General features: G+C 38.4%; 2 protein-coding genes across 6 annotated transcripts in view; one reads left to right on the top strand and one right to left on the bottom strand.

Annotated features, from left to right (window-relative positions):
* SGCG (sarcoglycan gamma) overlaps window positions 1-14,915 on the top strand; it is a 110,322-nt gene extending 95,407 nt beyond the window's left edge. For all 4 annotated transcript variants that reach the window (XM_017831591.1, XM_017831589.1, XM_017831592.1 and 1 more), the window contains 2 exons: window positions 11,019-11,142; window positions 12,668-14,915. In XM_017831591.1, coding sequence (XP_017687080.1) covers window positions 11,019-11,142; window positions 12,668-12,841 — 298 coding nt within the window. In that variant the 3' untranslated portion in view covers window positions 12,842-14,915. The remainder of the gene's footprint in view (window positions 1-11,018; window positions 11,143-12,667) is intronic.
* Window positions 14,916-17,596: 2,681 nt separating this feature from the next.
* Window positions 17,597-79,492, bottom strand: SACS (sacsin molecular chaperone). 2 transcript variants are annotated; one of them, XM_017831587.1, is made up of 10 exons: window positions 79,299-79,492; window positions 60,662-61,189; window positions 51,853-52,003; window positions 48,978-49,065; window positions 45,914-45,999; window positions 41,985-42,096; window positions 40,732-40,878; window positions 37,996-39,478; window positions 34,985-35,076; window positions 17,597-31,694 (listed from the first exon to the last, which is right to left on the bottom strand). In XM_017831587.1, exons 2-10 carry the CDS (start codon window positions 60,682-60,684, stop codon window positions 20,158-20,160), a joined length of 13,719 nt encoding a protein of 4,572 aa, XP_017687076.1. In that variant the 5' UTR covers window positions 60,685-61,189; window positions 79,299-79,492; the 3' UTR covers window positions 17,597-20,157. The 2 variants fall into 2 exon arrangements, with proteins under 2 accessions (XP_017687076.1, XP_017687077.1); XM_017831588.1 differs by lacking the exons at window positions 60,662-61,189; window positions 79,299-79,492 and adding an exon at window positions 52,232-52,279 and having other exon boundaries at window positions 20,158-31,694.
* Between the last annotated feature and the right edge of the window lie 27,590 nt (window positions 79,493-107,082).

Below are 107,082 nucleotides of genomic sequence, written 5' to 3'. Positions count from 1 at the left end.
ATAGATAGATAGATAGATAGATAGATAGATAGATAGATAGATAGATAGATAGATAGATAGATACATCAGTAACGGGAGGAGACGAAATCCACGCACTGATGTTAGTGGCCTTTTTGCGACTTAAGATCTCCCTGACAACACATGCCAGGCTTCTGCCCACTGTCATAAATGAATTTCACTTATGCCAGTCGTGGTTGATGTTCTTCCTAAAGCCTCAGTTTTTCAGGGATGTCACTTAACACATTAAAATCAATAGGAGTTGTTTCTGCTGCTTGTATAAAATGGTCATTTTAGTATTTTCCATGGCTGCTTATGTCAGTAGTGCAAAGAGTAAAGTTGTAATGATTTCTGCACCTACACTGTTGAACTGGATCCCTGACGATGTCAGACTGCTCAGTGGGTTTGCTAAAGTGAACTGTCATCAGTGATTACAACATATTCCACCAGAGCGCAAGCCACCGTGAAAACTTCACTAATGATTGTCGCAGTTCTAGACACCTTGCAGATGACCACCTGGAGCCCTGTTTGTAAGTCTGTGATTGTGCTGTCATTGATCTAAGATGTAATGTTGAGTTGAGCCGATCATCCCTTACATTGTCTTTCACCTACATACCTATCTGCACTTACAACAAGGGAGCTGGGGAGGAGGCAGGAAACAGGAGACACTCACCATAAGGATGTGCGTGGGGCAAACACTGAAAAAAGAAAAGGAAATATTTCCTCGTAACAGTAATTCTATCAAGATACATTGCACATGTGCACCCTTGCTACTCGCTCTTTCCCCTCTCCCTCAGTCTATGTGTGCAGTTGTGAAAATTCAGTTGTGAGGACTCTGGCGACAGTGTGGCACATTCAGACACTGTACTAACACATCACAAGAGGGGAAGGGTATGACCTGCTTGTCAGCAAAGCATCTTCACTTCAGTGTTTCTTTTCATGGAGAACATGTGGACACTATAAACAGTGGGTACTGAAGAACTCCATTTACTTGAAATCTTTCTGTGCTTCTAAACATTAAATAAAAAATTGCTTGAGATATATAAAAGAAAGGCATGGAAAATTTCAACCTGAAAGATAATTTTATGAAACTACTCATAATGAAAATACTAAACATTTTTTACAACAGTGATGCAAATGGTGTTATTATATGAGATTAAAGTTTATACATTATTTTATAATACAATACATTATTTTATAATATTATTAAAGTAATTTGAAAATGATAGCCATGCTGGAAACATCTGTGATGTGCCAGATTCAATCACATTCAGTGAGGGCTTGGCCATTTTTAATTACCTGGAGAGTCAGCACATCATAAAATTGAGGTCATCAAAGAGACCTCTTTTAAATTAGCTCTGCTTACCACTCTTCATCACAACTGTCAGTCTTGAGAAAAGCTTCTATTTTAATCGTATCTCAGTCTAATCTTCAGTCTTCATTCCTTCAACAACTTTGCATTGAGTGACAGTGGGCAAACAGGCAAAAAATCTCAATATTGAAGATGGATGGAAAACTAGTAAACAAATGATTACACTGTAATAATCAGATCTGCTATGTTTTTGAATATGTGTTTTGAATAAATGTTCTTTTAAATTGCTTTTATAGTTTTTTCAAAGTACCATTAAAACTGGGAACTCTTTTATTCTCCTTTTAAGAGAACATATAATTAACTGCATTTGTCCTAGAACTTTGAACAGTTCTTTTACGTTTCTTATGTAAAAAAAAATTCTGTTAACCAAAACCTCAGGAGCTGGAAACATCTGTTATTCAAATCTGGCTTTGTAATTTTGCTTGTGAACAGAGATCCCCCTTAAGCCATAAGCAGCGTTAGTGCCTGCTGTGCTTATGCTGAACAATTCCCTTGAATCTGGAATCTCATAACTGAGCTGTACTGGAATCTTCTGTTGCCATGCATTTCAGATTTACAACATAAATATGGAACAAACTTGGAGCACAGGCTATTTCAAGAAATAAATCCATGATAAGATTTTTTAAATTTAATTTAAAGGAAAGGAAAATATGCTGAAGAATATACCAGCTGACATCTTCAAGAGCAGCAGATACTCCCAACATTTAAGAATGGCACCAAAAGTAATAGAGTGCCTCGGGGTTCTTCCCTTCATCATTATCCTTGTTCATTTTCTGCATAAGACACAATAAGCTAAAAGACCCAATAGATTTATTTATTTAAAAATCTGTCTCTTCTTCTAATCTTGGGTCATCAGATTGCCCACTTTCCTAGGTCCTTCATCTCTGATGTTGGAATATTTAAAATTTAGGCACCACGATTCAGCATTAGAGCAAGCAACAGACTTGACTCCATATCCAAGCTCTTTGAGTTATAAACTTGTAACAAGTCCATGGGCAAAATTATTTAAATATATGAATAAATAGGGATAAATGGATTAGTTTATCTATGGAAAAATGAATTTACCATAGAATCTGATTAATTATGATTTTATTTTCATACAATGATTGTCTAATGTAAAACACACTAAGAGTCTAAGAATCCATTACAGCGGGAGCTCAGTATTCTGTAAGGTCATTACAAGATTGTTTTAGCTTTAGAAAATGCATACACTGTAGGTTGCTTAGTTAAGCCTAGTCAGTATTTGTGATCTACTTTCTTGGTTTCCCCATTCCATGATTTTATCATTTCACTCCCCTGTGTTCCAGCGAAGCACAATAAGCCCAGCTGTATCGTGTGTGATGAAAACTCCTTTCAAGAGTTGGCACAAAGAGAAATGCAAAAGTGGTTCGGTGGTCCCTTTTTTCCCCTCTATAGGTGAGAACTTAACCCTGAAGTGGTTGAATAATGAATGCCCTAGCCCTAACCAATACAGACATGTGGGAGGGGAATCCAATAAACTTAAAAGAAGTGATCCTGCAGCAATATTATACACGCCCTACAAAAGTCCTGTAGTTCTATTAGTAACAACTTACTAGTGCTTCGCAGAGTAGGACTGTCTGTATATGTATGTGTGTAAATATCAAGAATATTTTTGTCTGAAGAAAGAAGGCTACCAGAAAAAGCAGAGCCTACTATTTCAAATAGCTTAATTATTTCAGAGTAGGTCTGCTGTTACTGAAGTATTTGGGGTGTTTATTATAACAATTATATTATCCCAATTATATTGGAATGTGCATTTTAATGTACATTTCTGTCTATTTTCAGTGGTCAGAGGTGTTACAAGCTGTCAGCAAAGCACAGCATATTTTGAGACTTTCCTAGGTGATTGGAGACAAAATGATGGACCCTCCAAAATGCCGTTTTCATTAACGCATTTAAGTAATAAGCAGAAGAATCAAGAAGAAAAGTGACTTTTAAAATCAAATTACAACAAATTGCTTCACTATTTTATAGGCTCTCAATTGCAACAGAGGACCACTGAAGATTTTTTTTTAAAAGTTGCAGAATTCCTGGGAAAATGAGCTGCTTTATGAACAGCTGTTTTATTCAAGCCATTTCTCAAACAGAGTTCATGTGTATGTACACTTGCCTCTGAACAGACATCCTCATAGTATGTTTCTCTGAATTCAGTTGTACCCTATTTGTTTTCTTGTGATGTTATCAGACAATTTTTCTTTATTTTCAGCAGACTGGTGATCTTTTTTATTACTGTCACAAAAACTTTATTTTGGAGAGTTACTAGTTTTAGCATAGTTAAGTTGAAAGTACAATTTTAATATTAAGCTGTATCTTGTGCTACTATAAGTTTACCTGTAAATTTTTCTGCAATGAAAGAGCCAGATTCACTTGAGAGAAAATTAATGAAAGTTCTTTTTTTAACTTAAAATTAAAAATATACTGGTATGCATACTACATTTTATTGTGGCATAAATAATAGATTGACTTAGGATTCATTGTAAGGGAACTGTTGATATTGACATTAATCTTACTGAAACAGAATATGTGTCCTGGTGCAAGCAACTCCTAGGAGGCAATAACCCTTGGAAAATTATTTCTTTAAACCAAGCTACAAAAATTGGGATAATGTAATATGACCACTGACCAACTAATGGGCTTGACAAGGAAAAATGGATGCAGCTTTTCAGTCAGTTTTTTTCATTGTTTCATTTAGTTTGACTCAGTGAAGCTCAGACTTAGAATATCAAAGTGAATGAAAGAAATATGGAAGAGTGTCATCCAGGTAGGAAGCAATTATTCCACCTTTAAATGAAGGAATTCAATATGTGTGATGCAAAATGAGACATTTTAGAAAGAAAAATCAGTCAGCATTTGAAAGATTTATAGACGTTATATCAAATCAGAATTTTGTGCCAAGGCCTGACTGAGAAAATATAGCTGAAAACTGCTATATTTTCATTAGTATGCAGAAACTTATCAGGGAAGAAGATTTAATAAGTCATTAGTATTTCCTATTTTTTGACATTCAGGAAGAACTATCACAGTTTACTGTTGAATACTGACACTTCCATGTCCTTAAGATATACACAGTTGCTGGAACATGCTGTTTCTCTTTGCAAGAAGATGTAATATTAGGAGCCATTCCAAAGAAAATACTCTTACAAAACAAAACAGAAATGAGGCATATACCAAGACTGAGATCTCAGTTCTGTTGTTTTGTCCTTCTTTGCCTTTGGACCTTCTGGCAAGCAACCAAAAGACACAAGGCAGAACTCCAAGATCCTCAGCTTTGGGTAATCATATTCTTCTTGCTACATCGCCCCCCACACACACTTGCCTGACCTCAAAACATCAATGTGCTGGGACATAAGTAAATATGTGTGGGAATTGGCAGTTGGCATCAGTCTGTGCCTGCTGCTCACTCTCCACCTCGAGAACTCCAGCTTAGTTTTGCTCAGCTCGTGTCAACAGGAATCCAGCTTCCTCATAAAGACAGGATATGGTTTGAAATTGTGTATGCTGGACCATAAATAAATGCTGACAATCTCTTTTTCCTGTGTTACTAGTGTATGCTCTGTCTAGGGTTTACTCTCTTATGATGTTTAGCTGCATTGCTGGGGAATTAAACTGCTTTCAGACTAATCAAAAAGTCAATATACTCCTATTGCCTTTTAAAGGTTAACATGCATTCAAAAAGCAGGGCTAAAAGCAGACACCTACAGAGAACCAAGGCCAATTAAGCCCACAAAATCCTCTAGGTTGCTTTTTTGACTTTCAAAACAATAGTTCCTTGACAGGTTAAAGATTTTCCTCTTTAACCATTTTTATCTTGTGGGTTTTTTTCCCTTCATTTCTTACCTTTTCTATTCTTCCTCTGCTCCACGACCTCCAGTCACTGGCTGATTTAATTTTTGTTCCCCTTTCACCTTTCCAAGGTCAGATTTGAACTCTGGGGTAGGTGTTCATAGCATGCCAGAGGCATATGAGGGTTTCTTCTTTACTTAACAATGTGAAAAAGATGTTTTGGTTATAGAATCACAAAATGGTTTGGGTTGGAAGGGACCTTAAAGATTATCTGGTTGCAACCTCCCCAGCACGGGCAGGGATACCTTCCAGTAAACCAGGTTGTTCAGGGTCCCATCCAACATGGCCTTGAACACTTCCAGGGATGGGGCATCCACAACTTCTCTGGGCAACTTGTCCCAGTGTCTCACCATCCTCATAGCAAAAAAATTTCTTCATAATATCTAATATAAACCTACTCTCAGTTTAAAACCATTACCCCTTTTCCTATCACTGCATGCCCTTATAAAAAGATAAGCTTAGTATTTTAACTACACATGCACAGGAAGAGTTGCAGTGTTTACTTTCACAGGAATGCAGGCTTGCAGGATCAGATCTTCAGTGCCATAACTGGCAGCCTTATTGAACTCACTGACATAGCTTTATTTAGCCTTGGAACAGTTTAGTCAAAGCACCTTGTTTCTTGAAAATGTTTTTTAAGTCTGAGAAGTCATGGAGATTTTTTACTCAAGAGGTGGGTCAAACAGCTGTCTACTTGGAAAAGAAGAGTAGGAGACAGTCTTATCAGGTTTGAGTTTATCATCTTCAAGGAAGTTCAGGGGAAACGATATGGAAACACACACCAGTGGAACAAGTACCAGTATTCCCGCTCCAGCTCTCCTGAGTTACAATGCTGTATCTCCTTTTTTCTTCATATTCTTCAATCTTTCCTCTAATACTGTATTTCCCATGCATGCTCCCATATCAATGCCTAGGAACAAGTGTGAAGCAGCATCTTCAGTCCTACAAAGACTAAATGGCAGAAAAAAAAGGGAGTGGGATCTTTCACTGTCTTCTGCCTCCTCATATTACTTTCTTCAAAAATCAAACCTTAATATATATATTTGTCCCTTTTGCATGGATTTTAATTATTCTAAAGCACTATGGAAGTAAGACAGCATTAGAGAAGTGGAAGTGATAGATTAGCATATCTGATGAAATATAAAAATCAGATTTCTCATTTACTGGTACAAGAACATATTTCACTCAATACACCATGCACTGCTAAATTCTTTACCTTGCTTTTATCACTTTTATGGCAGGTATACGTTTCATGAAATCTCTGTGTGGTAAAATTGATCAGGCCATTTTAACCAAAAAGCAAAGAGAGAAAAGAGGAGTTACTATCTGTAAGTATGGGCACACCAGTTGTTGGGTGTACCACAATTTTAGAGGCTGTCTACCTGTTCAGTCCAATCACAGTTACCGTAGTCTTCCCCAGGTAGGGAAGAATGCGTGCAGATGGGGAACTTCTACCTAAGGTCATACCAAGGAATTCTCTCTCCATTGAATTCAGAAGAGATGATGACTCATGAGCTGGAAAGGTCAAAAAGTGGAAGCAAGGACTAAACAATTCTCCAAGTTCACAAGAGCAAGCTAGTTCCTCTCTCCTGCTCTAAGAGTCAAGCAACCCCAAACTGCAGTAGGAAACTTGGGGTCAATAAAACTGTGATACTCTTTCTGCAGTGCTAAATCCAGCTTTCTAGTGCCTTGTGGCACTTAAAAGATCAGTAAGGTATCCTTCTAATGCCTGCCAGAACAGGATGAAAAACTAGATCAATATTGCTGCAGCATGAACAGGCAGTATCAGCTGCTTCTTTACTACAACTGCATCAGGCTGTCACTGCCCTCACATCCTCCCTAACAACCAACTGAGCAATTTCTGGTGATCTTCTATCTCTACAAGTTAGCAGCGTGCTTGTAGGAAAACGGAAATCTCCAAGCCTTTAGGTTGTTGGGGTTGTTTCTGATCCAGAGCGTGGATGCTGCTGAGGTTCCCTCAAGACTTTTCACACAATCCTTCACGAATTATTCTGCACATCTCAGCATCAAACTTCCTTGGCAGCCAGCAAAGACAGTATAGTCAACTCCTGAAACTATCTTACCAACAAGTAAGAAGACAGCAATGAAAATATTATCTTTGTTGTAATCTGTTGCTTTAGTTGCGATGGACCATGGAGGACCAATAGCCAGAAGGTGACAGAGCTATAAAATATTAACAGGGACCACCTATTCCCTCACCCTTCCCTGCCTTTCATTAGCTGACACTGCAGTTTTCCTGGCTGCAGGGATCAGGGCGAAGGAGAGCAAGGCAAAATACCTACTCCACAAGTGGGCCTAGTCTGGCTTTTTATTTACATTCTGTGGATATGTCTACTTGAGTATCAGAAATGTGCTTTTGAGGGAACTCTTCCACATCTTGGTTCTCTCTTGGAACTGTTTGGGGCCCATGAACAGGGTGACATTTGGATTAACTTGAAAGCTAGGATCTCTTGGAGAATGCCTAATATGTTCCAACCTTTCTGGGCATCCAGTTGGCAAAGTCAGGCAACAGCTAGTCCAGGGTACTCCTCAGGACACGTATAATGGGGTGTCAGGTCCTTGGCATCAAATGTTGTGCTGTCACAATCAATTTGTCTTGCACCACACCACTTGCTAATTGACCCCTGGCAGCTACCACAATACCTAGAAGCTACTCCTACGTACAGAATCAATCTTCCTAAATGAGATACAGGCTGTGATAGATGTCTCATTTAGGACAGCACATTACATAGATTAATTCCTCTAGATTATAAAGACCATTGACTCCATCCTGTTAAATGTAATTTATGTGTCTGTAATTAAAAAAAAGATAAAGTGACTGGTAATAATATATTCTTTTATCATTCTAATGCACGAATTTGAGCAAACACTGTAAAATGACCAAAAACTCTTAAGACAATCCATTTCTGCCCTCTGAATCTCCAAGCACCCTCCAGCATTTGCAAACAAACCAAATTCTCGTTTTGCCAAGACTTTTGAGGAATGCACATCAATGTGGGGACTGAGAAGGGACGTTCAAAGTCAAGGTTCAGCTCAGTCACACTAGGTGCCTGTTTTGCTTTTAGTACATCTGGACTTCAGACACTGAACCTTTGAATGCTGTACAGAGAAATACATCATTAGTGTTATTGACTGTTGCCTTTGCTAAAATCTTACACATAATAGTTCCACTTCACTGTTTCACTACGGTTTCTATTGCCAGAAAGCTCCAATGACGTGCTTTATTAGGCAAATCCATCCTTAGTTAATTTAGAAGTAGGACCTGTATAAACAGCAGAAATTTAGGATTGTGATTAATATAGCAAATGTAATTCTGCCATGTAATTTAAATTATATGTAAGTCATGTTATAAATCTGTAAATGTTTCTGAAGTCTGTAGGCTTCTTGCCAGCATTAATATTGGTAGAAAGTAAGAAATATTTCTCTGGTGTTTGATTGCTTTTCAGCCTCCAGATCTGATATATTCTCAAAAATCTGTCCCAGTCCTCCATCTTGTGATATTTAATACAGTTTAAAAATAAAAATTTTTGCCTACATATGGATTGCTTACACAGGTGAAGTACTTTACAAAAGAACATGAGCTATTTCAATATTTATAGCTTTTTGATGACACAAACTATGGCAAGGTTATATTAAACTACCTTGACACTAATTTATGAAAATATATTAAATTTTAAAGATTGAAAATACAAACTTTGTTTAATTTTTCATTATATAATCCATACAAGTGTTCATTGAAAAATATTCCAATGAAGCAGACTTCCCATGTAAATCACTCAGGGAAAAACTGATTTTCCATTTCATAGAAGTATAAATCTAGGGATCTAAAACAAAAAGTCATACAAAAGCTGTTAAATCCCAAACACTGCTTAATAAAGATTACTGCTACGTTAGTCGTCTTATGCAGAACAGACTCATACTCATGCCCTTTAACTCAGCATAGTCATGACAGAAGTTTGTACCATCTCAGACTCATGGGATAAGGCATCAAACTGTTTTGTGGATATGGTCCCAATATGGAACCATGATGCAGTTATCCATTGTTAGGATTTTAAATTATCAGTCTGGAACTTAAACTAACTGAAGGTGACTAACCCAGGAGATGTCACGGAGAGGCAGATCATGGAAACATAAAGTCATAGAATGGGTTGGGTTGGAAAGGACCTTTGAAGATCAGAGAAGATAGAATCTTCTGCTACCTCTGGACAGCAATGATAAGCCAATATTGCTTATTTACAGATTTGGGGATAAAAAATTGAAGTTTAGTGACTGTGCTCAGATGTCATGGATTTACGTTTTAAGATATCAGCTGGATTTAGCTTCTTAAGAATTCAAAGATACAACTGAACTTTCTCACAAGCACAAACTGACTTCTTTTAAATTCTAGTTTTAATGAAGTAACAGGAAAAAAGGGAAGAATTTAAATAGTCTCAGTAAATTAAACCCATCAGACAGCTACATCGGGATTGTGTGTAAAATCATTTCATTCCTTTAGCAGTCAGGGTCTGCACTCCTTACCTGGTGCATACCTAGTAAAGGACTGCTGGAGCACAGCAATCACCCGGATTGGCAGCTGTGGAACCAACACAGCATCTGCTAGGATCATGTGAGCATATGTGTGTGAGCATGCGCACGTGCACACACACCCACACACCCACAGCCTCCTCTACATTTCTAGAAAACACAGTGGAAAAGAACATGCAGACCTGGGAACAGGGATGCGCATCTGCATTCTGCACTATGGATGAAACCCACAATATTTCATATGTGTCCAGGGAATGTACTGAATAGGAAAGGTAACAAGATGTAAAGTAAACAGGAACCACCAGTTGACTCACTTTCTCTAGCCTTCATATTCACCTGTTAAATATTGGCTGATAGTATAAACTTAGGGCTGGTGTCATCAGGAAGGGTGAACAAATATTCAGGATCGAAACCTAATAGGTATCGATTCTGATTCTTCAGTGTTCCCAGTGTCCCCAGATGAAGCAGTTCTAGGTAACAGTCAAAAGTCACTAGTTTGTAGCTAAGCTTGGGCTTTTTCTTTCCTTCTCATAAATTTTAGTTAGTACTTCTATCTCTACTGCTTACCATGGAAATGATACCAAAATTCTGAAGAAACGAAGCGTTATCTCTTTGGAAAATAGGAATCATTAATCCTACACAGGTGACCTGATGAAGTGATTACTCAGCTAATGCAGTACGTTCCTGCCATCTTGTGGCACTGCAGGTTTTGCAACTCTCTGTTTGTTATGTTGAGTAATTTTTATTTCAAATTAAGTTAATGGTTTTTAAGTTTCAGATGTCACCTAGTTAAACAGCACACACACATACACTGAGTGAAATCTTGGTCTGACTAGTAGCAGTGTCAAAACTCCCGTTGATAAAAAAAACTTCCAGATTGCACTAATTGTATTAATTTCAAGGTCTTATTATGTGAAAAATGAAAATAAATTCAAACTAAATAATGTAAAAATGGATTTCAAAGATTAAATTACTGTTATACTGAAATAATCTGTAGTTATGTCTGAACTAATACCTTGCATTTCTATCATGAATTAATCTATATTTTTCAATTGGGATGCTTTGGTGAGTTTTGAAATAGATACCTCCTTTTTCTGAAGAAAAAAGAAACTGCATCTTTTATATGACTTATGTGACTTCAGGCAAGAGCCTGCAAGGGCTTGTTCAAAGTACTTACTTTTCAAAAATAAAGGGACATATGAGATTGTGCTACTGTCCGATTTCCTGCTTCTGCTTTCAGGCTGGAATCACCAACACGATCTTTGAGCATGGATGCACCACGAGGAATTAATATCAAAGCACAAGCTGGGAATATTGAAGCTCTTTCGCAGATGGATATCAAACTACACAGCAGTGATGGTGTGGTGAGTACAAGCCCTTCTGTTTCCATAACTATGGTTGATCTTCATGACTGAATATAACTATAACTTCAAGTCTTTTTTTCACGTCTGGTTATTTTAATTCCTCAGGTTTTAGGAGACAGAGTATTAACATTAATAGTGCCAACAATAAGACTTTTATTTATGTAAATAATACTACCAATTGACATAGTGTTGTATTAGCTTAGAGAAAAGCTCTCTAATAAAACTTGGATAGCAGTCAGCTCCCCATGAGCATAGTGATCCCCAGGTATCCCAGTGGGGAATGCTGGCCCAGAAATAGACACTCAGCCCCAGAGTGGCTAAATTAAGTAGTGAAGCTCTTCAGACATCATTAAGAACTGCCCTGTCAGCAACAGCACACAACATGCAGCAGCCTATTTATCCCCTCTGCGAGGCTGTACCGTGGCAGTTCTTCCACAAAAGAGCTACAAATGAACCCACGTCTGTCCTTAACCAGCCGGCTCGGTGGTGAGGCTTCAGCATTCAGGCCAGGACAGACTGGGTCCCGCAGCAGTGCTCATGTCCTGTTATTCAGTATATGGGCAGGGATCCCCTCTCTTATCTTAGAATCATTGAATGAATTGTGTTGGAAGAGACCTTAAAGACCATCTAGTTCCAACCCCACCGCCGTGGACTGGGACACCTTCCTCTAGGCCAGATTGCTCAAAGCCCCATCCAGTCTGGCCTTGAACACTTCCAGTGATCAACAACTTCTCTGTGCAACCTGTTCCAGTACCACACTGCTGGAAGAAATTCTTTTTTATACCTAATCTAAATCTACCTTTTCCAGTTTAAAAACAGTATCCCTGACAAAAAGAGTCCCTCTCCAGCTTTAGTGTAGGCCCCCTTTAATTACTGGAAGGCTGCAATGAGGTCTTCCCGGAGCCTTCTCTTCTCCAGGCTGAACAACTCTAACTCCCTCAGCCTTTCCTCATAGGACATGTGCTCCATCCCTGTGAACAATTTTGTGGCCTCCTCTGGACTCACTTCAACAAGTCCATCTCTTTCTTATGCTGAGGATCCCAGAACTGGACACAATATACCAGGGCAGAGTAGAGGGGCAGAATCCCCTCCCTTGACCTGCTGGCCACACTGCTTTTGATGCAGCCCAGAATGTGATTGACTTCTTGGGCTGCAGGTGCACATTATTGGCTCATACTCAATTTTTCATCCATCAATACCCCCACATCTTTCTCCTCAGGACTTCTCTTAATCTACATTCATCACCCAGCTTGTATCCACGTTTGAGATTGCTCCAACCCAGGTACAGGACCTTGAACTTTGTGAGGTCTCTGCTAATGAATACATGGTGGGCACCAGCTTATCCCCACATGTGTTCCAGTGTCTGCCAAGAGCCTAGCTCTCAGAGCAGGTTTGTATATAACAAGTCGGGGTAGAAGGCCATTCTTAGATATCTGCCTAGACAAATTCAGCTTGTTTTATGGCATGGTATTGCTTTACTTTATTATCTCTAACAAGTCCATTTGTCCTGCTTTTTCCCACACAGCTTTTGCTCGATGCTGAAACTGTGCGACTGCCCAAACTACCTGAGGGTACAAGGGGCGGATCCGGTATTTCTCAGGGGCTCTATGAAATCTGTGTGTGTCCAGATGGAAAGCTCTACTTGTCAGTGGCTGGCGTGGGCTCCACCTGCCAAGAATACAGCCGTGTCTGCCAATGAGGCACCAGAAAAGGCCGCACACCCCCTTGCGCATCTGAGTTTTATATTACTGCTAAAAAGCACTACTGCAAGAGTATTTTTCAGAATTTAAAAAACTAAGTACTTCAATTTAGGAAGCAAATTTGTATCTACAGTTCTGGACTACAGGGTGTAAGGGGAAGAAGAGCACAAATGACATTTCAGCTTCAGAAGAATGACTTGAATCAAATTACATGTTCTGTCAGTAACACTTTGAAAACAGCCTTACAGAGAGCATAAAAAAATAAAACTATGTTTCCTTGCTGAACTGTTATTCAGTTCAGATGTTTATGTCATTGTTCCTATTTTTGAGATCCGTGGGTTTTTTCTCTCACTACTTGTAAGCACTTACTGTATGAGTGGGTGAATTTAGATTGAGGGAACTACTTGAACTATTTGCTAAGACAAAGCATTATTTGGAGAATTCAGAAAGTGCCAGCAAATGGTCTATGCAATTTTGTTCTTGCAATAACACATGATATAAAAATGTGATATTTGTATAAGTTCTCTGTAAAAGGTGTTAACTTGCTAAAGCTTTCTATTTTAATTTGGCAACATATATGCTGATTTGCTTATTACTGAGATTCATATAAAATTAACTAATAGTAAAAGCTCCAGAATTCATTAATACCTTCGTGCGTCTCAATTCTGTCCACTATACAACAGAGAAATACATTATTAAATTTTATAATAGCAGTTGTTTGTTCTACTGCCTGTACTGTCATATTCATTTAAATCCTTTTTTATTTTAGGACATGCTAATTCAATAAGGCAATTTGTTCTGCCAGCTGGACCACTAAAAAGAAAAAAAGTGTGGCTTCAGATTGTCTGACACAAGGAATTGTTTTAGCAGTGGGGAAAAAAGTTCTTTTACACAGCCCACAGGTTTCAATTAACAGGAATATTTTATTTCTGTCTGCAGCTGTTGACTGATATTTCTGATCCTGACAGAGTGGGACTCCATCACAAATGGACAGAATAAAACTGCTCTTTATTTTTTACATTAGGACTTGGGTTACAAAATAAGTGCTCACCAGAGTTGACAAACTCTTTAGTAACCTTGTAAAGAAATACAGCTGCAGACCCATTCCCCTGTACAGTGTTGCACTGAACACAAATAAATTGTTTGCACATCTCTGGGTAGCAAGATTTGTATTTAATAGTCTGTTGTTTAAACCTCATGGGTTTTTAATTCCTTTGATGCTGTTTTGTATACACTTGATGGTATTGTTATCCAGGAAGGAGCTGCTATCACATGGTGCCTTGGTGTCTATTTACAGAAGGATTTTAACCCATAATTGTTAGTAAACCACAGAATGTCCATCCTTTGGAAAAAATAATAATCATCCTTAAAACAGGAGAATTGGAACAAAAGAGTTACTAACTTTTTTTAAACTTGCTACTTCGGCTTTGTTGAACAAGGGAAGAAAACAAACACTCAGTTAACATGCCTGGTACACACAAAAGCCTGAGCTGAGGAACAGTCCCCTGTTGACAGTATCCACTAGTATTGCGGTAAAGCCCTGGACAGTCCCTGCCTCAAGGGCTGCCTTTGCAATTTACCTAACTAGTCTGATGTACAAAACTGAAACTGCCCTTCGGCATTAATTGTGGAGCCCCCACAATTAATGCGAGCTAGAAGAGCTTCAACAGGGCAAGTAGAAAATGCTTAAGCTGAGCTTAAGCAATTGAAGCAAGGTCTCACATGTTATTTGGAGACTGCTCCAATTGCTAATACATTCCCTAAATGAGAAGTAGGAAGCCACACTTCTTTAACATCTGAAATTCCCTTTTCCTGGGCTTAGACTCACTCACTCCTACCTTCAGGAGCAGGTCTGAGGCTGTTGGCCATAAAGAGAAGAATTTATATCTCTACAACAATATCTCTTGATTATATCTGCCCCTCCAACTAAGCCTTCTTCTGAGGCAGACTTTAACAGAAACATGTCTTCAGTATTCCTTAGGCAGTTTAGGTGGTTCCAGCTCCATGCATAAGCTTTTACAAACCAAACTACGAGCAGATTTAGCTTATTCATTGGATAGAAAGTATGAGTATTAAAATAAAGATCAGCAAATGCCTTTGCATGTGCCATATTCCTAAAAATTCCTCCTAGAAGAAGTAGCTTGGAGGGCTGTAATGTCAACAGTCTCTTATGGATGTAGTATTAACAGCAAAACTGGGAAGTGCTTAGAGATTTCAGTCACTGTCTAGTTTTAAAGGCATTTGAATTGTCACCCTTCCCAAATTTCTGACACCACAGAACATATGTCCACTTCCATGTAGTATCAAACTAATCATTCACCTAATCTAATCACTGTAAATTAGTTACAAACTGCCTATCCTGCCAGCAATAGAAGCACAGCACTTTAAGTTATATTTATGTTATATTTTAAGCTTTTGTTTTGGAGGCACATTTTCAAATGTTATTTGCCAGTTAACAAAGAACAAAGGATTGAACTAAGGCTTTCCGTGTATCACAAGAATAACCTCTAACTTCTGGGTATATGGAAGCCACTTCTGTTGCAACTTCTTACACTGATGTTGTGCTGTTTTAGTTAATGTTTTTACAGAACTGAGGTATACAGCTCGGACAGTAGTGTTACCCTGACTGGTAACACTACTAATGGCACTTCCTTTAGACATTGCAATAACTACCACCTTTCCTGTACAGATAAACCTTCTGGACTTGCCTCAGTTCACAGGTGGCTTCTGATTATTATTGAAAAATAAGCAGCTATACCGTCAGTGCTGCCATCACCCAAATAACCAACTTGCCCCTTTTCATTGCTTAAATTTCATTCTTCTTATCATTATGCTACAACATTGATATCAGAAGTATTGTTGCAGTATAGAAGTTGTGTACATTTTTTAAAGCACGGATGGCAACATCCTATCATTGAAGAACATTTTTTGGATCTTTTTTCTTTTAGATGTGGTTAGTGGTAAAACAAAATTTATACTAAAATTACTACACTGTAATCAGGTGATGCTAAAATCTCAATTGTTAATCTCAATATAGCTCATCCATCACTAAATTATCATTTCTGATATCTCCACATGGATGTCTTTCCCTTTCTCTTTAATACTTAAAAATTACTGTTTCTATTTGAATCAAATTTCAGTAAATAGTTACAGATTAACAGAAAATTATGGCACAGGGCAGTGTGAGTATGCAGTTCTCTAATTTATTTGTAAAAGTGTTACCCAAATGGAGAAGAGAAAAAATCACTACCAGCATATTGAACCTTATTGTGGTAGGGAAAAAAATATTTACTCCCTCAAAAAGAATTATTTACAGCAATTCTTGTAACTGGTTGCAATTGTTACACAGCAGAAAAATTATAGTAAAACTTCATTGGTGATTGCCCAAACTCAATCCTTTTTGTTTCCATTTTACAGTCCTTTAGTGTTTACACTTGTCTATCTTTATATAGCTTTATGCAAAAAAAATTGCGAGAATTGAAAACTGAGTTCTTGAATAAACTTTATACCTTTTGAAAAGTCTGCTTCTCCTTTTGTGTTCAAATGAAACACAGCTTAAATGAATGTTTTCATTTTTAAACAAAATTATCTTCCCAAGACTCTAAGAATGTGAAATGTACAGTATTTAAAAATATGAACAAAAATCTTGGTCCAAACTAAAAATGTACTTTGCAGAATTTAGAAAATGCTTTACAAGTAGGTTTCACTGGACATCAAGAATTCTTTGTCTTAATCAGTAGTATGTAAAAGTAAACAAAAAAATTACTCCAGTGGTACTGAACTAATCATCCAGAAAACAAACCAAACAGTTTTGATTAAAAACTCATTGACAAATCCCTTCATGTGACAAAAATGTATGTCTTCAAATGAAAACATTTACTTTGGCTGTCAAGTTTAATTATCTTTGAACTATTACTTCTGCCTTTGTTCCATAAGACCAATCCAACCTTTCTCAAGTGTTCAGGTCCAGCAACAGAAAATCTCAAAGGTAGTACTACCCCCTCTACTTTAATTGGAGCAATTACAATAGATTTAATTACAGCCTTGTTTAAAACAACCCATGTACCAAGTGAATGCAATCCTTATAGTAAGTTTTTAAATCCTATTTTCCAAATCACCACAGTAACTTTACTGATAATGATATGAGTACAAATCATGCAAAACTGCATTTTTTTACACAATAAATCATTTATTTTTCTTTCGGTAGTCAGATACACAAAAATCTATTTCCTTAACAAGAAAAAAAAGTTATTTTTCTTGTCTCTAATTGCTGAGGCAATTGTTCAGTGCTTTTTAAAACAGCTGTGTATGCCATTGTTTGAGAGGAAAAAAAGCTTCCACAGGAAGCTAGTAACAAGCCTGTCAAGGCTTCTTACAACTGCAGTTCCTTAGATTTCAGCTACCAAATGTATAGTTAAATCAGTCACCTGTACTACTGATTTTTTTGCTAAACTTCTCAGCTATAATCCTGGGAGGCAAGACTGCTGAAGCTCCTTTTCCTAGATACAGTGCTGGTACCTGTGGAAGACAGGACATATACCTGAACAAAGAGACATTTTCTCTAATGTGAATTTGTGTAATGTGCAGAATTACTTGTCAAACATATTTTTGTGAAACCTATATGCTAACATTTATTTCTACAGACCCTTACTAAGGAATCATCACATCTAACTGTTCTAAGCTTCCACACCCAACTCACTCATGTTGCCAAGTCTCCCAGCTGAGCTAAAAGGAAGCAACAATTAAGCATTTTATTTATGTATTTTTATTTTTAATCAAGAATTAAATGGCACTTATGAAATCAGTTTCTATCACAATATGGTTTCCTGGTCTTACAAGGCCTCTTTATTTAGGCTAGCTGTTACAGTGAATTAAGCAAATAAGAAAAGAAACTAAGAGACTTCCAGTTGAAACACCACTTTTGCCTTCCTCTCTGCATCTGTATGTAAATTTTAGTTTCTATCCAGCTTCTATAATAGAATAAATTAATTTTTCTGTGTCATTCAGGTTTTCTTGCTCATCTTGGTTCAATATTTAAAATTGCTTCAGATCATTATCTTCCTAAGAACTGGGACCATTTTCTTTCTCACAGTGTCAGCACTTAACAATATACACAAAATAAACAAAAATTTTAACAAAATAGTTTAGTAATTCTTCACAGCCAGTTTAACAGTTCATAAAAATAATACTGGTAAGGCAACATAAGTTGCTTATAAAACACAGTTAGATACTTAAAAAAAATTTCTTTCTCAAAAGGTCACCTAAAAACAGGGAAGTGTTCATAGTGCTCCTGTTACTCTTTTGCATGCTGCCATGCTATCTTATGTTTTAGCTCCATTTAAAATGAAAACCGTGAGAACTGTTTCCTTTTCAAGTATTTTGCTTATCCTCAATGCTATTCATCTGACTTATTGCACAAAGCAAGAACCACAAAGGAATCTATTTTAAAAACATATGGAAAAAAACTAAACTGATTTATTTCATGGCACACCAGGACTTGTGTTTTATTTACATGCTGTTTATTGCAAAAAATCAGCAAAATGCACAATTTCTTTGAGAAAATTGCAAACATTTTTCATTGCAAGAAAAAAGCACATTTCCTTTTCAATAGTATTTTAATATTTGTACAATTATTTAGAATTAATTGAAAAGAGATTGTGTATTTACCTATAGAAAAGAAAGCTTGAAATAATAGGTAAATTTAGCCTATTTTATAAAAACCAAGACACATCGGACTGAAATATATGTTTGCATTTTTCTTTATTAAAATTATGGCACTTAATATTTATTAGCAGAAATAATAATGGGGCTCCACAATCAGAAGCAGTATCATTTTCCAAACATCGCATTTGTTCAAGAATGAGCCCTTATAATTTACTCAAAACTGAAGCAGTCTTCATCACGATTTTTTATTTTCAGATTACAACACTATCACAGCTGTATCAGCTGTGCAAGCTTGCTGTTCTTTATTTTCCTTTGTATTCTTTAAGTTAAATTGCAGTTTCACTGTGCTGTCAAGTAGACAACTGTAATAGCATGTCACTTGAAAATGTGTAACATTTATGTTTAATGTGGCTGATCCAGCAAAGAAAAATCCTTCCATTTAGCATTATCCTTCTATTATTTATTTTTTAAATTTTTTTACAAAAAGCTAATGTTGACCATATTGCATGACATTACCAAAAGTATTACAAACTATAAAAGAAAGAGTGTGAACTAAAAATAAGGTTTCTCTAGGGCTGTAGTGAATAACAAAATAAAAAGAGCATTACATTGCAGCACCTTTAAACATGTAACAAAAAACAGTGCTCTGTGTACACCAAAAATGGGTTACTGAGTTGTACTATTATCAATGTTTGTTTGTGGAAAAATATATATATATGTACACACACAAAGGCACACACACGGGGGAGGAAAGAAACTCAAGCATTTAGACGTCTGAAAACTGAGTTTTGGTGTTCAAAAAACAAAGAAATCATAAAACACCATATAATAATGTTCACAGATTTTATAACATCCACATGCATTTTTCATTAAACAAAAGATGACAAGCTCTAGGAAAAAAAAGAAAGTAAATTAAATACTTCATTATTTTATAATAAGGTAAATGCAATCAATGCATGACATGACATTGCATGTTAAATCAAGTATTAAAATAACTGTACCAGTTTACCGGTACTAAACTATCCTTTAAACGTTTACAATGTGATGCTGCAGCAAATTTATAATCAGATCCAGCTGATAAGGGTATTACTGTGAGTGGCATGAATTTCCACAGAACACAAAAGAATACAGAAATGCTTTGGAGCAATACCTCCAAAGTTATTTTAACTTCCATCCAATCTCCCATTTCATTGTATGTCCAGTCTTAAGACTAATACATTGAAAACGGACATTAGCCTTTCAGAAACATTATATTAAATGAAATAAATCTAATAAGGAGTTATAATTACAGGCTTCATCTAACAGAAAGCTCAGCTTTGGTTATATAAAGTGCAGTTCAATAATATGCCAATTAATCACAATGTTGTACAATACAGCTAATTTCTGCAGCTCAAATTCCTTGCAAATTCTAAAAAAAATATTCATGTTTTACAGTTTGCTTAACAGCAGGCTCAGTTAAGAAAAAAATCCCGTTTAAATAAATTTAAATTCTAGGTACTTCAGTACCATACACCTTTGTGCACTACGCTTCTAAACCGCTTGGAACGTGTAACTACTTGGACAATCCATGATCTGTACAATTGCATTTGTAACCCATCACATGAAACACTTATGCTCTTGACAAAACAGTTCCCTAACCTCTTCAAATAATTTATACTTTTTGTTGTATAAAGTTTTCAAGTTTTATTATGATACAAGCAGTACATTCCATCACTCTCATAGCAACTTCTGAAGTAAACCTATCATTGGGAATCTGTGGAAAAGGAAGCAAGTCAGGATACCTAGTTTTTAAGCTATCTACTCCATAAGCCTCCAATGTCTGAACGTCATTTGTAAGCCCTTCAAGTTGCTGACTGTACTCCTCTATTTTTTGTGCAAGGGCTGCTGGTTTTACATCTTTGTCTGACTTGCCCTTCACAGCGTAGTCAGCTGCAATCAACGCTAGTTTAGTAGAAAGGTAGCATTTAAAGCATACCCATTCGTTGGCGTTTTTATGAAGGTCATTTCGTGCAGCTGAAAAGTTAGCTCGGGCCTGCCTAAGCCATCGCCGTGCCTCCACAGGATTGCCAACAGACCTGAACGTAGGCGGGACAAAAAAGCGTTGCGAGTACGATGGCCCCGTGGAAGAGGGACACTTTTCTTTATACTGTTGCCTTTCAGATTTGTGGCTTGTTGCTTCCTGATTCCATGAAGTGTAAAATCTCTGAAATGAAAATTTATCTGACTGAAATCGAGAAGCAGAGGATGAAAATGGTCTTCTTGAGGCTCTATCCATATTTTGATCCATGAAGGCCTGTTTTTCCATCCTGTTAATCTCATTCTGTAAATGTTTGAAAACTTCATTAGCTATATCAAGATTCTCTGCATTTTTATCTGGATGCCATTTAAGATACAGCCTCCTAATAATCTTCTTTCTTTCAGATTCTGGAAGCTTCCAAGCCTGTTCAATCACAGATGTCACTTCTCTTAATATTTCTGGCAATGAATTTGACTTCATCTTTTTTGGGGAGTGATGTTTTGAGGACATTGTTTTGTGGCTCTCTCTACCAGCAAAGAGAGGTGGAATTGCCCTTGGTCCATGTGCTGGAAATTCTGTAGGACTGGTTGGGGTAGAAGGTGTACTATCCCTGCCTTGGGAACTTTCCTCTGGTCTGGAAAATTTGTACAAGTCAAGAGAGCTCACTATTTTATATTCGCTATATCCAATATCAATCTGGTAAATCTTCCCTAGAAAACTAGGACTTTCATCATCTTCTCTTTCTACTTCTTGTACAATGATTGCATAGGTATAAGTTGGTTGATATGATCCATATATATCACCACCTTCAGAATCAACAAGGTAACCAACATATTCACCAGGATAAAATACATTCATTGGATCCATAAGAAGAGTATAGTGAATTTCAGCTGGTATAGGAGTGCCAGGTGTTGGTAGTTCAAGTTTTGATGGCTCAGAAGAGTCATACTTCACTCCTAAACTGTCAAGCTTCTCACTGATCCGATAAATATCATTACAACCCAGCATGGCAATTAAATATGAGGTATCAGAAATCAGGTTGTCGGTTGCAGATTTTAAGGTCATGGCTAATGCTAAGAGAAAATTTATGTCTTTGCTGTCTGAATGCTGTATGTAAAGCAATATTACTGCGTTTCCATATCTCTTCAAGAAAGCAAATGTTTCACTTTTGCTGTGGGGAATAGGAGCAAACCCTTTAACTCTTAATGTTGTTTGCAACTTCTCAAAACAGGAAACTTTCAAACCTTCTCGCAAAGCTTTGCAAAGTCTTATTGCTTTTTCTTCATTAGCTAGAAAAGCATTGTCATTTTCATGCTTCATAATCCTAATGAGTCCTGTGATAAATTGTTCTGAAGACAACAGTAACTGTAACCTTCCTTGCAAGGAACATAATGCTCCAAACTGACAAATTTTGGGGGACTCCTCATCCAACTGTTCTTCAAGAATACTGCTAAGTAAGCGAGGCCTCAATTTCTGAGGGAATAACATTATCAATTTAGTGTGAAAACCATGGTCTTTGCCTAAGTAACACTGGCTAAGGTCAACAAGCATCTGCACACCAATGTTACCTTGAATTCTGCTTTTGTAGTGGGGTGCATCATCAAAAACTAAGATACTAGACTTTACCAACCTACCATCTTGACTGGGAAGGTAAAGGGCAAAATCCCTCATATTCTCAAGGTCGTTCCTAACCTTTACAGAATCATTCTGAAGACTTTTGAACAGGCCTGAAACTACTCTTTTAACTGTGCGCATTTCATTAGGATCCAATTGCTTTCCCTCTGAGCTCTTATATATGCGCCCTAGGACTTCAACATACTGCTTTGTTGAAATAATATCTTCAGTGCCCAAATGTTTAAATAACTGATGGAAAGTACCAAGTTCTAAAGGAAGTTTGTAAAGATAAGGTTTAAAATCAGATTCATACTCAAGGTTTATTACCACCTCTTCAGGCTTAAGGAGTTTCCAACCTTCTTCCACCATTACAAAAGAAACTCCTCGAAGCTGAAAGCGGAATTCCCTCTTCTCTGTACTAAGAAATTCATAAATGCTTCTTAGGACCTTGGCCCTAGTTTTCACCATGTCCTCATCCAAAGTTGTTATATTGCATATGTTCCTGCAGTTATTGATAACTTTGTCCAGAGGAGGGTCCAAATTAACATTCAGCATGGTTAAAACTTGCTCAAGTTGTTCTTGTGCACCAAGACTACTTCCCTCTTGCTCTTTGATGCTTAAAGGTGTTGCTTTCTCAGGAAGAATGGGACACGACGTCCACAGCAACTGCAACACATCAGTCTGCTTGAATTTAGGATTCACCTGTGCCCCATTGAATCGTATAAGAGGAAGTGTCCCATTAACTTCTTGATACTGGGGATGAAATCTAACAAATTCTGCTGGAGCTCGTTCAGGGCACAGAAAAGGAATTAATGACAATTCTTTCAGAAAATTTCCTGAGAAAAGGTCAGTTCTTTCTTGGAATATGTGATGAAGGAGGACATCGACAGTATTCTGTAGCGTTTCTTTAGACCAGTTTTCTGTATTTGCTCGCATGCTGATTTCCTTAGCAAACTGTAGTAACTGCTGCTGTGAAATGATGAATTTCAATCCAATATGTCGTAGAAAAGTTACCCATGATGGAAGGAATCCAGCTTGATTTTTTGGTTTTGTAAGTTGCTCTAGCTTCTTAAAAAAATCTTGAGGTATAAAGAATTTTTCAGGAAGCATAACTTCAAAGACTTTTACAGTCCTGTCATAAAAATATTTTGCAGGCTTTAACCTATTGCTTGCATCATGAATGATCAAAATGCTTTCAAGCTTTTCAAACAGCTGTTCTTTCATTTCTGAGGCTTCTTCAATGCTAGTTAGCCTATTCTTTAAGTAGATCAAATGTTCTAATTTTGCATCATAAGACAGACTTTCAATTTTTGGCAAAAGATGTTTCAAGTACACTTCAAGATCATCCACAGAGACACAGCCAAGCATAGTATACAAATCTTTCAAATGAACTTTCTCTTCAAGAAAAGCTGATGAAGTTGACTGTGTCCATCTATCTACTTCTACTGATGGGATGCTTTTTGTGAGGACATAACACGTCCCATATTTCGAAATGCTGATGTATCGACCACTAATGGATTTGTAACATGGAAGAGACTTTAAAATTTTAATGTCATCCTGAGATGTCAAATGACATAAGTTGCAATTGAAGTACATTAAAAGAGCCTCGAAGTCACTTTCTACTAACTTTTCAGTCTTAAAAGTTGATGTCTGTACCATATATTGTATGGCTTTCAGAATGCTTGAAGGATTATCTATATTTGCCGTACGTCCTGACAACAAAGGCACTAAAGCACTGTCTTTAGAGCAAATTTTGTTCAATGCCAGCTGAATACAGCCTGTTTTCATCAAAGCATGGAAGACTTTATCACTTTGAGCATTTGGAAAAACAGCTATGTGCATAATGCTGAGAGGCAGTAAAACATCACACTCTGGTACAACAAGGTGATTGGCTGAGACAGTAAACTTTACACCTGGGAGCAAAGTCCAGTCCTTCAGAGTGTCAACAACATTGTCGAATTTTGCTTGCATATCTTCTTGCTCTTCCTTAATATTTATAGACTCACTGATAAAATGCCAGGCACTTTTAAGCCAAGATTCACTAGCAAAGTTTTCCTTCCACTTCATACAATTTCTAGTTTTATATTCTCTAGGCAACACAGATGATAACAATTCAGCAAAACTTCTGATATCAAAGACTTTTGCTACTTCACTGCTAAGCAGAATATTGTTGTATCTCAAATACAATGTGTTCATAAAGAGATCCTTGCGAGACGGAATCAGTTCATGGTATGTTGTCAAGAACTTTGGTCGCTTTGAATCAAAAACTTGCAAAACGTTGTCAAGCGTAAGAAGGAGCGGCAAACCCTCAATTTGGATTTCATTTTCTTCTGTATCTTTAAAACAGTAGTCGACCAGGAGTTTTAGACTATGGAAGAGTTTCAAATTTGTCTGCTGAAGACGACAGGGTAACTTTCCAATGTGGCAGTTAGAGTCTGGAAAAGAAAATGTCATCAAAAATAATCGGACATCAGCAGGTGTCACATAGGTGACAGGAATATCTGCATCTACCAAACAGTGGTAAAGATTTGCAGTCTCATCACAGTTATATACCAAATTAAATCCAATTTCTAAGAGTAGATGCTTGAGTCTATAAACATTTTCAGCCACTGTCTTCCGTGTTGTGATGTTGTATTCTGTATTTTTGAGGTTCTGCAATTCATCTTGTAGCAAATTGTCAAAGAATGGCCTGCCTTTGTTCGCAGTAGACATGTTAACCCATGTGATGATAACAGCAGAATGCAAATCAGAACCATCAACATTTGGAGCTCTCATAACAGGTAAAAGACGCTTCAAATCTTCATAAATGCAACTGTAAACTGCTTTCACTAAACAATACCAATCTGGCTGAATATCAAGTCTATTAACTGGAAAAAAGGATAAAAACTTTTTTAAAGTGTCTTTCACAGCATGAATAGGTGTGTTTTGCAGCACTGATACTGTAGGATCGGTACCTGGAAAATACCGTTTCTTCAGCTGAATCAGCAGTTCAACATAGGCCGGTGCTATCAGTGCTGTCATTAGACTACTATTCCAGTCACTTCTTACTCCAACACCATTATCATCACGCCACAAGTTTCTTCTTGCAGAATCCAGAGCGAAGTGTCCATTCACATGAAAAGGTAATCCAGTTTCTAATGATAAAGGTAAGAAACAGAATGCTCTATGGGGTTTTTTGTAATTATGAGTAATGCAAGCTGCTACTCCACCACGAGGAAAAAGAGTAATATCCTCATTCTTGTGGGCTGAAACTACACTTTTGGATACCTTTTCCATGGCGGAAAAGCCTGACCTGTTACAAATTAACCAAGTTGTAAGATTTCCTTCAGAGTCTTCAGTATCCATTGTGTAAGTAATCTGTTGCACAGGTATTTCACTTAGCTGCTTTTTCTTAGTTACACTGTCGATCACAGATGCATGGAATTGCTTTCGTTTCAGTCTGTCTCCATCAGTGATTTTGCCTTGTACAGAATAAAGCACATTCAGTGCTCCTGTTGTTTTTTCTATCTCACAAATAGAAATTTTTTCCATATGGTTCAAAAACATTAAGAGTTCTGCTCCATCTGTACGCAGCTTATCTAAAAGATTTTGGACCATTCTATCTGAGCATGGAACTGAGGAAATTTCTGATACTTTCGCCATTTCTCCATTTCGAAGAGGAAACCTAAACATCGTACAATTATCCAGTTTAAAGTGATCTCCTAAGTAGAGGTCCAGTACATCTGAGAACTGTGTTCTGAAATCTGCATCTAAATCTCTAAACATGCGGCCAGGACTTGTTGATGTTGAACCAGGTGCATATCTTGCATGAGGATCAAAAATACAAAGTATATCATTGCCAGACAGGAAAGACGGGCAATCAGTAATATGGTAAACAGAATTGAAACCTATACCATATTGTCCAGTTTTACAGGGATTTCCTACTTTTGTACCTTTTCCAAGGTTCTGAATTCCCCGAATATCATCTTCTGTAAAAGGCTGATTGTTGTAAACACACAGTGCTGGTCCTTGAAGTGGTGCCCATTTCTCATCAAATATTCTATCGGCTGGATGCTGTCTAGGATCAAACACAAAACAGATCTCTGTAGCTTTTGCATCATCTGCATTCTGAAGAAGCTCTTTCAGCATTTCTTTTTCTGAAGGGTATGCATTCAGAATGCTTTTAATTCTACTTGTCAATTTTTCTTTCTGGCCAAATTCTGTTCCAAGGGTAGTAAAACAGATATTTGATGCGTATCTTTCTAAAGCTTTATGGCGTTTTGGTATTGCTCCAAGCTTCACTGCAACTTCTCTTGGAATATCGCCATGACAATACTTAACAGTTGTGTCTTTAACTTTAATCCATGGACAGTCATTGTAACACAAAGATTTTGCAGGCAGAAGTGCAAGATGAGTATCTGGCAACAAAATATCACCATACTTTTTCTCACAAAATTCCTGCTTCTTCTCTCTAATGAGGCCCCATATTCCTTCACTAATTATTCTCCTACAGAGCTGAAAGTTGTCTTCGGTTAGTTGTTTGGTCCCTCTTTCCTGATTTATGAATTCCAGAACTGCAGCAAAATCTTCAACTGTAAAAGCCTGTCTGACACCCACACTTTCAAACAGCTCACGGAAACTATTTTTATATTTGTTAGGCAACTGATAGAGATAGGGTGCTGCTTCAAAATTCAAATGAAAAGACACTTTTTTTGGATCAGCATACACATTCTCAACCAAAATAAAGCTACAGTTTGTCAGCTGTTCAATTATCATGGCTTTTGTTGATTCGCTCTCTAACATTGCTTCATGTAGATATTTGTAACAAGCATTAGTGATATTTTCTTGATACAATGTGATTCCATCAAATGACTTTGCAACTTCTTCTAACTGATTTATGACTAAATTAACAGGTGGTTTCTTCAGTAAACCCAAATATTCTTTGACAGCTAATGACAAAGCACCACAGCCTTTAAAAGAGTGGGAATTTTCATTAAGAATTGGTTGTGTGAGGCAAACTATATCTTGATGATCAGCAGTGAAAAGATCAGTTGCTGAAAACATCGCTTCAGGTTGAAAATCACTGCCTTTCCAGTGCAGTGAGAAACCTGCTGGTTTGCTAAGGAAAGGAAGGAAAGGAATGGTTTGACATTTTGCAGCAAATTCTTTAGCTCTAGGATCTCTAGATTTTAGTTTTTCATCAATAAGACTCAATATAGTACTGCTTCTGAGACAAGCTGCAGCATGATCAGTCTTGTTAATTTCAGCTACAGACTCTGCACGTTCTATCAGATCTTCCCATAAAATATCATCTTTAGCCATTCCCAACTGAACTAGTTTAACCAAAATAACAGGGTTAAGATAATCCTGAGTGGTACCATAAGGAAATCTTCCATCTTCAGCATCATACAACTTTGCAACTCTTCCTTCAGGATGGATCAGTCTTGATGGTGTAACTAATGAATGTCCATCCAATGAACAGGGAATACATGGAGTAGCACGAAGAATTCCTGAGAACTCCTCAACTTTTTCATTGAGAACGTAACACATCAAAGGATCACGCAGCTCTGCATCAATCTCCTGAACATTAGGGAAAAATACCTCAGAAAAGAACTGTTTCTCAGTGAAGGTGTTCTCCGATAATATGTATTTGCATCCTGCTTCTTCAAATCCTGTCTTTACCCAGGATGGGAGATCTACGGCACACAGATTTTTGGAACCAGTTTTTTTAAGGTACTTCAGAAAGATCTTAAAGGCTGACGGCCCAACATCTGGCCGCTTCAGTATAGAGTCATCTAAAAACCTTACATTCTTCATGGAAACCCAAGACAAACCATCAGAAAACACTTTAATCCCTTCTTTGCTTTTCATATGAGCTATGTCTTCATAAAATCCTTGACAAATAACAGAAAAATCATCATGAACTGAATCAGGATCTGGCCAGACTGCACAGTAACTGTAGTCAACTAGCTCACCATTGATTGCCATGTCACGTAAAACACAAAGGGCTTCTATGTAGGCTTTTACAATAACATGCCTCATGAATACTGTATTCCATCTTCCTTTCCGATTTGAAGTAACTGCAAAGCAGCCATTTATATGCAGAGGTAAGCCTGTTTTTATTCGCAGAGGTAAATAGCAGAATACTTCTCCTATCGTGTTGCAATTAGGTTTCACAATCCACTTTTGATCCTGGGTTTCAGACAGCAACACTCCTACTCCACCACAGGGAACCAGACCTAGTCTTCGTCCACTTTCATGTAAAGAAAATTTCAAAGCATCTCCAACATCCATGCAAGAACATATAAGCCATGTTGTTGAATCTACTGTTTTCTGCGGCAATTCATCAGCTGATCTTTTCATCTGTCCTGATTTAGCCATCTCAAAGAAAGAAGCTGGATCATCTTCAGTACCTCTGAAAAGTGGAGACTGTAAATCAGCAATCCGCCTAAATACATGATGAAATTCTTCTACTACTATCTGTAAGATACATGACGACTTTGGTGTTTCAGTGGGAAGCTTTTTGTTACTACTGCTGCAGACCTTCATGAGTTTAGCCGCTTCCTTTAAAACACTTACATTTGGTGCAGTCAAGGCTTTAGAAGAACACAGATTTTTTCTGATCGTGACAACATCTTGTGCCACGCCAGGATCATCTGCTTCAATTTTCAAGTATTTCAAAACCATTGAGTTTACACTCTGAGCAAATATTATCAGTCTATGACCACAAATGCTAAATTCATCCACAAGAGAGTAAATGTCTGCTGTATTGTAAGATGTACTGCTCACTTCACTCACTTTAGCTTCCTGCTGAGTCCTAAAGGACAGCCTGAAAAGTGTTCCTTTGTAGCTGTAGGGAGATTCTACTGTCAGTGGTAGCTGGCAACCAAAAACTCCTATAAATGGCTTAAACTGATTTGGAAATTTTCGCAGTCTTTTCTGTTGTTTACTCCAATTGATTTTGATCCCTGGGTTAGATTTATCTCTGATGTGCTTACTTATATGGTTGACATTTGGATCAAACATAATCATGAACTCACGGCTCAAAATAATAGGAACATCAGTGATATGATAAACAGAATTGAATCCCAGTCCAAATTTTCCTACTTTGTCAACTTCACTCCTTTTTAAAGACTCTCCTAATCGAGTTATATTTAGGAAATCAGAGTCGGAAAACTCAGAATTATTGAATGACCACAAAGCTGGACCATGACATGCTGCCATTCCTGGATCCAGAAGGTTCTCCCTTATATCCATATTTCGTCTCATGTCAATCAGGAAATTACATTCAGTTGCATTAGCATCATCAGCATTTTGAAGAAGTTCTTTAAAGATATCTGAAATGGAAGGGTATTCTTCCAAAATGTTTTTAATTCTTACAGTCAGAGGCTCTCTTTGCCCAGACTGCTCAAATCCCATATTCTCTGGATTAATCAGTCTTGTGCTAAGGCATGGGACATTTAACCACTCCGCGGTTTTCATCGGTATGTCTTCATGCACCAAAATTATTGGTTCAACAGAATCTTCAAGTAAATCATTTAAGTCATCAACTTTGATGTCACAGTAACAGCACTCATGAATTGGCCTCATTGCAAGTTTATAAGGAAGTTTGCCACTGTATAGCGGCATGGGTGTGTGCAGACTTGCAGGAATCTGATTGCTATACAGCCATCTTATGATGCTCAACATAATGTGAAGACTTTGCTTACTCTCTTGCTCTGAGAGAGACTGCTCACTCTTTAGATATATTTTCTGAATGACCATAGAAACATGGTCTGGGGTTAACTCCTCAATTGAACCACAACATTTAAACAACTGGTGAAACTTTGCCATAGTTTTTGGCACATAATGTAGATAGGGTTGGAGATCAAGATCAGGAACTGACTTTATTACTGCTTGTGTGAGAGAACAAAAGGTTTTACCTGTCCAAACCCAGGGAAATTTCAGGGCTTTAAAAGCTTCTTTGCCTTCTTCTAGATGATCATGCATAAATCCATAAATCTCAAGCAAGATATGTTGAAATTGATAATAGTCCTCATCACTGAAGGTTTTAGAACCATGCCAATCAACAACCACCTTGAAATGTTTCAAGACTGCTTTTATGCTGGGCTTGGTGGGGATGCCAAGTGCTTTTTCTATATCCAACAGTACATTTTCCACAAGAGGAACTGAGGAACCAACTAAAATGGCGTGCGATAGATCACACATTTCTGGTGGTGAACAGAGATTACATTGATCTCCTTTCCAAACTAAGGATCCGGGATAATTTGGAGGCCTTTCCTTACATGCAGGAATCCATTTTATCTTTTTCATTGCAGCTTTTGTTTCAGATGAGTGAAGCAGCATATGGTTTTTGTTCAAAATCATCAAGAGAGTTTTAGCTTTTCTTAACAGTAAATCATGATTGGTGTTAGAGTCAGCATGCAAATTTTCAATTTTTTTTGCCACTCTCAATATATCACTTTCCTCAAGATTGGCTTCATTTTTTAAGCCTATTTGTCTCAGTGAATGAAGAATATCTGATGATGTAAAAATAACAGGGGGGAAGCAAATTTCCTCCTCAGCATAAAACAAATGTTGCAGAAGTTCTACCTCAGGATCAAAAAGTTCGTTTGCTGACATGATCTTTTCTGGTGAAATCTTAATAAACTTTAGTGGTGTCAGCCAATCTATCACATCTGTACTCTCATTTTTAAGAAAAGTCAGATTTTCAAGAACCCATTGCATTATCTGTGTTGTTTCATCATATGAATAAAAATCGCTTCTTATGTCTTCTATAACAAACTTCAAGCAATCTGTGCTTTTTAGCTGTTCTATTTTCAGTAGATTAGCTAAGCGAATAGTTGCTTCATCACTGCTGTCAATTATTGGAACAGAAAATCTTAGACCAGGAGGAATTTTGGCAGTGTGGTGCAATACCTTACTACCTTTCAGTCCTGTAAAAACGGGGACACTTTCATCAGATGATTTCTCGATTTTTTTAAATATTACCAATTCCTGAATAATTCTTTTCTCTTTTTCACTTGCATCCGTTAAACTAGCTAAGAATGCCCTAAGAGCATCTTTATGTGCTGGGGGGAATGACGCAACCTGATTGCATAGTTTCTGTAAGGACATTTTTTCCATTATTTGTAAAACAGCACTTGGCAATGGTGGATGCACATATTTTTTTATAAGTGGATGTTGGATAGAAATATCCAGTTTCTTAAGTACAACTCCACCAACTTTCTGAATAATATCAGCTAAATATTCTGGGAGCTGAGTCTCAGATTCGTCTTCCAGAACAATAGGTGATGGATTCCTAAATCTAACCAGTTCCACTGATGTTTGATTTTCCTCCAGCAGCGTCGTGGGGATAAGCGGCATTTCATCAAACACACTCAAGTCATCAGGAAAATGTATATATAGATTCTTCCAGACCATCTTAAGCCAGGAAACTGATGGGTGCTTTTTTCCTTCCAAACCTGGATACCACTGTACCACCACATCTCTCCCAGGCCACACACTATTCATAACTTCTTTAATGAGCCGGGCAAATCTCTCTGGGTTCAGAAGCTGCAGCTGAGTGCATGGCCTCCCTGAAAATATAGCAAAAGGGCAAAGCTGTGAAAATCACAAAGCAGAGTTACATAACAAAGTGCTTCAGGGGAAAGAAGAAAAAGGAAAATAAGTAGAAGAAAAAAATCTAAAAAACTCTCATGCCCTGCCTTTTTGTGGAAAAAACCCTGTTTGTTAAATAGGACTGCAAATACCAGCTTCCTTTGCTTTCAGGAGTTAATTAAAAGCAAATACATTCCATATTAGTATAAAAATATTTAAAAAATTGAAAATTATCAGTATGTTGTTACATTTGTTAGTTTAACACAAGAGTTTTCAGGCATACATAGCAACTAGAGATTTAGTACTGAAGTTGAAACTTCAAACATTTTTTTGTTTGGTTGATGTTTTTACACTACTTATTTGCCTAGTGGTAAAAAAAAACATTATTTGTCTCTAATTGTAAATGTTTGAATAGATTTGAAAGATTATTTATTAGATATAGCAAAGACTGGCTCAAGTGCAGCTGGTCTTACACTAAAACTTACAAGAACCTAGACTCAGTTGTGCAGGAAGTGCTGAAACTAAGTCTAGATGTATAAGCTTTTATTCTTATTATCGAAGTCCTCACTAAAAGAAATACATCTTTACACTCCTGTCTTAATCACCATTAGAACAGCTTATACTTAAAAACTACAGGACTTCAGGGGGTAAGAAAATAGCACAGGATATAAAAGTACCACTACCTCCCAACAACATCAGAAACAATGACAGAAACGGAAGCAAGACATCTATTTGAATGTCAGATTTTGTCCATCTAGATAACACTGCCATTTCCTTAAAAGCAACAGTCCAAATAAAGATTAAGATCAATTATAGACATCCTTCAGAAAAATATTTTTTCCTTTTACTTCATGCCTACAGAGCTATGGGTTCTGTTAGTTCTATTGAACAGAAAACACAGGCAACACATCAGTCCTGTCAAAGTGAGAAAAACTTGCAGAAGCGAAGATAAGTATCTACTTAAAAGCTAAACCTAAATCCCTTTATTTGAGAAGTTTACAATACTGTTTTAAAAACTACACATGTGATCTCAAAATACTGGAAATCTTCCTGCATATGAATTTATTAAAAGAAATATATAAATAAACCAATGAAAACATTGGTAACTTCCATGTAACATAACTATAATGTTTTCTGCATCAATATGCATTTTCCCCTCCACTTTATTTAGAACTCTTTTTATAATTATCTTTGGTTGCTATCTCTTGGCAGCTCTATTTGATAAGTTTTGTATACAAGAAAGTTGGGGTAACGAGAATAGCTAATCACCAAATTCACACAAATATCAAGCTTCAATCCAAACCAATACATCTTCAGTTAATAACCATACCTGAAAATCCCCAGAGAAGCTGTTGGGCTAGAATATAATCAAATCCATTTTAGAAAACATCCTGTGAGCTACACATTAACACACTAAATACGAACAGTTATTAACTAGAAGAATACAGTACACAGATTAAAAATAAGAATCTACTTAAAAGCTAACCCTAAATCCCTTTATTTGAGAAGTTTAAATTACTGTTTTAAAAACTACACATGTGATCTTAAAATACTTATTATTTGCAACAGACAACTTCTATGGCAGTGCAGTTGTACGTCACAATTATGCAAAATAACAGAATGAAGAATAATTTAGGAGGACATAGAATGAAGAGAAAAGTAGGCCACTACAATCTCAAGAAGGATTAACTAAATGTATTTAAGAATTTCTAGAAGATTTAGAAGAATAACTGCCATATTTATTTACAAAATATGATCTTCCAATCAATGACAGGCATACTACCAAAAACAAGTCCCTAGAAAAATGTCATTCAAAGAATCTGCCAGAGGAAAGGAGAGACAAAAGCAAGACCTTAAATGTGACCAAAAATCTTCCCAGTAACTGACAGACTTCATTGCAACTCTGAGACCAAGCCTGGAAGTGGAGGAATGTCCTAGAAGAACTCAGCAAGGAATTGGTTTAATAGGGGTTTTTTTATTTCTGTCACCTCTGCTTTTTCTGTTTAAGATGTATTCAAGCAATTCTGCTTTTTAAAAGAAATTTTTCTTTACAATAGTTTCAGACTTGTTGTCTTCCATATTCAATAAAAGTCGCAGCATCAATTTCATATCTTCTATACATTTTATATTTTTTTACATATTTACACATTTTAATCTATGCAACAAGTCACTCTCAATCCCTTTAATTTTTTCACAGAATCTTTGCCATACTTGAAAAATTTATTGTCTTGCCTCAGAATTACCTTATTTTTCTATTACTTTTGATAATGAAGGAATGATCAAAACATGGAAAAAGGAGGAGGTTTACAAGTGAACAGGAAGAATGATAAACAGAAAACATATAAAGAATTGAAGGGGAAAAAAGGTCAGAACACAGACAGAAGAAATAGAGACTGAATGACTGAAGACCATGATAAAAGTTATCATGAAAAGCAAATTAAGACAATGAATTACAGTATTCTGTGTCTAGTTCTAATGTCTTCAGTCTAAAAAATAATTCTGAAGAATCAAGCAATGAAAAAAAAACCAAAAACCCAAAGACAAGAATCTTTTCCTGAAAAGCACATTTTCTAGACACTGAAGAATAGCTCATCATATACTAATATTATTTAAAAATAGGCTGAGGAGTAACTTGGTTTGCAAATTGTGTTTACGTGAAAGGACTTCTGAGACTCAGGCTTCAAATTTACCAATCCAGTGCATAATGAATCACAAGAGTGAAAAGGTAAATGCAGACAAACTGAGTAGAATGGATGCCAAAAAAATTTAACTATGTGGGCAGTTAAATAGAGAGGCATCTTATCTATAGATGCAGCAAACTGGTTCACCAAGTCTTTTGATCATGATTGGAAGCATTTCAGTAGCTGCACATTGACACAACCATAAACTATGAATTAAGACTCAGGAAACACATTGCAAAGGCAAATACTACAAATACAAAAAAGAATTAAGACTGTCTTAAGTGGAAGAATACTATTTAAATAAAATTATTAATCCTTGAACACATGCTTTACTAAATGAGTATCTATTATTTTATTGTAAATTTTCATTCTTCTTCCTTTGCCCTTTTGTTCATTTATAATTTTCATTTGTGTCATTTCCAACTCAAACAATACAGTCTATCGTATCTTAAATTTTTTTTAGATGACTAACTTATTTATGGGAAATCAATTTCAAAAGAGACATTACTTTAAACTTGGGGGTAGAGCTAGTCTGTTCAATCATTAGAAATCTGTTTCACTAGAAGAGAATACAAAAGCCACCTTACCCCGGCTTTTGGCAGCTTCTTTCAAAGCAGCGAGAACTTCAGGCTTCAGGTCATCAGAGAGTAACCTTCCCTCCAGGCCAGGAAAGAGTGATCTAGCACATCATGGGGAAAAAAAAAAAAAGAAAAAGAAAAAAAAAAAAGACCCCCCACATTTTAGCAAGGCATCATTTATTTATGTCACTGCATAGACATTACCAGCACGGGAATCACCATGGTAGAACAGGAACATGCAAAGCAATCACTTACACAGAATAGAGCTCTCACTAGGTGTTTTCTGACAAATGAAAAAATCATACATTTAGAAGCAGAGAGTCGTAAGAAACTAATCTTTCCAATTACTCTTCTTTTCAAACCAAGTCTAAGTAAGTTTTCTTTTCATAGAAAAACTGGGATTGGAAAACTATTTTCACCCATTTGTATTCTAATAACAAAACAAGAAAAGCTAAAATAGCACCTACCATTCTATGTCTCTTAGAAATTCTGTTTGAAACTATACAAAAAATGCAAAACATAATTCTAGGATTTCACACAGATATGTGGATTTCAAAAGATCTGCAGTCAATAGTTAAAATTATTGTGCCAAGAGTCAGTCTCATCCTGCTCTTCCATCACTTTAGCACTTAAAACTAAATAGGTTTTTAGTGCTTTGGTATTCCTGAAGTCAAAAATAAATATCCAGTTTAATTCTGACAGCAGATATGTTCGTTAGACACAGACAAACACAGAATCTTGTTCTTCCACAGTGTTAACAGAAAGAAATTCATAAGAGCTTATTTCACCTTCTTAGCAGGCTCCAAATTTAAATAAGCAAAGAGCCAATCTCCTAAATTGAAAGTGCTTTAAAACATCTAACATAAGAAATATATCATACTTAAAAACATTAGAATTAAAGATAGTTAATGTAAACAAGATTAGAGGCAAATAAAGCATTACTGTTTCAAATTTCTGTTTTATCATAGCTAGCAAGGAGATTTATGCCTGGTATAACATGCTTTTTTTATCAGTTTTCCATTACTAATCAAATCAAGTCCATTACCAACATAACATGAACTGAATAAGAAATACTGGTATCATTCAAGTTTCAAAAAAAAGTATTTTATGACTAGTCTGAAGCAGGGCTCCAAACTGTTAGTCTCATTATGGGTATGTTTATACTAGCTTAACTTCTGGAAGGAGTAACAAAGTGAAAGAACACCAAAAGATAAATCATCTCACAACGGATGCTAGAGAATTATTTTTTTTTTGAAAGGCACTAGAATCACAGGCTCTGAGTAGATTTAATCCCCTGACAAATAACCTGAATTGTTCAGAGCAAGAAAGATTGTGGGGTTATGATTATGAGTTTAAGACTATGGAGCTTCTGGAGCAAGTCCAGCAGAGGGCAACAAGATGATTAAGAGACAGAAGCATCTCTCTGAAAAGGACAGGTTGAGGGAGCTGGGCCTGCTTAGTCTTAAGAAAAGACAACTGAGAGGAGACCTCAACAATGTATACAGGCATCTGAAGGGAGGATGCCAAGAGGATGGACCTAGGCTCTTTTTGGTGGTGCCAAGGATACAGGCAATAGGACAAGATGCAACAGGCAGAAACTGATGCACAGGCAGTACCACCCAAACATAAGGAAGAACTTCTTTACTGTGCAGATGACCACGCACTGCAATAAGATTGCCCAGAGAGGTTGTGGAGTCTCCCTCACTGGAGATATTCAAGAACCATCTGGACACAATCCTGTGCAATGTGCTCAAGGATGGCCCTGCTTGAGAAGGGAGGCTGAACCATATGACCCACTGTGGTCCCTTCCAACCTTACTCATTTTGTGATTCTGTTTAGAATATAGCAGAAAAACAGCAGAAGCAGACCTGAAAATAATCAAATTTCTCTCAAGCAACATGGAAAGACAAGCTGCCTACATCCAACTGCTTTTCTTGAAGATCTGCTGTCCATATATATATTCAAACTCCCATTTACAAAAGGACCTCACTTGGAGTACTTTTTACCTTAATAATACCAATCTGGGCACACTCCAGCCCACCTTTACTTCCTAATAAACAGTCCACAGAGCAGTAAATGCAGCAAAACACACACCAAGTGTCACATTCTCTCAAACAGAGGATTTGGAAATTAGTGGAACTCTGAGATAAAGGAGAAAGAGGGGTCATTGTGAACATACATGTGGGTAACACTTTGTAAGGAGGAACAGTAAGGCCTCTGGTGTGTCTGAGTGACTTCAAGCAGTACTTCTTTAGATATCACTCGGAGACTGGTCCAGACTTAACAAGTATTTAATATCTGCATAATCCAGTACAGACATAAAAAGCAGTAGTTGTGCTTTCTCCTCAGTGACCCCAAGCTCATTTATTCCAGCTAGCCTGCTCTTTGCTATCCCCTCTCCAGGGTCTGTGCAACTTTTTTGTCTAATGAAATGAGAACTAAATTGGAACACTGATGCATGTGGGAAATAAGCATGGAAAAAAACTAATTGGAGAGAGACTGGAAAGAACAAAAGGAAAGCAGATGTAAAAGACAAGCCCTCTTCTTTTCATCATAGTATCTGCTTAATTCCTGAAACCAGCCCTTCATTGAAATTAAGAGTGTTGTGATGAAAAAAAAAAAGCCTGAAGTAATCTCAAGCTTTAGGTTTAATAAAAGCTCTTATCATTACCTTATTTAATGTAATTCCTAGTATCCATGTTTCTAACCTCCTCTTATTTATAATTCCCAGAAGAAGGCAAACTTGAAATGTATCCTGACATATTCCCTTAAAGCCTAGATCACACAATTCTTTTATAAAGTTAAAATGGCAAATAGTTGTCAAACTTTTCAAATGAGACATATGCACACAAACATATATATATATATATACAGAAATTTGAGTTCTATCTGTGCATTATTTCATTACGATACAGGTTGCTGCATACCTTGTTTGCTGATAAGCGAATAACAGTCTGAAGCTGTTTTAACATACAAATTTAAAAAAACCCAACCCACAGTATTACAAATATTAAGCATACCTGGGATATTCTTCTGAGGTTATGTAAACTACATCCTGTTCTGACACAGATGAGGAAAAAGGAATAAAATTCCCATTCTGTAAAGGTAAAAGCTCCAATCCAATCAGTTCACTGTAGACTCCATCAGAAAGCACAAATTCTAAAAGATGAAGCTTTTCTTCAGCAGGTCCACTGTGTCCAGATTTCCTTAGCACTTGCCGTACTACAGCAGGAGTGACTTTTTTCACAGCTTTAGCAGTAGAAATAGTAAGATGCACTGCACTAGCAATATTTGCTGGTACCTTGGCAATCTGCTTCCCTGAATTCTGGAGGTAGTTGAGAACAGACTGTGTGTACTCCAAACTCTCATCTACTTCAGAAAAATGCACCTGCTCCACCTTTATCCACTGATTACTCACTGAGTAAATAACTGTATGCTGGAGCAGCTCTTTAAAGAGAGGTACTACAATTGGTTTCCAGGGTACCCTGATTTTGCTCTCATCAGGCCATAACCTATAAATTCTTTCAGCTGACAATGGAAAATCTGAATTCTTCTCAGTCTCCATTCGTTTGATAGCTTCCAAAATAAGGGTTGTATATGCCTTTGGCACTATATTTACCACAAGAAGATCATTCCACAAAGCTGCTGGATCTCTCCACTGATCCAGCTCTCGCCATTTGATACTCCTCCTATTGTCTGTGAGACCAAAGAAACCACTAACATGAACAGGGAGTCCAGTTTTGCTTTCCTCACCTGGAGGCAAAGGCAAAAAACAAAATGCTCTTCCTGAAAAGTCTGCTACAGCTCCATTTTCCTCCCCATTAGTTGATAAAGACATGGCTATTCCAATAGTAGGAACAAATTTCAAGTCATCAGCTAAACAATCCAGCTCTGTACACATTCCTCGACCACCTACACAATTACATACTAACCAAGATGTTTTCTGTGCGTCCTTAACACTCTCATCTTCTACAACTATATTTACATGGTATGTCACACAAGTTATACTATTGCTTGGAACTTTCTTACAATACTGATTTATTGCAGTTCCCAGGATTTTGATAGAATTGGGTCTTTCGTGTTTCAAGGCCTTGTTCTCACTGGCAGTTACTCTAAAAACCAGCCTCTCCGTTCCATCAGCTTCCCTAACATGCAACGAAACATCTTGAACACTCTTCAAGAAAAGCAATACTGTGTCTGCATCTGCTCTGAAGGATTCGAACAGCTCCAAAACCTTCTGTTTGTCATAAACATTGCTGCTCAGTTGGGAAGGCTGCAGACGAAGTGGGAAACGAAAAAAGGTACCAGGAAAGTTTCCATTCTTAAAGGTTTCCTTAGTGCTGCCAAATACACCAATGAACGGTGCAAACTGGTCTGTAAGTTCATTTATTTCCTTGCTATCTTCTTTTAGATTCCAACACTGGCCTGACTCATGAGGTCCAAAAAGGGTTTGATGGGGATCAAGCATTCCAATCTGGTCACCGCTGAAAATGCTAGGGACATCTGTATACATAAAAACAACAATTATTGATAATCCTAAAACAACATACTTTAAAGATACAGTCTTAAGGAACAAATTTTTAAAAGGGCAAGACAAAAACGTTACAAAACTGTGTTGAACTGAGTATAATGCCCAGGGAGGTGGCTGAGTCACCATCCCTGTGGAGATATTTAAAAGATGGGCAGATGTGGCCTTGGTACCATTAGGCTTACAGTTGGACTCAATGGTCTTAGAGGTCTTTTCCCATCTACATGATTCTATCATTCTGATAACATTCTGATAACTCTGTGCTTACTGACAAAGACAAAACAAGCACACTCCTATTATGCAATTAAATATATAAATACTCAATCAACTATTTGAATTCTAGCAGACAGTGAGCAACGGAAAGTACAATTTCTTTTGACTCTATACTTTTATGTTTCCAGTATTTTCAAGGAAAAATAAAACCAAATTAATTTACTAAATATGTATTCTATTGGATTCCTACTTTGAACATCTCAAAGGCTGGCAAACAGTAATCCTGTACACTTAAAAGCATAAATTTCCAGAATTATCAAACCACTGAATGTATTAATTTTTTTCATGTTCAGCTAAGTAAAATATTGTTAAAAAATATCCTGTGTCTTACAAACTCACTTTGCAACTTAAAAATGTTATTTCAGCAAAAATTGCCTCATCCTATACTATTATAACTATGCAGAGTGTAAGCACAATTTATGCTGCTTCTGTACAGCAGTAAAACATTTTGAGAGAATAACAGGTTTCAAGACTGAATATTACCAACTTGTGAAACAGTATGTACTATCTCTTTCAAGTGTAAATGTGTATATACCTCTATTACATAATATCCTTTCTAGCATTTCTGCTTATTATACAACAAACCTGCAAAAAATTTTCAGTCTAGTAAGGAGAACTTTCACACTTCTACTTTTATAGCTACTCCATATTATGGGCCTCTACAAAATGAGCAGCAGTGCATAACTTAAATACCAGTGTAAAGGAATGTTCCTTTCAGTATAAGTACATAATGACATAATGACGCTACTAGAACAAACAATCTCCTCCAAAAACCTTCAAAATCAAAACGATACCTTACAGATTTTAGAACAGGAACGCTTCTTAAGAGAATTTAGCCAGTGATCTAATTTTAAAATGCACTAAAGAGATAATATTAAATGTTTGATGAATATCTGAGGTAATTAAACAATTTAAAACTTCAACATTTTCATCTTAAAGTAACTACTGAGAGTACCTGTTATATGATAAACTGAATTAAAGCCAATTCCAAATCTTCCAACTTTGAGAGGATCATCTTTCTTCCTGCTTCTTGCTATTTCCTGTATACCATGCCAGTCCTCCGGGGTGAAAATTGCATCATTGTACGCATAAAATGCTGGCCCTTTAATAAATAGGCAAGTGTTAAAAAGATGACAGAATAAAACTATTTACTGTTTAAAATTTCTAGGAAATGAACTCACAGGACTGAGAAAGCATTTATTTGAAGTACGCATGTGGAAATTAATTGGGGAAGCTATGACTTAAGCTGACACCGAATTACACCTGGTAATGAAAGGGACGTATAGAGTAGCAGCAAAAGCAAAACCAAGGAAATGGATATACCTCTGTATATGGTAGTTAGATTTATATTCTGATGTGGTATTTAATTCTGGTGTCCACATTTTAAAAGAATGATTCTGGAAAACTGACCAGAAAGCTGAAAACAACAAAACTTCTGAAAGAAGTGTCATGTAATACAAGGCTTAAATTCAATCTGTTAAGTTTATCAAAAAGATATCTGAAAAATGTACTAATCACAGTCTACTAATACCTCCACTTGAAGAGAATACATGGCAAGGTATAACTGTCTGTCTAGAAAGTAAGACAGACAAATTCAAATTAGAAGACATAATAAGGTTGATTAATAACTGAAAAAAGCCAGAAGCAAATAGTAGTGGATCATCCATCACTGAAATCTTCAAATCACAACTGAAAGCCTTTTGGGATGATTATGCAAACTAATTTGTTTGTTAAATACATAACTGACCTTTATCACAAAAAGCCATATTAGATAATATCAAAACCTTAGAGTAGCAAGAAACTGAATTTGCAGTATACAGGTAGCATGGAGGAAAGTCTGGTACAGGGGCAGGAGAATAAGAGATGGGGAAGAAAGCAGATCTGCCAGGGCAATGATTAAATGTAAGGGGCTAGGGTCATCTTCACATTAAGAACTGGTGTGCTGGTTTGGCCTGGGATAGAGTTAATATTCTTCACAGTAGCTGGAGGCTACTGTGCTGGAAATAGCATTGATAACGCAGGGCTGGTTTAGTTATCGTTGAGCAGGGCTTATACAGAGCCAAGGCCTTTTCTGCTTCTCATGAGACCCAAACAGCAAGTGGGCTGGGAGTGCATAAGAAGCTGAGAGGGGACATAGCCAGGACAGCTGACCCCAACTGACATGCATATTGAAGAATAATGACCAAATTTTACAAAAATTATTTTTACCCTGATATTGTGCCATGTCCTTTGACCATAAAGTTTCTGTTCCATACTGAGTTTCGTCATATAAAAATCTAACCTCTGTGGCACCAGCATCTTCTGCATTCTGTATCAGTTCCTGAGGCAGAAGAAAAACAACAAAACAAAGTATGATGCAGTAATGATGGACATATTATAGCAATGGCTTTCTAACTTAAACAGTAGAAAATAATAAGCGATTATCTGAAGTGTAATCATTTTCATACTTTTCAACCAAAATAATTTTATTCAGTTTATCTGAACAACAATAGGCTTCATTATAAAATGAATATTCAGACAAATACTATAAATATGATTTGAATTTGGAGCTCAAATACCACACAGAAGCAGCTACAAAGTTGAGAAGCTACTAAACTGTTTCTACTACCATATTATCCTGAATCAGAGCTGTACAAGTCTCAAAACAATAAATTTGTGAGAAGAAAAAAAGATTTTTTTTTTAATTTATCAAAGTTTACTGTTAAGCCCACAAAAACAGCTGTACAACAATAGAGAAGCAACAAGTCATAAGAAGGCAATGCACAGCACTCTTCTTTATATCAAATGAATTACGTTCAAGTTAACATTTCACAGTATGAACCAACCACTGAAAAGCCACGGTGCTTCTAAAACTCCTCCAGCAAAGGGCTGCAGAACAGTTCTGACCAGTTACTCTCTCAGTCATGAGCCAACAGAGCAGCTCACCTGTCAAATGAAACCCACAGACTGGAAAGAGGCTTATATTAAGATTGAGTATTTGTTAAATAGTATTAATAGTGGTGACAACTATGGAAAACAAAAATGCCAGCAAACTAGTTCTGTAAACATGACTATTAATAAAATATGCCTATCCAGTCCTATTTTCATCAATAGCAGACACATAAGTATGATTATAAATACCTACAGGATTACAGCTTCACACAATTTACATTGAATCATCACAGTGTATCAGGGCTCTAGGCACATAAACACGCATACACAACACACTTGTGTGTATGTTTATGTGGGTGTATGCAAGCTTGGCAGTTCAGCTGAACTGAAAAGTTATGTGGATATATCACATGCAATGTATTTGTGAACCATAAATTTCATTTGATTATGCATAAAAAATAAAAGACTTCATAGCAAGATGAACTTTTACTTAAAATATGCATCAACTAGCAGCAGGTATTTCAGATTAGGTTGCATTCAAATAGACTGTTGAGAGTAAAATAAGCTCACTGTTATCTGGTTTCAAAGCTATAACCCTTTGATTTTACAGTTTGTGAAAGTATGTTCAGTCTACAACGCTGTATTGGGACTGGCTGAGTTGAGTTCATGTCCCCATAGTAGCCCTCACAGTGCTGTGCTTCGCATTGGTAGCTAGAAGGGTTGATAACACACCAGTGTTTTGGCTACTGCTGAGCACAGCATCAGCACTGTAACATTCCTTCCTCAATCGAGGGCAAGATCCTGGGAGGGAACACAAGTAGGCCAGCTGAACCAAACTAATCAAAGGGATATTCCATACCATATGATGTCAGCTCAGACATAAAAGCTAAGGAAAGGAGCAGGAAGGCAGGCATTCATTGCCTCCAATGGCTGCCTGCTGAGGAACCATTATGCGTGCTGAAGCCCTGCTGCTCAGGAGTGGCCGACCATCGGTGCTCATGGGAAGTAGAGAATAAATATCTTTCGCTTCGCTTTTGCACATGCAAGCTTTCGCTTTGCTTCTGCTTTAATAAACTGCCTTATCCGTACCCACAAGTTGTTTTCCATCTTACTCTCTCCCCTGTCTGGCTGGGGAGAGGCATGATAGAGAGGCCGGGTGGGCACCTGGCGCCCAGTCAAGTGGGCACCTGGCATCCAGCCACCACAAATGCATATCACTTAAGTAACTAAAATATATTGGGTTTTGTTTATACTGTCAATTCTACATAAATTTGAATCATTATGAGATGGCAAGAAATATACCCACAGTTGAGTGTAAATAATAAATTTTTAAAGAACCACTACAAGTTATTTAATTACAAAACCCATGCAACTCTTCTTCTTAAAAAAGAACAATCATGGCAGTCATTCACTGAAATACAGAAAGACAGCCCAAAGTCTCCAGAAATATTAAATACTAAGTATGGAAACCACCATGTAGTCAGACTTGTATTCATGCTGTGGCAAACGGGGTATCTGCTACATTCAGCTGTAACAGTATTGTATCTGAAGAACTGAAACAGTGAAATAAATTTTAAGGTACCAGCAAAATTACCAGTAGTAATCTCTCCCTAACAATCTTTTAGCTCTAAATTGTAAACCATGAAAATAGGATAATTTCTACTTCTAGATTTACCCATCTGATTTCTAAAGACATTATCTTATTTCTTCATGTTGGAATGAAAATTTGGATTTAAATTGTCGAGCAGGTCTGAACCCTTCACAATTCAAATGCTTCTTACAGATGTACCTAGTACTGGGAAACAATAAAAATGTAAGCACTCCTCCTACATACAGACACTGCTCAGAACATATCCAGGAGGCAGTCTGCCAAAATTGAAGATATGCTTATCTTTGGCATTCCCACTAAACATAATCAGCTTCCAGTTCCGTGGTTGCAAAGAAGATGAGACATCAGGAACTATCATTATCTATCAACATTTGTATTTGTGTGTTTTGTATGTACATATAGATAAATATATATATCTGTACTAAATCTCATTAGTTAGAACCTAGTATTCCCATACACTAAGGAAACCAAGTTCCTACCACCAATGTGATAAAGCATGCCAAATGAGAAGTTTAACATCCAGCTATGAACTAATCACTCCAGATGTTCTTAAAAAAGGAAAAAAATCAAACTGCTGTTTTCAGACATTAGCATAGGAAGCTATGATAAATCACACATATCACCTTCTACAGGTCCTAGACTTTCCCACAGAGGGACTTCATTTGGAATTATGTGTATTTTTTGAGACCATAGAATTATAAAATTATGTGGGTTGGAAGGGACCTATGAAGACAACAGAATCACAGAATGAATCACAAAATGGCTTGTTTTTTGGAAGGGACCTAAGAAACTATCTAGTTTCAACTCCCTCACCATGGGCAGGGATGCCACCCACTAGATTGGGCCTTGAACACTTCCAGGGATGGGGCATTCACAAATTCTCTGGGCAATCTGCTCCAGTGCCTCACCACCCTCATCCTAAAAACTGTCTTGCTTATTAATCTAAACCTGCCCTCTTTCAGTTTCAAACCATTGTCCCCTGTCCTGTCACTACAGACCTTGATATAAAGTCTCTCTTATAAGCCTCCTTTGTATGCTGAAAGCCCAAAACAAAGTCTCTCCAGAGCCTTCTCCAGGCTGAACAACCCTGACTCCCTCAGCCCTTCTTCACAGGAGAGGTGCTCCAGCCATGTCTAAAGTAAAGTGAGGTGAACTCCCCTCTACCAGTTCACCATTCTTTTCACTGACACAATTTTTAGTGCTTAAATCAATGTTGTCATTTCCAATGTAAGAAAGCTTGCTCATGTGAAATACATCATGAAGTCTCCAGTTTAATTACATCTGTGTTTTATCTCGTTTTTTAAAATCAATTACAATGGCATCTCTGACAAGAAAATTCAGAAACATTTAAAAAAAAAAAAAAACAAAAACAAAAACAAGCCCACACATAATACACATAACTCTCTTTGCCTTGCCCACAGAAATAATACACATAACTCTCTTTGCCTTGCCCACAGAAATGGAAACATGTATCTCCTGTACTAGAAACATGTATCTCCTATACTGTAATGAGATACAACAAGGTCAAGACTCACTGGAAAGCATTAAACTAATGGTATTATGCCATGCATAAGTGACTGCTAAATGTAGGTTTACATTATGTTTACAATAAATGTTTACAAATAAATGACTGCTAAAAATACCATTTGTCATATACCTTAAGAATCTGTCCTCCCTCTGGGTATCTTCTTAATATATCCTTAAGAAAATCAACAAGTGGTGGAGTTGTTTGTCCAAAACGACCTAAAACAAACAAGTAACAAAAAAAATAAGCTGTGTATTATGCAACTACGCACTTAATTTCAGATTAAAAAAAAATCCTAAACAATTACTGGGAACTTAAATAATTTCTTTAAATTGCTCCAGGCCTGTTACTGTAAAATCTTGCCTTTCCAAAACCAACTGTGAAAATACTACATTATAAATCTTTCTATTAAAAAAATCAAAATAGCAGTCTTGATGCTGATGGTCAACATGCTGTTTCATATCTAGATGAAATAAATTTGGGGGCCAAGTCTTTGCAACAGTTACACCACAACTCCAGCTGCTTGATGTCCAAAGGTAGCAATTTCTAAATGACTACTACTTTTAAGTAGCATGATAGTATTCCAGGGCAGTAGTGGCTCTAACTTTTTTATCTCTAGTGATTTCACAGCTACATACAGGCACAGAACGTTTTGGGTCTAGTATACACTTCCTGTTCTGACACCCCATGGGGATGGGCCTTGTGATAGCTTTGGTGTTGCCTGGGCTTAACCCTGGAGTGACAAGAGTCCAAGCATAATGAACATCTGCTCCAAGACAAAGAGTTTATCACAAAACAAAAAGCTCAATACTCTTCAATTCAAACTCCAGTCTGAGACTAAAGAGCAGCTCCCTAAACCAAACCTCTAAAATATGTGCTTCAAACAAACAGTACTGATGCAATCTCCACACAGAAAGCATCTAATGAGGCTTCCTTTTGAAGTTATTAACAAGTAATTATTCTCTCTCTTTCTTTCCCTCCCTTCTGCATATATATGTGTTTATGAATTACATAGATTCAAAAGCACATATATTATATATTCTGGAATAAAACACTAGGAAAAAAAGTAGTGTGGAAAAAAGGGGACAGATAAAGAATTCTATTTGCTGAGAAAGAAACAGGAAAAACACCAAACATTTTGTCTTTAAAATTTTCTAGTGTCAGTCTTTAAGGTACCTTAATAGCATCAACTGAAAAAAATGCAAGAAATTGCAACTCACAGCTGAAAGTGTGTGAAGTATTTTATAACTTTTGTTATTTTTACAGTATACGGAAGTATATGAAAGTCACCATGCAATATGCAAACTTCTGAAAGAAAGTGAACTGATAAACAGTAGGAAAGTTTGGGTGTTTCTTTTCTTAGGAGAAATTATCTAAAATCAAAAAAAGCTGATCTTCTCTAAATCTAAGCTGGGCAGGCTGGATGCGTTTAAACAACACATTTCACTGTGGGAACCACACAAACAGACAAGTAATTTTCAAGTGATTGGGCTGAACGTAGACTTTCTTCTCTGTTCAATCTAAGAGCAGAGCTGCTCTATGCATGTTCACAACAGTTACTCTGGCTAGAGATCATGATTTACTTCATCCAATCAAAGGCTGAACTGAATTTTCTTAAATATTAGAGCTGGTTATATTTAACACAGAACTAGTTCCACAAATTTGAATGAGAAACTCTTTCCGCCATAAGGACAGTCAAGCACTGGAACAGGAGCCTGGAGAGTTTGTGCAGTCTCCATCCTTTGAGGCTTTCCAAACTCAAACAGATCAATCCTCAAGCAACCCAGTCTGACCTCAGAGAAGACCCTGCTTTGAGCATAAGGCTGGAGTAGAGACCTCCTGATGTCCCTTCCAACATGAATTATTCTGTCATCATATGAAAAGATTATGTATTATTTGACAGTCACCAGCAATGAATGAACACAAAGGAGACATGGGTGATCTTCAGAGTACTTCAGCAATCAATGTGCTTGGTCCTACTGACCACGCACTTCCAAGTTAGAAATTCAGGGCCTTTCTCGATTCATCTGCTGTAGGGAAAAATCTCTGAAATGAAAGACTCCAGAATAAACACAAAAGGCTGATACTAAAGCCTTCAGATCTTTTAAATTGACTTACATGAGAATTGTGGACCAGAAAAAGTCAAGCACTTTATCTAGACACAGACTGCTTATCTGCTTAGAAAATCTCACAGTGAAATACTCCATTCATAGGTACAAAAAACAGCAACAGTTTTTCTTTCCCATGAAAATTTCTTAGGGCTACTACACTATATTCTCCATATACTTGCATGGCAAAAAACAGCTCTGAGCAGAAAATAAAACTCTTTACTTAGTCTATCACAGCCTACACATAGCAAAACATATTCAGAGCAAACAGTTGAGAATGACAGAAAGAAAAATGTTTGATGTCATAGAACCGTGAAGTCCATTGTCGTAGGTTTCTAATCACTTCAAGTTTTAAAGAATGTGAACATGGACTTTTGGCTAATATACAAACTTCCCTCTGCCACTAGAAAACCATAATCCAGTACATTCATGGCTTGCACAGGTTAAGGAATACATTTTGTGACACAAAATAAAATATCTGCAGGAAAAGAAGGGTTTCTTTCTTCATCCTACCATCCCATTAGTATTTATTTCATTGCCTTACAATAAAGTTATTGTTAGAAGAATAGTAATGCTAGTAATCAAGTAAAATAATAATTCTAGATTTAATTAGAGCATTTCTGAAGATAATCAGGTAACGACACCATACAAAGTAATACACCTGTAGGGTTTTTTTAATAAAAATGTAACTAAATATGCAGAATCAAAAGAAAAACAAACAATCAAAAAGAAAAAAACCTAAAACTACACAAGAAATCAAGAGCTTTTTTACATGGTGGTTATTGAAAAGACATACTTTTGGTATCTCTCTTGCTTTCAAGTATTTAGCTTATGTTATATGAGATAAGGCAGCTATTACGTTATTGAAAGACAAGTCTTATTGATTCCAAAGGATGGCAACAATCTAAATTCTACACATTACAAAGAAAAAAAATTAAACATCAAGGCACTTATAAAGAGAAGTTTAGTTTTCCTGAAGCAGAAAAATAATTGCTTCCCATTTAAAGAAGACAAAAACTTAATTAACTTTGTATTACATTAGAAAATGCTTTGAGCTTTCAGTTTATAAACACAAATATTTTCCATACCTCCTCCTTTCAACCCTTTTGACTGAAGCTTCAAAAAAATTTGATTTTGAGACTTCTGAAGATCCACAATCTTGATACCATCAGACAACTGAAATACAAAATAAGACATATCTTGACCAGAAGTTTCAGCTTGTTAGTAACAGGACCAAAACAAATCAGGTAGAAAAAAATGCCCACAGAAGCATACTAAGAGCAAGCCATGGCCTCCTGTTTTTACATTTGAAAAAGTTTTGTGTTCTGGGAAGTTCTAGAAGCATACAACTAAAGCAGTTATTGTTCTAAGGTGCATGCCCATAAAGAAAACAAACATACAGGAAGTACATAGTCTGGGTACCACAGGAGTACATATGCTTATGCAATTTCAGAGGGGTTGTAAACTAAACAGTATCAGCTCAAAGCAGCTGTCAATACACAATGTGTAGAGACAAAAGTATGTCACAGAAACACCTCTGAAGAATACGAAAGTCCCATGTCCCCACTACCTCTACACGCAGACCTATCACAGAACGGTTAAGGTTGAAGGGCCCACTGAAAGTCATGTAGTCCAACATCAAATGGACTCACCAGGAACATCATAAAGAAACTGAGGCAAACTAAGCAACATATTCCTTAACAGCCATTGAGGAAACTACTTAGTAATCATAGCACATAATGGTTTTGTTGCAATTCTAGTTTTGTATCATGCATGTCCCAGTCATAAACGAAGTGTTGCTAAAATAGTCATATATGACATGTTACCCTGCATGCCACAACAACAAATGCATAACAGCTGCACTGTGCTAATTAGAAACTGAACCAAATCATATTAGTTTCCATCTATAGAAAACTATATTAAAAATTTTATTATGTGAAATTGTATTACATTAGTCTCAGTTTACAGAGAAGTTCAGGACTACTACCTCACTTCAATGGGTAAAAACAAATCACTAGAAAGCACTTGGTGTTTACACAGATGTAGATGCTTACAATCCAATTATATTTAATTAGCAAAAGACAGTCCTAGTCCACAGTATGTAGTCATTATTTAACAACACTAGCAAGAAAATATATTCTTTTTTATTTACACCACTTTAAGTAGTGGTTACAACAGTGTGTTTATTGTAAGTTTCTACAGAAATATTGTACCTGTGCTAATCTTGTCTCAAGACATTAAATAGCTGACACTGGGTATACAAGCTACTCAGAACTCACTAAAATAAAAAACAACCCCACGGAATGCTGTAACCCACCACCAAGTGTTAAAGGGATAGAGTAACCACATTTTCTCGGGAACAATTTTTGTACCAAAATACCACCAGACACTAGGACACTGGACAGATTAAAATTAATAGTTTAATACTGCAAGGAACTATGAGAGAAAGAGACACTGGATTTTACTTAATATCTGCAAATTGCACATAGTAGTTTCAATGGAAAAAAAAAGATTTACTGATGAATACTCTACTACTCAGAAGTTTAAAAAATAATTTGATCCCAGTAAACAGGAGTCCAAAGGTTTATAAAGGATTTTTGAATTTGCTACAGTACAGACCACATATTACCGTATATATTGTAGTTTAATATTAAAAAAAAAATCAGAATAGCTATTACAGTCTGTTTACTGACTGTTCCCTGCAAAAGATAAGTTTTCTATGCCAGTCAGATCTTCACTTCCAGACAAATTTTAGAAAGTGATATAGCGTTCTTCCTCCAAAAACAGGAAGGCCTGGAGAGAACAAATCAAGGACACACAAAACCAGGCAAGAAAACAAAAGACAAACTACACAAGCAGTTTGTTTCAAACCTGAGCCCTCAAAGACTACTTGTGTTCCCCATGTAGGTTCTTAAAAGCTTTCTGAGCAGTACAACTAACATCTATATCCTTCCTTGTATCATAGAATGGTTTGGCTTGAAACGGGACCTTTGTACATCATGTAGTCCAGTACAACAACCCCCCACCAACAGGAACTAGATCAGATCTCAAAGTTCCATCCAATGACTTTGAACATTTTTAATGATGGGGCATCCACAACCTCTCCAGGCAGCCTGCTTCAGTGTTTCATCACCCTAATCCTAAAAAATTTCTTCCTTTTGCCCCATCTAAACCTACCCTCTTCCAGTTGAAAGCCATTGTCCCCTGTCCTGTCACTACAGGCCTTGGCAGAAAGCCTCTCTCCATCTTTCTTATAAGCTCACTTTATATACTGAAAGGCCACCCTCTCTTCTCTATGCATCTGCAAGTCTCCTTACACCTATTTAGCAGTAATTTGCAATCTCCTCTATCTCCCTTTCTTGCCTCTACTCACTTCATCCCACCAAGATCTCCAAGTTCCCATTTCCCAAGAGCACGGCTAGAAGCATGCCAAGCAGTACTGAAATGCTGACACCAGGCTGATGCCTTCAACAGAACAAGGTCATTCATTCCTTCATTCATTCGACTCTCTCTCCTATACCCAGATCACAATTTTTAACTTGCCAGTTTCCTCTCACGGTGATGTCAGCTCTGCTCTTGAAACTAGCCAGATTGACAGGAAAGCAGAACAAGCACATCAGCACTCTCGGTTGAAATTTCTGCTCTCACTAACAACAGCCCTTTCCCCCCAAAGAAATTAGGATAAAACACGTGGATAATGTCAGAGGGGGAAAAAAAAAAATCACGACATAAAACCTCGGATAATAAAAGCTGGCACCATCAAGAGCGGTGTGAGGGTCACCTGCTCCTCCACTCGACATCCTTGCTTCCCGCGAGTGACCCCACATCCCGCTCTGCCCACGCACCGGAGGCCCCGGCACGGCACCGGCAGCAGCCGGGCGGGGACTTCCCGCAGCACAGCGGTGCGAGAGGCGCCGCAGCCGCGGAGGTGGTGCCGCCCGCCCCCGCCCGCCCCGCGCTCACCTCTCTGCCGCGGTGCCACAGCCGCTGCTCGGCGGGGGGCAGCCCGGCCTCCGCGTCGATCCGCCTCTTCACGTCCCTCACGGCCGCGGACGGCGGCAGCTCGAAGGTCCTGCAGCCCAGGCAGTCATGGAGGACGGTCACCCGGGCCAGCCTGCGGCAACAAGACACACACCAGCTGAGAAAGGGCTCGCAGCGCCGCCGCCCGCCCGCTTCCCCCTCGGGTACCCCGGAGGCCCGAGACGGGCGCCTGAACCCGCGGGGTGTAGGGATGGGCGGGCGAGTGCCCGCCCCGCTCTCCGAGGGGCAGCAGCGGAGCGGGTCCCGCAGCCTTCCCGCCCGGCCCGGCCCGGCCCGGCCCACACTCACATCCCGCACTCACATCCCGCCACCGCCGCACACAAAGGACCGCTACCCGCCGCCGCTCCCCGGACGGGGAAGGGGTGGGGCCCGCAAGGCGGTGACAGGGAGGGAGGGAGGCGGGAGCGGGTGGAAGTGCCGCCCCAAGAGCCGCGGGGGAGGGTGAGTGCGGGGGTGCGGGAGGGCCTGCAGGAGGGGTTTCCCGGTTCCGCGGCGCTGCGGGAGGCTCCCCGCGGCCCGGTGTGCCCCAGGGCCCTCGGGCGAGAGAGCCCGCTCGCCCGGGGTGAGGGAAAGGCTGCAGCTTTGCATGAGGCGCTACTGCTTTCGCATCCCTCCTTCGGCAGGGAAGCACGCTGGTATTTCAGGTAGTTCCCAGCATTCACGCACCACTATAGGGAGCACAAGAATTTACAGCTGATAACCCTCATGGTTTATCAAGGAGGCAAAACACCGAAGGAAAGATACTTTTTCTGCTCTCTGGCGGAGAGCCTGTCATAGGACATACACACCGCCCTATTCTCACAGGGTGTATGGTAAGTCATATCATTCGAGATTTAAGAAAGGTGCTTTCAGTCCTGAAAACTGAGCCTTAGTCTGCCTGTGAACCCAGTGAGTTAAGAGAGCACTTTGGGAAACTTGTGGAGTGGCCAGCAGAAATACCACAGTTCATTGTGTACAAAGTTCCATGCCTGACATCATGGGCTGCGCATCAGTGATGGGCTGAACAGCAGCCCTGCTTCAAAGGAGCTGGGGAATACCAGGCTGAGTGTGAGGCAACAGTGTGCTCCCTCTGAAAGAATGACCTGTAGATCAAGGAAAGTGAGCCTCTGCTTAGTGCTGTTGAGGCTAGATCTTGGATATTGTGACCAGAATGTGGTGGTTTTGGCTTACTCAGTTCCAGAACCTAGACAGTCTAACATGGTCAGGGGGCTAGCATGTGACCTACAAGGAGTATATGGGGGAAGCTGGGCTAGTTAAGTCCAGTGAGGAGAATAAAGTGCCATATGGTAACATCCTTCATATCTGAAGGGCAGTTACAAAGGCAGTGGAACTGAGATCTCCTTAGTACTGAAAACTAACAAAGGACAATGGCAACAAACTGTAGCTTGGAAGGTTCACATGAGAGAGCAGAAAAAATCCTGCCATTTAGAGAGGAGCTCAGGACTAGCATGAGTTGTCTAGAAGCACTCTTCATTGGGATATTTGAAGGCTTAGCCATGACTGACTTGAAACAATATTTATGATCCTCCTGCTTTGAGCAAAAAAATAGACTACAGACCTACAGCCAACAGTTCTATTTCATTCCAACAGGGCCTTAATTCCAGTCCCTTTCTAAACTAAAACAGTTATGACTTTACTCAGTGACAGGGATTTAAAACTGCTACTTGGCAGCCAAAGGTAACAGAATTTCTGTGGAAGGGGGAAAAGACAGAATGAATCTGTTTTCAGAAAGTGTATCAAACTAAGAAAAAAAGGCAGCTTAAAAAAGCCAGGTGGATCAGGATCCAACACAGTACAGTTAGTAGACAGTTTTTCCAGGACTGCAACATGTGATTTCATTGATCAGTAATATTTATTTATCGAATTCTACAGGATTATATGAAAATGCTAGAAATTTTGTGGATCTGATCTTGCTTTCACCAGAAATAACACAAGAACTATTTTAACACAAACAAGATGGTTTTAACTTCAGAGTTAAACCCCTTCACAGTTTGTCATCACAGAATTTTTCATACCAAAGGAATGAGAAGTCTGCGTTCTAATCTCTTAATGTTTATCTTTTCAAGTCTTGATACCTGCAGAAGGGTGTAGCACAAACGTGGATGACTGGGCAAGATGGAAGGAGTTGAAAACAAATGCAGTTCCATCCATATCAGCTGCTAAAATAGTTTCCAGACCAGTTGTGAACCACCAACACACACTGGCAAAATTTAATTCCTCTTCTCTGCCTGGGATCACGGGAGTGATTTATCATTTTATGAAGCATGAACAATCGTTTGAAGAGGACCCAGGAGGAAAACAGAGCTATCTGAACTGTCAGCCACCTCTCTGTGAGAAACTTCTCAAATGGTGGGATGCATTCAGGGGCACAGACAATCGTGCTATCAGTGATAGGCTGAAGTTCCCCAATCTATGTCATATCACATGACAAGACAATACTCACAAACTATGTCCTGTGATGATTTAATATTAATATTGGAGGAAAAGTAACTGTGTACCACAGATTCTGACTAGGATGTGACATCTGTTATAGAGGGGGAAGAGCTGGAAAGAACTGGTGATACAGAACTGGAGGTTCAAGGTTCTGGGCAAAGGAGTTGTACTCCTGAGCTATTGGAAAATAGCCATACCTGTTCTGCTCATAAATCTGATCCCCTTGTTACAAGAGAGACTGTTTTGCACTGTCAGAATTGAATGTCCCATTTCCATTTACTATTGGACATACTTCATTTGCCTCTCCTTTATTGCATGTTTTTTATTCTGTTTTTACTTTTTAATCATTTCTGTCCTTGGTCTGTATTTTTTTCTGTCCATCCAGATGAAAGCAAGATGTTTCTCCTCTTAGTACCACTGTATTAAAAAAATAAGAATGACTAGGATGTGTTCTGAAGTTGCCCTTTGACAATCCACGCTAATTGTTGTCATGCTCCTTAGCACACTTTTGACCTGTAACTACTGTAACTGATACCTGTAACTATCAGTCTTAAGGGAAATGGTCAGGCAAGGTTCGTAAACCAGGGACAACTCTCCACGAGCAGAACAGACAAGGACATTTTGGTTTGGGGCTAAAGATTTTAGACATGCTGTGTCCCTATAGATGTGCTATGCCCCTTACCCTTAGAATTCTGCCCCCTTCCCTGGCATCCAGTCCCATTTTATTTATTGTCTAGATGTTGCTGTTGATGATAGCAAGACTCCTGCTGGTTTCAGTGATGCCAAAATTACCAATTTCGTGGCATTGTCTCCTAACAAGAGCATTTGTTGATTTCAGTAACAAAGATAAGAAAAATGAACACCAGTACTGATACCAGATCAAAAGAATGGGGGCAAATGAGCTCTTCTCAAAGTTTACAAAAAAAGAGAAGAGAGTAGAAGTATTCCAAGTACAGTTCCAGTAGAAACCTGTTTGCAGAAACTTAATTGGACTTTACAGCCGCTCCTTAATTACCATGTTGATTCTGTCAGTAACATCCTGGCCATTCATCTGGCAAGAAAAGTAGAATATAAATCTTTTTCTTATTACAGAGTGATTTATACATATCCTGTTATCTATTACCAAAGTCTATCTTTTTACAGCTTATGACAGTGACCTTTATAAACCTTATTTTTCCTGATATCTAAATAAAAATATACTAGAAAACTGACTATATAGAAGTTATTCTATCTGACTGAAAAAAGAGTACATATTCCAGTTTGCAGATTCTTGCAACAATAAAAACAAAAAAATCAAAACAAAACCAAAACAAAACCAACAAACCAACACTTTTTTTTTTTAAATTTCAATTATCCCTTTGGAAAACATGGAAGCTGAGTAATCTTAATGAAGTTTAGAGGTATCACATACAAATTTGTTATGCAGAACTACTAATAATGATTTTATATGACAATGCTAAAAAAAGTCATTTGACCTTACCAGTTAGGAATTTTGGAGTCATGGTAGTTAGAAAAAAATCCCAACTTTTAGATATGTAAGGGTTGGGACTGATTTGAGAACTTTTTAATATGATGTGTGAAAATTCCTATAGTAACATTTTTATAACCACTTTTCCAAGCAGAACAGCATTTAGATTTAAAAATACATAAGGAATATTTTCCTGAGGCTATAAACAAAAGTTCTCTTTGGTTCAGAATGAAGTCATATAACTCATAAAGTAGGAACATGGAATAAAAAAAAAAATTGTAAGAGTCTCTGCAACATTAAAGTACTTTTATAAAATGAAATTAAAGCCATTTTCATAGTGACATTTCCTTAAAAACAGAAAATTCTGTGTTGCAGAGTCACCTCATCTTTCCATTTGTTTAAAATAAGCCTGCAGTAGTAGAAAAAATGGATGCAAGTCCCTTCCTTCCTTGCCGGTATGCTTGGAAAGACGGAATGGAGCCTGCAAAAGGGGTGTGGGGGGTGATAAGAAACAAACATGCCTAGGTCAGTAATGCCAGAGGAAACCCGCTGCAGCAGAGTGGCTTCCAGCACAGCAAGTAGTGTTCTGCAGTGCTGGCAGCAAGTAGCAGTGACTCAACAACTACATCTAGATTTGAGACAGTGCACACCAAACATGAAAGCAAAACGTTCCATGACACAGCAGGCGCTCGCCTTCATTCTTAAATCAATTCCTTAAGTGTTAAAAACAGATGCTTTAAACATTACATTGTATATATTTCTCGGCAGTCAAAAGTTACAGATTGCATTGGTCTGTAGTCAGTGCCAGGAGCTTGCTCTGCCTGTGTTTACTAATGCCTTTTCAAGAAGTTTGAGAGTAAACCTACCATTTGTTGATGACACATGTGCCAGTCATTGGCAAGCCACCCCTTACTGGACAGTTTCTGTTTTATTCAAATAGCTCCATTAGCAGAAAAAAAAAAACCAACAAAACCAAACCACAACTCTGGCCTGTGAAGTGTTTGATTCAAACAAAATATCTAGGGTTTTTTCCCTAAAATTTATTGCACAAATTAAGTAATTTGATGAAATTATTTTATTTTAGATTGTTGCAGTGAGTTTGAATCTGCACTCTGCAGATTTTTACTCTGCATTCCTCATGTGAAACCTTTATTGGCAGCTTCTAAGCAAAATATCTGTTAAGATCATGGCTTAAAGCATCATTTTATTCCTTTTTCAAGCTGATGAGTTTCTAAATGTCAAATATCAACAGAGCAGGATACTTTTGAATACTACTAAAAACAAGCAAAAGTTCAAAGGGCACAGAGGCCAGGAATAGACACTTATTTTCATCTGATGATTTTGATCTCTCAGTTATTTGCTTTAATGTTCAAGTGAGTTCCTTGATGGCACTAAGCAAATGCTAATGGAAAGTACTTAAAAGAACTATAAAACTTGTTTCAGTTTATTCTTTACAAATAAAGAACAGAGCAAAATCTCAAATGCTGAAATAAAATTTTTTCTTAGATCCACCTCTAGGAAAAGACTACTTTAGGTTAAGTCCTCGAAGAGAGGGCCTAAACTTACTCTTAACTATAGCACAGTAACCATTACTCCACAAATTTGAATTGCTAAGAATCACAGAGTTTTCTATCCTGGATGGTACAGATAACAAAATACCAGCACAAAATGCTTGGGATTTCAAATTATGCAAAAGATTAAACCAAATGATAAAAATAAACTCCTCAGTTGATCTTTAGAGAATTGCATTTGAAGGGACTACAGTGTTGCAAGAGTTGCTGTTGGCATACATTTTTTAATAGGCAATATGTTAAATTACTGGTGGTACTTTATTTTGTCCTTTGGTGCCAACAAAAGAGCTAGATTTAGAACACCCACTTTAACCTTGAAACATCAAAAAAGCAATGCCTAAATCTGCAAATTGATTTCAGTGCCTAATGTAGGCACCTGGGTTTTTTGCTTCCATTTAGGACACACAGTCATCAGCTTATCAAAGGTGGAGGTTTTCCCCGTACAACCTTAAGATATTTTTCTTATTTCAGTTCCAGAGTACTTAATGAAGCTATTATCTTTCCATATAAGTGAGGAAAATCCACTCAATAACTAAAATGGCCCCAGATTACCGACGTATAAAATATTTTAAGAAGCATTTATTGATCCCTATTACCTCTGAATACTGCATCTAATCATTCTCCAAAATTTCATAATATTTTCTAGATAGCAGTGAACAGAGCCCCATGTATGTAGAGAAAATTAGAATATCAAACAGAAGGAAATGCAAACAGAAGGAAATACAAGTAGTTTTCTTAAATTATGAAAAGATACTTCAAGATCCTCTGCAAGTGTCTCTATATCAGATAACCCTAGCTCTTTCCCACCTCTGTATCAGTTCTCTCTCCCTCTTAACAGGGTCCCATGCAGAAATACAAGCAACAATTTAACCTTCAAAACCAGAAGGACGGGTGGCACAGAAGAAGAAACATGAGCCATATGTAAGGCCTAGTGAGAGGAAGGGAGGAAAAGGGGAAGAAAGAACAAAGGGCATCCTCTTCTGGGAAAACACAGAAAGGAAGTGAAAGGGATTCCTGGGTTGCGTGACAAGTCCCACCATACAGGTGTAATAGCTACAAGTAAATACTCCTCCAAACACTAACCTCATACACAAGAGTTGCAGCATTGTTCATTGGGAACCAGAGGCTGTGTTTACATGTCCTGTCCTGCATAAAGCAGCATGGGATAAGACATCAAGTACTTACAGGCTTTTTACAGCCTCACTGCATTTCACTCTTCTTTCCAATTTACTGATGGGACTTCTTCCACACTCACCCCTAACCCCAGTTCTGATGCCATCACCCAATTTAATAAAATTGTACTATTTGAACTGAGTTAATTTGGCTCAGTTTGATGGAGCTGAAACACAAAGCACGAGGCAGCTGTGGTATTTTCAGAAGGAAGTGTGTGCTAGCCTGTAGCTTCAGTAAGGATAAGACATAAAGACGTCCTGACTATTTTAGTGAAATATATGGTCAAAATTACATTAGCTGGCTAATGGCTTTCATAAATGCCATAATTGTTGTTTACATTTCTGTCAGTGTGACAGAAGAGATACATTATGTCCCTTGGCATATCTCTGCATATTTGCACACAAGAGAAGCAGGAAATGTAGAAGTTAAGGGAGTTTTCTGCAAAGTTAGAGGACAGTAACACAGTGAACAGAACACCTGCAGAGGCAGTTTGAAAACTGTCAGTTTGAAAACTGACACTTGACTACCTTTAAAAAGATCTGGGTATAATATCGATATTAAAGCTTAGGTAAAGTACTGTACAAAAATTTTTGAAATCTTTTATTTTTTTTTGTAATTGAATGATACTGAAATTAAAAAGAAATACAGTGAAGGGCTTCTGAAATATCACTACATAGTCTAATGGAAACTCAGTTTAACTGAGAGTTGCAAAAAAACCCATAAACTGCATGAGCAAAAATCACTACATAACTGACACGACAGGATACGACAGGATATTTGTCATTGATGATCTTGGTGGAACAAAGCCCATCATTTAATAGTATCCAAGAATGTCAATACTGACGTATAGAATTTTTAATTGTTGGCAACATGAATAATTCTCAGTGCAAGAAATCTGCTTTTAGCAGAATAGGTTGAGCCACTGACATAGAAGCCAAATATGTGTCAAGCCTGTTTGCCTCTTGCTGGCAACAGCTCTGATGATTTGTTAAGTCCGTCCTCTGTCCAATGCACAGTCTCCAGCTTTAATATTGGCCCTGCGACTCAATCTGGGACATTCCATACTTTCCAGCTCTTGTCCATGTCAGTTCTGTACTTTTGTTTCTGGTCCCAATTCAGTCCTTGCTACCAACCACATTGACTATCCGACTAGGTCTTTACAAAGGCATTCATATGTCACTGGATTATAGAAGACCTTGCTGCACAGATAGTTTGTCCAATGCCTAAACCTCAGAGATTCCCAGATACATAAAATTTGCATTAGAAGGGCCTAGTTAAGTAACAAGAAGAAAAAGAGAGAGATTCAACCCCCCAGATTTTCTATCCCACAGTCATCTGGCAAAGGAAATACATAATTTCCATGAATTTTCACAGAATTACCCAGGAAGCCAGTGGAACAGATCTTGAAAGAGTAGTCAACTGTTGCTAACAACTGTCTACCACAATGCAAAGCCCGCCTCCTTAACACACAGGAAAAAAATGGAGGCTGTAGGTTACAGAGCTGCCCATCAGTGTGGGTTCTGCAGATTGCAAGGCTGAGGGTGGAAGCTGTCCTCTTCCTGCAAGCCCACTGACAGAAAATAAGAACACTTCTAATTACAACTTCACATGTTGTAACTTACAACAACTAAACACTTATCTCATAAGATTTGTTTAGACACTGTTCATGTGAAGAACTTGCTTTGCTTTTTAGCTGTTGACAGATTATAGATTCATTCTGGTAAAACAATATGTTGAATTCAGAGTTAGGCAAATACAGGAAAGAAACTTTCACTTGTCTTCGAAAAATGCTTCAGTGGAGACTGTATGTGTACATTGAAAGTTAGACTATGAATCCATTACTCAAAAGTGTGATTAGTTTTTTCAAGTAGTTCTCATTAATTTCTCAGAGATAATTCATAAGTAAATGCTGCAGAACCTGGCACCTATCTATTACTTAAGAAATTAATTTCACGTTTAAAAGTAGCAATTTTGTACAAACACTAGGCAAGTATCAGACTCATTCTTTAAATTCTGACCATGCAGGGTTGAGCAAGAATATGCCAGCCTAACAGTAAATTCTTTCAGAATTTAATTTTTTTTTTACCTGTTCTTATCCTCGATCTCCATTGTCTCTTTTTCTTTGATATCTTCTTGATAGGAACATGAAGTAGACCTTGGATTTATTAATTAGAAAGTTATTTTTAATCTTTTTTGCTTATCATGTCTTCAGTGGACAGCAGAAAGCCCAAGCATATGAAAGTCCACTCAATGTTCACTTCATCCTTGATCTATCCAAGATGTCTCTGTGCTTCACCACCTGCCACTTCTCCAGTTTTCTTTTAAAGCCACTTTCTTAATTGCTCACAGAAGTCCATTGTCTTACAATCAGAAACAGACGTAGCAGGACAGATCTCAGAAAGCAAGTTTAGTTTCTTTAACTGAATTCAGGCTATCTTCTTGTGCAATTGATTTATATTTATCTTCTAGAAAAGGAGTGGAATTCTGGAAGCTGCTGCCTCTTCTTTGTCTTCCTTTTTTTCTGGAAGCAAGCACAGTTGGAAGGGTATTTGTGAAGCCCAAAGGTCTGACTCACACCTGCTAGAAGACACTTCTTAATATCAGCTCGGGAGTTCTAGAAGAAGAGACACATGAGAAAATGGGAGGGCTATTAATACAAAACAGAATTGAACAGAACGGTATGAAAAAGTCATTTCCTTTGAGGGCATAGTTGCAGTTAGTGGTATTGAGTGAGTCATGATACTAATTATAAACTGCCTTGTGTGTTACTTTTAAGCACACGGAGAACTGAGAAAGAGCAGTGAAATTTTCTGCTTCTCCTCCACTTTAATATATACAATCAATACAATAGCTGTAAGTACACTGACTAAACAGGTGTCATGGTTTAATGCCAGCTGGCAACTAAGCACCACGCAGCCGCTCACGATGTGATAGGGAAGAGAATTAGGGAAAAAGGTGAAACCTGTGGACTGAGATAAGAACAGCTTAATAATTGAAATAATAATAATAATAATAATAATAATAATAATAATAATAATAATAATAATAATAATAATAATAATAATAATAATAATAGTAATAATAATGTAATGCAAAGGAATACAGCAAAAAGAGAGACAGAAATAAAACCCAAGAAAACAAGTGATGCACAAAACAATTGCTCACCGCCCACTGACCAATGTCCAGCCCATGCAGCGATTCACCCCTCATGGCCAATACATCCCAGTTTATATGGTGAGCCTGACATTCTATGATATGGAATATCCCTTTGTCCACTTTGGCTCCGCTGTCCCAGCTCTGTTCCTTTGTGCACCTCCTCGCTGACAGAGCACGGAAAACTGAAAAGTCCTGGATTTAGAGTAAGCACTACTGAGCAAAAACTACAATATCAGTGTATTATCAACATTATTCTTCTACTAAATTCAAAACCACAGTGCTGTACTAGCTACTAGGGAGAAAATTAACTCTATCTCAGCTAAAACCAGTACAGTGGGCAATTATTCTAGGATATATGCTGCTCTACGATATATATTACGGTCTTAACATAAAATTATGCCATCAAGGAAAATAACGGGCTGAGCAGAATATTTATGGAGAAGAGTTCTACCCTTCTATTCAAATGGCTTGCAGCTAGGGGAAGAGATTAACTAGCTTGCAATGACTTTCCACTGGGAGGATTCAAACTCTCCCCAGCTAATCCCCACTCCTAAGCTATATAAATCAACATCTGCTCTATGCTGCTCATACCTTTAGTAACTATTTCCTTCAAGCTGATACACTGGATTTTATAGCACCAGATCGGTGTATAAGTGAGGCAAGGCATGAGCTGTCAAGCTGCAGAAAACAGTATACCTCAATATACTTTATAAGTTAGTACACAAGGAAGGTATGTTTGAGAGAGCTAGGAGGACAGCAGTGGTGTTCCATTATTGCTCTACATTTGTGCAAATGTAAATCCTTCTCTGAGCCTCTGACAGTGTTGGCAAGTCTTTTCATTGTGTGCAGTTGCGTATGTCCCTCCTCAAACAGCAATGCACTGACATTCTTTCCTAACCCAGAAAGGAAAACAACTATGGCTAAACGACAAAAGATGAATTAGTTTACTGTGTAAGTATGATATTGAAACACAACCGGTGTGAAAGAAAGGGAAGTAGAATTTGTGACTTGACTTTTTTTTTTTAATACTTAATGATTTTACCTACTCAGTTAGTAAATGAAATGTCAAAGTATATGAATTCTGAATGCATGCTTACTCTAGCAAGAATCATGAAGAATTTAACTTAGTATAATAAACTAAATGGTTTCAATCTAATTTTTTTTCTGCAGATGCTGAGATGTATATCTAGATGGTAATCCAAAGAAAAGTCCATATGAAGTCACACTTAAGTAATAAAGACTTAAGCAAAGGGCCTACAAGTCCAGCCCCATTTGCTCAGGTAGGAATGATTTCATAGAAAACAAAACGGTTACAGCCCTGCTGCATAATGAGTTGCAGCTGGGAGGAGACTGCTAAGAATAGACATTTTGGCAGCAGTGGGAAGTCAGGCTTAAGGGAACTACACGTGCAGCCACAGTTGGAAGACCAGTCATCTTATACTGATTCCCCTAAAGCATCATTAAAAAATCACACATGAAAAACATTTAAAGTTATTTGAGCAGCTTCAGTTGCCTTGAAGAAGGATAAAGGAAAAATATGCTATAATAGAAAGCTAATTATGACTAAGAGACAGCCCCTCCACAATTAGTGAGTGACACACTTTCTCAGACTCCATTCTATTTCTAGATTTGGCCTCTCAAACACTGTCCTTTATTATGTTGCCCCTTGATATGTTACCTGTTCTTGGTAGTGACACATCCAGGAAAAGAAAAATATCTTCTAGAATTTTTGACAATGACACCTTGTTCAGAAAATGAATAGGTCCAAACTACCTGAAAACAGCCTAAAATCATTAATTCAATAAACAGTTTGCCTAGCAGAAGAGCAAGTTACATCACGGTGGGAAATGACATCTCTAGAGTGGCAAACAATTCTGATAGTCCTCGAAGGCACTTGGTCTTGCCAGCATAGATGTGACCAAAAGGTGTTGTCAGTTTGCTACCAGATCACATTACAATCCTAGAAAGATTTCAACACAGTCATGTCTGTGTCGTCTCCCACGGTAAGAAAGAAAGCCAACTTGGCTGTCAGATACCAGATACAGATTTATCCTGGCACACTTAACTTGCTGACCTCACACATCTTCTGTGCCTGAGCTGGTCACACAGGTTACCTTATGGTTTTATATGATATTGAGTTGCAGCATCTGAGAACATACTGTCATTGAATTTATGAGTACAGACAACCATAAATTTCTCCTGGAAAAAAAAACCAGTTACAACCATTGCCTATACCAATTTTCTACTGTGGGATTTATTAGTTTTTAAAAGAAAACACCTTTGCTGCAGGATTTTATGCCTGTCTTTAATTGAATTTTGGTGGAGGAGGTTTAGCAGTCAAACTGTAAAAACAATCTTCAATTTTGTGGGTGCCTGTGATTAGTTCTAGGTAGGACCCACAGATATAGCTACAAAAATACCTAATTTTGCCTGCAAATCAGGTAGCTGCATATTAATACTGCTCCAGAAATTTCTGTTCTAAAACTATTACTGGTTGTCTGATTATCTATCTGTTCACTCCTCATCCACCCTTTTAATATTAGGATCAGTCTAAATGAAACATATACTTAGTTTCTTTCCTTCACAATAACTAAATCAAAACTGTTAATAGTCCATCCAGTAGCATGGGAAGCATACAAGAGCCATCAGAATTACTGAACACAATCCAAAGTTTGGAGGAAAAAATTTGTGTACAAAGCAAGCAGTACCTAATGCTCTATTGATGTTTTATACAGTCTAAAACCACAATTTGATCACAAGACATTATTGCTTATGGTAACTTCTGTTGGAATAAACAAGTCCACAACAACAGGAGGTATATATATCCTCAAGCAGGAAAGCAGTTGTGAACAGCATAGCATGAGAGCAAGCTGAATTGACCAGAGCTGCAGCATAGCTGGGTCACTAGTGGGATGTGCACAATGAAAGATACCCCATCCATCTGCTGCACTCATGGGTAACCTTGACTGAACCTAGAATTTGTCTTCAAGGTTCAAGGATATGCTGTGGTACAACTACCTCACCCTAATCATGGCTCCTTTCAGCACCATAGGTACAAACAGTCCATGTGTAAATGGGGTGGAACAAAAGTATTTTGTTATAGGACATTTCATTCTCCTCCAAAACTGCTTTCTTAGTAAACTGTAAATTGAATGGAAATGTACAACTCATATCTCGTACATATGACATCATTTTGGTTTTACCAATAATGGTTTTACCAGTAAGTACAGGGATATGTGTCAGTGATACAAACTAAAAACTTGCATTCTGCTAAACTGCTTAGCATGAGAGAAGTGTCCCTTTAAAAAGGAAAAAGCAAGGATATCTGGCAGAACTGAAGGCTGACAAATGAATGCCAAGAGAGGCAGAACAATCTGGAAATAAAATATGCCTGAGGTCTAATCTCTGATCTCAAATAGTATGGAGTCATCTCAGGGATAACTCCCATATATCGTTACAAACACAGAATGGCTCCCCCATTTCACTGAATTCAGCTTACTCCTGGATTTATTAGGCAGGAACTTATGACAGGTTTATTTCTCATGATTTGGATCCTACTCCATGCAATAGTAGAAGTAGGTCTGAATGAGCCTAGACCAGACTCACTACAAATATAACAAGGACTGGTACATAGTCCAAAGAAAGCAGCTGAACCTTGAAGAAAAAGACTGTCCAGGTATTAAAATTTTGAAAAGACAGATGCCTCTTAAATACAAATTATTCCTGTCAGCACACAAGTATACTATCTGAGTTCACACATTGCAGGTAACACACATTTGCAGGTAACACACAAATGTAAAGAGCTGCTTCTCAGATAGGTATTCTGCAGAAATTTGAGATGGACCTGATAGAGTGCAATATAATAATGTGCCAGCAAACTAGAAATGTTGGAAGTAAAATAGATATGTCCTTAATGTGTTTATTGTCTAGACAGTTTTTGTGTAGCAAATTCAACTGATATGGGTGGTCCATGCCATCAGCAGATATAAATTACTGCCATCAGCAAAATGTGTGGCTCTGTATTTATACTGTTATGCATTACATGAGCTTTCATGCTTTATCACATACAATTTAAATATTAAAAGTAAACTAAAAGCTTTCAAAAATGCCAATACTTTAATAATATTTATATTATTGATAGTATTAATGATACTAATACTATATTGTTAATGCTATTCATATTATAATGGATAAAAATGCTGCACTCTTGTTGATTTTTATATAGAGGAGAGATTGATCATAGCTGCACAAAAGTGATTCTTTCTCTAGAGTGTGATGATTGTGATGCATTTGCACAATAGGCATCTTTTCTTTTTGAAGAAACATCAGAAATATATGTACAAAGTTAAAAATATTTAACAGATGAAAATCAGGACAAATGTTGTAGTCACTTTTTGAAGAAAGTAAGTTTTTGCCTACTCTTTCCAAGGTCACACCAGCAACAGAAAGAGCAGCATAGACTGATATAATCATTGACCAGCAACTCCATAATTGCCACAGTTTCCTAGAACAGCAGTAAGTTTGACAAACAAAATAAAATCTCAACTAACCTTGAGCTGGGAACTATATGCCACATGGGGAGTGAGAAGAAAAAAAAGCACAGGAGACTCTGCCAAGCTATTCACAAATCTGGCATTGTATTTGACCCTAGCTGCATGAACCAGGCACCCAAGCAGATACTTGAGAAAAGTGATTTATTAAGGAAATAGGAATTAATTGCGACTGGTTTACATTTAGGCAGTTTTAGCATCTAATCAAACCACAAGACTTAGAAGAAAAAAACTGCACCAGCATGAGTGTGGATGAGAGCACAGACGTATTGCTCATCAGAACACACACTGAAGTCCCAAGCAAGTTCAAAACAATGATAAGGTCTGTTATCCAGAGAGACCTTATAGCAGCCTTGCATTACCTAAAGGAGACCTACAAGAAAGCTAGAGAGGGACTTTCTGCAAGGGGGTGTATTGATAGGAGAAGAGGGAAAGGCTTTAAACTGAAGGAGGATGGGTTTAGGTTAGATATTAGGAAGAAATTCTTTACTGAGTGTGGTGAGGCACTGGAAGAGGTTGCCTAGAGAAGTTGTGGATGCCCCATCCATGAAAGTGTTCAAGGCCAGGTTGAATGGGGCTCTGAGCAACCTGGCCTGGTGGAAGGTGTCCCTGGCCCGCAGCAGGAGGGTTGATACCATCCATAGGGACCTGGACAAGCTTGAGAGCTGGGCCCATGTGAATCCCATGAGGTTTAACAAGACCAAGTGCAAGGTGCTGAACCTGGGTCAGGGCAACTCTCAGTATCGATATAGGCTGGAAGATGAACAGACCAAGAGCAGCCCTGCTGAGAAGGACTTGGGGGTGCTGGTGAATGAGAGGCTGGACAGGAGCCAGCAATGTGCACTTGCAGCACAGAAAGCCAGTTGTATCCTGGGCTGCATCAAAAGCAGGTTGAGGGAAGTGATCTTGTCCCTCTACTCTGCTTTTGTGAGACTCTGCCTGGAGTTCTGCATCCAGCTCTGGGGTCCCCCCCACAGTAAGGACAATCAATCTGTTGTAGTGAGTCCAGAGAAAGGCCACCAAGATGATTGGAGGGATGGAACACCTCTCCTACAAGGAAAGGCTGCGAGAATTGAGATTTTTCAGCCTGGAAAAGAGGAGGCTTCATGGAGACCTTATTGCGGCCTTCCAGTACAAGAAACGTGGAGAGGGATTTTTACAAGACCATGTAGGTCTTGTAGGACAAGGGGGATAGCTTCAAACTTAAAGAGAGTAGGTTTAGATTAGATGTTAGGAAGAAATTCTTTACTGTGAGGGTGGTGAGGCATTAGAATAGATTGCCCAAAAAAAGTTGTGGATGCTCCATCCCTGGAAGTGTTCAAGGCCAGGTTGGATGGGGCTCTGAGCAACCTGGTCTAGTGAAAGGCGTCATTGCCTGTGGCAGAGGGTTGGAACTATATTATCTTCCAACCCAAACCATTCTATGACTATGATCTGCAGCAAGGTTCTGTAGTGCCCTCAAGCTGAATGAACCCCCTCTCCTGTTCTTTGCCTCACAGCATGGTGGTCATCTGACAGTCACTGAAATGTACTAATTGTGAAAACTTCTTTATTACTGAAAGAGAGAAGATAGCCTCCAGCAACAAACAGTGAAGTAAGGCCATAATGGTATGGCCTACCAAAATGGTAGTTTTGGTATGGATGCACCTGGAAAACAGTTCAGAGTTACCTGAGCAAACAGAGCAGCTGCTAGCTCCAAAACCAGAAGCAGCAGAACAGTAATAACCCCGTATAACAGCAAGCAGAGCTGACAGCCCTATTGTTCTTAGGATGAAACCAGTATCTCCTCACAGCTCAGTGCTGCATGGATACATCAGCTGACTCTTATCACAAGCCATGAAGTTGAGAAAATTAGTCTCAGGGGCATAAAAAAGTACAATACTTGCTCTTAAGAATAAGTTAAATGAAACAAAAAAAATGTCTCGTACCACCTTCATCCATTTCTTTCTCAGAGGAACAAAGGAAACACAATTCTCAACAAGTATATGTGCTTAACACAAGACCTGCAATAATTCACTTATGGAAAAGGGGACTCAAGAAGTATGACTGCATGCAGCAATACATGGCAGCTGGAGCAAAAGGCTTTAAAAACCCCACAAAACTGAGGGAAAGAGCCATGTGGTTAAAACCTCACCACTGTTCTCCAGAAATGTGGAGATTTTAAGCCCTCTCCTCTGAAATCGAAAGCAGTGGATGCCACACAAAAGGACAAACAGAAGGAGAACCATTGTGCTTAGTGTTAGTTCTGAACCATTTAACAGGCTTTCCAATGAAATGGGAAACTGACACTGTCTATGAACCATAATACAGAAGCCTAAAGAGCTCTGCAGTCACAAACATATAAACAAAAGGGCTATTAGGCTGAGAAAAAAATAGCAGGAATATGAGTTATGACTTGACTGCCCAATATGATATAATTCAGAGATATACAGCTTAATTTATAAGCTCTTCTAGCTCCAAAGCAGGGTACACTAAGTCCAAGCTGAACACTAATTTCTAGTCTGTTCTGTCCAGACTTGCCAATACAAAAATTTATGAATTATCTAGCAGCGGGGTGTCAGTCTCATGAGTCCCTGATGAGAAACCAGATGAAGGAAAAGATAGGAACTGAGCCCTTATACAGAAAATACTAAAATTCCAGAATAATTACGCCAGTAGTGGTTTTGTTGAAGTCAGTCTCTGTAAGTGATACAGGGCTGGAAGGAAAAGTAGTTGGTCTAATGCTCTGAAAATTTGATTCCACAGGGAGGGAAGTGAGTACCTTTATGGATTTCCTTCCCCATGTTTTTCTTTTAAATAGATTTTGTTTGGATTGCTAAAATCATTCTTTTAGCTACAAAAATATGTCCCTCAAGCACTTCTCTTCAAGAGTAAGCTCGAAAACTCACACCTTGATTACTGTTTTGTGACATTACTAATGGCTGAAATACCAGGAAAACCAAATACCCTTCTCGGCTGGATAAGGGCACTATACTGTGCTGTATAAAGAAAACCATTTTAACAGATACACAGAGTCTTGGAGTGCAGCTGAAGTGCACTTTGCAGACATGCGCTTAAGATGAAACAGTAAATGAACTTATTCTGAAGATGAACTTAGGAAGAATATTCATTTACTGTTGTATCAGTCATGCCCTAAATTTGGGATACCTAATCTTTGAATCAGAATTCTTTGTGCATTGCCTCCTACACTGTAAACTAACAGGCAGTTCAGGCTTAGGTATACTGAAGTATACTGAATCAGAATACCTGTGTTAGTTGTTTTAGATGATCAAAAATAATTGAGTCTCTGTTTATGTTCAAATGTTTAAAGAAGAAAAAATATACTTAGGAAATTTTCTTACTTATTAAATAAATTAAACTCCAAATAATTATCATAATTAATACATATATGTGGAAAATTATCCTTTCACACATTAAAGTAATTGTTGTTTTTACCTTCAAGTGAAGGGGTTAGCTATGTTCAAATCTTGGTATTGATCTTACTTCAACATTTCATTTAAGAGCAGATGGGTTCAGAAGTTTAGAAAAAATTGTCTTCAATTAGTAAAATGAATTTATGTTTGGTTTAGGCATCACTGTTCCCTGAATGCTATCAATGTAGTAGCTGGCCTAGCATATTTCCCTTTGTTCACCTTGCAGCACAGATGGCCAGGAAGGAAGGATATTAGCCTGCTGCTAGGAGTAGCTGTGTTCTTAGATGAGACTTTCTCTCTTCTAGACAGTACAGGGTCTTTTTCAACATTATTCTTATGATTGCAATGAGGATTGGAAAGAATTTCTTGTCATAGTGATTCGAAAGTCCTGAGAAAAAAAGCTTTTTCAAGTGACAAAATATTTTTTCTTTTGTTAAATGAGTATTTATTATTGTATTACTGTATGGACGTTCCCTCTTTTGTTTACAGATGTTTGAATTCAGGAAATCTTGATAGCCACAAAACACTAACCTGTGTAAGCTATACATAAATGTGATTGGTTGAATGACTATATGAATGTGTTTTGTAGCATCTTGTTCTTTAAGGTTTGAGGTAAATTGAAATTCTTAGACTACAACTCAGAAATCTGTGTTTGACTGACAAAAGCCTGAGGAGAAAATTTCAAGTGTACAGTTACAGAATATTCCCAATACTTTCATTAGCAACTCTCACAGGAGCATTAATGAAGCCAAGCCTTTTCCTAACACTTATCCTGTCCTCAATTACTCTTGTAAAGAACCTTTCTTCACATTGAATTAACGGAAAGCTTATGATGAAGGAATCTTGATGACATTATGAGCCTGCCAAGTCATTCTGTTCTTCAGGAGGTATGAGATATACAGACAGCCCTGGTTTGAGGAATCTCCAGGTGAGACAAGAGTGTATTGCTGACATAACTGCATCTGATGAAACTGAGCTCTGATTCATCACGTCAGAAACTTTCAAAGCACTTATAGACTGCAGACTATGTGCAGTGTATACTTCACCAAAATATGCATCTCCTACTCTGCAGCAGCTTCCAAATGATTTCCAGGCACATTTGAGATATGGCTTCTTTACTTAGAAAGCCTCATTCACAGCCTATTATAGAGGCTAAGTAACAAAGGCAAGTAGCACTCACTTTTATTTTTAGCATTCAACGTGAGAACCAAGATGACATGGCTAGTAGAAAAAAAAGTGCAGAAACTGAAATTCCCTAAATGAGCTAGGAGTTAAAGTTAACTCACTCTAATTGGAAGAAATTAGGCTATCTCTGTCCAAGAACTCTGGAACATGAAATTGCAGGTTTAGTAGGAAATATCTTTACTAAATCAAACAGAGGTTAGTACTATATACTGGGAAAAAGTGATCTGGACAACTGCAGATCCTTTGTGCATCATCGGTAGTGCACTCATGCATCTCAGATCTGCTAAGTGTAAGTATATACTGTTTTAGTGTGGTCTCCTAAAAAAGAAGCTAACTATTGTCCAGTCAGCTTGCAGGGAATTTCAGTGTTGATGTTGGTTGTTTTGTTCTGGTTTTGCACCTGAGCACACCACAAGACGGCCCAGCTTAAGGTAAAAAAGCAAAATACATCAATTTTGCCTTGCACCCAGACATACCACAGGACTGTCTGATTTAGGCTAGGGAACAAAATATTTTGTAATAGTACCACTGTAGTATCAAATCTAGAATAAAGGCAACTATTAGAAGGAATCACATAATTTGGAACCTACAGATATGTCACAGCCACCTGAATGAAGACGTCAGACCTGTGAGGAGAGAAGAGAAGGGAAAATATTACTTTGGACCAAACTCATCCTGACCTATGGAAAAGTATATAAGCTCCAGCAATACCCAGTAGCACTTGGGGAAGATAGAAGAAGCCCTCTTTGGTTCCAGCTTCTAGCCTTGAAGAACTCTCAAGTCCAGCCATCTCAGCTGCAGAGACTAAACCTTCAAAATATTGTGTTTGTCAGGGTCAACCAGGCACCATCAGATTTACAATATCTTATATCTAGGGCTTGTCTGGCATGTGTAATTAACACTTTATGTTTAGTTATTACAGACTTGAGTAAAAAATTGATAGCTTGCAGTGTGGAGACTTCCCTGATATCTCAGAAAATTCTCTTCATGCCAGTTCCCATTCCACTAATAATGACAGTCACAACACCCCAGTACCAAACCCAGAACCAGTCTTAGAAACAGAACCTGCAGTACCTGTTAGCAGAACATGGTGTTAGCATAACACTTAAGTAGCTGAAAGATTGTCTGGTTTAGTATTTCATTATGAAAGTAGAGTTCATTAAGATATTTTTGGAAGAGACAGTAATGAAAGGCAGGGAGGAGACAAAAGTTACTACAATTTCCTTCCCATTAGCACCAGCTGGTAGGGGCATATGACCATATTTTGTGATGTGGTTTCAGACACAAGCTGCACAGTGCCTCCTCATCATCCTCACTTGATTCAAATCAGAATGTGTCGACCTATGAACTTCTGTGGGAGAAAATTCTGAAAGGTTAACCTGAAAAAACAACATGGGACCATTAGAGACTGTCATTATCAGCCAACCAAAAAGAGACATCAGCTTCACAGTGCTGGAGAAGAACATGCATGAGGGATACATTTTAGTACCTTCACATCCTTCTCAAACTGCAGGGCCCAGAACTGTACACAGTACTTGAGGTGAGGCCACATCAACACTGAATAGAGCAGGAAAATCCCCTCTTTTGCCCAGATGGTGATGCTGTTTGATGTACACTGGGATGGGGTTTGCCCTCCTGGCTGCCAGGGCTCACTGCTGACCAGCATCCCCCTCCCTCTCTGTAGGGCTGCTCTCCAGCCCCTCCTCTCAGAGTTTATTCTTGTTCCTGGCATCTCTCCACTCTAGATGCAGAATCCAGCATATCACATACATACTGACTTGTGTGTACTCAAGACCAGAATCAGGCTAGATCTTGGCCACACAGTCAGGTAACCCATTTCGCAGTCCTCTGTGCCCTCTGTGACATCCCAGTGGTCTTGAGAGATTTGTGGGAGTTTAGAGGAAGCAGGGTTCATTTTAGGCCAAAAGACCTAAAAGATGATGGTTAGTTAGATTGTATAAAACTTTTATATAGCATAAAGTTACTGACACAGACTTAATCCTGACTGCCTCCATGACTCGTGTCCAGGAGAGAGACAGGTCCATAAGGTAGAAGTGGGGAATATTTTGCAGGCTATCTTCTTTTTCCAGAACAATTACACATAGCAGCCAGCCAAACTTTCCTTCAAAGGATAGGGAGCTGCATCAGACTCAAGAGTGAAATGACCTCTGATGAGTGCTTTTCATCTTCCTGGCAAAGGGTATTAAGACCAAGAGACAAATACTTCTGATGTGTTTGCTGCATGGTTAATTTTTTTTCCATTTACTGATATTAATAAAATATTAATATGTTTTCTTTTTCTCTTCATTTCCTCCAAGCCTAGTTTTTAATAAAAAAAGCAGAAAGAGACTTTTATGATCATTGCATACTTATACACATGTGGATAGAATTTGACAGATATGAACAGAAGTAGTTTTATCTCTGTGCTATTTGTAAGCCAGAATTGATGACAAATGGTATGGCATTTTCTGTCTATGAGCAGTATGCTCTTAAGCAGGGAATTCATCTCTATTAATTTCTTCTTCATAAGTGGGAGTGCTTGTATCTAAACTGGGACATATTACGCTGAAAATTTTCACCTAGGAATGCCAAATGTTGTACAAGCAAGGAGATTAACACAGAGATTTACCTTGAATCAGCATACCAAGACAGTGGGAAGGAAATATTTTAAAAGCTGAGAATACCTAAGTCATTTGCAGATGTTGCAAACCAGTATGAAAGCACTGAAATGTCACCTGTTTGTTTAGCAGGTGCCATTCACAACAGCAACTGCTGTTGAAAAATATTCTTAGAACTCTGCCAAGATTTGGTGTGCCCATGATTTGACATCTCTTCCTTTTCTTGTATTGCTTCACAATATACCCAGTTCTAGGTATTACTTTCTTAAGAGCTGTTTCAATGCGCTTTTTTTGCCCCCAATTCAAAATGCTAAAAAGGTGGATTAACACTGAAAGAAAATGACCAAGGGACTGAATATGAACATTTTAACATATGAAACAGCAATAACATTATTCACAAAGAACTATATTAAGCAACAGGGGTTGCATAAATAAAGTTGCATTCCTGAGTGTCTGCAGAGTATTTTGAACTACTTGATTAAACAGCACCTTATTAGTGATAATTATGATTAATGAGAAGCTTATAACAACAAAGCTCTCTTTGCAAGCACTGCAATAGAAAGAAAGAAATGAGAAGCACATTTCATACTGGAGTTGCTACAATAATAATTAATATAGGAAGCCACGCTGAAAGGGTATTTGGAAGATTTTTATATTACAGAGTTTGTGTTGACTAAAAAAAAACAAGCACTTTTTTGCGTTATTTCTTGGAGTTTTTTATAAATCTGTAAGACTTCATTTTTATTCCATTTAATAGAATTTTACAATTTGTTAAGAGAGATGCCCAGAGATCAAGATAAAGGGACAAGCAGGAGCCCCTGAGATAAATACACTCAACAGAGTCTAAACAATTTTGGTGCTCCATTACATTCCATAAAGGAAGCTCGTGCCTTTTCCATCCAGCTATAACATTAATCCATTAGAGAAAGAGGAGACAGGGTCCTTCTCATTTATTATTTATAGGACAGGGCATGCACAACTTGTCTGACATCATCCTTGTCACAGCTAATGAGAAACTGCAATAAATCCATTTTTGTGGATCTCTCACAGAAGAAATCAAAAAGCTTTTTCAGATCTAATGATCCATTTTTCTGCAGTAGGAGAGGGTTTGCTAACATATGCAACCAAATAATTTATTGTATATGATTGTTTATGTCCCAAAGTGATGAGCTTTCCACAACACTACTGCTGTTTGGGAGATGTCCCTGTGTGCATATACATACATTGTATAAACATCAAACAATCAGTATGATTCAAAGAGATGTTTTTAGCATTGTCAGGAGTAACCAAAGCAAACCAGAAAGCTCTTTTAAGTTCTTCAGCTCTTAAATCCAGTTTGTTGTGGTGGATCAACACTGTTATGCTGAGATCCAGCCTGGCACAGAGTGGGATAACACAAGCCAATGTCAAGACCCAGGCAAGCATTTCCAATGCCAGTCCAATATGAACATGAAGGTAATGAGCTGAAAATTATTAGCACTTGGAATTAGACTCTATGTCACTCTACATTGGAAAAATTGCCCTCCAGTGCACTACTTGCTCCATATGTCATCCATGGACTGCTCTAACAGAGAACCTGGCTCAGCACATGCAGGCATGAGCTTGTCTGCGCTTCTGAGCAGTTTCTTCTTCCCTCACTCTCCTATTTAGCAATGCATCCATGGCCTGGGGAGTAGGAGAAATGCAAGATGCTGCTGTAGGATTGGGACAGGCTGGGGACAGTGCTGCTAGGAGAATTGATCAGAAATAGTGATTCATGTAGCAATTACCCTGGGATGGAGCCAAAGAACAATAAGGAGAGAGAAATTTGGGGAGAAAGGGGAAGGTTTACAGTGGGCATTTTATGGGGAAAGTGCAAGTGGCATAAGCAAGAATTGAGGGTCCTCCAATTCCCCTTCTCTCCTAACAGGTCTTCAAACATCTAACATTAGCAATTTCTTTCATAGTGTGAATAACTTTACAGAACAGGATTCAGTGACAGCTGGTGCCTGCTTGTAAAGCACATCAGACCACTCTGAAGCTACTATTACATTCCCCAGGATCTCAGTTTACGCTAGTTAAAATCTGACAATAATTTTGCTGTTAATGTTACGGAGCTCCACAATGTACCATATATAACTAATGAAGAGAGAGACAAGTAAATTAACCTGTCCTAAAAGAGCAGGGTATAAGCTGTTCCTTTTGCTTCACTGAAGCTTTAACTAAAACTCTGTTATAGTTTAACTCCAGCTGGCAATTAAGTACCATGCAGGTGCTTGCTCATCCATCCTCCCCCAGTGGGATGGGAAGGAGAATCAGAAAAAAGGGTAAAACCTATGGGTTGAGATAAGAACAGCTTAAAATATGAAATAATAATAATAATATTATTAATAATAATATTGTTATGCAAAGGAACACAACAAAAATAGAGATAGAATAAAACCCAAGAAAAAAAGTGATGCAAAACACGACTGCTCACCACCCACTGACCAATGGCCAGCCTATTCCTAAGCAGTGATTGGCCCCTCCCCCCAGTTTATATACTGGGCATGCATATGGAATATCCCTTTGGTTAGTTTGGCTCAGCTGTCCTTGCCATGCTGCCTCCCAGCTTCCTTGTGCGCCTCCTTGTTGGCAGAGCATGGCAAACTGAAAAGTCCAACATTTAGAGTAAGCACTATTTAGCAACAACTACAACATCAGTGTGTTATCAACATTATTCTCATACTGAATCCAAAACATAGCACTGTGCCAGCTACTAGGAAGAAAATTAACTCAATTCCAGACAAAACTGGAACAAACTGATGATTTAAATGAAATTGTTATTTCCTTCCTTTTGGGAGACCAGAGTGTTAAAGCTCTGACTTTTACTACTTTCCACCAGCTGTCTTATCTCAAATAGGTGATGATTGGTATATGCAACCAGCTGTATAGTTCCTCTATAAGAAAAAAGAAACTAAACTTTACCACTGAGAGGAGCCCGAGGCACATTCATGCCCTTCTAAGAGGTCACCAGAGGACCTCTGCCCCATCGTGTCATAAGCATAATCATCACCTATCAGAAATTACACCTTATTTTGGTTTGACCTGGGTGGAGAAAGTTTCTACGGGTAATTTTAGGGAAGACAACTAAGCCTCATTTATTTCTAGTCTGACCTTCATGGCTGCACATTTTTTGTGCATAAACACATGTAGGTCTCTGCAGGGAATGTGAAACCTTCCTTTCTCACACAGCTCTGGTGTATCTCCATCACAACCAACAAACATACTTCCTAAAAAATTCCAAACAATTACCATCTTCTGTTGAGCTAATCAAAAGGAAGATGAAAAATGCTAATGAACTAGACCATCCCATTTAAAGATTTAACTCAAGACTTCTAAAATGCAAATATATCCATTAAATACACACTTAGAAGAAAAATGTGACCCTACTGTACCAAAGTAATGTGTGAGTTGTTATATTCCTTAGCTGAGGCAGAAATAATTGCTGAATAATTGCATGTATAACAAAAAATATTGCTGAATGAATTGACACACATTTCAAAAAAGACTAAGTCTTCCGAAAGTTCAAATACTTCAAAATCCGACATGCATTTTTTAATTCTATGTGTTATTCCAAGCGTTCATAGAAACTAGCCAGCTAGACACTGTTTAAACTCTTCAAGAAAATGCTACCATTTTGTATATTTTAGCATAAAAACTCATCCTGTATTTTAGAAACTCTACTTTTGAGAGTAGAGTCCAAGCAGCCCCAAACATTGTGAAGTACAATGACCACAGGCTAGTTTTAGGTATCTGGTGTATCAGCTTTTCTGGAAGTGCTGCTATGTTTCCATTTACTTTACAGGGAGCCTCAGGCAAACGTGGCCCTAACTAGGGCATCTTAGATATGCTGTATTATATTTTATAAATATGGGCCTGTTGCCTTGGAGGTCATAACAAAATCACATCTGAGAAACAGGAAAACAATCGAGAGAGAGACAGAGAAAGAAAAGGTTTTTGAGTTGGCCCCTGAAAATGCCAAATTCACCCCAGTATAATTCTGCTGAAAACAATGGAAGTACACAGGAGCTGAACTTTTCCCACTGTCTTTACATAACAGCAAGCAGCCTTTAAAACAATTTTATCTAATTAAATTATGTTATAGTTCTGCATATTTTCAGTATGGGAACAGAAATTAGCTATGTTGGACTGAGTTTCTGTATTATTTTTGTATTCTTATAACACATGACAATGTAAATGATTACTTTCTTAATCTTTGGAAAGGCTTTTTCCAACCAGAGACTCTGCTTCATGTTGAGAGGGTGACAATCCTGATATGGGAGAGGAAGGGTCAAGAATGAACATTGACAATAACACAGCCTCAGCATTCACATTCGCTGCCACAGTGCTCCCTAGGTAACAGTAATTTGCTATAAACTCATTAAGGGATAAATTTGGCCTCTTATAATTCAGTTTCTGGTAGCAAGAAATAAGAAGTTGTTTTGCAAATAGAATAGACAGCTGATGGAAGTTTAATACCTCTGGGAATGTAAGGTGAGGGCAACTCCCAAAGCAACAAAGGGAAAACTTCCCTATGGATTCCTCAGTGTGAGGAAGGCTCTGCCTTACATCCCCAGTGAGGTGAACAGCGTGATGGGGGCAGAAGTGTGTATCTACTTGCAGTCTTTGGCATCAGGAGCTGCAGTTCTGCCAGGTCCCAAAAGAGATGCAGAAAAGAAGGCTCCTCCTTGCAACAACTACTCATCCTCCTTAACACCCCAGCACAGGCTGCTCATCACAACTACCCCGCTGTTACCTCCCCTGGCACTGGAGTGAGATCTCCCAGCGGTTTCTGCAGAAGCTGTGTTAAGTACCAAGGTACAACTGTAGAGGACATCAAATAGATGATATTCTCCAGTTTAGAGCAAAAATAATATTCTTATAAAATAACAAGAAAAATACTCACTACCCCGTTATTTAACTCTGCCAACATGCATAGTTTTAGCTACAATAAAAAATTTTGTCTGATTACCAAAAAATTGCTGAGAAACACAGTGCAGTAAACTTGCTCTAGCTCTGCTTTTTTACTTGTTTTTAAAGCTGTACTAGATCATTAGGGCATATGTAGAATACAAAGCAGTAAAGCATTTGCCAGAGAGCAAGACATTGGATTTCCATAAGAAAAAATGTTTACATTTAAAAATGCATACAATTACTTCAGCTAGCAACAGACCAAAGACAGAAAAGTGTTCATTCCTTTAAGTAATAAATCATGCTTGGCACTCTCTTTGGGAGAGCTATGTTAAGAACTAGTCTCCCGATGGTAACACACAAAGCTACTGGAATTTCATAAGCTTTCTACAACTGCACATATAAGAAAAATTTAAAATAGAACAGTTGGCATGAAGAAAATTTGTATAACAAATAATTCTAGGAAATTTTTTTTAAGCTAAGTCAGCCATTGGAGTGTGAAAAAATGCATTGTGTATAGCAGTGCTTGAAGGCAGAGCCGAAATTCAGCGAGAGGCCTTTGCACAAGGAGGGTGGTACTGCAGCAATCTGCTAGCATATCTATAGAGCAGAGCCCAGATAAGCCATCAGGAAAGGAGAATAAGCTCATGTGCTTATTCTTTACCCACCCTACCAGTGCACTGCAGCTTGTGAGTCACTCAAAAATTCTGTAGAGAGACATACAATACGGTTATTTGCCTAAATACACTATGAAACGTGTCACAGTCAATGCTTTCTCTACCTGTGAGTACTAAAAGCATCGGGGTGCTAAAACATCTCCCACAAACAACTGCAGTGACCACAGGATCTGCTGTTGAGCTCGTACTTACAGCGTCAGCCGGGACAAAGCTCGGTATTTAACTATTTCTTCATAAACTGCTTCCACATGCTTGTCTGTTCATTGTGCCATTTCTTCCATTGATTGCTTGTGTTTGACAGCATCTGGGCTGCAAAACGACCCTTTCCTCCCTCTTTTGCGAAATCAGCAGACTGCGGAGGGATGCGTGACCACTGCTGCAGCCAATGTATCCAAACAGCCCAATGCAGCAGAGGCTTTAGCTCCCCCTTCCCAGCCTGTTTTTTTTCTTTCTTTGTCTGTGTGTTGGGTTTTTTTTTTTAAAGTGATATGGTCCTGACTAACCTCAGTATTTCATGAGCACAATACAAACTGCAGGCACAGGATAGTCAACAGATGGGTATGGATACCGAGACAGAAGGCCAAAACAACACAATTTTAAGAGAGCCTACTCAAGGTATAGCATGTATTTGAACTATTTCCTGTAATAGATCCAATTTTGTGGTTGTCTCTGTTTAATTCAAATTTACTTCCTTTTGCTGCATTATTTCTTCACTTTTTGCATTTTTTTTAGCTTATTCAATAGAAATAACAGGGTTTCTACCTATTTATTTCATGGTTCAACTACCCTGCTGTGTCAAAGAACATTTACATTTTAAATTTTGCAATTTGAAGAAGTCCCCTGTGAAAACTTGTGTCTGTATAGCAGCTTTAGTAAATACCTTTACTGTTCTGCTTTATCAACAGCATGTTATGCTCACACTCTTTAGGATGGCCTTAAATTAATTTTGTTGGTGTTGGTTACATCAAGACTCAGAAATCTGTGTGCTACCAGTGGCATCTGAGTTTGGTTTCTCTTTTCCAAGTTGGCACAGGTAGCTGTTAGTGCTTACACACTTATCTTTAGCACTTAGACACTTTAAAACTTATCTCCTTATGTACTTCATATTCATATTCCTATTCATGTGATCTACTGCATAAAGCAGACTTCACAATTTAAGGCATTTCTAAGATATTTCATTCTCTCACCTTAGTCACCTGTGTTAACCTGTCAGGTTGTCCTCCAAAAAACCAAAAAACCTTTCCTTTGAGAGCCCTTCTAATCTTGCCAGTTGTGTTTCTCTGAATTTCACTTGTCAGTGCAGAGTGCTGTCCTTCCCCCATGATACAGCAGCCCACTGCCAGAAATACATCCTTCCGACCTGCCAGTCTTCATTTAAAATGCTGCACTAACATAGCACTTCACAAGAGCTTCAGGACTTGAAAGGGTGAGATAAGGGATTTCTAGGAAGTCTGGAGCTCTCTTTTCCCTCTGCAGTCCTTGGCTGCACAGGTAATGCATTAGAAACAGGTTCTCTACAGGGTACCCTGAGATAAGCTCAGTTGGCTAGAGCATGGTGCTAATAATACCAAAGTATCAATCCTCATTCGATCCCCATATGGGACATTCACTTCACAGTTGGACACGATGATCCTTGTTGGTCCCCTCCAACTCAGAATATTCTGTGAAATCTTTAATTTCTGTGGAGGCAGAGAAAGCAAACACATAGTGCTATTGCAGCTTTGTACAGACAAAGGACTCAGAGAATTCCTGGACTTTACTATGACACTGCTGTTTTTGGTTAAAAAAAATTATTTTCCTGCCAAGGAGCTGGGGCTGACTTCTCTCATGTTGAAGGTTAAAGCACTAAAAGGTTTCTGTAGCATTGTATAAAAGGAAATATTAAACTTCGAAGGAAAAGAATCCTGTTTCATGTTAAAGTTCATCTGCTAGTAAGTGAAATTATATGTGTTATCACAACCAATTTATCAAAATAGGCCACCATCCTTATATTTAGTCATGAAAGGTCAAGACCAGCTGAGCATAAGTAAGCAACAATACTGGCCCTACAGTATTTCTTTTTGTTGTGCAGAGATCAAGGAAAACACATTTTTCTGGTCATCACATCTCAGCTTTAACCACAGGCACAGTAAGAAATCCTCTCTAAGTTGAAGTAAACAGAAGGACATTGTAACCAGGCAGAGAAGACTGTTTAGCCAGGAAAACATGCAGTGCCAGTCTCCAAAACATTGCCCTGCTGGATAAGCTCCTGCAGCACAATGATCTCACACAGCTGTCGCGTTGCTCCTAAGTTTAGCTGCTGAAAGCATTGGCTTCGATGCAGTGGCACGCTGAGAACAACCTTTCTGAGCAGGTCAGCTGCAACTGCCCGTGGCCATGCTGGCCATATGGGCCAGTAGGGTTGCATCAGCCCTGCTTAAACGAAAGCAGACAAAAAATCCACATGGGTGCTGGCAATGAAGCCACAGACGACACAGGAGGCATCACAAGGATAGGAGGCAATGGGGGACAGGACATTGAAATGAGAATTCTTTAAAAGCATCCTCTCACAAAGAGCTCAAATCCTTTTTAAGCAGCAGGCATAAAAAGTCTTCATTTGAAATTCCATTCCTAGAGTGAAAATAGATTGTGAACTACTAGCATTATTAGCAATCTTCTTATGGAAGAATGTCAGCTGAGAGCAGCCCTGTGTTTGGAAACTGAGCCTGAAAGAGCAGCTGGGCTTCCCATGTGGGAAGCAGGTGAAGGGCAAATTTCCCCTCAAGGGACGTTTTAAAACAAAGGCAAAAATAAGTATTTGATTGATGCATTCAGCATCCCAGCTGTGGAAATCAAGTATAGTTAGAAGGCTCATTGTTGCTACTGAGTTTGGTATGACTTTTATTGGTGCTGACACAAGTAAAGTGCATCCAGCTACTCAAATGGGTGGCCCTCGACACCGATGCCTTATAAAGTTCACCTGCCTCCTCCTTCAGCCAAAACCATTCTTCTTAATTCTCCACTTCTTTAACTTCACTTCCCTCCTCCTCAAATGGGACACCTCATGTCACACAACACCCTTGATGTTGGCAGCCTCTGCACAATGCCTGTAGAGAAGAGGTATAGGGTATGTCCCCTGCTGTCCCTTGGACACTTGCTGACTGTGGCCATGCCAGTGTGGAAGGAGGGCTGGGCTCCCAGTGGGCAGCTCTGGGCTGGAGGCAGCCAAAAACACATGCTGTTACTCATCCTGCAACACATGGGGCCAATATCACGTTGCAGGATGAACAAATGGTTCCATCATCCAGATGCAGCCCACCGCCACCACCATAATGAGGGAAGCTGAAATCTTACTGCATCTAAGTAGTAGATCCAGAAGCTACAAGGGAGCTCTTTAACTTTGTGGAAAATCTCAAAAGAGGTGACCCAACATCCCAACCATTATGAGAAATACAAAACGAAATGCAAAATCGTGACCACAATTAATTTTTATAGAGAAAGCTCTATTTCCTCCACAAATTTGCTAGATTTTTCCAGGCATTGCAAGATCACACTCCTTGGCTGTAGGAGGAAAACCAGAAATTTCCTGTTTAATTTGTCTCCCCAGCATACCCAATCTCCAATTAAAGGGGATAAAAATGAAGCTTAGCCATAAAACCGTCTGTTAGTGACCTGCACTATGTAACAGCAAAGATTAGGTAGGCTCTTTGAAGTCAATGAATTTACAACAGATAACAAATTAGTAATATTTGAAGATAAGCTGAGTTGTAGACAATCTGAATTCATTTCTTAAAATATCAACAATAGTGAGAGGATTTTAATCCTATGAGGTTAAATATATGAAACTGCATTAGCTGGATATTGTAGTAAGATCACTGTAATACTTATAACAGCAAACTCTTCAGCACAGCCTGCTCCAGCTGTCTCAAGTGACTCACATGTGGTTTAAAGGTGCTGCAGGGAAAAGAAGTTTAAAAAAAAAAAAAGAAGAAATACGGGAAAGCAGTGTTCTAACTGAAAAGTCTCCAGTACTCTGAGTTCTAAGACTCCTGATTTGCTTCTCTTTTAAGTTAAAATAGTGATTTCTGCATTTTGTAATTGATCATATCTGCAGCAGACCTCTTGTTAACCTTGATAAAAAGACAGAAATGTTATAAATTAACATTTTTAGGCTGTGATCCAGGATGATTAAAATACCATCTTACCCAGGCTATTAGTGCCATAACAATTACAATGCCAGCAGGGCCAGGCAATTAGCGTTTGTGTGATTAAAATACCAGTCTGGTCTTCTAGAGCCAGAGTGATTAGCATGTTGCCAGCCCTGGCTATTAGTGTTAGCACCACCAATGGTGTGGAATTTTATAGTCCTTTGATAATTAATTTAGGATCAGATTATCTTGACATACTGCTTTTTCATTAACTATACTTTTCATCATCAAAATATGTATATGTATATTTCAAACAATCATGTAATCATAAGAAAAATATATTTTGGAGCATTTGTGCCGCCATGATAATGGAAAATTTAGGATATTGTCTGGGTAGGAGGAATCACACAAAGACTGGATTATCAAGTAAGAATTCCAAGCAGGGAAATTAAAACAAGGATGAAATGTGTTCACCCTATGACTAAAACTTAAATGCCAGCTCAGTCAGTCCATGGCATGCAGCCAGAGCCGTGCAGCCTGGCTGACCCTGATTGCCCAGGGCAGTGGATGCATTAACTACTGCAGTGCAGCGCAGCCCTGAGTTCTGAGGCAGGTGGAAAACAGCTGATGTGAAGAGTTGGCTTTGACACCAAGTGTTCAAATTCAGAAGATGGGCTTTTTCTATGATTAATCTGGGCAACACTGATGGAGGGACCATGGAAGATTCGCTGGTGGAGACTCCTCACCAGGAGAGGTGAGGCCATGAAGAACTAGTTTTGTAGAAGCAGGTACTTAGAGGAGTTTGAAGACACATCACAGCAGATAGCTGGGCTGTAGTGCTCAGACCATCAGTGTTCGACTAAGAATTGCATCTACACTGCTACGAATGTGTAGCATTCGTATATATACATATATATATATACACACACTCAATGTATATATATATATACATTGATATTCATATATCCATATTGACCATTTACTGCAGCTTTGAATTTTCTATTTTTTAACCAACTCTCCAGATATCCATGCAGTGTTACCCTGTGACAACTTAAAATTCCTTAAAAACCCTTGACAGTGAAGACAAATGCCTTTGGAACTCTAGGTAGACAAGATTTCCAGTATCCCTATATGCTGTTCCTCTCTATTCTTGTGGGGTGTGATTTGCACTTACAAAATTCATGTTGACTTTTTCACAGTGTCATAGTCATTCATGTGTCTTCTAATTTTATTCTTTATTATAAATCTTGTGGAAGTGTCCTGTCCTCAGCTCCCTGTTTGGAACCCTTTTTGAAAAATTATCTCATCAGTTGCTTTCCAGCCCTGTGGGAAAAAAAAGGGGGTTGACATTACAAGCAGGGATAGTCATTCAGGTATTTCATTTAAGAGTTGTTAAACAAACTGATTTTTAAAGATGTCTAGGCCCTAGTAATTTTTACTCTTCATTTTCTCTCCTCTTCTACAAATACTTCACTCCAAGGCAGCAACTCTGTGTAGTTTCCATCTGGAAGGATGCAAGCATGGAGATTTACCTGCTCTCTTTTTTGGCGAACATAGATGGAAATAACTGATACAACTTTTCCTGCTATGGACTTATTCTCTTTATTTACCACGGAAGAGCTTTATGGGAAGTGTTTGAAAAACTATGTAGAATTAGTTTTGTGCTTTTGTAGGTCATTCCTCAGTAATCAGCTCAGAGCTATGTCACTCCCAGTCTTGGTTTATTTATTTATAAATGATATTTTCCTACATAAGAAGATGTTTCAGCTAAGCAGTGGTAGCTAATATCTTCTTAAACATGATATCACACAGAGTGTAAGGTAGGCATGAACTAGCATTAATCACTGTGATCAACATTCAGGGCAGAGTCATGCTTAACACATTATTTTTCACAATTTAAATACTCACCCAGCAGAGAAAGATGAAAAGACCCATATGTAATAATTTCCAGACACCCCAACAGATATAAGTAAAGACTCGGACAACATTCTAGAGCTCTCTCATCTTTCTCTCTTGTACCTGCTTGCCAGGGATCATGACAGGACAGGAGAGCAGGATGTGTGAAATGAAGGGTGTCAAAGTGGGCTTTGAAGACAGACTGGGAGCATGAGTCATTGCACTGTCAACAGTGTGCACCCTGCCTCCATCCAGCAGTCAGAGAAAATATTATTAATTATTGTAATAAATAAAGTAGATATATGATATAAAATGCACATCATCCTATATTGTGTGTTCTTCTATAAATAAATAAATATCATGTATTTTTCTCTGTTTATTTATAAATATGTTTCTTTCCAAAAACTACAACTCATCTTGATAATCATAATTATTATAAAGGTTATTGATAACCATTATCTGCTGGTGTAGTAGAGCCATGAAGAAGGAAAGCGTGATCAACAGGGGACAGAAAATGGGAAGTTATTAGTGAGAGCTGTTTACCAGATTCTATGTGATTCTGATTTAGTCCCAGTCAAGCAGAATGCAAAGAAAATGCAGAAAACAGATTCAGAGAAGCCCTACAGTTAGAAAAACAATGTTCACCTTGAACACATTAAACCTTTGTTTATCAAAGCAAGGTGAAAAGAAAAATGACTGATCATCAGCAATAGCCATGGATAGCCAGGAAGCAGGTGTTTTTAACCTACTGGATAGTATTAATTTCTCATTCACGAATGTTCTTCTCATTTTTTTTCATGCATTTTTTTTCCTTTTTCGTGTGGCTATTCCCCATTTCACATTTTTTTAGCAAGATTGATCCTTGTGCAAAAAATTAAGAAGTATTTTCCTCTCAAAAAACTTTCCTAAATCAGTTTTCACAAACTTCTTGATAACCAGCTTTGTCTTCACCTCCCATTTTATCATGTACTGATGTATTGGCCTCACTATCAGACAACTCACTCATGGGGAAAATTTTATTCATAGAGTCTTCCCTTATGTGTTTTTTGTCTGGCTCAAGAGCTACTCCCTCTCATTTTACAGTTTCTCTCATGTTTTAGTGTGCTCAGGCTCTACTAACAAGTCAGCGGCCTTTTATTTCTGACTTCTAGTATATTGTACTAATTAAGTATAAATGGAGCTCTTCTCCCACCTTTCGTCCTCCATCTTCTCTTCCCCCTTCCCCTGAAATCAGTTAGACAGCTCAAAACAATCATTTCAGGTGGTTGTTCCCAAGAGGATGAAGCCCAGACTTCTCCATGACTGGCAGAAATGCCTCAGCCCTAAGAAGGATTTCTCTTAGGATTTTGATTCTAACCGGCCTTGCTTTTTCTCTTCTTCTACCTATTATCTGGCTACGTGAATGTGTAGAAGGTAAAACAGAAAGGAACAGTCAATGGCCACAATAGCCATGGGCCACAGAGAGCCCTGAAGTCATGCTGACGTCTGCCAGGAGTACAGAGGGCCTGGCACAGCCTGGCTATGGTATTACTGCTCCCAATATGTAACTGCCCAAAGTGCCTCTGCATCAGCAAATGGGTGGGAACTGGCTGCATTGCATGTCAAAACATGCACAGGGACAGTTTTCCATGATAATTTTATAGTGATGCTATCTGTCTCCTTTTCATTTGTCATGGAATATTTTTATTTATGAGGAAGGGTAGACTCTCTTAGGATATTAGATGTTAGATAGTGTTCTCAAAGAAAATAAATAAATAATACGATGATAAAATAAAACAATAAATAAAGCAATAAATAAAATAAAAACCGTAGTGACATCCCTACCTCTGTTGCTCTCACAGGCCTCAGACCCAGCGCTCAGATGCACTCTAGCTTCTTCATGATATCTCCTAACAGCCTGTGATTTCACCCAAAGTGAGACTAGCAGACTCATCCCATCAAAAATCTCAGACCCAAAAGCTTCCTTTGTGTTAGTTACCTAAGATGGGTATACAAGAAAAAAATTATTTCATGGGGTACCACCACTAATAGATGTGCTGATATTTTCATTCCTTCAGAGTTACTTCTCCCTCCTGTGCCTCACAGGCAACAAATGCCTGATGGATTTGAACCAGGGAGGTTTCTAGGTCTCCTCTAGAAGCATTGCACTGTGTTTCTAGCTACTTCATAAGAATAAGAAACTTTAAGGCTGGTGCTTGCTTTGTTTTTCTAGATTTTTGGCTGTTTAAAAATCAGCTACGGATTTTTGATAATGCCCAAACTGCCATGGTTGCAGGGTAAGGATAAGCAGAATATATATTGTTAACCTGGTCATCCCTATGAATATATATGGATTCTCTTCATCTGTGCATTTTGTTAGCCACCCTACTTTTCTGTGTCTAACAAAGCCAACAGGTATCACTTTACTGAGTATTGATTCATCTAAGACTCATCTTCTCTCCTCCCTGTATAACATTTGACTCCCCACATTGCACTTCCAACATCCATTTAGGTTATCGCTGGTATCGGGAGCCTGACATGCTTGGCATAGTCCTTTATGAAGCAAGGCTGCCATCAGCTGTAATGCCAGCACGCTCAGAAGCTCTTTCATGCACAGCTCTGTCAAAGCCCATGAGCACTGACCTGACCCAAAGCTTGCCAAAAGTTAGGGGAGTTATTGCCAGGAGGTGGCTAGGAGGCACATTATTCAATATGCTAGAAATTGTACTGGAAATTACAAACAGTGATGCTGCTCTATCAGACAACTAGAATAACATCCTCAGTTTTGGTGGTAGAGATAATGATTTCTTTTCAATGGTCTTGTAAGTGACCTCAGATTAATAAATACTCTCACTTTCCATTTTCTCGCCATCTCTGGGTTCAGATCCACTTTATCACAACACGGCACCTTTCAAGCTTGCCAGTTTCTCATTCAGTAGCTCCACCAGAGCTAGTGAACAGGCATAGTGGAACAGGCATAGTGGTGGACTTACGTGTTATACTCACACAGGACATTTTGAGCAGACACAGCTCAAAATGTGCTCTGTGCTCTGAACCAAAAGCTATTTAGCTGTGATTAGCACAGTCCTGATCCCAAGCTATTAAGCTCTGCTGAGAGGCAAAGTATATTAGCTTAGGCTGGATGCCACGTAAACACTTGGAGCAGGGAAAGAGTGAGCTCATGTTGGTCTGCAAAACATCATGTAGCCCTATCAATTGCCTACATGCATGGATCTACTTCTAATTAAATTTTGCAGATGACACCAGTTTGGGGGGAATTAGTGAATACATTCGAGACCAGGCAATTCAGCAGGACCTCGAATGGCTGGAGGAATGGTCCAGCCTTGTGAAATTGAAGGACAAATACAAAGCTTGCTCCTGGAAAGGATGAGCCTCTGGCACCAGTGCAGGTTGATTCTGCCTGGCTGGTAGCTGGTCTGTGGAGAAGACTGAGGGCGCTGGTGAGCAGCAAGCTGAGCATGAGCCAGCAGTGACCCTGGCACCAACGAAGGCCAGCAGATACTGGGCTGGATGAACAGGAGCAGAGCCAGAGACCAAGGGAAGCACTTATTCCCTCTACTCAGCACTTATTGGATCCCATCTAGGTTACTGTATCCAAATCCAGGGCCCTGAATATAGGAGAAGCACTGACTATAACTGGATCAAGTTCAGCAGAGGCCACCACCTTGTTGGGGGCTGGAGCACAGGCCCTGTGAGGAGGTGCTGGAGGAGTGGACTTGTTCAGCCTGAGCAAAGATGGCTTCAGGGGACCTAACAGCTCCTGGTGCTGACAGGGAGGTCACGGAGGAGGAGCCAGGCTCTTCACAGCAGGGCAGGACAGGAAGATGAGACCCAGCAAGTATATTTTGAAAGAAGAGAGGTTAAAACTGATGTGCTGGTTTTGGCTGAGATAGAGTCAATTTTCTTCACAGTAGCTGGTATGGAGCTGTGTTTTGTGTTTGTGCTGGAAAAAGTGTTAATACCAGATTGATGTTTTACTCGCTGCTGAGTAAAACACAAAGCCAAGACCTTTTCTGCCTCTCATGTCACCCCATCAGTGAGTGGTCTGGGGGTGCACAAGGAGTTGGGAAGGACCACAGCCCAAGACATCTGACACCAACTGACCAAAAGGGTATTCCAGACCATATGGTGTCATGCTCAGCAATAAAACTGGAGATGGAGGTTGGCAGGAAGGCCACTGCTCAGGGACTGGCTGTGTATTGGTTAGCTGGCAATGAGCAACTTTTTTCACTTTCATATCTTATTTTTTTTCCTTGTGTTTTACCTTCATCTCTCTTTGGTGTTCTTGTAGGGTTTTTTTTCCCTTACAATTGGAAAAAAAAAGAAAAAGAAAAACCAAACAACTTTTTAATTATCAAACTGGTTTTATCTCAATACATTAGTTTCTTTCTTATCTTTACCCTGCAGATTCTTTCCCCCATACCACTGTGGGACAGTGTGTGATGTTTAATTACTGGCTGAGGTTAAACCACAACAGTTGGGTAGAACTTTTGTCCCTATGAGGACATCCAAGCAGAGATGCAGGTTGCCCAGAGAGGTGATGCACTCTCCATCTTTGGTGGTTTTCAAGCCCTAACAGGATGAAGCCCTGATCTCAGAGCTGACTCTGCTGTGGGTGGAATTTGGATCAGAGGCCTCCTATGGTCTCCCCTGCTTCAATTACACTGCAGTCCTGTGATCCCATAATCCTTTATGTCCATTCTTTTGAAAATGCGTCCCTCCAGTCCATTAAAATTCTGGGCAGACATTACAGCAACAGCTCCACTTCTGTCTTGCCGCACATGCAGAGCCACTTCTTTCTGAACCTTTCCTTGTACCTACCTGAGGTCCTAGCTCAGCACTGCAGCTGCATTTCAGCAAGATGGCTGAAACACCTTTCCTTGGAAGATGAGTGGGAGAAGCTTCTTCATCACTTCTTATGAGTAGTTCTTGATTAAAAAAACCCAAATAAAGAAAGAAACAAAACACTGCACCTTTATCTTACTTTCATATATGCAAACAGGTAAAAAAGAGATTGATGAGAGCCCTTTTATGTCTCTATTAGGAAACTTAAATGGGAATCTGCCCTATCTGTCTGGAAGGCACACGTGTACGTGCATTTCCATAAAATATTCTAGAAGATAATAAAAAACCTCTATGAGTAGTATGTGAGTTTACATTTGTATGTGATTCATTTGTACATCTCATGCGTAGTTCTGGTCAGGGCTAAAGAATTTATTTACAGATCAAATGCATCGCACATAACTTTTTAAGAAACTAGAATCAAGTGTTCTTCAAACTTATAGTTTAGGTAATTTTGATTGAAAAACAATCCAGAATGCATTAAGAAAGCAAGAAATGTTAAATTATATAAGCATAAACCCATTTTTTTTTTAACTCCACAAAACTAGTATTACAGAAATAGTAAAAAATTGCAGTACTACTACCTGAGGAAGGATGAAAGAGCATGTCCCTCAAACTGCGATGGAAAATCTCTTCTGTTGGGACTGTGTGTCACTGAAAGACTGAAAATTCTGCACAATGAATATAGTCACCAATTGCTCATAAAACTATGAATTTTAATGCAATATTTTTAAAATATAGGCAGGTATTCACATTTATACCAGAACTGGCATCGAGTAACAGTCAAAGAATCATAGACATAGAATTATAGTCACGGAAAGCCAACTGTACCCTGGACTGCGTCAAAAGAAATGTGACCAGCAGTTCATTCTGCCTCTCTAAGACCCCACCTGGAGTGCTGCATCCAGGTCTGGGGCTCCCAGCATAAGAAGGATGTTGACCTGTTGGCAGTGAGTTCAGAGGAGGACCATGAAGATGATCAGAGGGCTGAAGTACCTCTCCTGTGAAGACAGGCTGAGAGAGTTGAGGTTGTCTAGAGAAGAGAAGCCTCTGGATAGTCCTTAGAGCAGCCTTCCAGTACCTAAAGAGGGCCCACAGGAAAGAAGGAAGTATAGTGGTAGGACAAGGGTTAATGGTTTTAAACTGAAACAGTGTAGATTAGGGTTAGGAAGAAATTCTTCCAGTGGTGAAACATTCTAACAGCTTGCCCAGAGAAGTTGTGCTTGCCCCACAACTGGAAAAGTTCAAGGCCAGGTTGGATGGGGCTTTGACTGGCCTGGTCTAGTGGGAGGTGTCCCTCCTCATGGCAGTAGGGGTTGGAATGAGATGAATATTAAGGTACCTTCCAATCCAAACCATTCTATGATTCTAACATAATCACAGAATCATTAGGTTGGAAAACGTAATCGCATCCAACTTTTAACCCAGCACTGTCAAGTCCCCTGAAAAACCACGTCCCTAAGTGCCACATCCACACATTTTTTTGAACACTTCCAGGAATGGTGATTTCACCACAGCCTGTTCCAGTGCTTGACCACCCTTTTAGTGAAGAGATTTTTCCTAATACGCACTTTTTCACTTCCAGTCGCATTCACCCATGAGCAGAGCTTTGCTGTAGGTGTTTGGGAGGAGAGGACCCAGGGTTGTTCTTTCCACTGCCACCACGAGAGGTCCCCCCAGCCCCGCCAGCCAGGCCCGCAGCGCGTCACCGAGGCTGCTGCCCGTAGCATCACGAGAAAGCCACTTAGTCAAACTTGGATGCCTAAAATGAAGCACCTAACTATGAAATCTGATTTATTATGCCACCCCCCCAAACGGATGTACTTCCAATGGAAGTAAGAACAGAAATAGTAACATCCAGCAGAGAGCAGAGTCTGCTCGTAGCTTGTCTGCCCACTGAAGTGTGTAATTGTGTTTGTGGTTCTTTTACTTGAGAAGGCATTTAAAATAATGGTATTTGCAAATTCCTGCCTTGTAGTCTCATCTTTGCAGTTATACCTCCTGTGTTTCAAAGACTGCAGTTATATATTCTGTTCCATTGATAGAGTGTAAGTTAAAAAACCACTAACAAAACTAAAACTAGAACCTCACTCCTCTCCAAAGTTACTTTTAAATTTTTAATGGAAGTGCAAACAATTTGGCCCCGAGAAAATGGATGTGCATTAAACCTTTCCACACAGCACTTGTCACAGGTTTTCACTGAATCGTATTTGGAGCTGCATTTTGTTAGACATCAAGATGACTTCAGGCATGGGTGTGTTCCAGCTGAACTGTGAATATGAATAATGATTCGTGGTAGTGAAAGCAACACATATCTCTGCAATATTCATCAAGATGAAAGGCAGGTGCAGGCAGCAGCATATTTGCCATCCTGTTAGGTTTGGTCAATGCTATATCTCAATGGTTGTCACTTACTTTTGTTAAAAAAAAAATAAAAATCCTGAGAGACCAACTCATTGCTAATTAACTGCTATTGCAGAAGGTAAGGGCAAGGAACAGGTTGGCCTAGTTGTACAGTTAGGAAGAACCAGAGGCTAAATTTGGTAAGACTGTGCCCTAGCCTTAATCCAACAAAGCATGCATTTAATCTTAAGTTCATAAGCAATTCGTTGACATCAGTATGATTACTCTCATGTTTGAAACTAGGTACCTGTAAAAATGCTGTACAGGATTGGACCTCTCCCTTCAATACCCTCAAGAGTGTTCACACAATAGTGCCCTTTGTAGTATCTGAAAATCTGGTTCCTCAGCTTCCTTTGCCTGCGGTGATAATGCCTAACGTGAGAAGCCGGTCATTTTGGGCCCAGTCCTACAATGAGCTCCACTTGGGCAGATGTCAAAGCCATGAAGAGTCTCTGTAGCCTCTTAAAGCCTGTTTGCACTAACTGCAGTGATGAATTGAGGTGCCTGTTGCATTCTTTCCCCATCAAACTGAGTCTCAAACTATGACAAAACAACCTCAGCCTGATAATTCAAGGTCGTTGTTGCACCAGGGGAAGAGCTTTAGCTTGTATAAAACTTAGGCAGTCTTGTCTTGTCTTTGTCTTGTCTTGACAAAATGCCCTGTTTACTTACAGCCTCAAAATTCTGTAAGTGACTTCTGATTAGGACACTGTAAAAATACAGTCCAGTAGACTTAAATGTTTGTTTTCCTAAGCTTCCTAAAAATCTCGCTTAATTCCCAGATTAAAAAAATGTTCAGTAAGTATATAGCATTGTTACCAAGTGAAACTGGTGAATTAGCCTGTATAGGGATGTGTGATGCCTCAGTAGCATACCTCAACGATGTACTGCTATACACAAAGCAGAGTACGTGTATTTGCATGCAACTAGTCATAAACGCTTAAGCTTTTGCACTAGATGACCCAAGGGGAAATGAAGTAACCTTGTAAGTGTCTGATTAGAAGGGAAAAATGTTATCCTGTCATTTAAGAGTGACTGAAGAGGGGAATACATTTCCAGACCAAAGACAAGAACTGAAAGAATTTGAATTACTTTCTGATGCTAAGTATATCAGGCATTTGGAGAGTGGCCATCGCTTCAAAGCTCCTGTGTGGTGAGCCAGGAGTCATGTTCCTCACGTAACTGTCACCACAGAGGAGTGGGTGAGGAGTGCCCTTCCCAAAAGGCACCGGCACACTGGTTGCATGGACTTGTGCTGGAGCTCAGTCATGCAGTAGATTAAAAGCTTTACCAAGTGCCAGGTTGATGCCTTACGATAGTGCCTTCAACCACAGCACTGGCTTTTTGTTCTGATATCAAAAAGACAGGAAAAATATTTGTGTGCATGGGTATTCCTGCAGGCATTATATTCCAGTTAGAGAAAATAGAAACTGACCCTCAGAAAGTGCAGAGATTACAGCACAAATTTCAGAAGCAGATGCCTTGAGCCTGCCTGCTTGTACTTAAACACTTAATTTGAAGTTTTGAAAATTGTGTCTAGTGGATATTACTAACATGAATGGAAAGTGCAACAGAGGGCTTATACACAACCATAAATTGGGGGTTTGAAGCCTAGTCCCTTCTAAAAATCTTAGCAATTGTGTAGAAAGTACTTGAACAAACCCATATGTTTGCATCAACTTTGAAGAAAGAAAGCATATGAAAACTTTCTTCATAGGGCACATATTTCTTCCGGTTATTAAAATTTATGATCACACATATTTGTATACAAGGGCTTTTTCATATTTTTTCATATTTCAATGTCTTACTTTATGATGTTTGGTATCAGAATTACTATAGTAATGGGGAAACCATATTATTTAAAATGTATATATCAGCAAAACCTTATGCATGGAAGCACATGCAGTATGTAAATAGATACAGAGGGCATGGCTAAAGTCTCTATAGCAGTGCATGTGGTATGTAAATATCACCATTGTTGTTGGGTATTAGTGTATTTTTCACCCACCGCTTTATCTTCACTTTGTTTTTCCTTCTATTCCGCTACATGGAGACAGTGGTTCCAACATCCATTTGCTGCCATGGGGTGCAGAGGTGCCTTCTATCCTTTCTCTTCACCTTCTGCACAACTTTGACTTTACACTAGGGAGCAACCTTCCTATTGCTTTATGAGCTGAAGCATGAGACTTCTTCAAAACAGACATTTCTAGAAATGTCCCATTATCTGCAAAAAACAATGAGTCCCTTAATATAGTTTTTCATTTCATTGATATTAATCCAAATCTCATCACTGCAGTACAAATTACAGCTGCATGTGGCCTTTCCTGGCTTTGAAGCAATAAGGGAAAACATGTGCATAATCATTAACATCTGTGAATTTGCACATTTTGAGGCGCATTCTTCAATTAAAGGAATGTACTCTCTGAAGATGTTATTAGTTAAGTAGGCATAAATCCTACAGCTCTATTGAAATCTGAGGTGCACATAACAGTAAAGCTTTGACTTCAAATGCTGACGAGACTTTTCATAAGATATTCTACACCAGGCAGTAGCTTTATCATAAAAACTTTTAAGAAAAGCTACAGACCATTATGCTGAGAGTAGTGCAGATCAGAAATAAATACATAAAGACAGTGTTTGTAGGAAGAGGTAATAAAGACCATATTTGTATAATATAGACCATATTACCTCTATTCATAAACTTCATCTTGCTTATGTCCTTAAATGGTCATTGCTACTGTAGCACTAAAGGAAGACATCGCTCATAGGCGGGATCCTCAGTTTGAAGTGTCCCTTCATTTTCTTCTTTAATACAGTCAAAAAGTTTTAAAATATCTAGCAGTTCCTTAGTTACTCACCCATAATGTAGCAGCCATTTTATTTTTTTAAATAGTCATCGCACATTCAAAGATGCCTAATGAATCTGCTCTGCGCCTCTGTGCATTGAAAGTGGGGCTGCACGGAAGTGTTGTTGCCAGGATTCAGCAAAGGGCTCTGGACAATAGTGGAACCATTCCAGCCATTTCCCCATCACCCTATTTAAAACTGCTCCCACACAGTTAGAGCTATTTAAACATTTTAATCCTGCTAAATGTTAGGACTCATAAAGGACAAATTTGCGGTTAAGCACTGGAGCTACCATTGTAAAGGTTGGAGGTTTTTATTTTAATATTTGTGGATCTGTCTGAAGCACACCTAACTGCCAAGGGGCTCCATCATCTGCGTCCAGCCCCCTGACTGACCAGGCAGGGCATTTCTTGGAATTCACTGTGGCTTCAGCCTGGCTCACATCCCCAGATGTCCTTCCTATGGAAACCAAGGATCTGGTGTGGGATGGCTGACATGCACATGCATTTCACCCCAAAATGTGATCCAGACATGGCCTGTGTGCACATCCTGAGTCAGAAACTCAGATGTTTCCCAGGTTATGGTGTCTAGACATAGGCCTAATGCTTCTGGGACAATAATTTACATTTTCCTGCGCATAGGTTTCTCATCTGCATAGTGGAGGTATTAATGCTACCATACCACCATGTTGTCCATGTTGCTTGTCATCAGTTTGGGGTAAGAATGGTCTCCCAAGCTCCTTGTTGAGAGTTAAGACATGCACATCCTGATTTCTGTTTCAATTTCTGGCCAGTATTACAGTTAATACAAGCACAATAATTTGTTGCAAAGTGTTAAGGGCATCTATATAGAATATATTATACTATAAGAAACCAAAAGGACAGATTAAATGTAAGTTTGATCTCTCAAATATATGTAATGCATGCTTCTCTGCTACAACCTGACTGTGATGATGTCATACACCACATAAATCCAGAATGCTTTTTAAAAAAAATGTGTCACACCACCTGTTCTCATCCAGCTTTTCTTTTTTTAACTGAAACAACTGCAAGTGAAACATACACTTTCAAGCCAAAGAAACACTTCAGCCAGCATCCAGTTTCAAAGGGTTCATATTAAAACTGTATGAAGAGAAATCCAACAGGAATAACTGGGAATTCAAAAGCATAAAAACTCACAGTTTCAAATTCCATGCTGGAAGATTACCTATTTTTAGAGACAAATGAGAAGTCCTGCTTCAGTTTAAACCTGTTCTATTTCTGGAGCTCCAGCCAGCTGCCTTCTCAATAAAAATGAGTAATAATAATAGCTACAACATGTGAACATTGGCTTTCTCACAAAGGCTCGCAACTCTAAAAAGACATTGCTAACAGTCATTTTCTGCTGCTGCAGCAATTGCATCCATGGCCATACTCACTTTAAGTGAAGGTAAGTCAAACTTTTGGCAGCAAATTTTGTTAGGAATTATTCTAGGTAAATAAATGCAATGCAAGCTGTGAGGAAGAGTGTGTATCTGGACACCTGGTTTTCATTTACAACACTGGATTAAGTTCATCTCATACTGAAGGCAGGAAAAGCATCATTTGAATCTATCTGTGAAAAACTGAATAAATGATATTTATCCCAGAATATAGAAATTCCCTTCTAACTAGAAGTAAACAAAATGCGTCACTAGTAATTAAATTATTGATTTTCTTTGCCTGCCAGCCATTCCACGATGTTAACTGATGTTTCTGAATTTAGCCAACATATCTCATCACCCTTTTGAATACTGTTTGAACAGTATGCAAACAGTAGTAGCCTCCCAGATAATGGGAAGATTGTTTTCAAAGCTTAATACTTCCTGGGCCAGAAAGAAAAATGACAAAACATAGTAGGTTTTAATGCTGTGAACGGGAGGACTCTGTGACCATCTAAAGTATAAAGTCTTTTCTACCTGCAAATTTTCCAACTTTGTGGCTCCTGTAGCATATACTCAATATGTCATTTGTTTTCTCAGCAAGAAAGCAAGAATTGAATTATGTACTGGCCAGGGCCAGATGAGACCTTCTTGATCACTTATACTGAACAAAAGAAGCACACAGGCATGAGATCCTTTCGTGATGATAAATGAAGATTTTCAGTATGCAAAAAAATATAGCATTAGAATCTTCAACTTCAATGAACACCTTATCTGCTGCTCTAATGAGATTCATTTGGCTCCACATGCAGAAAGGCTTTATTACAGCTGAGGCAGTGAGGCACATACAAAAGAAGATGCAAATAGCGAGTACCAGGTTATCACACACATATGTGCACACACACACACACACACACATACTCAAGCAAAAAAGCGTGTGACAATTTTTCATGCTTCACTATGTGAACATCCCATAGCTATTTCCTTCAGCTAACATGCAGCATCTATATTACGCTGATGTCCCTATTTTATGGCTGATGAACGTGCCATCAACCAGTAAGTTTGACAAAATAAGTAAATACATATATAAATACTGCCAAAGTATTATCAGTTTTGCCCCAAAGTATAATAAATTACATTCTTACAACAACTCTGGAAAAGTAGAGTATCACAGTTGCTACATCACTGTGTAATGATTTTTTCAATAAAGGATTAGAACTTTCAAGTAAAAAGTCATTGTCATACAACATGACACAATTGCCTCAAAAAAAAATTAAGGCAAATCCATATTTATGTAGTTAAATATGTATTTCCTCAAGCAGTTGCATTTGTGAAGAAAACACTAATTCTGTTCATGCACAGAAATGCAAATAAACAAAAAGGAATTAATCCAAATGACAAAGAGAAAACATTTAGTATTAATAATTTATTCTGTACTACTAGTAATAATAAAGAAAAAAAATCAACTCTATCCCAGCCAAAATCAGGATAGCCTCTGTTTCAATGTGTTTGCAACTATATTTCCTTTTTTCCCCTCACTAGTTTCTGTATCTTTAATTGCCAGTACAGCCACTTATTTTCATTGCAGAAATCTAAACTGTGAAACAAGAACAATATAATAGCTAATCAAATACTATACAAATAGAAGCACTTGTATCATGGCCTTAAGGGCATTGGCTGATTCTAGACTGGAGTTTTATCTTGCACATCATATCAGCTAGTGTAAAATTTAAATATAAATATGAGCAGAGACATTTAGGTAAGAAATACCAAATCAATTTCAGCAGCATCTTATTTTTGCAAATCAGTTGCATTTAAGGCCTTTTTTTTAATTTATTTATTACACCCTCATGTTAACTAGGTGTACTCATTTCTAGGTGTTTGTTCCAGTTCCTTTTCTGGGAACACATCAAGGTGAAAAGCCAAAAACAACTTCTGACAAGAATCACTCGACAAGACTGTTCTCAAAGAGAGACCCTTAGATGGGTTCATTATTTCATCCAAAGCAAAATTTGCAGCTGCTAGGAGCTGACTGAAGACCTTCCAAATTTTTCCTTTTTGTTGTGGATCTTTAGATATCATTGGTTTTGTATATATCTGCCCAACATGTTTTGACAGCTATTTGATCTCATATTATCTGATAAGAAAATGTAGAATAATTTACTGTTATTAATAATAAACTCCCTTAAGTGCTACTTTGTAAACACAGAAGAAGCAAAGTGTACTCACATGCAAAATGTACTCACATAAAGTGAGCAGCATATGAGTATGCCCTGACAAGTTTACCGTCTAAGTTTTGCCTTTATTCCCAGGATAAACTCTTTTCCTTATAACTTTACTCCAGCTGGTTCTGGGGAAGGAAAGATAAAAGAGCATGGGCTTTGCAGCACATGCTCTGCTCAGCCATAGGCACCTCTCTGAGCCCTCTCACACCATGCACACAATCCAGCTGTCTGGCTGCTCAAGGCTCTCTCTGTCTCTTGGTGTCGTGCTTCCCAGCACCCACAGGGCTGGGAATACAGATATAATAATAAAAGGGGTGAAATAAAATTAAAAACAAAATTAGCCATGAAAAAAAATCAAAAGAAAGCCAAGTTCCCCCTCTTCCTACAGCTGTACAGAGGCTTGCAGGCACATCTGTGTACTTTGGTACCAATGGTTGCACATCTGTCATAACCATCTCCCAAGCCAGGTGGACCATGTATTAACAGAATCCACAGTTTAAGGCAATAAATTTTTCTGGGAAGCGGTATTAAGTAGTTCATACTACGCTGACATGTTTGCATGGATGTCAGTCCTGAGCTGACCCTTGTTTGGCAAATTCAAAGATGCAGATGTCCATGCTTACCCATACAGACACAGCACAAAGATCTACACTTTTCTGTTCTCCATATATATGTAGATACATTCCTTCCCAGTCTCTCAGAACTATTTTTCCAATGAATTTAACATCGCTAGCTATAAGATAAAGCCTTAGCTCTTTTCTTTTCATTAAACCAAATTCTCTCATGATGAATATGGATATAAACATGCAAAGCATCATTTCTTTCTCTGGTCTTTATGGATGAAATTCAGCTCTGGCACAGATGGCTGTATATATCATCCTATCCTAGACAACATAATTGCAGGAAAAGGGGCTGTAGGATTTTGTGTTCAAAGCAGCTCAAACTCTTACTAGAAATGTCTCAGCTCCAATGCTTGGGTTGCTGCATGGTGTTACAGCCTCCAGCAGTGACCTTGGAGTGTGTGTTGCTGTGATGTCAGCTATGCAGTTTGCTTGGCAGCAAGGCATGAAGGTCTACATCTGCAAATGCTAAACCATAGTCTTCTCTCCCCTAAACTCGCTACGCTGTACCTCTAATATTGCTGCAGGAGTATTTGCAATCTATGTGCTCCTGACACATTGTTCCTTGGATTTCAGTAACACTGCTCATGGAAGCAGAAGCCTACAAGACAAAAAAAAAAAAAACAAAACAAGAGCTTTTATGATACAATAGTTCAATCCCTTAATGGATTAAGCTAACTAAATGTAAGTAAAAAGTGTGCTTGCTGCAATGCCATTTCAGCTTTGAGGTTCCTGAAATTGAGCACTAAGGAAGTTTATCAAATCCCCTGTTAAAACACTACAGTATTGGGTCCCAGGCTAAGACTGATAGAATGAAACAGCTTGTGATTATGGAGTAGATTTTTAAATGAAGCCATAAGTGCCTAATTCTTTGCCTTAAGATTACATCTGAACATTTTTTTACAGATCTCAATCCCTCTGAACTTTAAAACTTTACAATAGCAAAATTGATTTTAATCTTTCCTAAGCACTTATCTGATATATGAAACTAGATACTTCATATTGTGATTCAACCCTCAGGCTTTAAAAATTTTAGATACAGTTACTTTGAAAAATAAAATAAAAAATAAAAAATGATATCTCTAATGACAGTATTAGGCTTCTCAGTTTACGGTTTTAATAATGTGATTAATAAATACAGCCCCTGTTCTTGAGGTAAAATGAGCCCACAATTATGAGAACTTTTGTCCAGTGTAACACAAAGCAATATTAATAATTGACTTCACTGAAACATATTGTTAAGGACACTAGCTCAGCTATGCAGGACTGTTTAAAATACAGGATTTACAGGATCATGTTTAGGATCTTCAGCCCTCTTGCCGTGACTATGTGATTTTAATACCCTCAATGTCAAAATCCACAGATGAGTTAAATGGTTGGAGCACTGCTGTGGAGTGAGGCCACATGAACATCTAGGTCCTGGGGCCAAAATCAAATTCATAGGCAAAATCAGATATTCAAGTGTCCACACTACCTTGTGCAGTCTGAAGCATCTACAAATGGGATCTTTACAAGACAGTGCACTGACTGTGTAGCCAAATACATGAACCAACAGAAAACGGGGAGAGAAGGGCCCACCCTGGGGGCCTGAGGGCACAGAACCCTGCTGCAGGATCTGCTTGCAGCCAGCTCTGAACAAAAACGTATAGGGATGCCCTTTTATTAAAAAGCCATTATTATTCTCATAGCATGAGAATGTAGGATTAGATTATCCCATCTTTCGAGCAAAAAGACTAAAGGTTGGAATGGATGTACTGGGCCAGATTTTGTTTCACCTGCCATCAGTGAAGAAGAGCAGGAGGCTTTGGGAAACCAGTTGCAGCTTTCTGATTATCCACCTAAGTTTAGCCTGCTTAGGGAGGCCTGGAGAATGGCTCACCCTTGCCAGACAACAACCATCCTTCATGAGATCCTCTGCTACTGGCTATGATGAGGCCAGTAGTGGGCTGGCTGAAAAACAAGAGGCTTAGCCCTTTCCTCAGTCTTTATTCAGTGGAGGGATATTAAGGGGCTTTCAGCAAATACAGCTGCTCCACTCACCCAGATATTGTGAAGGTAGTAGGGGCAGTCAGGTGAATCCCTACAAGGGTCACTTTGCCAATACTGGCACAGGTAGGAGTAATTTCGATCTCACCAGTCAGCACAGGTGGAGTGGTGAAAGGATGTCTCTTTTGCTTTCAGAGCAGGAAAAAATATAAATTATAAACTGAATGTAATGTCTACAAAACCTAGCTCAGGTATCTTCACATGATTTACATGTTACAGACCTTAAAATTGTGCCTTAAAACTCTTTGAAAACGGAGACAATGCATGCTTTGCAGGAAGCAATAGAAGCCAAACCTAGAAAATATGCTGAAACATCTGTTTGCTTGTTTGTTTTCTCCATATTTTTCTTTTTTCCTATATTACTCATTTTATGGCTACACCACCAGGTGCCAATCAAGAGTGGGATGAAAGGATACAAAAATAAAGCTACAGTTTATGCACTCGGGTACCACTCTAACATGAGACATTGTAGTTCTGACTACAAAGCATTTCACAGGCTTTAGGACACAGAAAATAAACACTATCAAGCACAAACACTATTAAGACTAATTTTAGCCCTTAGCCTCTTATTTCATTGTTTTGAACTAGAACAGAAACTGCAGAAAAAATTCCTGAGAGCTGAATCTCCATCTTGGATACACGTCTATTTCTCTATGTTATATGACACTCTCCAACCTGTCATGTTCTGCTATCATTCAAAACCATTTATAGCTTGTTAACAGGGTGGTGAAAGGGAGCTGAGTATTTTCCCAGAATGGTAGTTATACATTTTAATAAAGATGAATATCTTGATCATTTTAAGGACACATAAAACAGTGTGTCAAAATAGCCTTCTTTGACATCTGGAAACAAGTTCATTTGCTAGAAGGTGGTGCAAAATTCATGCATAAATTACTTTATCCAAATGTAGGCTGACCATTGACAGGAACAAAACACAGATTTCTTGATAATTTCATAGCTATTATTAATATAACAGAGATAAATAGTAAGACAAACTCTGTGAGAGCTAGAGAAAACTCAGGCCAGGAAAGAATAAACTACTATAGTCTTGACACAGATTTCTCCTAGGAAACATGCGTTGCTTAGTTTCTGAAGAGAAATCTAAACATGATTTTTTAAATGCTCACAATATTTCATTTTGCGGAAAGTAGGTCACCTACAGCAGGCTGTGGTGCATAAAGCATTCAGTTTTCATCTCTTTTTGACAATGTCTGTTCTCCAGGCTTCACAGACCATTTCTACACGCTCCCCTCTTCCCTCTTGGCACACAGGGGGCTTTCTGCAGGGAGTAGAAGAAACCAGCTCCAGCCACAGGGAGAAGCCTCTGAGGTGGCTCCTTCATGCACCAGAGAAGCACCACATTTGGCTCACAGTGGTACAAAGACTTCAAGTTTGAATTTCCCAGATTTCTTCATAATTTTTGTTTATATTTTTGTACATAACTTAATGTCATCTCTTCCTAGATTAAAATCTCCTACTATTTTGTCTTGCTTTTGCGAAACTGATCCAAATTATGCATTCAGTGATTAGATTTATATAATGTCAGTAACTGAAGAAAGTCAATTCAATATGCCTTGGTGAATTAATACAGATGTAAGTCCTGTCACCATGTATAAAAACTTGTAAGAAAAGGAAAGATGGAAATAATTAAAAACCTGTGATGTGTAATGAGAAAAGTACAAGGTGTAATAAAAAATATAATGAATGTTAACTTTATCTTCGCAGTACAGTAGGAAAAAGTAATCCTCCTTAAGAGCTTAGCAATGTATCTATAAAAGACTCAGTCCTGAAGCCCTGAATTAGAAGAAACTTGGCATCTGTGTCAACATATGCTGAATCAAAGTTCACACTGAAATGAGATTTCTCTCTTTCAGATTTCCAGTGTTCTTTGTTTCTTTCAGCCCTCCTTTCCCCTGCACCCACCACCACACAGCCTCTTTTTTCCTAGTTTGTTGCCAGAATGCAGAAAAGGTCTTTAAGCATTTTTCCCAAACCCATCTGAGGAAAAACATCAAACTAAGTAAGATGCAAATAAAAATGCCATCTGTTTTCACATGTTTTAAAGTGCCTGACTTTTTGTGTTTATAATTTTTTAAATTACTTAATTTTAAAACCTCAGACTTTAAATGATATCTTCATTATGCCATGAAAACTAGCACAGAGCAAAGGATAAAGAAAACAGGTTTTTAAATGAACATTTATCCTTTTTTTTTTTTCCCTGACAAGCTTTGAGACGAGCAGCTGCAAGAGTGAAATAGTTAATCAGCTCTATGATACTTAACATGTCAAGTTTAATCGACATTTTTAAAAGGGAATCAACATGTCTTGTGCACTTGTCCTGCTTTCCTCCCAGGTTAAGCTTTTGGGATAAACACATTCTCTTCTCCTCAGCTGACTACCAAATGAAAGCTCTGTGCTCTAATTTTGCATGTGCTTTGCTGCTAGTTATGCTGCTGTCCCAGAAGAATAACTGAGAAAAGTTATGACCACTGAGTCACTGGCATTCCTGTGTCCTAAAATGCGATCTTTGTGAGAAAATAAATTGCTGAGATATTACCTGCAAGCTCAACTGGGCACTAAGATAAATAAATAAATGAATGAATACCACAAACAAACAAAAAGCCTCCAAGGTTTCATGTGTTGTATCCATAACATTCACTAAAGTACAAACTTGAGATGGCAAGTGTCTGTGTGTAAGTGTATAAATCTAGCCTGTACAATGGCCACATGTGATACAGAGGAGACATGAGTGTAGAAAATAGGTATCAGCCACTTTCCCAGACTCTTTATCTCAGGCTTCTTGATGGTCAAATTAATCCTCAGTATCACATATAAGCAAGCCTAACTGTACAGAGTTAGAGCAAAACCACAAGGGCATGTGCCACTCAGACTGTCCCATGTCCTTGGGATCCCTGCCCCACTGGGCTCACACTTCTTCAGGCTTTGGAGGTCACCAGATATCTCTTTTTTGAGTACCATGCACAGCCTGCTAACACACAAAGGCTGAAGACCAGAGGAATTAACGCTGATTTGAGTGTACATCAAGTGCTCCCATCTTATCTCTTTAGGAGAAAGAAACTTCAGGTGCCTTGAGGCACAGTAGGGCTGCGTCATGAAGAGGAAAGTGGCAGCAACAACCAGCCACAAGCCTCTCCAGCAGCCACCTCCGTGTGGACATGCTGCAGCTGCAGGAGCCACAGACCACTCTCAGAGTTCCAGTCACTGTTGCTGCATGGGAGTCTCATGGCAAAAAAATAAAAGCTACCCATCCTCAGTCAAGAGACAGTTTGGTTGTCTCCTGGGGCTATGCTTCCTGCTGCAGTGGGGTGCAACCTTCCAGGCTGCCTGTCATGCAGAGACGTAATTTGCTCTTCTTTGCAAAGCAGAACAGCCTTTGACCCATAGCCTGAATTAAAACTCAACTTTGAAGATTTTCTAAGTGGTGCTATATTTAAAACTTTCCTATAAATTTATTTTAAGACCCAACACATCGTAGAAAGAGAATTTCCAAGCTCCGTACCTGTATTGCTGTGACCCTTTTTCACAGACATTTGGGTTGGAATAGGATATCCTCTCTAACCTCCAAATATAGGATCCCCCCATCCACATTTTACCTTGGCACACCTCAGCTAGGTCCCAAGATACAAGCTGAAAGTTATTTTCCCAAAGTGAATCTGCCTCCCTCGGAAGAAATGTGATCAGATGGCCAACATGCGGCCATAAATTCCAGCACGCAAGCCTGGTGCCAATGAGATGGACTAATCCCATTCCACCATGAGTGTCAATTGAAGCCCAGAGTCCTAAGTAGCTCTTTTACAGAATAGGACAATTAGCCAATTGTATAGAAAACTCAATCCTTTTTACTACTTTGGAGTATTGTTTTGGGGTATTTTTCGCAGTCTATTTGGTAACAGACATTTTAAAACCAGATTAGGCTGCCTGATTTCATTGCCTGCTAGCTCTGTGTATCATTGTGGCTGGAAACTGTTACATAAATGGCAATCACTGGGAAGGGATCTGCCAAATTAGAATAAGGTCATTACAATTTACAATTTATAAATATATGTGGATCCAAGAAAATGTATTAATATACATTCCCAGGAAAACACATCATAAAATAGATGGCACACAAGATAATTCAAGGCTTGCATAATCTTACAATCTAGCCAAGTACATACATGCTAAAAAATATTTGCTGATCAGCTGAGAAACCATTCAGGAATTTTAGCAGCTTTTTAAAGCATGTTACTATTATCTGTTAGTCCTCTGTAAACACCATTTCCAATAGTTTATACACATCAGTGACTTGTGCTGAGAAAAGGCCACTGCCACTCCAGTATATATCATTTAGTACTTTATGTGTTTCAACACTAGTGCAACTAATTTTCACTTTACTCAGATAGAGGGAGTGTGACTCAGATTAATATGCTGATTTCTTTTGCATTGCCACATATTATAAATAATCTCTGACCATGATATTTTTATGTGTCCATTTATCCACTTCCTTCCAATAATTTCATATAAGTATGTAAAAAATGATGGGTTTTTTTTCCAGAAGATGAATGCTTTTTACTGGTTTCCATTTTCATGCTATTTAATTGGCTTTTTTTACTGCCCTGGTTCCTTTTACTGTTTGTCTTCCAAGATCCCCAGCCACCTGTCCAGCTTATGTTCCCTCTCCAAGGTTACCTTTTGTCTGAAATAGTTTATGATGTATTATTTGTTTCAGATTATAGCTAATTCTTCTCATTCTACATAGAGAAAGTGGGATTTGTTAGTTTAATATTTAACCAGGGCAGAAACTACTGAGATCACCTAACCTAACTCTCTGAATAGTGCTGGCCAAAGGGCTGCCTTGAATTAACTCCCCTCTCAACTGAAGGAGACCTCTAGAAACACATATGAACTTGATTTAAATTATTCCAGTGATGGTAAATCTACCACAACCCATGATTAACTGTTCCAGAGTTTAATTAACATCTCTATTAAAAATCTGTGCTTTATTTGTAGTTTACATTTATCTGCTTCATCTTGCACCAACTGGATGTTATTAAATCCTAGTTTGCTTTAGAGTTCAAAAAGCCTTTTCATAGTGAGTTTCTGGTTTTGATATAGCTGCTTATGTGTTTGTTGGTTCTTACCCTGAGGCAAGCTTTTGAGGACTCTGGTCATTACTACAGCCCTTCACCTTCTTGACATGTAGACATGAGATCCTGGCACTATAATTTTTTCTCTAAGTTCCCTGACCATCTGAAGCCAGAGACAATATTTCAGGTTGAATTCTATATTCCACCATTCTCACATCCAAAGATGGAAATTGTCTTTTTCAATAAAGCATCATGTTCAGATGACAATCCTCTTAAAAACTTCCCACATAGGGGACTGAGGCAGGGAGACAAACATCACAACCAATCAGGACACCATTAATGAATTTAAGTGTTACTACTAGTAGCATAAAGCTGTTACTACTAATAACAGGTAATGGTTTGTTCAAGTATTGAGACACAGATGATTCTACATTTACAATCTGCCCTTATCATAATTTACTTCTTCCCCAGGCATGTCAATATC

The sequence above is a fragment of the Lepidothrix coronata genome, unplaced genomic scaffold (assembly GCF_001604755.1).
Source record: "Lepidothrix coronata isolate B3197 unplaced genomic scaffold, Lepidothrix_coronata-1.0 Scaffold193, whole genome shotgun sequence".
In the NCBI taxonomy this organism is placed as follows: domain Eukaryota; kingdom Metazoa; phylum Chordata; class Aves; order Passeriformes; family Pipridae; genus Lepidothrix; species Lepidothrix coronata.
This window is presented reverse-complemented; position numbering and strand designations above follow the sequence as displayed.

What these genes read in the sequence shown, in the direction of transcription:
- SACS (XM_017831587.1), bottom strand. Translation starts at nt 60,684, where the DNA reads ATGGAGATCGAGGATAAGAACAG. An exon ending in ACCTCAGAAGAATATCCCAG is followed by an intron (nt 35,077 to 37,995) that starts GTATGCTTAATA and finishes ATGATGTGCTAG; the next exon opens with ATCACTCTTTCCTGGCCTGG. An exon ending in AGAAGCTGCCAAAAGCCGGG is followed by an intron (nt 31,695 to 34,984) that starts GTAAGGTGGCTT and finishes CTATATTTTCAG; the next exon opens with GGAGGCCATGCACTCAGCTG.